Source organism: Brassica napus, chromosome C4, assembly GCF_020379485.1.
Source record: "Brassica napus cultivar Da-Ae chromosome C4, Da-Ae, whole genome shotgun sequence".
Classification (NCBI taxonomy): Eukaryota; Viridiplantae; Streptophyta; class Magnoliopsida; order Brassicales; family Brassicaceae; genus Brassica; species Brassica napus.
The window spans coordinates 18,663,165-18,807,343 of record NC_063447.1 but is presented as its reverse complement, the minus strand read 5'-3'; the positions used below and the strand labels follow the sequence as shown (position 1 = coordinate 18,807,343).

The following is a 144,179-nucleotide window of genomic DNA, read 5'->3' as shown; positions in this document are numbered from 1 at the left end:
ACCCTTAGGAGTGGTAAGAAGTTACCTCCTACAACCCTCACAAGGGATGCTGAGAAACTAGGTGAGGAGGTGGCCATCAACTTAGATGATGAAGTGGTGATTGTTGATGAGAAAATCAATGTTGAAATCTTGGAGAAGATTGTGGAAGCCAAAGGTAAAGGAAAGGTTGGGGAAGAGAAGAAAACAGTGAAAGATGGTGAAGTTGTTGCTCCAGCAAGTGAGAATTCTTTTGTTCCTCCTCCTTATGAACCCAAACTTCCATTCCCTAGTAGATTCAAGAAGCAGCTGCTAGAGAAGTACAAAGCTCTGTTTGAGAAGCAATGAGTGAAGCTCAGGTTGCAATGCCCATCATCGATGCTTTCATGTTGATTCCTCAATACAACAGGTTCCTGAAAGATGTTGTAGCTGCAAAGAAGAAGGAGATGGAAGGCATGATGATTCTTACCCATTAGTGCAGTGCCATCATTCAGAGGCTTGATGTTCCAGAGAAGTTAGAGGATCCAGGATTCTTCACACTACCTTGTGCTCTTGGACCTATGGTATTTGAGAAATGTCTCTGCGATTTGGGAGCTAGTGTCAGATTGATGCCTTTGTCTGTTGCAAAGAAGCTTGGATTCACTCAGTACAAGAAGTGTAGACTCTCTCTGGTGTTAGCTGATCGTTCGGTGAAGTACCCTGTGGGCATCTTAGAGGACCTCCCTGTGAAGATTGGAAGGTATGAGATACCTACAGATTTTGTGGTGCTTGAGATGGGTGAGGAGCCTCAAGACCCATTGATTCTAGAAAGGCCATTCTTAGCTACAGCAGGAGCTATTGTTAATGTGAAGGAAGGCACGATTGATCTCCATTTGGGTAAAGAGAACATCCTCCACTTTGACATCAAGGGGAAAATGAGAAAACCAACTGTGTTCGGGCAAGCCTTCTACATTGAAGAGATGGGCACTCCTGCTGATGAGCACCTTGAAGAGTTACCACCTGAGGACGACGAGGAGGGAGCATCTTCCTTTACTCATTCTCCATAGAAGGTAACCCACTAATTTCCTTTGTATATACCATTTCGTTTTTGCATATTAGTTTTCTCTTTTTGGGTATCTCTATTTCCTTGACAACACAGAGACTGTGCCATTTAAGTTTGGGGGAGGTACTAAGTATTTGATCATGTTTGCTTTGATGTTGTTTCATTGAGTCATGCATTGCATACCTATTTGCATAAAAAAAAAAAATTTGAAAAACACAAAAAAAAAAAAATCATTTAGTTTGCATCATTTGCATTTCTAGGAGAGTCTAGAGCATATAGGTTGCATTTACTTGCATTGGGAGCAATGATTTGAAACGCCTTGTAAAGAACATTACTTTGCACCTGAGTAGCTTATGCACCTCTCAAAAAGACTTGTATGCTTCGAGCCTTGAAAACTCTTCCTGAAACTTGTTGATTGCTGAAACTCAACCTTTGAAGCCAACTACAACCTTGTTTGAACTGAACGAACTTAATGCTTCTTACTTATGGTCCCTTGTGTACTGAGTCATGGATATACACACTTGAGTTGTCACATCTTTTATGTCAATCTTTTTGACAAACTCGAGTGGTACACCATTCCCAAAACCCTTCCCTCCTTTTGAGCTTTCATTATTTGATGAGTAAGGCCTTTTTCGAAAAGCCTTACATGTGCATAATGTTGAGAGTATCGGGAACGACAATGCTTGGTCTTCATTCTTGCTAGATTAGGCACTCTAATGTCTAGCTATAGGTGGGGGTGAGTGTGGTGACTATGGTTTGGAAGCATGTAAAGTTCGAAGGAAAAGAATAGACTCTTTGTGTTTAAATGGATAATCTTACTGGAATTAATAGATAAACGTTTAGCTCGAGTTTATGAAAAGTCTTGGCCCCCGAAAAAAAATATATATAAAAAAAAAAAAAAAAAAAAAGGGGCTAACAAAGTTGTTTAGAGCTAAGATTTGTTTAGAAGTTGAGAAAATCCTTTATAGATTTCAAAGAAAAAGAGTTTTATGTGCAAAGTATTCTTGGGATATTTTGGTGAGAGATGAGAGTTGGGTTTGACATTGGGAAGTGATTGTGTAACTTGAATGTTTGGGAAAAGGGTAGAACAATGGAGATTGAGCATTGTATGCATGAGTTGGTCCCTTTCTTAGATATATTATGTGCAATGTCAAGGCTACTTGTTTTGAGAGTAAACCACTTTAAAAGATCATGGATTTTGAACCTCTTGACCCACTTGAATAAAAGCCTTCTCTTACTCAACCAAATGATTTGGACCAATTGACCATTTGCAAGAATTCACTTAATGTTTTATGCTTAATGAATGTGAGAGTTGGTTGATTTGCATGTGTGAATGCATGATGATGAGTGTAGGGATGAAAAGAGTTGAGATATGCCTAGAGAAGCTAGAGTATAATAAGAGAGGGTGTACTAATGCTGAATTTAGATGTTGATTTGAGTGCTTTGTGTGTTTCTTTTGGCTATGAGCTCCCACCTTCAAACCTCTCTCCCTATGAGTTCTAGAAAGTTCACTTGAGGACAAGTAAAATAATAAGTTTTGGGAAGTTGATATCTTGCATATTTACATTGTTTTATCCATTTATTCATGTGCATTTTCATCATATAGATTAGGATTTAGCCATGTCTAGGTTGCATTTTGCATACATATGTCTCTATTAGGTATTTGAGTACCACATGGAGTTCCTGGAGACATTTGGGTGCATTTGGAGCTCAAAGGAGGTGATAAGAGTGATCTTTGGACGAGCACTGCCTGGAGCGACTTCCCGGAGCGACTACCTGAAGTCGCTGTGCACCACATCCCAGACCGACTTTCCCAGAGCTACTGCACGAAGTCTCTCGCGTTTTCACGTCTGGAGACACACAGATTTGACCCTAGAGCGACCTCCCAGAGCGACGTGCCGAAGTCGCTCCCGATGTTCAGAGCGACCTGTTGGAGCGACACACCAAGGTCGCTTGCGTCCTATCGTCCGGAGACACCAAAATCGAGCATCCTGGAGCGACCTCTCAAAGTGACCTACCAAGGTCGCTCCCAGCCAGAGCGACCAGCCCGGAGGAACTATCTCAAGTCGCTCCAGCCAGAGCGATCAGCCAGAGCGACCAGCTCAAGTCGCTCACGTTTTGATGGGGCGAGACACGAAGAAACGCGTCGGGAACGACCTCCTGGAGCGGCTATGCTAGGTCGCTCTGTGTGTTTTGCTTGGACGATTTTTATGTTATTTCAGGGGCCTTTTGGTCATTTGTTTTGTTGTTTTACATTGCCTAAACCTAAGTTAAGTACTTTGGTAAGCCATTGGAGGCAGAGAATCTCTTTTCTAGAGAACAACTAGTAAAACTTCTTTTGATTCAGATTTCATTGCTTTCATCTTGTGTTCTTGTTGATTTCTTATCTATTCCTCTACATGATTAATCTGAAATCCAATATGGGTTTAAGAGGAATTATGGAGATTAGTGAGTAATCACCTTTTGAATTCATGGGTTAGGGAGATCAAGGGTGATTAGGTTAGTTCTAGGATGTTTTAGTGTAGATCATTCTTGTTCCTTGCTAGTAGAGTATTCATAATGCATCTTCTGAGTTGGCCACTCAAAAGTTGATCGATAGGTATTTCCCACCCGAAAGGTGTTCGATGAAATGCCTGAGACAACTCTCCTAGGTTTTTAGTATACTTTGCCAAAGATATGTGTTGTTAAAGGTGCTAAGATAGATAATAGACTTGTTAGTAATGATTTCTTTCACATTATTCAACCAAAGACATTTGATGTTTGAGATATGTCAGCAAATGAGCATTCATCTAGACATAGAGCTTGCTTAGAATTGTGTCTAGGCTTAAGGTCGATAGTTTGATTGATCATTTGCCATCTTTAGTTCGATACTTGATCACCCAAGGTCTAATCTCTATTCCCATGAGTTCTCTTTTCCCTTAGTCAAGAAAATATCATTCTGAAATTACTTTCTAGTATTAGTAGTAGTTTAAAACCCAACTAAATCATTGGTTGCACTTAGATTAAGTGAGTACTTGCATTCTCGGTGCTTTGATATCCCTCAGAACTGGTTAGACAATCATTTATACTACATCATTTGTCTTAGGAGCCTTGAAAACTCCTAACATCAAGCGTCTTGGTGAATGAAACAGCCAAATATTTACTCGAACGAACTTGTAGGAAACGAACTTCGCCATTCTTCAGTAGTGCATGAGTCTTCATGATCTGACCATTTCTTGGATTCTTTTTATCTCCAAAACTTTAGAACAATGATATATTTTCATCTCCCAAATTGTAACATTCTCTTTGGGTGTCTATCTTTTGTGTGTTCTTTGTTGCCTCGTTAAAACCTTGTCATGGAAAAACCCAGTTGGATAAAAGCCATGATGAGGGAAAAGAGTACAACCACACATATTTCACATTTCTTCTCCGGAAAGCAATATCTTCAGGATATGCATTCCAATCAGAGAAATCTCCTTTTGAAATTGAGAATATTGTAATACTCTTTCCATTAGAGTATTCAAGGTCTATAGATTTCTGGTCCACAGTTCTTATTTGATATAGACAATATTTTCTTGGTCTATTTGAACTTCAAACCAAACTTCTTACATACAATCGTCTAGACATTCGTCTCGTACATACGAATAACTCATTTGTAACTATGAAAGTTACTATTATGACTTTCTTTCTTGTCATATGAAATTACATCTTTTGGTTATGAAAAAGATTAGTAATTTGCTCAATAACACTTTAAATATGGTACTTCAAAACCAAACATATATGAGCATCTTAAATAAAATCCTTCAAGGATCTTTATGATAACATCTAATTTTAGATCTCCGATTTGGAATACATAAAGACAATATTGTATTGTCAAGAGCTTTTTTCCAAAATATAATTTTCTATATCTCTTCAAGAGTTTTTGATTATATTCAAATCAATGATTCTATTGATCTATAATCTCTTGATAAATATAAAGATATATTGATTAACTTCAAATATTTCATATATCCCATAAACATATTTCGATCGAATATGATTTTGATATCATCAATCCTTCAGGGATTCTATCTTTTAGGAATTCTATCTCTTAGGGACTATCAGTTTCCAGTGGGTTGTATAATTCAAGTTCTTCCTTTATTGTCAGACTAATAAGGAACATAAAATTAGTTCCACCTACCACATAAGACTATGTCTCTTCACAATCAATTTCATATTGATCTTTCTTTGGTGCAACGACTCATTTCTATCCCACTTGTTTTACACCTTCTAGTGTATGGACTACTTGGACTACTGGTCCAAAAGCCTCACTCTTTCACAAGAGTTTTTATCTTTGTCTATTGCTTCTTTTTGATTTGGCCAATCATCTCTTTGTATACACTTTTCAATAGACTTTCTTTCATGATCCTCTTTCTCATTTATCATATCAACTGCTATTTTGCATGCATAAATATCATCGACGCCGATTTGTCTATTCGTTCCATTTTATTCTATACATGACATAACTTATTGAGATCTCTTCATTGTCTCAGGTACCTGAATTTTTTTCAGTCATGTTTAATGTCTCTTCTGGAGATCATTCAAAAACTTTATTTCCTCGTGACCATTATTAATTTATGCTCCTTTTCATTTGTGAGGATTCTTATCTTTGGAACCACATGTCTACCACGCTTCAGCCGTGACTTGCGGTTTGATATTGTTCTTATAGAACATCTATTATTATTGGAGCATTTACAGTTGGTATATGTGACTCGATCACTATATTTATTTGGGGTCAGCAAATATGTATGGCAACTCTTTACTAAGCACTATAATTGAATTATCTTTTGAACTTGTATTTTACATTTTCTTTAGTCTGAGGATCAACGATAACTCATATCAACTTATTTTCTTTTTCAGCTGTTTATTTTCTCCCCTTTATGTTGGAAATGCTAATTCACTTTTAGCATTCAAATCGAGCTTTACTTATATCCTTCAGGGATGGCTATGGATTCTTAAGTATCAATGAAGATTCATATCCAACATATAATTCCAACCTCATTTGAGAATCCATCTTAATTAAAGCTCTATGGTAGAGCAAATGGAATGTATATCGCACATCCAACATTCTTTGATGGAAAATGGTTGATTTCTAACCCAATACCAATGACGGGGAGAACCAATGATTACTTGTTGGCTTGATGCGAATTAGTGTTGCTCAAAATGTTTAACACTTATCCAATGATTTTCTATAGTCGTGAGAGACTTTAAGAAGTGGATTCAACGGTATTATAAAGATGCATAGTGGGTGATCAGTCCACTAACATCTCCTTTATTCATGCCAATTACTTTATTTGGCTGGTGAAAACCGTATTACCATTTTATCTTATGAGCAAGCAACATATGTGAAATCATTCGCAAGAATCTTCTAGTTCTTCAATGAATATTCACTAAATATTTATGTATCTTTTCACATCATTACTGAACCAAAATGGTCTAACTGGTTCATGCCAAATATTTTGTAAACTTCTGGTTTACTATATATTTATTTCCACTACAATAATCTTTGTGTAGTACAATATATAAAAGGCAATAGATACTTTCTCTAAAATACTTATACTGCCCTAAGCATTTCTTTTGCTTATTGTCTCAACATAAGTGTCTCAAAATTCTAGAGATTACTTTGAGAATGATTCATCAGTCTTAGTTTTAGTGCAAACATAATCTTCTAGATGTTTCACTTATCATAAAATGTAAGATTCTTTAACTCTTCCCCTCGAGATGATTTTACTATAGGTTTATCAATCTCGAATGAATCTCATTTTTGAATCAATAACATACCCTACATGGGTCATGTATTTTTTCTCAAATCCTTTTAACTTTTGAGACTTATAAGAATATGATGCATAAGGATTTTAAATTGCATTCTTATGTGCATTAATATTATGTACTCTTCTGGATCATCATATATATCCTCTTCTTGAACATTCTATAAGGTTTTACTATCATGTATTGTACTCACAATAATCTTCTTTCCTCTTTGGATAATTGAATCATATTTTTTATTTTCTCAACTTCAAGTGAGAGAATGAGTTTTAAATATAAACTCTTGGGTCTTTCTTTATTATCATCTTTATTTCTCAACTTCAAGTGAGAGTATGAGTTCTAAAAAGAAACTCTTTGGATCTTGACCTTATTTATATTCATATTCACGTCTAAAACCACTTTTAGGTTCGTTTTCTTGAACAATACTATTTGTGGTATAAATGTCCTATTCTCTTCAGGAGAATGGGTCATAATCAACTAGACGTGATTTATCATCTTACATCAATAGCTCAGGGAGATAAGATATAAGTATAAACTTCTTTAATCTATTTTCTCAATCATGTGTCTGCTGGACAACATTACTTGTATAAGATATTGTATTTTTCAATACATATGCATCTTTAAAAATTTCTTCAAGAAAATTTACTTTTAAACTTAACATCCAACATAGTTGGATTTATTTACGGACTTCATGTCTTGTGATTATTAAGATGTAAAATACATAATGAGCTTTAGGTAATCACTTCAGGTGATTATATCTTCTTTGAATTTTCTCCAAAACTCATAGATCTTTTAAGATCAAGCCTTAAGCTTAAAACCCACGTATATAAATGGTATAAAATTATTTCAATTTCGATAGAGATATGAATTTTTTTTTTTTTTACTAATATGCTATTTAACAAGGTTCTTAACCACACAATCAATTTAATGAATACAGTTTATATCATTTGTAATAACTTTTACACAAATGACTTTATTTAATCCTGCTTTATTTAACCTTGTAAATCTATACTATACTAAAAGGGACTGATAAAGGTTTTTTAAGCTGTCCACATTGGATTGAAAAATTAACAAATCAGAGAAGTTTAATTTGCCACATCATTGCTGGTTTGTCGACTGAAGATAAGAAACTGGGCCTTTGGTATTATTTGGTTACATGTCCTTCTTCTTAGTCCAATAATGAGCCATCTTTAAAACCTAATAGTTCTCCAGTCGTCGTCGTCTTCCATCTCTTCTTATCTCAGCACCTTCATCTTTACAGCTTCCCCTTCTCCGCTTGAACGTATACGTTCATTAGCATTTAGCTCAATCATTAATTGCAGATATCCTAAGGACATGAATCGATTTCCATTCCACCAGCACCACATTATATAAGTCCCTCATCTCTTTCTTCCTTCCTCTCATCACCACAGTAACAGAAATCAATTTATCAAATCCACAAAAGGGAACAGAGACAGCGAAATTTACCGGCAACCCCCATATGTCTCTCTACAGTGACGAGTACCCTGATTTTGAGAAGGCAAGGTGGTACTTAACAAGCATGAGGAAGAAAAAGCCACATATTACCGCTCTTAACTACAACTCTGCTATGTTGAGTCAACTTGATTTCGCTGTTTATAGAGATTTAACTTTCATAAAACAGAGTCTTCCATGATGTTGTCCTCGGTCTGTGTGAGGCCAAACTGGTTCCGTCATCACTGCCTTTTTGAATCACTAGGCGACGTTCTACTTGAACTCTTTAAGTAACACACAACTCTGAATCTGATGACTAATTGACGCTACTTTTTTGTGCTCACTTTCATATAGACATGGCTTTTCTCAGATGTCATGGAGTTTATTAAAGTAAGCTGAGGCTGCTTCGTTGCCTTACAGGAAACTTGGAGGCATAGGGTAGATGCTTACTGGGATCTCTTGAGTCCTGCAATTCAATCAGACACCGTGAGGAACATAATGGACATGAAATCAAACATGGGTTCCTTTGCTACTGCTCTGAATGACAAAGATGTTTGGGTTATGAATGTCGTTCCTGAAGACGGGCCTAACACACTTAAACTGATATACGACAGAGGCCTGATGGGTGCTGTTCATAGCTGGTCAGTTTCTTCCTTAACCTCTTCACTTTGTCATAATCTATTGATATCTATGTTCTTTAATGATATAACATATGATTAATATGGCAGGTGTGAAGCCTTCTCAACGTACCCAAGGACTTACGATCTATTCCTGTGTTTCTTTGTCACCTTTTTTTTTCATTTATATAAGCAAACTAATTTCTTATTTTGTATTATTTTAAATAAATTTATTAGGTTATGTTTTGAAGTTTTTGTGATTTATTGATCTTGATGGATGATGGTGTAATTTTTAATAAATTCTATTTTTCGGATAATTATATTATATTTTAGTTGAGCAATCAGGGAGGAAAATATTTGCTTAGAAGCAAATTGTAGATATATTTTTATGTTTCATTTTGTTATTTTCCAGAGTTTATGTGTTATTATATTTTTAATATTTCATCTTAAAATTGTAGTTTTATATTTTGTGCTACGCAGCTCTGTTCTCGGTTTGGTTGTGTCCAACAATTTTATTTAGTTTTGAATTTTGCAAACACTTGAGTTAGAGAATAGATGTTGTCCAAGATAGAGGGTCTTTTCATCTATAGAATTATACATAGCAATATGAATGCTTGGCTTCTTTTCAAACTGTTGTAGTGTTAGATTTGAGAATAATAAAAAGTTGCAATATCAGATGCCATTTGACAATAGAAAATTTTCACAAATAATTCAAAAATATATAGAAACAATTATTCAAGTAAAACGTCCTTCCTTTCACTCCTTTCTCATAGTCAGTGCTTAACGATATTTATAGAGCAAATCTGGTTACATTGGTTTAGGAAAAGGACATTTTTTTTTTGCCTCTTTAATACAAATACGTGAACAAAACCAATGTAATTTAATAGTCTTTGCTTTTGTCTCTTTGCTCCCCCGATGATTAGTTGATCGATTTTTTTCTCTTTTATGTGATCTTTGTAGTAAATAAGATCTGGAATCTCATTATTGTTTGTTATTTAATAGTGTAACATATGGGTAATTCACAAAATAATCTCATTTCTTCAGATGGCAGGAACGTCCTGAACATGGATCCCTTCAAGTGATACTCAATATAAATTAAGATACTTATGCATAAAATTATGAAACATACTCTTAGAGAAGATGATCGAATTAATAATTACTGGCAATGAACTAAAAAAATTGTGAATATAAAGAAACTGTTTTTTTTTCAAAAGAAAATTAGAGAATCTGTTTTACAATTATTACTTATTAATAATAGTATTTTAAAGTTTGTAAAAACTTCAAATTTTAGTATTAAAAAAATGTTGACGTCAATTGTTGACGATGTTTTGGTGACATTTTTAGTATTGTTCTAAAATGAGCAGCAGTCATAAAACATCATTGCGAGTGTCATCATCTCTTATAGTTTCTAAATATCATAAAGAATGTCTAATACTGCAATTTAGAACTCAATTGTAAATACAAAGTGAAAGCACACTGATTTCAAACAAAATTATAAATCTGTGAATACCTACTATGTTAGAATAGTGATGTGGTGTGTTCTCAGATTTGGCACATGTAATACATGGTTCATTTCTGTCACAACCAAATGAACTTTGCTTATGATTAATAATTTGTTTCATGATAACCCAATATATAAGATAAATATATTTGAATCATAACTTAGAGTTAACTATTCTTTATTTATTTCACATTTTTTCATCTTTCCATATGTATTTGTAGATAGTTAAAATGAGAAATTGTCAGTTCTATTAATTTTTAATTTATATATGATTTATTTCAAGGGGTGTAATATATGCACATTATATATATTGAATATATTGAATATATTGATATTTGTCTAATTCCGGGCGTAGCCCGGGTAAAATCCCTAGTAAAGCATAAAAATAAAATACTTATCTTGAAGAGCGCTGGGAAATCGGTGATCCAAACACTCATACTTCAGGTAGTTACAATCTTCTCTTTGATAAATAATTCTGAAAGACTTAAAATTTGCTTATACAAAATATGGCTATTTCATTAGTAATTATGCAAAATCAGAATACTTATTATAATACCAATAAAGTGAATACTAATCACGGAGAACAATGACCAATTGTTTACGAAAACTTAAATGGTTCAAATCAGTAGCCAATGAACATTGAACCAACATAATAATAAGACAAACAATAAGTATGCTTATGCAAGTATGACTATTACGTTAGTAAACATGATATTAGTAAAACCATATATCTCGAGTAAAGTGACTTCATATGCTAAAAAGAAATTTTACTAATATTATATCTATTCATATATACACATAATATATTGTAAGCACTCAACCATAAGACTTTTGCAATATTGTATGCACTCTTACATGTAAATAATATATTGCATTTACTTGGCCTTAAAGTCTAAAATGCAATTTCTTATCAATTCTAAAATAATTCTTATTTTATGAATCCAATACACAGTTTCATAGGTTAATAAATTTAATAACCATTAGACAATATGCTGCCGTAAATAAGAATGAACAATTCTAATAACAATATGCAGCCGTAAACATGAGCAACATTAATAATCTCATGTCTATATGATGCCTTTTCGAAGAAAAGATAAGATGTTATTACTAATTATCATATATCAACAACGGTTATATATGTGCAGCCGTATGACTAAAACAGTCGCAAGCCCTAGTAATTTTTTTTTCTTTTTATGAACATGCAGTCGTATAGCTCGTAAGTTAAACTAATATGCTTTAAAAATTAGCAGCCGTATGAGAACTTTAAATATGCTTAACGAGATGCAGTAGCAAGGATGCTAAGTAATACTAACTTTGACATGTTTAGTTTTACGAATGAATGCAATATTAACAATAAGTAATAAAAGCGATACCAACGTGATGACTTTCAATAACATAATATAAGCATCACATATGATTAACTTACAAAGAGAGCACATACGGGTATAAACTGTAATAAAATTGAGCATTAGCTTATAAACATCGACAAGATCTCTTTTCAATCCAATGATTTTCTTTCCCTAAAACAAGGGTAGATCAATATTGTCGACTAAAGCACCTAAGCTCATATTGTGTATGAATCCATTCTTACAAACCATGAATTGATAATAATCATGATTTGAAAAGGGATTGAATATAGACTAAAAGTATAGTAGAATAAAAATCTATACCTACTAGTTCAAGATTACTAGAGTTTCGTGCTGATAACGTGTTGTAAGTAAAGAAGAGAAGAGAGGAAATTAGTGTGTATTATTCCATGAGTAATGAGTCCTTTATATAGGATTACAATAGCTTGTGGACAAAGCCACTTGGAGAACAAGTAAAGCTTGGAGAACAAGTAAAGCTTGGAGAACAAGTATATTTAAGACTTGTCATAATGGCATCACCATAATATTCATAACACAAATCATTTAGTTAAGATTTTAAATAAAATTTATAACGAAGACCAGGGATAAATTAGCATGAAAGATAACATAAAAGAATGATAGAACGAACAATCAATATTAATTTATCAATATAAATATATTGTCAAATTATTATAATCAACAAACTAAAAACATACAAATCTTGAACATTTAGAAAAGAAAAATCTCAAGATTACAATGAATACCCTATCTAAGATTTTTGCTATTTTATCGTCACCATTTAGCAACTAGAATTTTTTTATCAAAATTATGTAATAGTTTTCAAAGGATCTTAAAAATCTTCAATGTAAAATCCAAAACAAACAAATATTAAATATTATACCAAAATTATAATATATTGTAATACATTATACGATTATACAAGCTTAACTACAAAATTTAATACTTTAGATTCTCAATATTGTTCATTCAATAAATAAAATGTTACGTAACATTAGTTAAATTCATTATATTTACTTTACTTTTTATATTATCTTACAAATTCTTTTTAGTATTATCTAAAATTCATCAAAATATTTAATGTGATTAAATTTAAATCTAAATATTATACTATCACATATATATGACAATCACACATTAATTGTAAAGTTTTTCTGACTACAAAGTAAAATTAGATATTATGTAGATAGTTGAATCATTTATGTTATCAAAATAAAATATATCTAAAATGTATGATAACGTATTATAATATATTATCAGTTTACATGCATCAGGCAATTAATATAATATTTTAAAATACAAATTATATTTTTCAAATTTTTTGAATATGTTTATAAACATAATTATTACATTTATAAATAGAAATAACTAAATAGCTATTAAGAGTGTATAGTTATAAATAAGAATAAATAATAAAATCGACAAATCACATTTCAGATAAAAATATATATAAATCAATTAAATAATTAGTTTAAAATTTATTATAAAAGTAATAATACAGACTCGCGCGTAGCGCGAATATAAAATATAATCTATACTATATAAAAGTTGAGGCTATAAACCGTTGAGAGTGTCCACGTAGGATTTAAAACTATCAATCGTATTATAACATATCATTATATTAGTTTATTATTTTCGAAAATGTCAATATTTTCAAAAAAAATTATTTAAAAATAAAATAGATACCAATATAAAATAAGTCAAGTTCACAAAAGTAAAATATTAATTCATATTATGACACTTCAGATCTTTAATTTGCTATTTTACATATATCAAAATTTCCAAAACTGTTTATTCCCATTTAAATTTGGTAAACTTACAAAATTCAAAAATTTAATTCAACTTAATATATAATATATTCGAAATTACACAAAATCTCTTATATGTATAATAATTAACTTAAAAACAAGATATTTAAAAAAGAGTATTTGCATCTCATACACTAAAAGTTCATCGTATTTAGCCATATACTAATTTATACTGTTAGAAACTGTACATTTATTTTAAAGACTATCTTACCCCTATGGCTGATATATCGAGAAAACCATATCAAATATTTTACCAGATCTGTAAAGAAAAAAAAAAGATGATTCCAAAAACAAAATAAATAAAAGAGAAATGTAACATGTAAATCTAACAATGGATGTGGAAAAAAGTGCAGTGTTGACACGGATCGTGTCCTTTCTGCTACTTCCCCATCTTCGATTCACACGAATCAACAAAACCCACCACGAGAAGTTACCAACTTTGCTATCTAGGGTTCTTGCCTCTGCTCCCAATCACGGATCCGTATCATTTCTGCTACTTCCCCATACGAATCATCAAACCCACCACAGAAATTTACCGTCTTTAAGATTCTTTTTCTCTGCTCCGATCTCGCCGTAACCCTTCAATTCCACCAACCCTTTTGGGACCATTTGAACTTCTTCTTCACAGATCCGTCAAAGGAGAAACGATCAGATGTTACTTTGCTCTCTTATCTTCTCACATAATCTTAACATCTAACAAGATCTACTTTTTGAAATCCTTGTTTCCACTTCGGTCATGAAATGTCAAAATAGCTTGTCATCTGGAATTTTTGGTGAATAATGGAGGTGTGATCGACAATTATGATAATGGATTATATCTTATTCGTTTTTTTCTAGATTCATTAGAAAAAAAAAGAAGCAGAAGAAGACGATGAAAATGGAAGGATGAAAGATAAGTTTTTTTTTTGTTTAATTTTATGGTTGTTCGCCAAAGGGCAGAATGGTAAGTTTCATACTTTGAAACCAAAAGTGAAGCCACGTGACCACTGTTCAAGGTATCCTCCTAATTTCACAATTGTTTTGGGGTTTTAGCCTAATTGATTCTTGTTAAACAATTAGAACTATATAAATTTAAGACACATAATTTTTAAATTTTAGGTTATATGTTACTGAAAATATTCAATAATATGATTTGATAATACACCTAAGATTTAAAACAACTAATCATATTATGACAAAAAATTATTTTAGTTAAATATTTTCAAAAAAGTTAATATTTCCAAAAATTGTTTATTGTAAAATAAAACATAAATAAATATCAAATAACGAAAGCTAACAAAATTAAAAGGATTATGTATATAAGTTAACTGAATATATAATTAATTTTCGAAAAATAAAAATAAAAATAAAAATTGCAAGACTTTCAAATAGTTATAACTATAAAAATTTAAAACATGTAATTTCTATTTTTGGTTTATATGCTATTGAAAATATTTACAAATAATATATACTATATATAAGTTGATGTCATAAATTACTTAAAACGTCCACATATTATTTTTAATCACCAAAATATGCCAAAACATTTTTCAATTTGATATTTCTAATTAATGTCAATTTTACCAAAACTTGTTTATTTCACAATAAAACATAATTATTATAAAAAGGTAAACTTAAAAAGGTAAAAACATTATATATAACTTACTTAATGTGAAAATGATTTTTTGAAATTAACATAAAAATAACTAAAAAGATAATTATTAAATAAAAATTAGAAACTTTCAAACAAAAAAAATAAAATTCAATACCAAATAAGATAATTTAACAAAATTAAAAATTATATATAATTAACTTAATATATATAATAATTTATAAACTTAACATAAAATTTAAAATTCTAGCTTCTTAAATAATTATTTTTTTTGGTTATTTCTAAAAAAAGTCAATATTACCAAAAAATGTTTATTTCAAAATAAAATATAAATCAATATAAGAAGTTAAACTTACAAAACTTAAAACATTATATATAAAGTACTTAATCTTAAACTGATTTTTTTAAATTAACATAAAAATAACTAACAAAGATAATGATTAAATAAAAAATTGAAAGAATTTCAAATAATATATAGAAATCAATATCAAATGATGATAAAAATATTTTACTTATATAAGAAACATATTGTTAACTAGCCCATTTATCTATATATTTTCAAACTGTCATTTATCAATCAAATGAAGTAATATAGTTATTTACTCATCAACAATTAAAACTTTCGTAACACTACTATATTATTTTTTGGAATAATTTTTTTTAAAATTATAATAAAAATCTTCATTAATCAATTCAAATAATTTTTTTGAAATAAACCTAAAGATATTTGTAATCTACGAGATATTTTAGAATAAGGTCATTAATAATAAAACAAAGTACATGGTGATTTTTCGTAAATATTTAATGTAATTCATCAATAAAAGTTATAGGATCCATATGTATGAAACTTTATTAGGGTAATTAACAAAACATATACAATTAAAAATAATTTCAAACGATTTTATCAAAGAAATATATATGAAGAATTGACAAAATATATGAAAACATAAAAAAATTCAAAGAGGTTCACCAAATAAATTAGTTGAAATTTAGGATATTATTTATAAATAATATTGACATTAGAGTATAGTCTCAGTGACTAGAAAAATAATAAATATGGGGTATATTCATTATATATTCATCAGTGAAAATTATATTATCTAAGAAATATTAATCAATTAAATAGAAACAATAAATTTGTGATAAACTGCTATAAATTAGAAAAATACATGTGAACTAATAAAACATCATAGTCCCGAGATTAATTTATAATCTAACTAGATCAAGTAGAGGATATATCTAATATTTTAGATTTTATATATTTTAATAAAGAAAATCTTACTTAACGTTTGTTTAAAATTTTATATATTTATTTACTCTTTTCTTATATCTAAAAAAATATATTTAATATTGTCTAAATCTCATCAAAATTGTTATTGTGATCAAAATCTAAATCTGAATATTATAATATTAGATATGCATTTTAAACAATTAAATAAGAGTATTTCAAATATATATATATATGCACACAAGAAGTATATAATAATCATACTTTCATTGTAATGTTTGGAAAATACAAAGAAAAAATCGACATTGTTCATATGGATTAATCCTTTATATCATTCAAAAAAGTGATAGATACAAAATTAAAATATTTTTTTTATAACAGTATAGTATTAGTTAATACGCATTAAACAATCTATTTTTTAAAAACTATGATTAATATAAGCACTTTTATAAATACACATATACATTTACATATAGAAGACAAAATATACCTAAATATTAATTATCTAAAAGGTATAATTTTTAAAAATTTAAATAGGAAAAATAAATGGGAAATTCTGCTTCTACCTCATTTTCTGGTATAACTATTCATGTTTCCTTCATCAAAAAGATATTTTCACAAATACATAAAGTATGACGTTTTATTAAAGAGGCAAAGACCTTTCTACCCCTATATTTTTAATATATATAAATATAAATAATTATTTAAATAAAAAACTATCTTATCATTTTAGAATTACACGTTTTTAAACTCTAACATTCTTATAAAAAAGATTCAAATTTGTTTTTTCTGATTTTTTTCCGAATATGTATTTTGGAATCGAAAACTATTTTGGTAACTATTTCAAAAATTTTATTTTGAATTTAAATATATATTTTTTAAAAAAAATTCTTAAACTTCACCCTCCAAAACCTCACCCCTCATACCTAAACTCTAAGTCTAGATTAGTTAACGGAATATAAGTGTCTAATTATTTATTTAAAATTAAAAGTAAATGTGATTAAGACAAATATGAAAATAGTAATAAAATGTGGTTGTTTAAGCAATTTCTCAAAATAATAAAGCATATTTTGTATATAATTTCACGGAAAATGTAAATAAATCATATACATGTTATTTTGAAATTATTATAAAATTAAATTTATTGTTAAAAAACTCGCGCGTAGCGCTAGTTGAAAATCTAGTTTATACTATATAAAACTTGAGGCTATAAGCCTTTGAGGGCGTCCACGTAGGATTTTAAACCACTAATCGTATTATGACAAATAAACATTCTAATTTGTTATTTTTAAATATGTCAATGTTTCAAAAAAAAAGTGTTTATTTTATAAAAATAAATCAATATCGAATAAGGCAAACTAACAAAAGTAAAAACATTATACATATATTAACTTAATATATATATATATATAACAATTTCTAAATTTGACATAAATTAACTAAAAATAATAATTAATTTTAAAATGCAATAATTCAAAAAATTATAACTATAAATTTAACTCATGATATTTAAAATTTAGGCTATATACTATTGAAAATATTCATAAATAACATACATTATATATAAGCTAAGACTATAAATCAGTGAGAAACAATTCATTATAGTTTGATTAAGATTTAAAAAATTCCATAAAATCATTTAAAATAAAATAGAAACCTATCAAACAAGGTAAGTTAACAAATTTAAACATTATAAATAAATTTTCTTAATATATAATATTTCTCAAAATGTAACATTAAAATAAAATACAAAATAAGAATTAATATTAAGAATACAAGACTTTCAAACAATTATAAATTAATTAATTTAACTCATGGTTTTCAAAGTTTAGGCTATATACTATTGAAAATATTCAAAAATAACATATAATATATATGAGGCTATAAGTCATTGAGAGTATACACATAGGGTTAGAAGACAAAAACAATTAAAATATGAAAAATCATAATTATAGTTTACTATTTCTAAAATGTTAAAATTTCCAAAATTGATGATACAAAATGGAATTCAACATCAAATAAGGCAAACTAATAAATAAATCATTAAACTAAATTAATTCATATATATATATATATATATATATTTAACCAAAAATAATATAAAATATAAAGATACAATATATTTCCTCCCAAGAACACAAAATAAAAATATACTCTTCAAAATAAAATTTCAAAAGTGTATTTTCAAAATAAATTATAAATCAATATCAAATGTGTTTTCTTTAATAATATCCAAATTGAAAAACCAAACATAATATTCATAAACAAAGAATGCGTCAAGAATATATGATTTGAAGTGAATGAAAAGTAACAGTGAATGAGAAATAGTACAAAGAAAAATGTATAACATTTGCGACGAAAAGTAGACATACAAAGCCGAAGACAAAATCTAATAGACGAAAAATGTATCACACCAAAAATCGGATAGAGTAGAAAATAATTCCAATATAAGAAAAAGATTTGAAATTTACATTCGCTCTCTCTGAAATATGTTAAGTAAGAGAACATATAGAGAGAGAGTCGCAAGCCACAATTTATTTATGAGTATCAAATTATTTTTAATCAATAAAAAAAACTAATGAATTTATTTATTCATTAAAATTTTAAATATTAATCAACACTATTATTTTATGTTTGTACAAATATTATTTTAGTCAGTTACAATCAAAATCTCCATATAAACTAAACAAATAAGCTATAATGAAATAAATCTAACATGGTGTGATATACAAGATTTTTAAAAATTATTGTTATTAAAGCAAACTAAATGATGAATTCTTATAATCATTAGTCTGATTCACCTTATATAATATATAAATTTTAAGATGCTCCCTGTTGATTTATGTTGAAGAAAATGAACAATGTTTACAAGTTAGATAAAAAATAAAGAGTATAAGAAAGCATGTCAAATAAGTTATTTAAGATTTCTAATAAAATTATAAAGACGACCAGCAATAAACTAGTACGAAAGATAACATAAAAGAATGATAGAAAAAATAATCAATATGAATTTATCATCAACACTAAAAACATACAAATTTACAAACTTATAACATTTAAAAAAATCTCAAGATTACAATAAGTACGCTATCTAAGACGTTCGTTATCTTATCTCCCACATTTAGCAACTAGAAATATTTTTTATTAAATTATATAATAGTTTTTAAAGGATTTTAATAATATTCATGGAAACTCCGAAACAAACAGATATTATCTATCATACCAAAATAATATTTTTCATATAAAAAAGTAAAGTAGACATACAAAGCCCAAGACAAAATCCAATAGACGGAAAATGTATCACACAAAAAAATCGGATAGAGTAGAGAATAATTCCAATATAAGAAAAAGTTTTGAAATTTACATTCGCTTTTTCTGAAAGATGTTAAGTAAGAGAACATATAGAGAAAGAGATTCGCAAGCCACAATTTATTTATTAGTATCAAATTATTTTTAATCAATAAAAAAACTAATGAATTTATTTATCCATTAAATTTTAAATATTAATTAACACTATTATTTTATGTTTGTACAAATATTCTTTTAGTCAGTTACGGTCAAAATCTCCATAGAAACTAAACAAATAATCTATACTGAAATAAGTCTAACATGATGTGATATACAAGATTTTTAAAAATTATTGTTATCAAACTAAATGATAAATTCTTATAATCATTTGTCTGATTCACCTCATATAATATATAAGGTTTAAGATGCCCCCTTTTGAGTTATATTAAAGAAAATATTTAGAGAACAATGTTTACAAGTTAGATAAAAAAATAAAGAGTCTAAGAAAGTATGTCAAACAAGTTAGTTAAGATTTCTAATAAAATTAAAAAGACGACCATCAATAAATTAGTATGAAGGATAACATAAAGAATGATAGAAAAAATAATCAATATGAATTTATCATCAACAAACTAAAAACATAAAAATTTACAAACTTATAACATTTAAAAAAAATACCAAGATTATAATGAGTACGATATCTAAGACGTTCGTTATCTTATCGCCATCATTTAGCAACTAGAAATATATTTTTTTATCAAATTATATAATAGTTTTTAAAGGATCTTAAAAATATTCATGGAAACTCCGAAACAAACATATAGATTATCTATCGTACCAAAATATATTTTTCATATTAAAAAGTAAATTATGATATATTGTAATGCATTATACAATCATACAAGTTTCACTACTATACAACTAAATAATTAGATCAAGTAATAGATAAATATTATGCTTTAGGTTCTCTATATTATTAATTCAATAAATAAAATGTTACTTGATTTTTTTAATTCATTATATTTACTTTACATTTATATTATCTTACAAAGATTATTTAATATTAATTAAAGTTCATCAAAATATTTGTTGCGATTAAATTTTAAATCTAAATATTATACTATTACATATATATATATACATAACAATCACACATTAATTATAAAGTTTCCTGAATATAAAGCAAAATTAGATATTATGTAGATAGTTTAATCGCTCATGTTATTCAAATAAAATATATATATTTTTTGATAAAAATATTATAATGTTATAATGTATTAATAGTTTACATACATTGAGTAATCTACATACTATTTTTAAATATAATTTAATATTTTCAAAAACTATAAATATGTTTATAAACATAATTATTTCATCTATAAATACAAATAACTAAATATCTAATAACATGTTATAATTATAAATAAACATAAATATTTAAATCAACAAATCCTATTTCAAATAATAAAATTATATAAATCAATTAAATTGTTTGCTTAAAAGTTATTATAAAACTAAACTAAATTATTAATACATATTCACGCGTAAAAATCTAGTTATATAAAAATTCAAAGAAGAACACGGTTGGAACATTTTAGAATAGACCCTTTAGTTATTCAACGGAGGAAATACATAGGTTTGGGTGGATGCACTGTTGGCCCTTATCCTTGAGCCCGGCCCTGTATGCATGCATTATACCCAAGTTCGATGATTCATTACTCGGACATGAGGACCATGCGTAGGCATACATATATGTATAATAAATTCAAAATTCATGCATGAACTATGAAGTATTAGCGAATACATACATCAACGTTTCTGACTGGTTCCTGTTAGACCATCTCCCATTATTTGCTCTAATTTTTATTCTAAAATAGAATAACTCTATAATAGAGTTTGAGTTTGCTCCAATGATACTCTATTTTAGAGTAGAAAATAGAATGATGAACAAAAAAAATAAGTTACTCTATATTTAGAATAAACCGATTTTTCACTCTATTATAGAACAATAAATAGAGTACCATTAGATCATTTTTACTTTAAACTCTATTTTAGAGTGAAAAATATAGTGGGGTTAGACCATCTCCAATGGTACACAAAAATTTACTCTATTCACACTAAAATAGAGTAATTCTATTATAAAGTTGAATTTGCTTCAATGGTTCACTCTATAATAGAGTTACTCTATAATAGAATGAAATATAGAGTAATGTTACTTTTTCACTCTATATTTGGAGTAAAAAGTAACATTACTCTATATTTCACTCTATTATAGAGTAACTCCATTATAGAGTGAACCATTGGAACAAATTCAATTTTATAATGGAGTTTTTCTATTTTAGTGTGAAATATATAAAAAAAATTGTATTCTATTGGAGATGCCCTTAGAGATGCCCGTTATGGATAATGAGGTGTCATATATGAATTTTAAACTTTCTATACGTACATGTATGCCTGCGCACATTCTTTATGTTTGGATATGAATCGTTGCACTTGGGCATAGCGCAGGCACGGGTATACATTTTTTTTGCAAAGAATTAAGGCATAACTAAGAAAGAAGAGGAAAACATTTTATTTTTCATATAATTATATATTTTCTCTTATTTTTTCTTGGCGCATGTCTCTATAATATTATTTGAGAAATCAGTTATTTATGTGTCGCTCTCACATTAATTCTAACGATAATTGATTTCACTAATGCCATTAATTATTACATTTAAAATACTATTATTTATTTTTTATTTAGTTACATTTTTAAAATTTTCCAAAAAAACATATACATATAATAAAAATGATTTTTTATAAAGTTTAAAAAAACACAAATTAAAAAAAGAAAATATATGTATATATAATATGATTTTATAAAAAAAGAAAGTTCACAAATTTTTCTCAGATGATTACATAAAATAATTAAGTAACATAAACTCATATATGTTTAATTAAATAAAAATAGTTTATAATTTGTACGATTGAAATGTTTTATTTATTTTTATATATTTAGTTGACTATAATATCTTTCAATTACAGCAAAAAAATATCGATAAATTATATTTTACTTATATAATATTATTTTAAAATAAAATCACAATTTTGTTTACTTCTTAATTTAAGAGATATAAAAAACTAAAAATAAAATTTTAAAATAAGCATCGTTTGAATAAATAGTTACAAAATAGTTTAATGAGGTAGTATAGTATATTTTATCATTATTAAAGTTATTTGTTTTCTTTATATTAAATTTGCTTTTAAATTTTATGTTTTTACGTTTGTGAAATTTAAGAAACCATAATCAAAATACCAAAGGCATAAAATTATTTAGAATTAATAAAATATTTTAACTATTGTAAATATTGATATGTGTTCACGAGCTTTCAAAAATGTATCAGCTACTTATGCATGTAACTTCTTATTGATCATCGCTTTATTTTCTAATATTTTTTAAAGAACATCAACATATAATTTGATAATTTGATAAATATTATGAAAATACATGCACATTTAAACGATAAATAAAATTGAGTTGATTTGACTTAATTGTAATAAAAATAATTATACTTCATTTTGAATTTGAAAAAATATATGTAACTTAATATACTCACAACATGAGTGACTCGACTAATCCAACTTATATATAAAATCATAGATTTAACTACGATAAGAATATATAATTTTATAGGAATAATAATTTATTTTATTAATATAAATCATAGGACAACTTAAAACATATTAAAAATGAAAATGAAATATTAACCAACTGTTACAATTTAGTTCTTTTGTAAAATTTATATACATGCATGAGACTTCAGAATATTATCGTTATATTAATTTATTCAGTTTTTTTTTTCAATTCAATTCTTTAGATGAATTTTTATTCCCATATCTTTTCCATTCAGTTTGTTCAACAATGGGTTACCAATTGAAGCTTAAATAACCGTAAATATCTAAATATGTAAATATTATTTTATGTTTGGACTTTTGTAGCTCACAATTTTTATATAATCAATTTTGGTTTGGTTCTCAATTCTCTAATATTTCATCCGTTCCAAAATAGATGATGTTTTGGAGAGTTTTTGATGTTTCAAAATAGATTGATATTTTGATATGTTTCTATTAATCTTAGTTTTATTGAAAATTGTGTGAACAATGTTGTTTTATATTTATTTTTAAGAATTGACTGAATTAATTTTAGTTTATATTTTTAATGTTATCTTTTTTAGAAAAGAGTATATAACTTAATTTTTGTGTATACATCCAACACATCATCTATTTTGGATTTGTCCATTAAACCGATAACCGCGCAAATAAAGAAAGTTAGTCTTCGTAATTGTTGTCCCGTATTAAACTTTTTCTCATATTAAAGTACCTCAATACGAAAATGTAGCAAATAAATTAAATTCACAAATATCTTTATCTCTATACAAATCCAAAAGTAAAAAAAGGCGCGCGATCGTACAAAAAAGAAGATAAGAATTACGAAAAAACAATATTCCTAAATCTTTATCTTTATTGAAATCATCGTTTACCGATGCAAAGATGGCGCAAGTTTGTCATGATGGACTAGCATTTAAAAAGGTAATTATGAATACTGTCAGATATAATATCAATAACTATCACATTAGCTAGAGGACAGAAATCTTATCCTTGAATAATTTGGTTTATCTGAAAAGTTAGGAATGATAAGTTGTTTAAAGGCATAAACAGAGATCCATTGGAACTAGTCAGATATGCAGAAAGTGAGTGCCAAACTTGGTACAATGCAAGAGACTCGGTTCCGGTTCTGCCAAATGTACAGACTATTGAAGAACCACAAGTTTTAAGCTTGGGTAATATCTGCACGGTGGATGGTTCATGGACTTTCACAAATCAATTTAGTGGAATATGATGGGTCTGGAAGGATGCAATGGGGAAGATACAACTCATGGGGTCAAGGAACTTACGGAGGAGGGAGATATCGTTACACTCGGAACTGGAAGCTTTAAAGTGGACAATGGAGAGCATGATACAACACTCGACTTGTCAAGAGTTTGGGACGGACTGCAAAGATCTGATAGCAATGATGGAACAGCCACAAGATTGGCCCAACTTCTCAACTGAGCTGGAAAACATTCAAACTCTTCGGTTGTGTTTTTCAGACTTCAAGATTACCTATATTCCGAGGACGCAGAATGAGATTGCCAATGCGCTTGCTAGAAATGCACGTTCTTTTCATAGATCATTATGTTTTATTGGTTGTTCTATTCCGGTCTGTTTTCCCAGACTACCTCAAGTTTGAGTAATAGAAAAACCGTTTGCTGTAAAAAAAAAAAAAAAAAAAAAAAAAAAAAAAAAAACTATCACATTAGCTAAGATGATTTTTACTACTCGTATTAATTATATTTAGAATTTTAACTAAACGAAAAATAGTAATCAATTGTCAGACGTTTCACCTTCGGCCAACTAGAGTCATATCCTGATAAATTTGTGACTCAAAAAGAATATTGTAAAAATTGAATAAGCTGAGCTGGTCTGCATTTATTCCGAATCACGAATAGAGCAAAAACCGTACCAAAGACGCCTCTTTTTTTTGGGCATGGAATAGGTATCAAATTTGGTAAGAGTAGAGCCATGTAGGGACCGAATAGCAATTACAGGAGTAGTTATGAAAAAGTAATCGTGGTTTTGTTACAGAGTAGGACCCACAAATAAAGTAGAGGAAATTACGACGAACGCGGAGCCAGAGAGCATAATCGTCATTTCCGGATGGTTAATTAGTTATTTTTGCGAAATTGTAAAAATTCGTCAACCGTCTCTTCGCTCCTTTAAAATAAAGTCTCCTCTCTCTCTCTCTCTCTCTCTGTACACTACTGTCCTTTGTTTCTTTTTCCGTTTTCGAATTTTGTTTTCTTCCTTCGTAAGCTTCCCTTCGAAAAATGTCTTCTCGTGGTGGATACGGCGGTGCTGGTCGCGGCGGTGGTGGAGGACGTCGATCTGACCAGTCCTCTGGTCCCGCTGCGTGGCCGGCACTGCAAAGCTCCGGCGTTCGCGGCGGGAGAGGTCGCGGTAACGCCGGACGGGGAAACGCCGCTCCCGTCGCTTCGAGCTCTTCGTCTCCTCCGTCGGATGCTGTTTCCGGCGTCATCGGAGCCGGTGACGTCGCTTCGTCGTCGTCCGTACGTGAGAAACCCAAGGCCTCTGGGTCTTCGGATTCTGGTTCGTCTCTCGGTCAGGAGTTAGCGGAGAAAGTCCAGATCACGACGGCTCCTCCGTCGTCGTCGAAGGCGGTGACGTTTCCGGTCCGGCCAGGGTTTGGTAAATTGGGGAAGAAAGTGACGATTCGCGCGAATCACTTCCTCGTTCAAGTTGCGGATAGGGATCTGTATCACTACGATGTAAGTCTCCGTTTCTAATTTCCTTGTGTGTTTATTATAATGAGTTTGTTACATTTAAAACAAAAAAAGTTTGTTACAGATTTGCTTTCTGTATTTGCGTTACGGTTAGGGTTGTTTGTTGCGTCGTGGATGGGACTTTATGTGGTTGATTATTTGTTTGATCTGTTTTGCTTACAGGTTTCAATCACTCCGGAGGTTATTTCGAAGAAGGTGAACAGGGACGTGATGACAACGTTGGTGAAGACATACGGAGAATCACACATGGCGAAGAAGATTCCTGCGTATGATGGAAGGAAGAGTCTCTACACTGCTGGGCCTCTGCCTTTTGAGTCTAAAGAGTTTGTTGTGGATCTGAATGGCCAAAAACCCACTGCTTCATCCAAGTAAATGCTTTTTGATGGTCTCTTTTTTTTTTTGTATTTTTACGGTAGGGAAACTGCACGTTGTTTTACTGTGTTTGACATTGCGGATCTTTTCTTTTGGCAGGAGGGACAGGAAGTTCAAAGTTGCTATAAAGCTGGCCTCAAGGCCTGATCTTCATCAGTTGCAGGAGTTTCTCCGTCGGAAACAGAGAGATGCTCCATACGAGACCATCCAAGTTTTGGATGTTGTATTCAGGGATCTGCCATCCCAAAAGTACGTTAAGAGTTTAAACATTTACTCTATTGGACTAAATATTGACTGTATTGCATTCTCTTCAGGTATGTTTCCGTTGGGAGGTCTTTCTTCGACCCGAGTTTGGGAAGGAGGGGTGAGCTTGCTGATGGTGTTGAGTACTGGAGCGGGTATTTCCAAAGTCTCAGACTCACTCAGATGGGACTGTCTCTTAACATTGGTAAGAACTTATCAGAATTTTTTTTTCCTGAGTTGTTGCGGTTGGTTTTGTTGACTGAGATTTGAATTGTTCATGTGTTCATTTCTTATGGTGCAGATGTGTCTGCTAGATCTTTCTATGAACCTATCCTTGTCACTGAATTCATCGGCAAGTACCTGAATCTGAGGGATTTTAGCAGGCCACTGAGGGACTCGGATCGTGTCAAGGTATCTTATCTGATGTTTATTCAACCAGTTCAGTAGTTATCTTATAGAAGATAGTGAAGTTGTTCATACGGTTTTTATCTTGTGGTGGCTAGGTGAAGAAAGCATTGAAGAGCTTAAAAGTTGAATTGGCCCAGTTTGACTTCGCAAGAAGTACCAAGGTCAGTGGGATTTCCAGCTGTCCCATCAGCGAGCTAAGGTATGGTTGCTTGTTTCCAAAAAAGCCTAAATATAATGCGGACTTTGTTTCTTATCTTTGATTTCCTAGTTGCTGATATTACTTGGTTCTTCATTTCAGGTTCACGTTAGAGGACAACACCCAAAAAACTGTTGTGCAGTACTTTGCTGAGAAGTTTAATTACAGGGTGAAATACCCGGCTCTACCTGCTATCCAATCAGGGAGTGACTCAAGGCCTGCATACTTCCCAATGGAAGTATGATTCAGTTCACAATTTCGTTTTTTTTCTTTTCTTTCATCATTTTTCTGAATTCGGGTTTCTACCATTAAAGATCTGCTTACTTTGTTTTTTTTTTTTTTGCAGTTTTGCCGGATAGCTGAAGGCCAGAGATACACCAAAAAGCTCAATGAGAGGCAGGTGACTGCGTTGCTGAGAGCTACCTGCCAAAGGCCTGAAATTAGAGAGAATTCGATCAAAGGGGTATACTTAGTCCTCTTTGAATCACATTTACAACTGATGTCTTATATTTTTGCGTTTCTCTTTTAATAGACATCACGTTTATTGTTTATTGTTAGATGGTCAAGAATAATAAGTATAACGAGATTGATCTTGTGAGGAAGGAGTTTGGAATGTCAGTGACCGATCAGCTAGCCACAGTTGAGGCTCGTGTCCTACCTCCACCTCTGGTGATTTTCTCGACTCCATTTTTCTATTGTTGTTTCTTATTGTTATACAAATTCTCTTTTCATGATGGTGACTGCGAGGTTCTGGTTCTGTCTATAGTTGAAATACCATGAAAGTGGCAGAGAAAAAATGGTAAATCCAAGGCTAGGGCAGTGGAACATGATTGACAAGGTAAACTCTTAACTGACTATAACAATTTTCGTCTTTTTACTCTCAGTAGGTGCTTGAAAGCTAATTTTGGGAAAATAAGTTAGTGATAGAGATTTCTGCCTACTTCTATTGAATTTACATGTAATATCAAAATTTTCAGCCTTTTACATCGTTTTGATTGCTGTATATCTTGTGTTTTAGAAAATGATTAATGGAGCAAAAGTTGCATCTTGGACGTGCGTGAGCTTCTCTACTCGGATTGACCGGAATTTACCACAGGAGTTTTGCAAGCAATTGATTGACATGTGCGTCAGCAAAGGAATGGTATAACTTATTTGTTACACTACCCCTTCATTCTAGAATGGTCGCTGACTGTTTTTATATATACTTCCAGCAATTCAACCCACAACCTGCTATTCCGTTCATCTCTTGCCAGCCTCAAAGAATTGAGGAAGCACTTTGTGATATCCACAAAAGGGCACCTGGTCTTCAGATGTTGATTGTAATCTTGCCTGATGTCACTGGGTCTTACGGTAAATCACTAAATCCTGATTGTAATATTGTTGCTTAGTTGGTATTACGTGATGTAACTGATGAGACAACGATTTGGCTGCTTCCACTTTTTTTTGTATGTATGCAGGAAAGATCAAAAGGATATGTGAAACAGAGCTAGGGATAGTATCCCAGTGTTGTCAACCAAACCAAGTTCGTAAACTCAACAAGCAGTACATGGAAAATGTGGCATTGAAGATTAATGTCAAGGTTTTGTGATCAATTTTTCATGTTGTTTTATCGTTCCATTTGTTTATATTTATGATTCGGTAAATTTAAGGGTTATTTGTATTACAGACTGGGGGACGGAACACAGTTCTTGATGATGCCATTAGAAGAAGAATTCCTCTGATTAGTGATCGTCCAACCATAATCTTTGGTGCTGACGTGACTCACCCTCAACCTGGAGAGGACTCGAGTCCTTCTATTGCTGCGGTATTATATCTGCGCTGCTTTTACTTTTTTTTTTTCTCACTATTTTTTTTCTAATTCAGCTTATGAGTTAGTCTTTGTAATTTTGTAACCAAAGGTTGTGGCATCCATGGATTGGCCTGAGATAACCAAGTATCGTGGGCTGGTTTCTGCCCAAACTCATAGGGAAGAAATCATCGAGGACTTGTATAAGCTGGTGCAGGATCCTCAGCGAGGGCCAGTCCACTCGGGTATGATAAGGTAAGAACAGAAGCTCTACTCTTTTTTCTTCTTGTTTGCTTTGATTTTGAAGATTCACTAAAACAAGGGCATTGTGTTTCTAAATGCAGGGAACATCTCATCGCATTCAGGAGGGCTACAGGTCAAAAACCTCAGAGGATCATATTCTATCGGTAAGTCAATATTGATAGCGCTTGAAAGTATAATCTGTTTTGCTAATCGTTTTATTTTTTTATGCACAGCGATGGTGTGAGTGAAGGACAGTTTAGCCAAGTGCTGTTGCATGAGATGATTGCTATACGTAAGGCATGTGCCTCTCTCGAAGAGCGTTATCTTCCGCCTGTTACCTTTGTCGTCGTCCAGAAAAGACACCACACACGTTTGTTTCCTGCTCAACACGGGAACCGTGAGACGACTGATAAGAGTGGGAATATTCAGCCAGGTTTCTCGCCATAATCTGCTCTTTAATTCGTTTGGATTATGTCAACATATACAAATTTGAAACATTTTTTTTATGCATCTTCTTCTTATAGGTACCGTCGTCGATACCAAAATCTGTCATCCCACGGAGTTCGACTTCTATTTGAACAGTCACGCTGGCATTCAGGTAATCAAGAACTTCCCCTAGTATAGTTAAACATCTTAGCCAGTCTCATCATCAGGAACTATAAGTTGCTTTTGTTTGGTTATAGGGAACAAGCAGGCCTGCACATTACCACGTGCTTGTGGACGAGAACGGTTTCACAGCTGATGCGTTACAAATGCTCACCAACAACCTCTGCTACACGTAAGGAACAACAAGTTAGATGTCACTTTTGACATGTTTATAGTAGAGAATTTGTCTGAAGATTGGTCTTAAACCGCAGGTTTGCGAGATGCACGAGATCTGTCTCAATTGTGCCACCGGCTTACTATGCACATTTGGCTGCATTCAGGGCTCGTTACTACATGGAAAGTGAGAACTCTGATGGAGGTTCAAGCAGGAGCAGGAACACAACCGCAAGCACGAGTGCTGTTGTCTCGCTTCTTCCAGCAACCAAGGATAACGTCAAGGACGTTATGTTCTACTGCTGATCAAACACTTCCTTGGCTACTAGCCAACCGAAAGGAATGATAAATAATGAACTCTCTCTCTACCTTTCGGTTTTGGTTTTTTTTCATAACTTATCTTTTGGGGTTTAGCTGTGAATATTTTGAATGATGCGGCTAATATTTTCTATCGGGGCTTTTATGCGTTTTGGTTTTCGATGATGATCTGACTTCAGGTTTGTCGTTGTGGAAAAGGTTTTTCCTTTCTTACTCAGAAATTGAACGTGTTCCTTTCTGTGTTAATAACTATTGCTACTCGGGGTTGCCTGTTAATCAGAAATTTCAGTTTATAAATCGGTGAATCATCTTATGCATTGTTTTCTTCCCGTTGTCCTCTAAAGCTCTTTACTTTGTTGGTAATCTGATTCTGAGTAAAAGCAAGCTCTGTTTACCAAATTTCTGATTCTGAGTAAAAGCAAGCTCTGTTTACCAAATTTTACTTTGTTGGATTGGCTCCTTTGGTCTTTGATTATTCTGTTTATGTAAGAACGTAGAGAGTGTAAGTATGAGCTCAACACATGTGTAAACTTTTACAAAGCGAGTCGCAGCATGCCTAATTCTATTAAACAATCCTCAAATCTTATATTCATATAAAATGACCTCAAAAGTTTATCTTGTAATAACTGTTAGAAAATAATATATTTGTGATCGTCCATTAAAGGATAATATTGATCTTTATAATTTTGTCATCTCTTGTTAAGTTGGTAAGAAATGACCGACCTTCTCCTTCACTTCATGTCACTTGTAATAATTATTAGAAATGTGAAGAAAGTCACTTTGCTCCCGTTCTATTTTCCTCTCCAACGAAAGAATACAATAATATAATATATATAAACATTTCTCTACATATAAATTTCATCGGAAAATAATTCACACGTAGCACGAAGCTCTGACCAACTGAGGTTTATCAATCACAAAGTTCTTAAAACAGTCGAAGTAATGTTTAAATTTATGTATTTCAATATACTTAATTTATTTAAATTTTATTATTGTTCCGGAGTGAGAGGCTAGGCATTCTCGGTTTATTTTCGGGATGATAGGCGTTGCCTTCTCCGACTGATCGTTATGGTAGGTTATGTCTTCACAGAGAAACACATGGTAGGCGTTGTCTCCGTGAATAAAAAAAATAAAGGTTAAAAAATGGCAGACTAAGTCTCCTCGGACCTTGAAATAAGTAAAAGTCAAAATGGTTGACCATGTCTCCTTGGACTTTAAAAAATAATCAATATTGTAGTCTAAAACTCCTCGGATCATGTGGTAGGCTAAGCCTCCAATTTTATTTATGCTCTTTAAATTTCTGCAGTTTAAATTTATGCCTTTAGTTTCTGCATTTAAATTATGCATTTTAATTTCCGCCTTTTTGTATTATTATTCTATGAATTCGGTTATCTTATCAAATTTGACAAAGCTCAAAATAAATGCCCTTGATATTATGATAAATAGTTATATGACCTGGACAGTGGGTGCAAAGATGCACCTGAGAGAAAATGAGCTTTGAGAAATCATCGATAAGTTGAAACTATATCGGATGAGAAAAAGATAAAGCCATGATATTTTATACCACTTTAATGATGGTTTATAAGATGAGGTGTATCATGAGAAAGATCTAGAAGATCTTTGAATAATCAAATATTTGAAAGAAAGGATTCACCAAATTGTTGGAGTTGATGTAAATCCTCCGTGAGAATTGAAAAGAAAAGAAACTCATGATACTAAACCATCAAGTCGGTCCTTCTTGAAAAAGACCTGGGTGTGGATGCGGTTGAAACCGTTATCGTGGTCGTGGAAGAGGACGAGGAAGAAGATTCCGTCCCTATGAGAATAATAGAAACTTCCACGAAAAATGAAAGTGGTCGGGTGATAAAAGGCAAACAGAAAATATTTGCTATACATACGGCCAGAAAAAAAATTGGGAACGTAGTTTTCGTACGCCAAATATTTAGCCGATCTATATCGAGATTCAAAAAGAAAAAGAGAAAGGAAGTGAAATAAACTTCATCTCTTATGAGTCCGGACCATCTTTTCATGGCTTGAATACTCATCTTGATGATTCAGATTTTCTGATATACTTGGCAGATATTGGGTTATCGTACATGACTACTAAATGTAACAAATATTTCTCCTATCTCTCAAAATAAATAAGTATAGTATCTAGTAATATAAAAATTACTATTGGCTCTAAAGAAACTTATGATGAAAAGACATGCATAAGAAAAAGAAGGCAAAATTATGAGTTGTAAACCTGAAGTTTACTGATATATAGCCATCTCCAATAATGTTATCGACATTATTGTGAAATGTTGAAAAACCAGAAGTTTTTCACATATAGCATGTCAAGAAAATAAAGGAAACCATCATGGGTGTTGAATCATCAAACAAGTTCACTATATGTGATTTCTTTAAGCAGATCCCAAATTAGGATCTCACTCTAAAGGATTTGAAACATATTTCATCCCAAAGGAGAAAATTGGATATGTTATTGGTTCTAGAGTGGGATTCAGTACGAGATTTTAGACATGGAGAGTCATCATCTTGAAGGGGAGAATTAAAGAATCCTAGTGAGTGGAACATTGAAAAATTATGTTCACACTTGAAAAAGAAATTATGTTCACACATTGATAAAGTAAATTCAAGTAAGATGATCCCAATGTGTCATCTCACCATCCGTCTGAGTATGCTCGGCATGCCATCTCATCTTTCCAGCAGTCTGCTCTGATTGATACAATCTTTTCATTCTGTCTGTAATTGGTAGGTACCACATCCTTTGGTACGGTACCTTAATACGTCCCCGTCCTTGCGGCTTGAATCGTGGCTTCTTGCAGAATCGACATTCTTCTAGCTTCTCATCATCTCCCCAATAGATCATGCAGTTGTCGATGCAAACATCTATCATCTCCGAAGGCAACCCAAGACTATAAACCAGTTTCTGAATCTCATAATAAGAATCAGCAGACACATTGTCTTCCGGCAAATACTCTTTAAACAAGTCCGCCCATTCGTTCATGCAACTTTCAGGTAGATTGTGATCAGTTTTAATATTCATCATTCTAGCAGCTAACGACAATTTAGAGAGACCTTCTCTACAACCACTGTAAAGTGGTTGATTCGCCGCGTTTAACATTTCGTAAAACTTTTTTGCATCTATATTAGGTTCTTCATCTTCATCATGAGCTACGAATGCATCAGCTACCATATCATGAACCCTATCATAATCTACCATCTCCTCCTGATGGTAACTATGTTCATTATGCAAATGATGATCAACCGGTTCTTTTTCCTGAAAATTGCTATTACTACTACTAGCTTCGTTCTGATCATAATTAAAACCTTCTCCATGTTGAAACCAGATATAGTAATTTGGCGTGAAACCTCTATTTATTAAATGCTTCCAAACATTTTCACGGTTTGCCAGTTTCGAATTGTTGCATTTCCGACAAGGACAAAACATCTTACCACTTTCTTGGGCGAGCGGTGTTGAATCTGCTTGATGCATAAATGTTTCCAGACCCGCAAGGTATTCTTTCGTCACTCTCCTGTTAGCATCTCTATGCATATACATCCACTTCCGCAACTCGTAAATAGTCCCGGAGCCAGCCATTTTTTTTTTCTTTCACGTTTTTTGTTGTTGGTGTGTTTAAAATGATGTTCAAACATCCATATTTATAGGAAATTTCGAATCTGGTAGTTGCAAGTTTCCTATGAATTTACGACGAAAATTAATTAGGTGGCAAAAAAAAAACGTGTAACACCTACAAAGTTGGTGGATTCAAAAATTTCCTCGCTAAATACACGTAAACTATTTCCTCGTAAATAATACGCAAATTTTACGTCGTATTTACGAGGAAATAGTTTTTCCTCGTAAAATACTCGTAAAATTACATCCACTTTACGACGAAACACTTTTGTCGTTACGTTACGAGGAAATAACGATGACTTTAGTTTTTCACTTAAATTCCTCGTAAACTCGACGTAAATTTACGAGGATTGTTTTTCCTCGTTAAATTTCGTCGTTAAGCATGTGTTTTCTTGTAGTGTATGGAAAAATTTAGATGAATAAAACCTCGTAGCAAATAAAAATCTTATATATTAAAACAGAAGTCACAACTTTAATTCATGTGTGATTTTTTTTTAAAATGGATCTAATGGACATATTCCTAGAAATTCATGTTACATTTAATCTCGAATCTTATCATTTAAATTTTGGGTCTACCAGAAATTTTTATTGGACTATCAATAATTGGATTTAAGCAATAGATGATCCATTGAATTTATAGATAGTATAAATTAAATAGATTTAACTTAATGTTGCAGTACTATACCTTAATAAGTTAAATATTTAAATATTTGTCGATGTTAACTTTTAAAATTATAAAGATTTTTTTTTTTAAATAACAAAAATCAGATTATCTAACAATGATTAATCTTTACTATCTTAAACCAATGAAAACAAATTTTAAACTATATAGTTTATTTTAAAAATTAAACAAAAACTAAATGTTTAATTATTTATTCGATAATATAAATCTATGAAGTGAAAAGTTTAATTTTTTTTAAAAAATTTAAATTTGTGAAATGTTACAATATCTTTGAATATGACAATAAAACAATATTTTACTAATCTTTATATATATAGTTACTATTTTAATAATGAAATAATAATCCGAAAATATATATATATATATATATAAGAAGATACAAATATATGTGAAAGTTTGAAACAATCTATTCAATGAAAAAATATACCGTAAACTTATTATGTTTTAAAAATTCATAGACACGTACATATTATAATATATACAAATTTATAATTGAAAACAAAATGTTTATATAAAAATAAATGAAAATAAAATCCGCGCGGTTGTGCGGATCGAGATCTAGTTGATGTTAAAGTTGGTTGCAAACTTATTTAACAACTTGGAAATGCATGTTGGAAACCTTAAATCTAATGGAAGTTAGTATCCATATGTATGAAAAAGGGTAAATACTTTAAGAATACTCTTAAGGGTAAATAATTTGAGTTCGGGTATGTTGCTTATCACATTTCTTATCTTTTTTTTTTATCAACTCACATTTCTTATCTAAAGTGTAATTTTTGTCATTCATGCTTCCTACAAATGTTCTATAACCTAACGTTTTACTTCATGAATTTAAATAATATCTACTCTATTAAAATAGAGTCCTAAATTTATCTACCATTGAAGTTGTCATTTAAGTTTTAGTCTGTTTCAAGTTTGCTAGTGTGTTACATAATTTATGGACCATATCCTGTTAGTTAAAATTATTTATACAGTAAAATTAAAACCAGATAACTTAAATTAAACCAACAATCTACTATATTATAACAAACCAAATGAATTATGTTCTATTGAATTATGTTCTATCTACTCTATTAAACTATACCGATTGTATATTGTATATACAATTATATTAGCAATTCAATAACTCTCACTTGGACCTCTTTTACTATAGATTAAACTTTGCTCTAAGTTGATTTATAACTTTCTCTTATCAACATCATATAATCAGACACCAAACATGTATATGTTTGGTTCCTCTTTGCTTCTATAATAGATTAGATATGAATATATGATAACTCCTTTTACACCTCATTTTGTATATATGTTACTTGGCTCTAAGTTGATTGATTATGTATTAGACTTAGAGATACATGCCATTATGAACACAATATGTTATTATATAAACTTCAATAATATAATTTCAAAAGTGCCAAAATATGATATCTATTTATAATTTTTTTTTTAAAAAAAAATAGAGTAGAAGTTAGGAATTATATGTATTATTTATTTAAATAATATTTGTAACTACTAATTTCGAAAATATAATCCTTATCTACAAGAATCTTAACAAGATATTATTCATACTAACTTGACTTGCACACCAAATCATCGATAACAACTTCATATAATTTATTTATTACGAGATTCTCCCATATTTGAAAGTTTATATTTTAAAATAAATTAAACAATCACATTAATCATATAATAAAAAATTAAATTTTTTCTTATATGTTATATTTTGATTTTTTTAAAACGTCTATAAATTACTAAATCTCGGTCGATACAACAGAGATTTATTTTAAAGCTATTGAAATAACCTAGCAAGAATATGGATTGCACAACAAATTTTCTTTCGTAACCCTTACCCCCTTTCTCTTCGTCACAATACCGACAATAAATAATTTTGGAAGTGTCGATTAAAAATCTGAAATGGTAAGGTTTTCTTTAGTACAGTCCATTGTTTTTCTTAACTAAAGGGACCACGTACATAGAAGAATGTATTTTGGCCTAAAAATGATTGCATACCCAAAATCAATACGAATCATCATCAATACTCAAAATACCAAAATTACTTAAACTATCTATTTATTTCTTATCCAAATATTAAAGGTAAACCAAATTTTATTTTAAGTTTAAGTATTTTGGCATACATTATTCAAATTTATATGTTATATATTATTTTTATTTTTAGATTTTGAGAAATTTAAAGTATATATAAATTTTATTTTGTTTTTAAAATTAAATGAGTTATCTGAATCCAAACTCAAACCAAACCCACAAAGATTCGAATTAAATCGAACTCGCAAAGATCGGAACAAACTGAACCGAGCCAAATCGAACCGAACCAAATGGTACTCGAGTGCCCACTCCTAAGATTCAAATGTAAAAAAAAGTTATTGATAGCAAAATATACTATTTATAATATATAAATACAACGTATTTAAAAAAAATCACTCCGCGTAGGGCGCAGGTTATCATCTATCTACTCTATTAAAATAGAGTCTTAAATTTATCTACCATTGAAGTTGTCATTTAAGTTTTGGACTGTTTCAAGTTTGTTAGTGTGTTACATAATTTATGGACCATATCCTGTTAGTTACAATTAATTATACAATAAAATTAAAACCAGATAACTTAAATTAAATCAACAATCTACTATATTATAACAAACCAAATGAATTATGTTCTATTGAATTATGTTCTATTACTCTATTAAACTATACCGATTGTATATTGTATATACAATTATATTAGCAATTCAATAACTCTCACTTAGACCTCTTTTACTATAGATTAAACTTTGCTCTAAGTTGATTTATAACTTTCTCTTATCAACATCTTATAATCAGACACCAAACATGTATATGTTTGGTTCCTCTTTGCTTCTATAATAGATTAGATATGAATATATGATAACTCTTTTTACACCTCATTTTGTATATATGTTACTTGGCTCTAAGTTGATTGATTATGTATTAGACTTAGAGATACATGCCATTATGAACACAATATGTTATTATATAAACTTCAATAATATAATTTCAAAAGTGCCAAAATATGATATCTATTTATAAATTTGTTTTTTAAAAAAAAAATAGAGTAGAAGTTAGGAATTATATGTATTATTTATTTAAATAATATTTGTAACTACTAATTTCGAAAATATAATCCTTATCTACAAGAATCTTAACAAGATATTATTCATACTAACTTGACTTGCACACCAAATAATCGATAACAACTTCATATAATTTATTTATTACGAGATTCTCCCATATTTGAAAGTTTATATTTTTAAAATAAATTAAACAATCACATTAATCATATAATAAAAAAATTAATTTTTTTCTTATATGTTATATTTTGAATTTTTTAAAACGTCTATAAATTACTAAATCTCGGTCGATACAACAGAGATTTATTTTAAAGCTATTGAAATCACCTAGCAAGAATATGGATTGCACAACAAATTTTCTTTCGTAACCCTTACCCCCTTTCTCTTCGTCACAATACCGATAATAAATAATTTGGAAGTGTCGATTAAAAATCTGAAATGGTAAGGTTTTCTTTAGTACAGTCCATTGTTTTCCTTAACTAAAGGGACCACGTACATAGAAGAATGTATTTTGGCCTAAAAATGATTGCATACCCAAAATCAATACGAATCATCATCAATACTCAAACTATCTATTTATTTCTTATCCAAATATTAAAGGTAAACCAAATTTTATTTTAAGTTTAAGTATTTTGGCATACATTATTCAAATTTATATGTTATATATTATTTTTATTTTTAGATTTTGAGAAATTTAAAGTATATATAAATTTTATTTTGTTTTTAAAATTAAATGAGTTATCTGAATCCAAACTCAAACCAAACCCGCAAAGATTCGAATTAAATCGAACTCGCAAAGATCGGAACAAACTGAACCGAGCCAAATCGAACCGAACAAAATGGTACCCGAGTGCCCACTCCTAAGATTCAAATGTAAAAAAAGTTATTGATAGCAAAATATACTATTTATAATATATAAATACAACGTATTTAAAAAAAATCACTCCGCGCAGGGCGCGGGTTATCATCTAGTTTACATTATAACAAACAATTAATCCATTTAATTTACCTTTACTTCTGTAAACTTGTAGTGTAACAATTATCCATTTGATATGAACTTTACTATCATTGTGATTTTTTGTATATTTGCAATAATCGGCTAAGGATACACATAAGATTTATCAATACGTACACGAAGCAAATAATTTTAATAATATAACGAAGTAATATGATGTCACTACAAGACAACAGCCGATTTGCAAGGGAAAAATGGGATTGCAATATTGCGTCGGCTTTCTTAGGGGCGAGTAACAGAGAAACTCTCTAAAAAACCCCTCAAAATAAGTTTGTTACATTTGTGAGTCCACTTATCCTTCGAAAAATTTCAAGAGATTTATATATTAGGGTTCCGTTGCAAATCCCTCACAAAATTACAATGACAGTTTTTTCTCGCAAAATTTGCGAAAGAATTGCACTAGAGTTGCGATACCTTTTTCTTCGCTACTTTCATGAAAATCCATTTCTTTAAGTACTTAATTAAGATTATACTACTCTCTACCGTAAACCTACTTGAAATCATTTTACCGTAAAACTTAAGTACATTTCAAATGGGCTTTGAAACCTAGTTTCATGTGGAATAACTTATCCGTGAAAGAAAATAAAACATAGTGTTATTGGTTTATATATTTTGATTGATTTAGAAATCCATATAATATTTATAAATCCAAGTAAAATATACAAATTTTCAAATTCTCTCGGATTAGTACTTACAAATCCAGAAGTTTTCCCTCAGATTTGATTCTTTGTATTTTTAACAAAGAATCCATGCAAATTCATGCAAATCCACTCAAATCCATTATGAAATCAAATCTATTAGTAAATCTGTATGATTGAATAACACTTATTTGAATTAGAATTTATAAATCATTAAACCAATAACACATGATTTCAATACATATTTTAAAATCATAGAAACAATAACACTAAATTTAGTTTGGATTTTCAAATCCATCAAAATACACCAACCAATAACTCCTACTAAGTTACGTTGGTAAATACTTCGTGAAACTAGCTCAAGTATCTTAGACAAGAATGGAAAACATTTTGATAAGCTGGAATGAATATGTAAATATTACATACTTCAATTGTGATCAGTACATACATGATATTCCAAAAGATCAATAAATTTACTAAGAACGAAACAAGAATCAATAACAAAAAAAAGATTTGATTGTATAAGTTAGACAGTTTTCTAATGGATATTACATGTATCTAAAAGAAAAGTTTGGTCTTCGGATACATGTAATCTCCAAAAGTCGAACTCCATCTTTCTCTGATACGTTTAGAACCAAGATTAAATGTATCCAAAGAAACAATCTATATCTTTCTCTCCAATCCAGGTAGTCCTAGTATAAAATCCAATAGAAATATCAATCGAAAATAGGCAAAAGAACTCTGATACTAAATGATGTTGATGAACATACCCAAGAATCTATAAGAAGGTGAATGGATAGATCCCCAGTTAAAAAGAAGTCCAATATTCTTACATCGGAATTTTGAAACTTGGTGGTGGAAACCTTAATTTATAAAATTCTCAGAACATAAACTTTGAAGTATACTTTGAATAATTAGAGAGATATGTTCATCTTTTGTATATATAATTTATATAGTTGTTTATTTGTAATAAATCCTTATCACTGCAATACTGCATCATTTAAATAAATTTTTAAATTTTATATAAACTTCTAAAACTTACTATCAAAAGTTCTTAAATTTGTCATATAATAATCATGATTTTGTTATCTATATCTATGTTAGTTTTTAGTTTATTGCTTTTTAGTTATCTACTTATTTATATATTAAGCTTTCGGTAATATAATTATAATATTTTGTAGTGAAATTTAGTTCTATATTAAAACTAGTTATTGCAAAAGTCCAATTTGGGACAAAATTTGATCTTTTCTGAATTAAATGAATTATCTTATTTAACTAAAAATGTTACATGTATATCATTTTTGTGGAAAGAAGAGATAATTTTTTAAGCATGGCATTAGACTCATATCGTAATGTTTCAATCCAACTGTTTAAAATCAACTTTAACCTAAAATAGTCTCTATCCTTTCTCTCCTCTCCCCAAAAACTACTAGTTTTAAATATATATATATGTATAAATATAAATAAGCAAAAGATGCAGAATATCTGCCACTCCTAAATAAGAAGAAATAAAAAAAATCTTCATTTACCAATAATATTATAAACTTATATCTTTTTCTCTCTTTTAGTCTTAAAATCTGATTTTCCTGCTCTTGTCTCTAAAACAGTTAATCTACCATCTCTCTTTCTCTCTCTCCCTCTCCCTATTTTATTATCTCCTGATCATCTTCCTTAAGGTAATTCAAATGGCACGAGTATATATATGTTCTTCGTTATTACATTGTTCATAGAATGTTGTCTGGATCTTCCCTTTTAATTTTTAACCCATTTTTTATTTGAATAACGTAAACAGGAGAGATAAAATGGAGCCGAAATGGCTGGAAGCTCTCTTAAGAACAAACTACTTCAACATTTGTCCTCGACACTGCGAGACACCGCGAAATGAATGCAACATGTTCTGTCTCTCTTGTCAAAACGCTGCGTTTTGCATCTACTGCCGAACCTCCCTCCACATTGATCATCCCGTCCTTCAGGTTCACCACATTGCATACAGCATACATATATCACTATTCAACCTTCAGCATTGTTTTTTAATCATTGAGCTAACGATGATTCTACAGATAAGAAGATCGTCGTATCATAATGTGGTTAGAGTATCGGAGATAGAGAAGGCATTGGACATAAGAGGAGTACAAAATTATGTCATCAATAGCGCGAGGGTTCTCTTCTTGAACGAGAGACCTCAGCCTAAGAATTCTTCTCATGGCGCCACGTCATCCACCACCAAAACCATTTCATACTTCTGCGAGACTTGTTGCAGAACGCTTCTTGATCCAGCTCGCTTCTGTTCCTTGGGTTGCAAGGTATGTTTACCAACAATTTGCTGTATATTCGCAAATCTTATTTTATAACCGGGTAAATCACGAACCGGAAAACCTATCAATTGTCACATCTATAAAAAACGGGATGCATAGTTATCATTTTTTTGCGTCTCTAGAGGCCAATACAGAATCAAAAAATGTAACTGACACTCTACCAACTAGAATACAACTACTAATGTTTTAAAATTTATTTGTTGAGTCGGGAATGAGATATGATATAACGTTTAATTACTGGTGTGGTAAATTAATTGATTGAGCATATTAGACAACGTATCTTAAGATACATATGTATACGTTACATTTTGAATAAGGTAAATGTATAATGTGATCATAAAAATGTCAGGCTGAAGGAATGAGGAAGAATAAGGAAGAGGAAGAAGAGAGATTGCGTAAAGAAAGACAACAAGAAACGCACAAAGGCACGCATCCTCCAACTCATACTTCTAATTCTAGGCGACGTAAAGGCACTCCTCATAGAGCTCCTTTTGCTTCCTAATTAAATCAAATCTTTTTCGAGAAATTAGAAAAAAATAAACTTTCCTTTGATTTATCTAATACAATTAAATGGTCCACCCAAATTAGCATAATATATGCGTATTGGGTGGGTGTTTATATATTTTTCACCAATTTGTACAAAGTCCAGCTCACTTCTCACAATCATCTCACATGGGAACAACAATTTGTATAAAATAAAATCGTAAATTTACCTTTTTGTCAACATTTTTATTTACCATATTTAGAGGATGAGTAAATTTGATACACTAGTTTATAATCCATCCTTGGTCTTTACTTTAAAGAGGATTATAAAAATGGAGAGTTAAACCTAGTAACTCTTTGCTAAAGGAAGGAATAACACGAAAATCAGGCAAACCAACTAGCTAGACTATTAGATAGGAGAATGTCGGTGAACCGGAGATATTTGTATTATTTATGTCTGGAATAAAATTACTAATGAATGTGGTAGTTTGAAGTTACCTGTCACTATTTCGGTAGCTACTAATTTTACTTTAGGCTAAATTTTGTTAACTTGTATGTTTTATAGAAGAGTCGGTATTTGTGGGGTTTGCGGCTCAATAATTGTTTATTTAAAAAGCTGGTAAGAGGGACATGAATGTGTATATGTTTTGTATAGACCCATGAAATGTCTAGCTGCTTTTGTTTCTGATCATCAAGATCACCGTTATCCTAGAGATCCTAAATGAGTCTTTTTTTTTAATACTTTTTAGTTGTAAAAGTGAATTAAAAGACTGGATTAAAATATCCACAAATTGACGTGCTCCATTGCAAATTTCTTATTTAAAAGTTCTTAGAAAAAAAAAATTTTAATTAAACACCAATTTTATTTTGATTTTTCTTATTAAACTTAAACTTTTTATTAAGTAATACTAGTTTCATTTATACAAGTTTCTAAGACATGTGAATACTAGTACTTACAAAAGCATACAAGTTTCTAAAGGAAACGATCGAAGACAAAGTGTACGAGGATGTAGAAACGAACATAGTGGTAGTGATGCTTGAAACGTCTTGTTAGAAGTAATGCCGCAAAACTACTTAAAAGAACGTACCTGACAATTTTTGGTGCTGCTTCATATGCCTTCAGCAATTCTTGTAACCTTTCCCTTGTAAGCTAACGGGTGGTTCCCAAAGGATTATCGTAAAATCATGAGAACTAGACACTAATCTTTCAAGAGAATCTACTTTCCCTTTTGCTTTGATGTATCTTTCAAGTGTAATCTTACCAAACATATACGGAGAGGATCAGAATCAGGCTAAAAAAGAAGAGGCAAAGCCTGTAGAAAATCATCAGAAGCTTATTATTACGACACGCTGGACTCCATCGCCGGCTCTGTGAGGAGATCGCAGTAGGAGTCGTCGACGAAATCGAAGAAGGGAGAGAGACGGGTTTGCTTCTAAACACCCACAACACAACACGTGTCTCAAGACACGGTCTCTTCCTTCCCCTGATTAAGATATGTTTCCTCTTAATTAACCCAACTAAATCTCGACTCGCGCAACCGCGCGGATTTTTGTTTTCATTTATTTTTGAATAAATATTTTGTTTTCAATTCTAAATTGGTATATATTATAATATATATGTGTCTATCAATTTTTAAAACATAATAAGTTTACTGTATATTTTTTTTCATTGAATAGATTGTTTCAAACTTTCACATGTATTTGTATCTTCTTATATATATATATATATATATATATATATTTTCAGATTATTATTTCATTATTAAAATCGTAACTATATATATAAATATTAGTAAAATATTGTTTTATTGTCATATTCAAAGATATTGTAACATTTCACAAATTTAGAAAGTTTTTAAAAAATTAAATTTTTCGCTTCATAGATTTATATTATCGAGTAAATAATTAAACATTAGTTTTTGTTTAATTTTTAGAATAAACTGTATATTTTAAAATTTGTTTTCATTGGTTTAAGGTAGTAAATATTAATCATTGTTAGATAATATGATTTTTGTTATTTAAAAAAAAATCTTTATAATTTTAAAAGTTAACATCGACAAATATTTAAATATTTAGCATATAGAGGTATAGTATTACAATATTAAATTATATATATTTAATTTATACTATCTATAAATCTAATGGATCATCTATTGTTTAAATCCAATTATTGATAGCCTAACAAAATTTTTTGGTAGGCCCATAATTTAAATGAAAAGATTAGATATTAAATGTAACATAACATTTTAGGAATAGGTCCATTAGGTCTATTTTTTAAAAAAATCACACATGAATCAAGGTTGTGACTTCTGTTTTAATATATAAGATTCTTTTTTTTAATTCAATTAATGCTAAGAAATGTGAGTTGTATACTGCGATAATGATGCTCTAATGTTCTAAGCTGCTATATAATTAAAATAACTAGGGATTTTGCCCGGACTACGCTCGGAATTAGACAAATATCAATATATTCAATATATATAATGTGCATATATTACACCCCTTGAAATAAATCATATATAAATTAAAAATTAATAGAACTGGCAATTTCTCATTTTAACTATCTACAAATACATATGGAAAGATGAAAAAATGTGAAATAAATAAAAAATAGTTAACTCTAAGTTATGATCCAAATATATTTATCTTATATATTGGGTTATCATGAAACAAATTATTAATCATAAACAAAGTTCATTTGGTTGCGACAGAAATGAACCATGTATTACATGTGCCAAATCTGAGAACACAGCACATCACTATTCTAACATAGTAGGTATTCACAGATTTATAATTTTGTTTGAAATCAATGTGCTTTCACTTTGTATTTACAATTGAATTCTAAATTCAAGTATTAGACATTCTTTATGATATTTAGAATCTATAAGAGATGATGACACTCGCAATGATGTTTGATGACTGATGCTCATTTTAGAACAATACTAAAAATGTCACCAAAACATCGTCAACAATTGACGTCAACATTTTTTTAATACTAAATTTGGAGTTTTTACAAACTTTAAAATACTATTATTAATAAGTAATAATTGTAAAACAGATTCTCTAATTTTCTTTTGAAAAAAACAGTTTCTTTATATTCACAATTATTTTAGTTCATTGCCATTAATTATTAATTCGATCATCTTCTCTAAGAGTATGTTTCATAATTTTATGCATAAGTATCTTAATTTATATCGAGTATCACTTGAACGGATCCATGTTCAGGACGTTCCTGCCATCTCAAGAAATGAGATTATTTTGTGAATTACCCATATGTTACACTATTAAATAACAAACAATAATGAGATTCCAGATCTTATTTACTACAAAGATCACATAAAAGAGAAAAAAATCGATAAACTAATCATCGGGGGAGCAAAGAGACAAAAGTAAAGACTATTAAATTACATTGGTTTTGTTCATGTATTTGTATTAAAGAGGCAAAAAAAACGTCCTTTTCCTAAACCAATGTAACCAGATTTGCTCTATAAATATCGTTAAGCACTGACTATGAGAAAGGAGTGAAAGGAAGGACATTTTACTTGAATAATTGTTTCTATATAAATTTTGAATTATTTGTGAAAATTTTCTATTGTCAAATGGCATCTGATATTGCAACTTTTTATTATTCTCAAATCTAACACTACAACAGTTTGAAAAGAAGCCAAACATTCATATTGCTATGTATAATTCTATAGATGAAGAGACCCTCTATCTTGGACAACATCTATGCTCTAACTCAAGTGTTTGCAAAATTCAAAACTAAATAAAATTGTTGGACACAACCAAACCGAAAACAGAGCTCCGTAGCACAAAATATAAAACTACAATTTTAAGATGAAATATTAAAAATATAATAACACATAAACTCTGGAAAATAACAAAACGAAACATAAAAATATATCTACAATTTGCTTCTAAGCAAATATTTTCCTCCCTGATTGCTCAACTAAAATATAATATAATTATCCGAAAAATAGAATTTATTAAAAATTACACCATCATCCATCACGATCAATAAATCACACAAACTTCAAAACATAACCTAATAAATTTATTTAAAATAATACAAAATAAGAAATTAGTTTGCTTATATAAAAGAAAAAAAAAGGTGACAAAGAAACACAGGAATAGATCGTAAGTCCTTGGGTAAGTTGAGAAGGCTTCACACCTGCCATATTAATCATATGTTATATCATTAAAGAACATAGATATCAATAGATTATGACAAAGTGAAGAGGTTAAGGAAGAAACTGATCAGCTATGAACAGCACCCATCAGGCCTCTGTCGTATATCAGTTTAAGTGTGTTAGGCCCGTCTTCAAGAATGACATTCATAACCCAAACATCTTTGTCATTCAGAGCAGTAGCAAAGGAACCCATGTTTGCTTTCATGTCCATTATGTTCCTCACGGTGTCTGATTGAATTGCAGGACTCAAGAGATCCCAGTAAGCATCTACCCTATGCCTCCAAGTTTCCTGTAAGGCAACGAAGCAGCCTCAGCTTACTTTAATAAACTCCATGACATCTGAGAAAAGTCATGTCTATATGAAAGTGAGCACAAAAAAGTAGTGTCAATTAGTCATCAGATTCAGAGTTTTGTGTTACTTAAAGAGTTCAAGTAGAACGTCGCCTAGTGATTCAAAAAGGTAGTGATGACGGAACCAGTTTGGCCTCACACAGACCGAGGACAACATCATGGAAGACTCTGTTTTATGAAAGTTAAATCTCTATAAACAGCGAAATCAAGTTAACTCAACATAGCAGAGTTGTAGTTAAGAGTGGTAATATGTGGCTTTTTCTTCCTCATGCTTGTTAAGTACCACCTTGCCTTCTCAAAATCAGGGTACTCGTCACTGTAGAGAGACATATGGGGGTTGCCGGTAAATTTCGCTGTCTCTGTTCCCTTTTGTGGATTTGATAAATTGATTTCTATTACTGTGGTGATGAGAGGAAGGAAGAAAGAGATGAGGGACTTATATAATGTGGAGCTGGTGGAATGGAAATCGATTCATGTCCTTAGGATATCTGCAATTAATGATTGAGCTAAATGCTAATGAACGTATACGTTCAAGCGGAGAAGGGGAAGCTGTAAAGATGAAGGTGCTGAGATAAGAAGAGATGGAAGACGAGGACGATTGGAGAACTATTAGGTTTTAAAGATGGCTCATTATTGGACTAAGAAGAAGGACATGTAACCAAATAATACCAAAGGCCCAGTTTCTTATCTTCAGTCGACAAATCAGCAATGACGTGGCAAATTAAACTTCTCTGATTTGTCAATTTTTCAATCCAATGTTGACAGCTTAAAAAATCTTTATCAGTCCCTTTTAGTATAGTATAGATTTCTTGTATGCGTTAGTTATTCGAAAGCTACAGTTACTTAGAAATTAAACAAACACTTAATTTAAATAATTTTTATTGACAGAAATTAGGGATGGGCGTCCAAGAGCTTCAATTCGGTTTGGTTGAAACATTTGAAAGTTTGATTTGTTTGGGTTGAGGAAAATATTCCTGAACTGAACCAAACAAGAACTTTAGATGGGTTCGGCTCAGTTGGGTGGTCAAAACTCAAAAGCTTAATTTGGGTTTTCTATAAATTATTGATGTCAAAATGATACACCTGAAACAAAATATGACTACTATGTTTTTTTGTCAAATCCTCAATAACATCTCAATTTTTAAGTAAATAATAACGTATATCAAAAAGTGTAAACGAATTTTCTTTATCTTTTCAGTTACTTATTCAGAAAAAATTCAAGTGAAACATGATTAAATTAGAATAGTTGAAGATATTTATTAAAAACTGATTCTCCATATTTCGTAATTAAAAACATAATACATGAAAATTACACGATGATTATATGATCAGTAAACAAATATTAAGAACTTCCAAAAATTATTGTAATTACCGCCGGGTGATCCAAACTGTGAAAGTTGTATTAGAGCGGGTTGCTATCCTGGTCCTGGCATGGGAGGCAACCCTGGCGCACAACAAAGATGTTACAAAGAAGTATGTTCTATTATCAGACTTCTTAAAATCTTCCTTTATAAATTATTATGTTTTTGTATTTGGAAAAAAATACAAACTAATTTTTCATAAAAACTTTCATTTATATATTATTATAGTATTATGTTATTTCTAGTAACTAGAACAATTTTGCAATTGACCAAATTTTACAGAAGTTTGATTTTTCTAAAGAAGATTTTCGGAGTCTACTCGAAATAGACTTCTAGATTGTTTTTATTTTACATAAAATCTTCAAAATACCACAGGAAGTCTATGTAGATTAATTTTGCAATTGACTATGTTTAATTTTAAAAGAGTTGACTTTTCAAGAAATATTTTAATTTATTAATTTTAATATTAAATGTTTATTATTTATTGTTAATTACAAAGCTGACTTACACGACTTTTTGCCATATGCAGCAGAGATGGCACCAATTGAGACGTTGTCGTGTAAGCCTCCAGCTGGGGGGGTCACAGGCAGAATTTGCACCATTCAAATGGCAAAGCTGTGAAGAAATTAATAGCAAACTCGCAGGATCTTGTTAAAGCAGTTACTCAGCAACAGAAGGGTCAGACCAACAGCAGGAAAGCTTCCTCTCGGAAGTACTGATGTCGTCGATCTTTGCATGGAATATGCGCGAATTCAATAAGCCGCGCAAACAAAAAGCAGTTAAGTATTGGGTGAAGGCTGCGAAGTTGTCTATTGGTTGTTTGATGGAAACTAGAGTTTAAGAAAGTAACTTTAAGAAGATTTTTGATGCAACCTTTCCAGGTTAGTTGTATAAATAAATACTCTCATCACCGGCTTGGGAGACTTTGGGTCTGCTGGTCTGACGAGGTGGAGGTCTGTCATGTTCTGACTAGTGCTCAGATGATTACGGTGTGGGTGAGATACAAATCCACAGGTGCTACGTTCCTCTGCTCCTTCAGTTATGGAGAAAATTGTGCAGTGGAGCGACGAGTTTTGTGGGAAGAAATTGAGTTGGTATCGAGGTCAGTTGCTGGTAGTGCTAACCCTTGGATCATCCAAGGTGATTTTAATGTTGCATTACATGAGGAGGAACACTCTCGGTTTACGGAGACAAGGTCAGACCGTTCTGCAATTCGAGACTTCTAGAATGTGGTACTTCAATGCGATATGGTGGATCTAGCTCAGGTTGGTCCCCGCTTCACTTGGACGAATTGCCAAGATGATAATCCAATCAGTAAGAAGCTCGATCGTGTTATGGTGAATAGCTGTTGGTTGAATAAATTTCCGCAATCATACACCACATTTGAGTCTGGTGGTGTCTTTGATCACTCGCGTATGCACAACTTGCTTCGAGCGGCCCCGCAAGGCAACTTGAAGCCGTTCAAGTTCTTTAACCACACGATAAATCACCCTAGATTCTTGGAAGTGGTAGGGCGAGTATGGAACGAGTCGGCACCCATCTTTCATTCTCGAACTGCTTTAAAGCGTCCGCAAGAGAAACTGAAATCATTAAAGTTTGAGCTGCGAGGTCTCAACAGAGATAAGTATGGTGATATCCCTGGGAGGATGAAGCAGGCTTATACTGACTTGTGCGAGAAGCAGAATGCAGCAATGATGGATCCTCAGTCATCTACGTTTGAAGCAGCGTCGGATGCATGGGAACATTGGCATCACATCTCAGGTATTGAAGAACAATTCTTCTACCAAAAATCCAGAGTCCAATGGCTGGGATTAGGGGATAGGAACTCCATATTTTTCCACAAGGTAACCCAAAGTCTGAATGTAAGTAATACTATCAGGAGGATAGTCACAGCAGATGGGCACATACTTACCTCATTGCCGGAGATTAAAAGCGAAGCAGTAAATCATTTCGAAGAATTCTTAAATGGTTCTCATGAGACGGGGATGAATGTAACTCAGGAGGAGATTCGAGAATTAGTGGACTATAGATGCTCATTTGAGGAAGCTGCCTTGCTTATGAAGCTGGTTACAGAGATGGAGATTAAGGACATATTGTTCTCTATCCCGCAAACAAAGCCCCGGGGCCTGATGAATTTTCCATGGAATTTTATAGTTTTTGGGAAGGACGTAGTGGCTGCAATACAATTGTTTTTCATATTTGGCTTCATGCCTCATAGTGTAAACGCCACCTTATTATCACTGGTTCCTAAGTCTGCAGATGCGGAGAAGATGAGTGATTACAGACCCATTGCCTGCTGTAACGTCATCTACAAGGTGATCTCTAAGCTTCTTGCCAGACGTTTGAAAGCTACCCTGCCAGAGGCAATTGAGCTGAATCAGTGTGCTTTCGTCGAGGGGCGATTGCTTTTGGAAAATGTCTTACTAGCTACTGAGTTGGTCAAGGACTATCACAAGCTGTCGGTTTCCTCTCGATCAGCTATTAAGCTTGACATCTCTAAGGCTTTTGACACTATCAGATGGTCCTTCATTGAAGACACCCTGAGAGCTATGAACTATCCGGATCTGTTTGTTACATGGATCATGAGACATATTGACACGGCAACATTCTCTGTGTCTGTGAATGGAGAATTAGAGGGTTTCTTCTCAAGCTCGCGTGGAGTTCGACAAGGCTGCTCACTGTCACCCTATATCTATGCCATTGTAAGCAATGTTCTATCTAAACTCCTCAACAAGGCTGCTGTGGCGGGGCAGATTGGGTATCACCCTCAGTGCAAGGAAGTTAACTTTACCCATCTAAGCTTCGCTGACGATATCGTCGTCTTCACTAATGGATCTCCGGATTCGCTCAAGGGTACATTGCTGGTGTTTGAGGAATTTGCGCATATGTCAGGCTTCGTATCAATGCTGCTAAGTCCACGATCTTCGCTGCAGGCAGAGGCAAGGCGGCTCTTGAGAGTGAAGCAGCACTTGCTGGTTTATCAGTCTCCGCATTGCCTATTAAGTACCTCGGACTTCCTCTCACTACAAAAATCATGACAAGGAGTGATTATGATCCTCTGTTAGCAAATATACGTGCTAGGTTTCTCTCATGGACAAGCAAAGCCCTCTCCTATGCTGGAAGACTTCTACTTATCAAATCAGTCATTGCTAGCATCACCAATTTGTAGTGCTCCGCTTTCTGTCTTCCTCAAGCGTGTATAGACGAGATTGAGAGCATGTGTTAAACATTTTTGTGGAGCGGATCTCCAAATATCATCACTCAGGTAAAAATTGTTTGGGAAGAGATATGATGTCCCCACGAGGAGGGAGGATTGGGGATAAGGCGAGTGAAGGATGTTACTACTGTATTTGGGCTTAAGCTCATCTGGAAATTGGTCTCACAGTCAAAATCACTATGGGTTCAGTGGGTGAAACAATATCTACTTCGCCATGATACTTTTTGGGATGCTAAAGATACTGTCATAGGGTCTTGGGTCTGGAGGAAACTTCTGAGATATCGGCCGTTGGCTAAGCAGTTTATTAGAATGAATATTCAAGATGGGTGTACTGTAAGATTCTGGACAGACATTTGGCACCCTAAAGGCAGATTGATTAAAGCTATGGGAGAGATTGGAACCCAGAAGTTAGGGATTGTGAGAAATGCGAAGATATGTGATGTTTTGGTAGATGGTGATTGGAGATTCCGCAGATGTCGTGATCCTAATTTTCAGGCGCTTATTGCAAACATCAAAGAGCTTCAGGTGCAGCTTGTGGGAAATTACTCAGATACAGCCCTTTGGTGGAAGGGTGAGGACTCTTACGATGATAGATTTATCTCCACTACTACATGGGATCTGATACGGGTCCGACGTGACAGAGTGGACTGGAGTAGGCTGATCTGGTTTTCGCAGGGTGTTCCACGGTTTGCATTCATCACCTGGCTAGCTCTCAGGGATAGACTGTCTACTGGTCATCGAACTAGTCAATGGGGGTCATCCTCAAAGCTGCCTCTATTGTGGTGAACCGGACGAGACAAGGGACCACCTTTTCTTTGCTTGTCCTTACACCTTCACCCTGTGGATTCGAGTACTTGGGAACTTGTTTGGTAGAGATCTCGATCCAGATTGGGACACAACCATATTTTCCCTCTTGACAGGTTCTTATGATAACCTCACCTACATTCTCTTGAGGATTGTATTGCAAGTCACGATCTACTATGTCTGGCGTGAGCGAAACGAGAGGAAACACAACAGGGTAGCCAAGCCAGTTGATCACCTAGCCCGGCTGATAGACAAAACGGTATGGAACAAAATTACTTCAACTAGTTACACTCGAAGACCGAAGTTACAAGGTCTAATGCAACGATGGTTTGCAGCTCACACAGTTTAGAGATAGAAGCTTAGTCTCATTCTTTTATTTTTCAACGTTTAGGCGTTTTGTAAATAAACCATTCTCTTGAGTTGATCAATAAATTTAAAATTTCATCAAAAAAAAGAAGAAATCTTCAATAAAAAAACAAAATTTTACAAAATTTTCATCAAATAAAAAGCTAACTTGTTTATCAGAAACGATTTCTACAAAGTCTACTCTAATTTTTTGTTACAAAAAAAGTTAGCTGATTTCCTAGAAATGTTTTAGGAAAAACAGAAAAAATATTCAGTTGTAAAACTAAATATGCGTTGACTTCTAAAAAAGTATTTTCTCGCAAACAATTTGAAAAATGGAATATCATACCAAAATCTGGTGAGATTTTTTGTTTAACTTCTTGGCGCACATATAATTTCTCTACGAAAAATATTCACTCATTAATGACCAAGACCAATTAATTCAATGACTCCAATAGGTTTAAAAAATTTTAAATCGAAAAGTAAGGTTTTTCGGATGAAATAGAAAAGAAAAGAAAGATAAATAAATTGTTGTAAAAAAATGAGATATGAAGAGTAAGTGTCGATTCCAAGTGCATGCTCAGAATTGGTTGTACATGCTATTTGGTGTATTGATGCCAATATTAATGTTTGATATCACTCAAATTATTCTAAAGAGTGATTTTTAACTCTCAAATAAGAGGTTAGTTGTAGTACTTATGGATCAAATCCACAGAGACTTTAGAATTGCACAATAGATTTATAGTTTTTGAAGTAATGCTAGACATTTATGATTAAAGCGGTAAATGAAGCTAAGGTTTGATGAACAAGGCAATTGTTCAAATGATTAGTTTTAGGTTTTAAACAATTAAAGATGAACAGCTAGATTCAAGTGATTCTCTGGTATGAAAAGTATGCATTCTATGAATTATTAGGAGTTTATAAATAATAATTGTTCTTGAACTCAAACTTAAGTTATAATCTATCAATTTTTGTTTGTTTAGATTATCCACGGTCTAGATCTCAGATTTCAACTTCCATTTGTTAATCATGAGAAAGTGTCGATCGATGTTCTATATGAATATCGATCGATATACCTTTCAAAACGTCGATCGATGTAACTCTCGTTACAACAATCGATGTTTATTCTAACAGACTTTACGAATGGGTTTGATAGGTTCTCTAATTTCCTAGACCAACTTCTGTGTGTATCTAGTTAATTAGATCATAATAGTTTAGTTTCAGGTAGTTAACCAAGCTTCCGCTTGCGCCAATTAATCCTAAGTTCTGAGTTTAGGGTGATCAAGCCTATACTTATCAGTAAGAAAACCTAGATGAAAAACTATTTAATTTCCTAATTAATATTCATTTCAGCTTAGATCAACCTTTGAAGAACCCTAAATCTAACAGTAAGACTACTCAGACATATTCATAAGAAACATTATGAGGGTCTGAATAATACTCAATAATATAAATATGAAAAGCAAAAAAAAAAATAGAGTAATAGAACAAGGGAGCTTAAGATCTTCTCTGTCTATGAAGTTCGGATCTCCCTCTCCACTCCTAAGCTCTCTTCCTAAGTGTAGAAAATGTCTACCTCCAAAAATGTGTCTTTCTAAAAGTTTGCGTCTAGGTAAAGCATAAAAACCCTTATAAATAGTCTTACAGGCGGCCATGGACTTATGGTGTAAATCTTGGAACTTTTGGGTAAAACTCATAATTTCCTTAAGTTGGCTTCGCGGATGGCTCGCCGTCGATGACATTTATATTGATCCGTCGATCGATTTTTTCTTTAATAATCGACTTTGTGGTCATGTTTTCAGCAATGCTTTCATAAAACCTCCAAATTTCCCCAAAATCACCACTTTACTCCAATAGGTACCTGAATCTATAAATACTCTAAAAGACTCTAAAATGCATATAAAATACTCTAAAAACATATGTAAATCATGGATAAAAATGGGTAAAATCGAAGGCATATCAACTCCCCCATACTTATCGTTTTACTTGTCCTCAAGCAAAATATAGGACAATAGTCTAATAAAGGTTTTAGAATCAGCAGGGATTCACAAAATTTAAAAAAACTACTCTCACTTGTGCAAATATGATAGGTGGGAATAAATCATTACTAACCTTGGATTATTCAATGTAATACACTCTATCTTAGTCACCATTATCATACATCACACAACTCCACTGATAGCTTCTGACATACCCCTCTACTGACTTCATTTTTGCATAAAATAATTGTATAGACTATATCCTGGGAGTATCGATCAAGAGACACATGGAATCAATTCAAACAAGTATCTGGACCTACAGGTAACCCTTTATAGTTTTCCCTCTCTCTTCTCTCTTCTCTGAATCTAATTTTTTTATTGGCTAAGTTGTAGGCGAATAATGGGGTCACATGAGACACTCCTAGCTCTCGCTTCCAAACAATGTGTGATCATTCTATTAGAGTAAAATAATGGGGTCGCAGGAGACACTCGTATTCCTCTAAACCGCAATAAATTATTTCATTTTTTTTTGTAAATATGGATGCTAAAAAGAGGTGGAAGGAGAACCAGGGACACTAAGTTTAGTACCTTCCAAACTTACCGGAGAAATCCGATCCAATGTATACCAAACCCCAAAATGAGCAGGTGGAGTAGATTAAGGTTGGAAGTCAGCTTTGGTTTCTCCAGACATTCTCAGTAAGTGTGGATGTGAATAACGTGTGATACACTGTGGTGTTTCCATCTAATACATCCTGCAGTTAATAAATAGATGGTGCAAAAAAGTGGTTAGAGTAGTAATTAAATTGTGAAAGATCATAATCCGTTTCTTGACTCAATAAAACTTTTTATTATTTAAAAACTTTTTTTTTTCTTATAAGACTCAGAATAAAATATAATGTTAGTAACTAACTCCCTCAGACTTAAATGACATTGTCCCCAACGTTATTCAGTCGAAGATCAGTTAAGAATAAATCATCAGTACTAAAGAAATGTTAGACAAGAGATGAAGTATCGTACCTTGCTGTCCCAAACGTCGATTGCCACCGTGACCTTGGTGTCGATCGATGGTTTGAAGACAAAACATTTCAGCGCTTAGTGGTAACATGACATATGGTCTAAATCATCACCTATAAGTTATCAGTCAGTGTGGTTAGCTCTGTTAGACAATCCAAACACATGTGAGGGTTAGGTAATAGATAGTCTCAAGTCAAAGCATAATAAAACAAGTTCGAGCATAAATCCTAATAGTCTGAGAAATAAAAATAAAACAAAAGTAGATAAGGGATAGAAAGATGAAGACTAATCCTCATCGGTGTCGTCCTCGTTGTCATTCTCTGGCTGGCGTGAGGGTCCTGCAGCTGATGGAGATCGTTCGCGCACACTCCCTCTCGTAACGCAGCGGCACTGTGACACTCTCGCCCAGATGGCGTGAGGAGCGTCCACAACAGCACGCTGGAAGTCGCCATGATCGCGCATGGGAATGTCAGGGATGTGTGGGAAGTCGGGGATCTCTGGCTGGGGCTGTGCGGCTGCTACTCCGGCTGCTCTGTGTACTGCACGTCTGCGGGGCCGGTTCGCCGGGTTTTGGCGGAGGATGGGGTCTGGTTGGAACTCAAGCCTGGTGACATCGCCATCGAAATCTGTCACTGTCCGCTGAGGTAACTCAAGCAGATATGATCTGTCATCATCACGTAGCTCCAAACACGTCCCCGGCAATGGCGCCAAATTTGATATCACTCAAATTACCCTAAGGAGTGACTTTTACTCTCTCAAATAAGATGTTCAATTGTAGTACTTAGGGTTCGAATCTACATAGACTCTAGGATAACACAATAGATTTATAGTTTCCGAAGTAATGCTAGACAGTTATGATTAAAGCAGTAAATGAAGTTGAGGTTTGATGGACAAGGAAATTGTTCAAATGATTGTTTTTAGGTTTTAAACAATTAAATATGAATAGCTAGATTCAGGTGATTTCTAAGGTAAGACAAGTATGCCTTCTATGAATTATTAGGAGTTTATAAATATTAATTGTTCTTGAACTAAAACATAAGTTATAATCTATCAACTTTCATTTGTTTAGATTATCTACTGTCTAGATCTCAGATTTCAACTTCCGTTTGTTAATCATGAGAAAATGTCGATCGATGTTCTATATGAATATCGATCGATACACCTTTCAAAATGTCGGTCGATGTAATATTCGTTACATCGATCGATGTTTATTCTAGCAGGCTTTACGAATTGGTTTGATAGGTTCTCTAATTTCCTAGACCAACTTTCGTGTGTATCTAGTTAATTAGATCATACTAGTTTAGTTTCAGGTAGTTAACAAAGCTTCCGCTTGCGCCAATTAATCCTAAGTTCTAAGTTTAGGGTGATCAAGCATATACTTAGCAGTAATAACAACTAGAAGAAGAACTATTTAATTTCCTAATTAACATTCATTTCAGCTTAGATCAACCTTTGAAGAACCCTAAATCTAACAATAAGACTACTTAGACATATTCATAAGATACATTATGATGGTCTGAATAATACTCAATAATATAAATATGATAGCAAACAAAGTAGACTAATAGAACAATGGAGTTTAAGATCTTCTATGTTTCTGAAGTTCAGATCTCTCTCTCTACTCCTAAGCTCTCTTCCTAAGTGTAGAAAATGTCTGCCTCCAAAAATGTGTCTCTCTAAGAGTCTGTGTCTAGGTAAAACATAAGAAAACCTTAATAAATAGCTTAACATGCGGCCAGAGACTTATATTGCAAATCTTGTAACTTTTGGGTAAAACTCGTAATTTCCTTAAGTTGGCTTCGCGGATGGCTCACCGTCGATCTATGTTTTCAGCAATGCTTTCATAAAAGCTCCAAATTGTCCCAAAATCACAACTTTATTCCAATAGGTACATGAACCTGTAAATATTCTAAAGACTCCAAAATGCATATAAAATACTTTAAAAATATATGTAAATCATGGGTAAAAGTGGGTAAAATCCAAGGCATATCAATTGTAAAAAAAGATGAAGATGTGGATGACTGAGAACAATAATTATTTTTGAAAATGAGAATTTCATTTTTGGAAATAATTTAAACTTATAGGGTGAATAGAACAAATAACAAAAAAAAAAAGTCAATTTTGTCTTAACCACAAATTTGAGGTCATTTGTGGAAGAAGCTCTAAAAATAAACTATATCTTAAAAATATAAATATACAATTTTTATTATTGTTTTATATCTAAATAAAACTTTAATTATTAATAAATAATTATTATACATTCATATAAATTTGATTTGATTCATATTATACAATATAAAATTTTAATATTATATACAAAATTAAGTATTATTAAGTTAAATAATTTAATTTATTTTTTAAATTATATAAATAATTATTATGTATACATACAAATAAAAAAAATATGATAAACTATGATTTATAAAAATATACTATATCAATAACTATTAAATTAATGACTATTTAATTATAATTTTTTTTAATTAGACTATGCAATTAAATAATTATGTTTATTTGGTAAAAGTAAAATATTAAAATTATTTAATATTTATATTATTTTATAATATAGAAGAACGAGATATTATTGGTATTTTTACACTTATATTTTTTACTGTTTATAAAAATAATCTTTAACTATATGCAACATATTAATTGAATTTAACAAACACGTAAAATCATCCATGATATAAAATTTATAAAAAAACTAAATGTAACCAATAGATGTTAAATTTGTGTTTTTACCTAAATTGTTTTCCATAAATAGAGAGTATTATTCCGTATATTTGTCGTAATCACCAAAACCTAGCACACATCTACACTTATTCATATAATAAAGTAAACTATACGATAATCTACGCATATGCGCGGATTGAGTTTTTTATACTAATGTTTGTTCATTAAATTGTTTTAACATTATACAACACTGCGATTTTTATTGATTGTAACATCACAAATATAAATGTTGGTCTCTTAAAATTTATCATCGTTATTGAAGAGTTAACATATCACATCTCATTTTAATTATTTTTAAGATTTCGTATGCCCAAAAAGAAAATTAAATTTTGCAGCTGGCACAAATCACCAAAACAAAATAGGCAACATCCTTTATAAAATGACGAAAGGGAATTATGTTTTATGCTCTCGATTTGTTTACTATTGACTCTCCATAAATGATTTCAATTCATAAAATGTACTATTTTTTATAAGTATATGTACTAACATTTCTTTTAACTATACGAAAAATGATAATAAAATGCTCACACGTTTCAACTTCTCGAACTGATAATCTTGTAAAAACATATATATATATATATATATATAAAGTAAAAAGTTTCTTTTCTTGATTTTTTGATTATAGAATATATATTTTTTTAAAAATAGACAAAATAATTAATTTTACCGTATATACATTAATTAAATTTTTGAAATTCGACTTTCACGTTATTTTTGCTGTATTATTTGGTGTATATAAATGATTTTTTTATAAATTTTAAATGTGGTTTAAATAAAAATTTACTAAATATAAGAAAAAAATATTAAAATGGTAAGGAAATATAGAGATAATTATATTAGAAAATAAAGAAAATAATACAATTTTTTGTTTTTTCTTATATAAAAATATATATATATATATATATATATAAATTATTAATTTATAATTTTAGCGAGACCATATATTTAAAAAAGATTTTTCTAAAATATTAATATTTTATTGATTTGTGTAATATTTTGAACCGTTTGGAACCGGAAAATTTTATTAATTTATGGTGTGTATTAAGTTATCGAGTTTCTACTGTATTTTAAACATTGAGTAATGTTTGCATTCATTCTTAATCACAGAGGAAAATAACGTAGAAAAGGCAGCTCTTTTGGGTATTGAATAGTATCATATTTGGAAAGAGTAGAGCTAGTATGAAATAACTATAGTGATCGAATAGCAATTGATGAATTTTGTTAACAAGTGATTACGAAGTAGGACCCATGAGAAAGTAGAGAAAATTACAACAAAGGTATAATCCTCAATTCAAATACTGTATTATTATTTTTAAAAGAGAAAATTACCTAAACTAACCTGTCCTTTTCTAAAAATAGCTAGAATAACTTATCAAATTTGTTATTATTCAGATAACCTACTAATCATCTAAGTACTTTTATAATTCCTAAATTATCCTTTTATGCTTGTTTACAAAATCATTTGAAAAAAATAAATCTTTCCTAAATTAATTGTTCATTAATCATTTATCTTATTATAATTGTATTTGTTTATTGTTAAAGAAAGTTAGGATATATAAGAATATTAACTTTAATTAAAATTTATTTCATGGAAGGTGATGTTGGAGAAAAAGTGTGGAAGTCTTCGGATAACATGTAGACTTTACACTAATCTACCAACTAATAGATAATCTACCAAAAATGGTAGACTTTATGTTAGTCCACTAACATTTTACAAACGAAAAAATGTCTGCCAAATTGTATTTTGAAGTCTGTTATATGCATGTATGTAGACTTTACACTCGTCTACTAATTTTTAGCAGAGAGAAAACTAGTCTACCGGTTTGGATTTTCATGTCTGCAAAAAAATGTGTAGACATTATGCTAATCCACTAAGAGTACACAAGCAAAATATAAGTCGGTCATATTGTCATTTGAAGTCTATATTTATGTTGCAGACAAAATAAAGGTCGACCAAATTTCAACTTGAAGTATGCTATTCGGTGTAGACGTTACTCTAGTCTACCAATTAACATTAGAAAACAAACTAATCTACCAATTTAGACTTTCATGTCTGTAAAGATGTGCACACATATGAAGGTCTACCGAATATTTGCCAACGAAATATAAGTATACTTGTTTGTGTCTTGTTGTCTATCATAATATGTAGACTACACACTAGTCTCTCGAGTGCCCACAGACTATATACTGTATATGTCTCCCATGTTGTCATTTACAGTTTACTAAAAACATGCAAACTTTAAAGCACCCTCTCCCAACTATATCAGTAGACAAAGTGAATGTCTACGAGCTCATATTTTATACTGTTTTATGTTCGATTATGAAAAAGATAGATGGTCAACAATGGTGGTTTTTCCATATACAAATATTTCTTGAAAAAAAAATATGTTTTCCTTTTATTTGAAAGGAATCAATTTTGTGTTTAATTTTCTATAAACGACTGACATTTGTTTCCTTTTTAACAATTTTTATAAGTTTTGCATTTTCTGAATAATTTGTATTTATCTTTAAATGGTAGATAAAGTAATAACTTTTGTGGCTAGGGGTAATATAGAGATAGTATCTTTCGAAAATCTTTAAAAGATCATATAGGTTATTTTAGCTATTGTATATATTTTTAAGGTTATGGTAGCAAATGTCTCTTTTTAAAATGATAAAAATGACCATCAACTTTCTCTTGGCTCTCCACAGGTGATTTCATTTCATAAAATGTACTAGTTTTATATTATTTTATAATATATAAGAATGAAATACTATTGATATTTTTACACTTATAATTTTTACGTTTTATAAAAAAATTCTTTAACTATATGCAATATATTAATTGAATTTAACAAACACGTGAATTTATCTATGTTATAACCAATAGATGTTAAAATTGTGTTTTTATATACCTAAATTGTTTTCCATAAATAGAGAGTATTATTCCGTATATGCATCGTTATCACCAAAACCTAGCACACATCTACACTAATTCATATAATAAAGTTAATTTTTTTTTACTAATGTTTGTTCATTAAATTGTTTTAACATTTTACAACACTACTATTTTTATCGATTGTAAAATCACAAATATAAACGTTGGTCTCTTAAAATGTATCATCGTTGTTGAAGAGTTAACATATCACAACTCATTTTAATTATTTTTAAGACTTTATATGCACAAAAAAAATTAAGTTTTGTGGCTGACACATATCACTAAAACTAGGTAGGCAACATCGATTGTAAAGTGAAGAAAGGGGATTAGGTTTTCTGCCCTCGATTTGTTTACTAGTGACTCTCCATAGGTGATTTTATTTCATACCTTTATAAAATTGTGATTTCGTTCTCGTTTCTGTTTCACTGATATGAGTTTTGTTTCTTTTTTTTAACTTTTCCTGTGAATTCGGTGAACTACATAAGTGACAATTAAAAAATATATATATCTGTAAAAATTAGTTCCACTCCAGATACATATCTAAGAATCAAATTTTTGAAAAAAAATCACCGGCAAACTCTTTTCACAAGTTAGTGTTCAAATATAATATATCAAACTATTATATAATATAAGTGCAGACTCGAAATATATGTGTCTGTCTAGTAACCAATTCGGTCTAAAAATCATCTAATTCTAAACAACAAAACAAATTATTTATTTTGTAAACATATTCTTTTGAGGTTTAATTACTTAAGAATATACAAAAATATATAAAGTATTTTACCATTCTAGTATATGTAAACTATGTAAAAACTAATAACTGTTTGATTTATTAAATGATAAACCAAAAAACTTATAATAATAGCTAGATAGGGTATTAGAGAGAAACAAATATTAGACGAATGATTAAATCTCTCATTCTTCGGACAAACTCAAAATGAGGTAATTGAAATCTTGTCACGATATTTCATTAAAAGAAAATTACCAAAAATATCACATTTATAATAACATTTTTTATGTTTACATTAACCACTTTACTCTCACTTTTGACGAAGGGTAAAAAACATTTATAATTCTAGATTTAACTAATCTAGACTTAGAGTTTAGAGTTGGGAGGTGGAATATGGTTTTTGGAATGTGAAATTTAGGATTCTAATAAATATATAAGTAAATATTTAAAAAATGTAAAAATATTTTCGAAAATAGTTTCAAAATAATTTTCGATTTTCAAAAAAGAAATTTTTAAAAAATCAAAAAAAAATTGATAAAAAAGTTCAAATTTGAAAAAGTATAATTTGAACACATAAAAAAAAAATTATTTACTTAACTTTTTATTTAATATTTTTATTTATTTAAATAACTATTTATTATGCATAGAGAACAAGATATAAGAGTCTTTTGCCACTTAATGTAGAAGATATTTTTGAAAATGTCTCTTTAGTGGCGGTAAGCATGAATAATGATACAAAAAAGTGGTAAACATGAAAATTCTCTTTCATTAAAAGTTTTTTAGGAATAAAATCAAGATTAAATTATTTAATCTTATTGAAATAATATATATATAGTGCTTTCAATATTAAAAATCACTTTGATTTGAATAATTGTATTTCTGGGATTGCGAGAATCAAATAACATATTAGAAATCACATATTTAAAAAAATTGTATACATAAAAGTATATTAATTAGAATAAACACATAAATCAAAACTAATGCATTTTGTTTATTTACTTTCATGTTTTGGGTAAATAAATCAAACAATCATTTTATTTACTTTATATGATATGTAATTAAACTTTATTGTATTGGCAGAGATATAGGGGAATTTCATTTTTACCATTTTTATGGTACCGTTATTCATCTTTACCGTTATTAAAGGGACATTTTTAAAAATATTTTTTTCATTAAAAGGCAATGTACTTTTATACTCTTGTTATTTTTATATAATAAATAAAAATAATAATAATAATAAAAGTAATAATTTTATTTATATGTTATCGAATTATACTTTTTCAAATTCGATTTTTTTTACGAAAAATAAAGTCTAATTTTTTTCAAATTTTTTTTTTGAAAATCAAAAATTATGTTTGAAACTATTTTTAGAGTTTTTTATATTTTTTAAGTATCTGTTTATATATTTATTAGAATCCTAAATTTTAAACTCACCCCTCAACTCTAAACCCTAAGTCTAGTTTACCTAACATTAGGGGTATAAATGTCTTTTACATTTTATTGAAAATGAAATTAAAATTTGGTTAGTTTAAACATGAAAAATAGTATTATGAATGTGGTATTTGTGGCAATTTTCCATAGATATATATATGACATTTTAATATAAATGTTTATTATTGACATATTTCTACTCATATGATTTTATAAACATTTGTATATTTGTTGTAACAAAAATTTAAACTGTTAATCACAAAAGTTTTAATGTAAAATTTTTAATACAAATTTTAAAATTAAAATATTATGATTTTAATAATTTTTCAATGTAAATTTTTCAATTAACATATTTTTATATTTTTATATGATATATAATTTACTTTATATGATATTAATGTGTATATATATATATATATATATATATATATATATACAATATGAATATTTATTAATGAAACTTTCTATTCATATAATTTATGATTATTTGTAACTGACTTGAACAAAAAAAAATAAACCATTGATCACAAAATTTTCAATGAGAGAATTTTATATTTTTATAGTTTATTTTTATTTTAAAAATTCAAAATTTAACGTATAAGAAAAATATTAATTTTTTTATTATATATTTAATGTGATTTTTTTAATTTATTTTAATATTATAAAATTAAAAAAGCAAAAGGATACAAAAATTGTTATAAATATGTATTATTCGTAATCTGTTAATTCCGTAGCTCATAACAACCGTTCAAAACGCCACGTCATCTCTATCATCATCATCTACGCCACCGTCTGCTGCACGGCCGCCTTGCTCACTTGACTCCTCCATGGCTCTCACTATCTTCGTCTTTTTGGTTGCTCTCTTCTTCATGGCTTTTTTCTCCGTCTTCATCTGTAATTTTGCCGAAGATGAATCAACGGCTGATATATCTTTTTCCAGACCAACTAGAAGAAGATCATCCTCGCCACCACGTCCGCATTTTAATCGTCGGAGAGGACTTGATTCTGAGGCCGTACGATCCCTGCCGGTGTACCGTTACACGAAATCAGCGAAGCACTGGATCGAGGATTGCATCATCTGCTTGAGTAACTTCGAAGAAGGTGAAACCGTTAAAGTGATACCACACTATGGTCACGTTTTCCACGTGGCTTAACTCACACGTCACTTGTCCTTTCTGCCGCAGCAGCCAGGTGTTGTCGGATCAGAAATCGGCAGAGAGCAGCTGTAAGGAGGTGTAGTAGCTGTTCTAGTTTGGGGCAGAGGACCGGACTGGAACGGTCTTTGAGTCTCTAACATGTGTGTGTTTCCACGCGTTTTGATATTTATTGTCGGTTGATCCTTTCATTTTGGTTTTTAAGTGTAAGTTTGTATTTACATCAGCACGACGGTTATTTTTAACTCGTCACAGTAACGTTAAATGTCTGCGTACCATATTTTCTTCGTAAGCTACTTCCTACCTAGCGCTTGGCTTTGCTTTGAAGTAATGTTACTGTAAATTAAAGGCACTATATTCTTGAAAAAATTACATCTGGGCAATACTTTTTCTTTGCCCACTTACGCCTAGACATACTTTAAGCATATCATACATTTTCTCTTGACAAAATACCTACAAACCCCTTTGAACTCTAACTAATTGAAAAAATGATGTGACGTTACTCAATCAATTTCTTTTCATTTACAATGAAACTTTAATGTTCTAACTCTCTAATTGATTTTCTTTCTGCTTCTTTTCTCCCACATATCTCCTTCCTCAAACACCCTATTTTTTTTTCGAATTGCAAAATCATTTTTTTTCTCCTTCTTTCTTCATTTTTTCTCCTCTTTCATTTTTCTCCTTCTCTTTTTTTTTAATCTCTTTCTTATCTGTTAACCTTTCAAAACAATACTATCACTTTAATTCTTTACATGATTATTGTCACCACCGCAATTTCTTTCATCACCATCTCCACAACTCTTTTCACAGCGGTCCGCACTTGAAAAACCACCACTGCAATTCTTTCTGAGAAAACTTTGAATACATGAACACAAAATTTGACCACATGAACACTAATCCCGACCACATTAACACTGACCCTGATTCTGACTATATGAACATTAACTCTGATTCTGACCCTAACCACATCTCTACCAACAACCACGTTTTACCAAGCCAAGCTTCACCAGCCAACATATCACCCAACCATCTTTCACTCAACCACACTTCTCCCAACCACGAAAGGCAACAACCACCACGGTAGGTATCTTAGTCCGTCAAATCCTGTGATCCCACCAAGCCAACATGGGTGACAAACATCCGCACCATTTATGCATCTATTAGTGTATTTAATGTGGTGGTTTCACAGAAGATCAAATAAGTAGTCATGATTGTTATTTGAATTTAAAAGTTGTTGACCACACCATATTTGACCATACACATTTATCTAATTTGTACTTTCGCTTACATGTATTGGGTTTATCACACTTTAATCTAACGGTTCCTATTAAAGTACGTTACTCAATAAATATACTAATCAACTGCAAAAAAAAAAGAAACTAATTAGTGTTTACTTTTCAAAACCTAAATCTCGTTTCTATCAAGGGTATTTAGAGAATAGAAAATAAAAAAGATAGTGCTAAAGTACACTTCCGGCATAAAATACCTAAAACATGTTAAAATCCAAAAGAAAGTAACCCATAATGTAATACTCTATATATTCTTTTTGATTTTATAAGCAGATGAGTTGAGAAAGAAACAAAGACTATATGACATATACGCTGTAACAATTTCTATTGAATCTTGTGTATAAAAATAGTTAAAGAAGTGTATGGAGCCGAGTGAATCAGTTATATATCTAAAGCTATAAATCACAGGAAAGATAAAAGACATTTGGTATCAGTAAACCCCAGTATCTGATAAGCAATCTGAAGCAGAGTTTGGAGCCAAATGCTATGACGAGAAAGAGTAAGAGTGAGGTCAGAGTATAGAGTAAGCACGAACTGCCTCAACCACAGGGGCTTGACACATAGGACATTTTCCTCCAGCTTCCACTAGCTTCTTTGCACACTTCTCGCAAGTGTTCATATGTCCGCATCTGTTTTTTTTTTTTTAATTGAACAACCAGAATAAAATTTCAAATAGGGAAGATGCATTAAAAAAAACAAAGGATGCTGGTGGTGTTCTCATGGTCCATACACGTACCTGTACAATAAGGAATCAATGTTACTCTCGCAGCATATGCAGCAGATCCCTTTCCTTACGTATTCCCATTTTGACTCATAGCTCTCAGCGTCACTGGATGATGGACCTGTTAATCCGAGATTATGGGGCGTCATAAACAATATGTTGTGTACTGTAAATATAATATATATATATATATATGTAAAAATCATAAAACGGATAGAAAACCTGATGAATCGGCAGAGCGGTGCATCGCCGCAGATACCTCTTGCCTTATAGAGCGTTGTAGCTCGAGTTGCATTTCCATGCAAGCCTCCAGCATCCTCTGGAGGTTATCCATCCTTTGATGTATCCTTCCCATGTCGATCCTCAGATCGTTGATCGAGTCCCAATCCTGCAGAGATAAATTGTTTTAACTGGATCAACAAGGATGATCCACTTAGGAGATAGTCTTTTACCATTCCAATGCGCTGATGCATATCATGTGCCGGCCAGCTTGAATTGGATCGATCATGGTCCCAGAAGGCCTGAACAGGAATCACTGGAGAGGGTAGAGATAAAGGAGGAGATTCAACAGCTTCAACTTCTTGACCACCACCACCACCACTCTGAGCATCATCAGCTTGCTGTTCTGTGTGTTCATCGGCTAATAAGGGGTCCGGGAACGTCTCGTGTTCTTCCCAGTCGACAGGATCTCGGCTTCGCCTGTCCACGTAAGATTGTATCAACTGGTCGAGATTTTCCCTAAACCCGCTTTGAAGAAGATTTGAAACACGTCTCCTGTATAGTGGAAACAGCAAAGTCATCAGATACAGAAACTTCGGTTAGAGAATATGAGGCCATTACAATATTACAAGATCCTCTACCTGCTGGAGAGTTCTCTGAGTTCCATGTTCCCATTATCATCATCCTGAGGAAAAAATGTGGCCGCCCTTCCAATTGAGACCGTGTCCTCATCAGAATGTTCCTCAGACCAGTCTTGTACCGGGCTTTGAAGATCAGAATCATCAGCCTGCATCTCTGTGGGTTGTAGTGGACCATGGTCTTCTCCGTCCTCATCCACGGATGATATCTGGGAAAACTGGTTTGGAAAACTCTCGGGAACGTTTGTATCTGCCTCCTCTTCAGCATCATCCCTCCATTGGCCGTTGATAAGTTGCCAATCGGATTCTTCGTTTCCCAGAATCTCCTCCTCAGACTGTTCCTCTAGGGTGAAAGTTAGATTGATGTTCTCAGGCAGATGCTCCTGTAGATCTATTGTCGGTCCAGTAGTGGCAATTTCTTCGGGACTTTGCAGAGACTGTTCAGAAGATGAACAGCTAGCAGCATCCTCCCTTTGATGGATATTCAGGTCTGCTTCAGCATCATTTCTCCTTTGAGAAAACTCATCACCGTCCGACCGCTGCCATTCGCTTTGGATATTCTCAGGAAGTTGCCCCTGCCAGCCTTCTACACGTGCGGTCCTTTCCTCCAGACTTGTACTCCGATTACTAGAGCGTCTAGAATCAGTTACTTCATCCAGCGAGTTATGGCTGTCGCGATTATGATCTGAACCACCGTCTGCATCATTGATGTTATCTTGATTGTTTTGTTCACCTCTACTATCGTCAGTTTCAGTGTCCGATGAGGTTTCCGAGTGACTAGTGCTGGCTTGACCAGAGACAGACCGGTCTAGTCTGGATATAAATTCCTCCCTGTCATGGAAAAATACATAGTAAGCATTCACGTTTACCAAATCGCTTAAAATATAAAGAAGTCTGAACGTATAGCTCAGCATAAGATATTCAGCCACCTATGGAAGGGCACAAAATAAAATCCACAGAGAGATATGCATGAGTTGTTTAATACAAAAGAATTAGTTACCTCAGCTCAGATACAGTTTGCCTCTCTCTCAGAAAGCCCAACTCAGTAGCTGCAGATGATGTTGGTTTCTCTTTATCATCCTTGACACCATTTCGTAAGAACCTCCCCCTTAGCAATGCCTGCAATGGCAATTAAAGATCATGATTCAGGCTACGTCGACCGAAACCCAAACAATAGAGTTGAGACAGAGACAACTCTCAACTCCTCCAACATCAAACAACCTTATATGACTTGAAATGGTACACAAAAAGCCAAGCAATAGTTTTTTTTTTTTTTTTTTTTTAAATATTATGAACCAACCTGAATGCGATTGCGATGAGCAAAGTTTGATACAGCATGATGCTGCATCAACCCCTGCAGCTCTCTTTGCCTTTCCCTCTCAGCCATCTTTAACATATCCACCCACACTTGCCGACCACATAACTTGCGTATGCCTCTTCTAGCATGCTCGTTCTGAACGCAGTTCGCATTAACAACCATTCCGTCAAGCACTCTTTCAATCTGATTAGCAACTTCAGCAGGCTGATCTTCCCTGGAATCACCAAGAACAGGCCCTCTCTGCTGGCTATTCATCTGAACCATCTCCCTGATGATCCTCACCCTTTCCTGCTCCGTTTCGCCAAGCCATTCCGCTCTTGCACCGTTAGTAGTAGGGGAAGGAGCAGATGATTGTTCACCCGTCCCGGAGCTCATCCACTCACGAAAGATTTGTCTAACTCTTTCCCGTTCAACCATCCCAAGATCTGAAGAGTGCTCGCTACCGGTAGGGGAGCATCCACCAAGTTCATCACTCTCACCCAGATTTACATGACTGCTAACGTTACTGTCATTTCCCCTCGAAGGGGAAGAAGGGCCACTCCTTCTCTCACGGGGATGACCCGTCACGTGGTCATCCTCAAGTTCCCTCCACATCTGTAGGAGTGAGGATGCACGGACGCCCGGTCTTCCTTCGGTTTCCATTTGTCTAGTGTCCCGAGGGAAGGATGAATTAATAGCCAAAATGTTTTGCAGGCCAGCAATAGCCATTATATGATCAATCAATCAAATCCCTTTTTTTTTATCTACAAAAATATACACTTCTTTCTCCAAATAGATTAGATCAATCTCCCAATCACCAGTTCCCATACCTCTGACCACGGTCCTTAGGCCCATGTTTCACTGGAATCAACATCTTTTCACTAAATGAAGATACTCTCAACCTCCACGAGCTTAAAACTCAGGTCCAAGCATGCACCTGAAACACCCCAAAACAATTCACACTTCAACCAGATGAATTTGACAAAACCATCGATGACATCTGAACAAGTCTTCATTGACATTAAAACAAGATTCAACGCCCAAATAAAGAACCCTAAAATCAAACATCAGATTCTTAGAAAATTGAGCAGCAACGAAAATCACCGATCACATCTGTAGAAATTAAATCGATTAACGCACAAACAAGAACCCTAAATCTCACATTCTCATCTGTTTTGAATTATCAGAAGTTCGAATCGGATCCGAAGATCCAGAAAATAATCCGATCGAGATCGAAAACCGTAAATTAGATTTGCACGGAGATAGTAAGAAGGAGAATCCGTAATCAAAAGACCTAAATCAAATCCGACATTTTCGAAACTTCAACGCAAGAATGAGAGAGAGAGGGAGGCATCGTAAACCTTTACCAGTGAATCTCTTCGATTTTATTATGAGTGAAGAAACGGTCAGCTCGTAGAGAGAATTTAACCACGAGACGAGAAGGAGGAGAAGAGCCGAGCGAAGAGAGAGGGGAGAGATTGTATGTACATGTGGACCAGCTTGTTGTGAAGAAAATCTTACCGTAACACGGACGTCTGGACAAAATTGACAAGCGCCTAATACCTGCCTGACACGTAGCGCACTTCCCTGCTTCCCAAAGTTGGTTTTTTCTTTTTGGATTCAAGCAAGCAACTCCATTATTAATATATTTTTAAAAAGGAAAAAGCAAAATAAAATTTAATTTTGGCTAAATTTATATGTTAAATCTTCAAATTTTATCTGCTCCAAAACTCTTGTAGTGTGTGATGCAAATATTTAGTAACGCATAAATTGTGAAAATGTGTTAATATAAATTTAAGAATTGCTGAATTTGTCTTTAATTAGTATATATATTTTGAGACTATCAATTTTAAGTAGCTATTACCCTTAACAGTATATATTTAGTTAATAATAAAAATTGTAAAACATAGCTTTACCAACTTTCAAAAAAAAGAAGAACATTACTTTATCTCTTATCCATTCATTTTACGCAGATGTAATGTTACAGTTAGGTTTCGTATCAGATAATTTAAAATTTTATAATATTTAAATTTAAAACTAAAAGTTTAATATGTATGTTTTTGTTTTTATATTTTTCTGTTATAAAAATCATAAACCCATTTAGATTTTATGTTATAAAAATTATTTTATTTTATTTTTGGTAAAAAGTTCATTTAAGCTATAAAATTTTAATTATATAACATTCAATAAAAATGAAAACAATTGCTTGAAATACCATAAGTTGGATACCGTTTTCAAAAATACATTTAAATAAAAATACTATAGTATTTGGGTTTACGGTTTAGTATTAGTGGGGTTGGGATTTATAAGGTTTTATAAGTGATTATTAAACATTTATAAATAATTTAATAGACTTAGTTTAATTTTCATGACATATTGATAGTACATATAATTCTCTCGTGCTTATGCACAAATATAAATCTTTATAAAACTAATATACTATAATTAATTGATAGTTATTTTTGGTTTTAAATAAATTTATAATTTATATTAATAATATTATTTTATTTTAATTAGATATATGATTTTGGATATGTTATATTTAGTCGGATTGGTTATTTTTAGTCAACAATCAATTTTTTTTATCACTTGGGTAGATTGAATTACATCTATTTCTCTGAATTTAACTAAAATAGTTTATTATAAATATATTTAATTTTGTTTAAATTTTTCTTTGCATTTAGATTGGTTATTTTCTTAGATATGTAAATATATTTTATTAAGTTTATGTATAACGTAATATATATTGTCCTTAGGATTAAATAAAAAATAAACTAGAGGGTTTGATTCAGAATTACAAAAATGAATATAATGATAATATTGTAACAACTAATAAATATATTGTAACAATTAGTAAATATTTTATTTATTTATTAATATGTTTTGAGTCATCCTATAATTTATATGTATGAAAAGAAATAGATTATTATTTTAAAATTATATTTTTCTTATTGTACTTAGATCTTTGACATTGAATATAAGTTAGATTAATCGAATCACTCATGTTGTGAATATTGAGTTACATATATTATTTCCAATTCAAACTCAAATATAATTATCTTTTATTCTAATTAAGTCAAATTAAATTAGTTTTATTCCTCGTTTAATTAATGTGCATGTATTTTCATAATATTTATCATACTTATATGTTGTTTTTTAAAATAAAAAATATTAGAAAACAAAGAGATGATAATAAAAAATTAAATACATAAGTATAGCTGATAACTTTTTGTAAGCTCATGAACGAATATCAATATTTACAATAGTTAAAATATTTTTATAACTTCTAAATAATTGTATGTCTTAGATTTATTGAAAGGTAAACTGAAATTATTTTAAATAATCTTAAAAATGAGAATTTCGATTTGCTTGGGTATTTTGATTATGGGTATATTAAGTTCCACAAACATAAAGAAAACATAAAATTAAAAAAAAAACTTAATATTAAGAAAAAATATTTTTAATAATGATAAAATGATATATATATATATATATATACCTCATTAAAAGTGTATGCTACTTAATAAAATTTTGTAAAATCATATTGTATAAGTAAAATATAATTTACAGGTATTTTTCACTATAATTGTAAAATATTAATAATCAGCTAAAGATAGTGAAAAACATTTCAATAATTATAAAATAGTTTTAGTCAATTAAACATATATCGGTTTATGTTATTTAATTATTTTATATAATCATCTAAGAAAATAGACAGACATAAAGAAAATATTTCTATTATTTTGAAAATATCTTTATTATATACTGTATAAAGTATGTTTTAAAGGATTAATATTATTTTAAATATTGAGATTATCTTTGTGAACTTTTTTATGAAATCAAATTATATAATAATATTTTTGCTTTCATTTAAGAGAAATATAGATATAAAGAAAGTATTTTTTTATTATTTTGAAAGTATATTTTTATAATGTTAAATTATATTTTAAACGGAATATTACTATTTTGCAAACTTTCATTTTAAATGATATTATATTATATATGCATATATTTTCATTTTTTAATTCTTTTTAAACTTTATAAATGTTTCCTTGTTATTGTATATGTTAATAATAGTATTTAATCTTTTTAGTTTATTAAGGGTATCTCTGTAAATAACCACCGTAAAAATTAACGGGAACACATTCATAGAAAACTGACTATATATACATGTATTTTTGTTTTTAAATTCTTTCAAACTTTATAAATATTTCCTTTTTAATTATATATGTTACTTGGAAAAATTAAAAAAAAAACTATTTTTTTTAAAAATAATAATATTTAAATTCAATATTTTTAATTCATTAATGATACTTCTGTAAATAACCGTCGTAAGAATTAACGTGAGCACGACACGTACAAAACTGATTTCTCAGATAATATTATAGAAATTTATAAAAATATTTTAAAAGTAAATTAAAAGCGATCAATCGTAAAATTAGAATTTCACACAAAGTGCATTAAAATACTCAATAATATTTAAATTGACTCTACAATATTTCTGAAACCTAAAACATTGAATCAATTTTTATTTAATAAATATAAAATTGATTATATACTATAAGTATATTTAAAATTTTGCGTATCGTGATATATCACCATACCCTATGTTTGATGTGGATCAGAATGAATACTGAATTCCGGATAATAGTTTAAACAGTGATTACAACCAATTAGTTAGAGGTCCAACACTGAGAAATGATTACTTGAATATGAATAATAGACTGTTAACAGAGAGCAAACCAAAACTACGTTAAGTAGAATTTCCAAAAGATTATTGAATGTTTTTTCTAATTTTTTGCAATTGCAATTGCAATTTCGAAAGATCATTAAATTTGAGAATAATTAATAAAACATTTACAAAATTTTATAAACCCAACTCCATCCTTAAATACTAACTTTAGACAATAATCACTAAATCCTAAATTTAAAAATAGAGTTTTTAATTGATTGCACTTTTGAAAAGTGATAGCCAATTTAAAATATTTTAATTAATTCCTTCTTTTTTGTGTGAAGAAGATGGATGGGGAAAATGTGATGTGGAGTCTTATACGGCAATAGTTAAATCGAATGGTGGAGACCCGAGAACCTACTAATATTAAGCGGAATATATTCAATTTATAATGGTAAAGTTATTTAAATTTGGATAAAATTTCAGTTTTACCTTAAGTTTGTTATCACTTTTAAAATTTTAAGATAATTATTTTCATAAATATTTTAAATTTATAACACAAAAAATTAAAATAAATTTTCTAAATCATTTATAAATATTTAAGAATAATTTATAAAACATTTATAAAATTTTATAAACAACTACACCTCCTAAATACTAAACTAAACAATAATCACTAAACCATAAATCCATATGCTAGAAAAAAAACTAATTATGTGTATTTTTGAAAAGTAGTAACTAAATTAGGGTATTCTAAGCAATTTATTTTTAAATTTTAATGAGTTTTTTAAATAGATAAAAGGAAGAATTAAATATGATTTTGTTAAAAACGTAGAATATCATCTAAAACCATGAGATTTAGATTTTTTAATTACAAAATTTCATTCACGCACTATAAAATCACTTAAAAACTTCTTAAATTCAGAACTTAAAATATTTTCAAAATAGTATATTGCACAGTATTTTATTAAATGTCTAGTTTAATACTTTTTGATTTTAAATTCATTTTTGAAATTCATTTTTGAATAGTCATTTTATACAAATCACCCGAAACTTTTCGTTGAATACACTCTCTTAATTGTTTTTGAATTGATTATATAGATCTCTCACACTTTTAAAATATTATAAAGTTGATATTAATATAATTATATTTATATTTTGAGATATCTAACTTGGAAATCTCGAACAGTGATGTCCTAAAAACCTAAAATCATTATACTATTTTCGTTACACTCTAGATCATCTAAGTTAAACTACTTCTAAATCTCTGTTGTATTACATGGTTAGTGTTGATGTCATATTAGAAACAGAAACTACAACATTTAAAATGTGTGAATATAAATAATTTAATGATGGCATTCGTTTAGGGGTAGAAGAAAAAAATAATGATTTTTGGATAATATACAACAATTTCCACCTTAAAACGAACGCCGGAAGAAAATTAGAACAATAAATAAATATAAACAAATGGTTTTTGGTATTGATGATTTGTTAAGCGTAATTATTTAGTTACTCTAAATTAGATAGATCCATACTACCATTTTTAATAGATTATATTAGGCATGTGCATTCGGGGTCCCAATCGGGTTTCGGTTTTATCCATTCGGGTTTTAGTTTTTCGGGTTTATCAAAATCAGCTCCATTCGGGTTATATAAAAGTTCGGTTCGGAACCGGTTCGGGTTCTATCGGGTTCGGGTCGGGGTTAGTAAATCTCCAAATAATCGGTACAACCCATTGTACTTTCGGGTTCGGATCCCAATCAGTTCTTCGGTTTTAAAATACATGATTTGTACCTATTTTGTAACTAAAACATAAATGAAATCGGTTCTTCGGATTTAAAATACATGATTTGTACATATTTTAACAGCCAAAATATAAGTAAATTCGATTCAAAAATGATCATTCACAATCAAGCGAAATATAAACATAGTTAGTGATAGAAAGAAAACCAGATAAATGAAATAATAAAACAAAAACTAAGTTCTCATGAAATGAGAAATATTATTCAATGAAAACAAAACCAAAATCTAAAAACTTCAGGTTTCAACCGCCACATTCCACCATCAACCTTCGTGGAATAGATAATTATTTTAGAAATTCAATAATATTTTAAAGTATTTTGGATACATATTAAGAATTAAGATCATATTTGGTAGAAGTTCTTTTTTGTGATTTTAAATGTTTCGGATTCTATCGGATATCCATTTATGTCCGGGTTCGGTTTGGATAATACCCAGAATCCAAAATACCGAAAAACAAGATCCATTCGGTATTTATGTCGGGTTCGGATCGGTTCGGATTCATTTTTATCGGATCGGATTCGGTTCGGATTTTCGGGTTCGGTTTATTTGCCAAGCCCTAGATTATATCACTATTTTTAGAATGATTGTGGTGAAAACAGATAAACAATTACTTCTCGAATAATGTTTAGAGATTTATAAACCAAAATTACACTCCATGATTGCTCATAAGTTATTCATTTCATTAAAGTCTCCTTGTTGGTAAGTATCTAACGTAACTCTTTTTAAACCTTATTGATTAATTATCTTGGATATAAAGAAAAAGACCATCAACATCTAAGTTGTTGTTGGGGATTTTTAGGAATAGATTTTGTTTTCATAATTAAAAATAAAAGAATATCATGATTGCAGTAAAAAGTAGTAATATAAACCTAAATTTTAATCATTAAACTGGTTCAATTTTTATTTAATCGATTTCATAAAAACATATTATTTTAATCGAGTTGCCTTTTTCAGACTTTTCTTCTCTTCAATTTCATACCGAAAGTGATGCATTTAGAATTTTATGCAAATGTGTTGTATCCATCATTATGGTTCTGGTTTTCTTTTCTTAATATAATTCAACAATTAATTTTAGTCTTTTAAATTTTTCATTTTGTTTAGACATTGAGTTTGTAAAAGCAACTAAAAACATGCATCTTACATGGTGGATGGTTAGGAGAAAGAATAAGCAGTGCATGCATCTCGCTCTAAACAGTAATCAAAAGTTCATATTCAAAATGAGTTGATATTTCATCTATACTGAGAAGATGAGAGATAGCGTGACCACATAGAAGGAAAGATTCAAAACAATGATTACAATAGAAAAGGGAAAACCACTAAAGATACATAAGTAAACTAATAGCATATGCTTTTTAATGGGTATTGGGTACGCAATATTTAAAACCAAACATGACTAAAGCTTAGTCTCAAATTCCCGGAAAGTTTAATATTTAAACCAAACTTCATATAAACTATATTCGAAGTTATAATTAATTTGAATGGCTTTTTGATCTGCCGCCGGAATTTGTTAGTGGCCTTAATCATGGTATTATATAGTCTTCTATATTTTTCGTCATAGTCTAATATCGTCAAGTTAAGGGGGTTACATATATTTTCATAAACCATTCCATAGTGGTTGAATAGAAACTCAATCACATTATTCGTTAGATAAAGTATAATGTTGCTTCACAGCCCGACCATTCGCTAATATGGCCAATGTTAATAGAACCTTAGATATCATTAGGCACATTGGCTAAATCATATGGGGCCATGCTTTCAAATTTTATTTTATGTTCACTTAAAGATAATACTATTATCCACCTTTTTCAAAAGAATCTATTAAACTTTATTAGTAGTTGATAGAATGTTCTAAACAAGATTGGTGTGAATTAATACATATCGTTTATTTACTTGCGGAAAACAGAAAGCAACAAAAAAGTTGATTTTTTTTTAATATTTATAGAAATCCTCAACTTACATCATGGAAAGAATAAAAGAAAACTATTATTATTCCTATATTATTATCTAAATTATTTATTTATTTATTTTTGTTTAACCAGGTGTTGACCTTGCGGCCAGCACCTAAGTCCGGCGTCAGCCTTTGTCTGTACCTTTTTACGGGCCCTGGACACGCCTCCCCCTCCACGCGAGTCGAACAGCCGACCTCCACTCCCCAAGGACGTAGTACCACGGGACTACGAGGTCCTGGATATACTTCTTTTCATTTTCCTCTTCAGAAAGAAGAAAATCTTCGAAAATTTTGAAAACAAGCGCCGTAGAGGAAGGTTTTGATTTGATACAATTATTATCTAAATTATGAAACAAAAAAATTACATTAAATTTATAGTTTTAAATTCTCTGAATATTATTTATACTCAAATATCGATATTCAAAAAGTCATATAACAAAAAAAAAGAAAATATTCATGGCGATGTTTTGAATTAAATTTAGAAATTTAACTGAATAGTAATTTCTCTCACGTTATCGCCGTCCATGTTCGTATAGTATTTATGTTAATGGTAGATTGATGATAATCATGAGTGTAACGCCCCGATCCCCAGGCATCCGACCGGGGTTATCGAAAGAGCGTTATGGACACGTGTCTACTCATTTAGACAACCCTATGTGTCCCGTTACTGGTCCTGAGAGCCGATGGGCGCATAACCTTCTTTGAAATACCGTCACACCCATATCCATATACTTCTACTTACAGTCCTGCGCACAGGGAAATGGAAATGGAGGAGTGAGCAACAAGTTACTCACTGAAGTGGCTCTAGACCAGCCTGCCCGCATGACACTCTATACTACTCTATGCGGGAACTAGGACTGACTAGCCACTACAATCAGGTAATGTATTTTTATCATTTCATACTGTCATCACTAATTGTCCACATTCAATTCCATACATTTCTAGCAACCTAGTGATCAATCATTACAATGAACTCACTCATTGCCACACACGTTAAACCCTAGACTTAACCGACTCATCATACTAGACTGACTCGATCCTATGACACCTTTAACTCCCCGTTACCCGACCTTGATGCACGTTTTTATATCCCGCCTCTCGCAGTTGGCACTTCGTTCTTATCATCAGTGGGTAGCTCCCACTAGGCTTCTACCCCATATTCATGTGGATTCGCCACATCTCCTATGGGTGCTTCCATATTCTTGTGGATTCGCCACATCTCTTATGGATACCTAGCGTGAACTACTGCCACACATACTTTCCTTAGACTCTATATGCTTTCCCCACCCATGCTTAACCGTAACCTTATTCTTTCATACTTTCACTTATCCTTTCACATCCTTATCATTTTCACTTATCCCTTCCCATTCTCATTCGCTTTCCTTTTCATTTAGACTTGTACTTGGACTCATTCACTAGACGCCACCCGTTATCGATGCCACACACAATACACATTGCACTCAAGTTCTACTTCAATAACATTAACAATCATTACTCATCTATCAGCTTAGCATACATTTCTCTCTAGCATCCTAACTTTAATCACAAACCACTCATGGGACTACACATCCAAACATACAAGCATAAATTACCAATCAATCATCGCTACCACAACTCCATTTCAGTTTACTAAGTCCCATTTAACAATATGAAGGTTCTTATGCATCGTGTTCCATTCATCTAACATCCTAGCAATAATCATGATCTATCATCCTAGCTTTCAAACAGGGTCTAATCAACCCTAACTCCAACATAAAGGAGTATACACACTACAAGAAAACATCAATTTTGTAACTACAAGAATAGTTGGAAGATAGTTGCAACTATAGATATTATGACTATTTTGCAACTACTTGATTCAGTTAGAAATAGCTCGTCGCAAATAATGTTGGTTGCAAATTAGTCCCAAAAGAGCGACTAAAGTAAGACTATATAGTTAGTGGTATATTAGCAACTCCTTTGTAACTAAGGTCGCAGTTGCAAAAATAATTTGAGACCACGGTTTTGGTCTCGTATTAGTTAGTAAATAGTAGTTGCTAGTTAGTCTCTTTTTACTTGCGACTAATTTAAAACATTTATAAGTTAGTGGCTAATTTAAGTAACTAATTTGTGACTACAATATTTATTTTTTGTTACAAATTAGTTGCAGTGGTTTACGACTATTTAGCAGCCACATTATTGATATATGCTTATAAATTAGTTGCATAATTTAGTGACCAATAAAAAATTAATTTGAATTTCTTGTTTAAAAAAATATTAATTTAGAAATAAAAATTTATTATAATATTAGTTTTGGAATCAGAATTTATATATTAACTTCGAACTTAATTTGAAAGTCAAAAGTTAGAAATACAACAATTGAAATATTTTAAATTCCTATAAATGCAGAAGAAGTCGACTTTAAAATCTTTCGTTTCAGTTTCGAATCGGAACCATTAAGACCAAACCTACAAAATGAAAAGATAAAAACAAAGTTACAAGTAAGGCAAGAATGTATAGAAAGCAAAGAAATGAAAAATTGAACCAAACATAATCAAAGCTCAAGATGTCATTACTAAAACAAGAAAACCATAAGTGAGAGAAAGACTTAACATGTCAAATTCAAGAACTGAAACAAATTGTAAGGCTTATGAGCCAAATAAGCAAGTAGTAATCCCAAGAGGTGTCGTACTTTAAGCTAGAACATATCATTATGAAAGCAAACAAACCATAAGTAAGACACAGACTAAACTTGACAAATTCAAGCATTTTAACTAGTCGTAAGGGTAAGGCAAAAACAAATAGATTATCATGAAGTTAATGTAAGAGTTCTAAGGCAGACAAATAAACCAAACACAATAAAAACTTAACCAAAATGAAGTGGATTATCATGACTATGTAACCATAAGTGGTGGAAATCAGCCAAACTATTGAGATATGTTTTAAACACACAACTAAACTCACCAAAATGAAGAGTTTAAGACAAAACCATGACTCACTTTTGCAAATATGAACTGGATATGTGTGTTTGCAGGTATTCTTCTCTGGAATTAGACCGGGCATCATTGGATGGGAAAGGAAAGACCTAATAATCAAATGGATCGCAGGCAAGGAGCTAAGATAAAGTGAGTGCTCACCATTTGACACTTACAAGCTCAAATAACACCAGACTCCACCGACTGAAGGAACGACATTACAGGCTTCTTTCTCCTAACAGGCTTCTTCTGAGGCTGATTGTTGACATAAGCTCCCACTGCTATACTCCCCTCCCTCTGCCACAGTTATCAACCCTTTCATCAGTCTACTAAAATTTAAAAAATTGGTGGCACTTCCTTGACATTTCAACGAACACATGGTGTGCTAAAAAAATGAGAAACAGAAGAACAAAAATAGGGTTAGGCTAAGAATATAACCTGGTGGAAAGGGAACGAGTCCAGCTATCTCTCTTGGGTCCATTGATAAAACTAGTTCGAGCCCCTTTCACCGACCACACTCTGTTTCTCAGACACACATCGAAATTAAAACATTGTTAGATTACAGAGCCGAAAACAACAACAAAAGGAAGGTTTTTTTTTCCCAAAATTACAAATTTTCGGCTGCGGAAAGCTTCTCAAGCTTCTTCCTTCTCTGATAAACCTCGACCTGAGGTACTTCCCTGAACCCATCTCCGTCTTCTTCCTCTGATCTAATTATCTCAGACCAAAGATCAACTGTCACCAAACACCAACCTTTTCATGTTATACATAATTCTGAGTATGAAGTGTGATTATCTAAAGATTTTAGCAAACTGGAGTGTGAAGACAATCAAAATTAGGTGAAGAGAAAATTCTGAGATTGGAGTGTGAAGAAAAGAAAAAAATGATGAACATAAAGGTCTAGAAGGAAGAAAGAGGATTTGGGTATCGAAAATCTTTTCCCTATAAAATGAGCGCTATATTAAAAAAAATTGCAAAATAGTGACATATGTAAAAGAAAATTACAATGAAATTTACGACTTATTTGTAACGCCTCATGTTTTGCAGTTTCAAATTAGTGGCTAACAATACCCTAAACCTTAAATATCATTTATTTGCTTTTTAAACTAGTATATAAGAGAAAACACTTGTTATAAACTTATCAAATTATTAATGTACAATAATCTAATTGATTTCTTTAACCCAAATCTAAATCATTGCACTTGAATGTATTACAAGTGGGTAGCATGGGTTTTGTGAAGATTTGCATGTGCAACTTTTACCAGTGATACAAATTTATACAAAATATAATCATTTTTGGATTTCTTCTGTTACCTACTAATGATATATAGTAAAACAATTTTAAAAAGATATGTATTTTGGATAACTATTTAAACAAATATGATTGCAGTGGCAAAGTAGTAATTACTATTTGTGACTATTTTGTAACTTCTATATGTGTTTGTCGTTGCAAATTAGTAGCTAAAGATACTCTTAACTCTAAATTTCATCCTTTTATTTTTAAAACTTATATGTAAAAATAAATAATTTTATTTAAATAAAATAACTTGAATCATTTTTGTAAAACAATCTAACTGGATAAATGTAAACCTAATCAAAACTATACATGAATGTAATACAAATAGATGATACATGTTTGTAAATATTTGTGAATGTTTTAAATTTATATAAAAAATACCCATTTATGGGTTTCTTACATTAGTCTCTAATGATACATAGTAAAAAATGTGAAAATAATGTATTTTAGACAATTATTGAAACAAATATGATAGTAGTCGCAAAATAGTGACAAAAATTGCTACTAATTTTGACTAAATAAATTTTTATAAGTTGCAAATAAGTCACAAAATAACTGTACTTATACATATATATGTAGCAGACATTACAACTAATTTTTTACTATATTTGGCATGTGTGATATGTTTTCATACCAATATTTAGCCACTGAATTGTTACTCTTTTTACCACAGTAAAAAATGTCACAAAATTGTTGCTACTAATTTTCCACTCCTACAATTCAGTAGTAGCAAAGCAGTTACAAATTGAATACATATACTACTATTTTGCAACCACATTATTAAATATACTAATAAAAATGCTATTCTTTTGATTAAAGTCACAAACGTATAATAAATATGTAGCTACTATTTTGCAACTATGATAATTAAATTATACAAGTAACTGATTTATAACTATTAAATAGAATATAAGTTTTAGTTGAACATATATTGCTCTTTTTTTTTACTACTATTTTGTGACTACATAATTTAGTTACAAGAGAGTTACAAATGAATCTCAAATTAGCAAACCGTATTACTACTGCATGTTTTAGTCGAAAAATTGCAACTAAGGTACAACTCATTACACATAATAACATAATAGTTGCAAATCCATTAGAAGGTAGTTTCACATATTTGCCACTACCAACCGTAGTTGCAATTGTAGTCACTAAATTAATGTTTTCTTGTAGTGACAGTACATGAGAACAAGATGGGTTCAAGACACTCCACCTTAGCCTAGATCTGGATCCGGATCTGGAAACAAGAGACAAGGGAGAGGAGATTGAGATCCGGTCACCACCACCACCACACGGCGCCGGCGAGGAGAGAGAGAGCGTGCGACGGCGAGGAGAGAGAGAGCGTGCGACGGTGAGGAGAGAGAGAGCGTCGCGCGGGAGAGAAGAGAGAGAAGAGAGAGAGAGACGGCGCAAGAGAGAAAGGGAGAGCTCGACGGCTAGGGTTTCTGGTCTCCGGGAATTCTCTGCAGAGCTTCGCTTTAGTTTCTGTATGAGGCAAAAGGGAGGCTGCATCTCTTTTTATAAGAAAGGGGAAGGGAACCATAGGTCTTTGCCATATAGACCGTAGAGAAGCCCATATTCTCAAGGAAATTTTTACGGGTCAGGAACCGGGCCGTTACAATGAGGACCTTTATGTTTTCTATGAAGCCTTTTTAAAGTCACATTTAGGATGAGCGTGTTAATCATGGTAGCACCACCCATATACATATTGGAGGGCCCTAATGGAGGACGTATACTTAATATTTATAGACTATGTCCATATAATATTAAAATTTAGAACTAATATCAGTTCACAGTTCCAACTAATTCGGAGGAAGCATAATTCGCTTTTTGTTATAATATAAGCATTGAAATGATCATCCACTTCTTTACCAAACTCAAGCACTATGATCATCTACTCCTTTACCAACTCAAGCACTATGATCATCTACTCATCAAGCACTATGATCATCTACTCATCAAGCACTATGATCACCCACTCATTTACCAAATTAAGCACCATCTTTGTTATTTTATGTATTGTTGTTCACTATAAATACCATCACTCATCTCACTCTTTTGTACACCATAAACAAGAACAAGAGTTTATAATCAAAACACCATTACATCTTCTTCTTCTTACTTATAATAAACTCTCTCACTTATAGTAGTGTTATTTGCTTCATACGGGTATTAAATTCTACTCTTATTTAAATTTCTCGATACTATAAATTATAAGTTATTTCATAACACGTTATCAGCACGATCACTCTGCGATTCGGTAAAATTTATTTGTATCATTTATACCCTGTTATAATGGTCGGTATACCGCCTCTACTATTATTTATGTCATGTTATAATGGCCGGAATACCGCCTATATTATTTACTAGTAATTTAATTTATTTATTGGTCGGCCGAGCCGCCTTATATCCTGTTTATTATTTATTGGTCGGCCGAGCCGCCTTATATCCTGTTTATTATTTATTGGTCGGCCGAGCCGCCTTATATCCTGTTTATTATTTATTGGTCGGCTGAGCCGCCTTATATTCTGTTTATTATTAATTGGTCGGCCGAGCCGCCGTATAATTTATTTGATATTATGCATTGATCGGCTGAGCCGTCGCATGATTTATTGTCATATAACATAAATATTTCATTGTCATAATTTTTCACTTTTATGAAATTTTATAGATTTGATTGACCGTTTAATACGATATTTTCGGACTAATTTTTGGTGCACTCGATTTAACCCCAACGGTCACAAAGAATTTTTTTCAAAAATTTCCCCTTTCTCCAACGGTCATGAACAGTAATTTTCATCTATAAATACAACTCATTTTCACTTCATTTCATCATCCAAAACATTTCATCTTCTCTCAAAAATTTCAAAATCGCTCTCCTCCGATTTTTCAAGAAAGATGATTCGCGCACTTTTGTTTTTATGTGCCATTTTTATTTGTGTTTCTATTTATGGTTTATTCGATGGAGAATTTACTCCGAGTGAATTTAAGATGATTATCGGTTTAATTTTCTTTACATCGCTTCTCCTTGTAATTGCTTGTATGATTAATGTAAACGGTTTTTAAATTATGAAGTTCATAATAAATGGTTCATTTTAAAATTGCGAAATTCTAAATATATATATATATATATAGTCATTTTAGACAATGATATATATATATATATCAACGCTTGTCTATATGTAAGAATAATAGTTATTTGATGAATTAAATTTTGCTTATTATACTTTAATATGCTTCATGGTTTAATGGTATTAAGGAAACATACTTTATGATTCATGGTCTACATCATAAAAGAAATTATTTGTAATCGGTTAGTTTTGTGGTCGATTAGTCTTTGGTCTAATATCATAAAAGAATTTGGATTATATGTTGATATTTACTAATGTAATGGCCATATTTATATGAGCAAAATTTAAAGTTTTCAGGATTGTGTATTCTCTCGGAAAGATATGTACAAGTTATCAGCCAATTCAGAAACGTGAACAGCTGAAACTTTCATCGCCGATATACTTCTGTTTATAAGATAAGTATTTTTATGCTTTATATACAAGTTTAACAAACTTGATTAGATAAATCAATTTGCATGAAGTTGGCAGTGATATAAATTTGTTCATTAAATTGATTGATAGGTTAAACTTTGTTAAAAAGCATAAGAGTAATAATATAGTCTATATAATAATTACTACGAAAGTTTTATTTATTTTCTGATATAATAAGACACCTTTGTTAATACATATTTATATATATTTGAAATATTTTGATTTTATTACCATTTATATTGAAGATTTTAAGTTTAAAGCTTGACTCTAAAAGATCCATAAGTTTTGGAGAATAATATATATTAAAAATGTATTATCACCTGAAGTGATTACCTAAAGCTCATTTTGTATTTTGCATTTAAAGATTACAAGACCTGAAGTCTGTAAATAAAGCCAACTATGTTGGATGTTAAGTTTAAAAGTAAAATTTCTTCAAGAAATTTTTTTATGATGCATATATATTGAAAAATATCTATTGATAAATCACGTCTAGTTGATTATGATTCATTCTCCTGAAGAGAATATGACATTTAAAAAAAACTCATAAATAATGGTTTTAGACGTGAGCATAAATGAGGTCAAGGTCCAAAGAGTTTCTTTATAGAACTCATACTCTCACTTAAAGTTGAGAAAATAAACATGGTAATAAAGAAAAGAAATTATGAATTCATCTGAAGATGAAAGAAAATTTATTGTGTGTACAATACAAGGTAGTAAAAACTTATAGAATGCTTAAAAAGAGGATATATATGATGCTCCAGAAGTATACATAGTATTACTGCACATAAAAATTTAATTTAAAGTTCTTAAGAATGCAATTTAAAGTTCTTAAGGTATTGTATTTTTATAAGTATCAAAAGTTAAAAGGATCTACGAAAAATACATAACCCATGTAGGATATGTTGTTGATTAAGAAAATGAGATACATTCGAGATTGATAAACCTGTAGTATTATAATCTCGAGGGGAAGAGTTAAAGAATCTCACTTTTTATGATAAGTCAAACATCCAGAAGATTATGTTTACACTAAAACTAAGATTGATGAATTTTTCTCAAAGTAAATCCATGAGATTTTGAGACATTTATGTTGAGACAATAAGCAAACGAAACGATATATACATTTCAATCAGAAATAATTCTCAAAGCAGTATAAGTATTTTAGAGAAAATATCTACAGCCTCTTATATATTGTACTACACAAAGATTAGTATAATGAAGATAAATGTATAGTAAACTAGAAGTTTACATTTGGCATGAATCAGTTAGACCATTTTGGTTCATTAATAATGCGAATATATACTTAAAGGTCATATGCATAGGAACCAGAAGATTCTTCCGAATGATTTGACAAATGTTGCTTACCCATAAGATAAAAGGGTAATATGGTTTTCACCAGCCAAAATAAGATATTGGCATAAATAACGAAGATGTTAGTGGACTGATCACCCACTATGCATTTTTATAATATTGGTGAATTCACTTCTTAAAGTCTTTAACGACTATAGCACATTCACTGAGATAAGTGCTAAACATTTTGAGCAACACTGGATCGCATCAAGCCAATAAATATTCACTAGTTCTCCCCATCATTGGTATAGAATCAGAAACCAATCATTTTCATCTAAGAATGTTGGATGTTGCTCCGCCACAGAGCTTCAAATGAAGATGTGTTTTCAAATGAGGTTGGAAATATATGTTGGATATAAATCTCTATTGACACTTAAGAATCCAGAGCCATCCCCGAAAAATATAAGTAAGGCTATACATGAATTCTAAAAGTGAGTTAGTACTTCCAACATAAGGGGGAGAAAATAAACAGCTGGAAAAGAAAATAAGTTGAAATGAATTATCATTGATCCTCGGGCTAAACACAATGTGAAATAGAAGTCCAAAAGATAATTCATTTCAAAACTTACTAAAGCAGTTGCCAGACACGACCCATATAAATATAGTGATCAAGTCACATATACCAGCTGTAAATGCTCCAATAAAAATAAATGTTCTACAAGAACAATATCAAACTGCTAGTCACGCCTGCAGCGTGGTAGACAGATTGGTTCCCAAGATAAATCCTCGTAAATGAAAAGGAGCATATATTGATAATGGTCAAAACGAGGCAATATAGTTTTGTATGATCTCCAGAAGAGAAATTAAACATGACTGACGAAAATTCAGGTACCTGAGACAAATGAAGAGATCTCAATAAGTTATGTCATGTATGAAACAAAATGGAACCGATAAGAAAATTGACGTCGATGATATTATACATGCAAAGTAGCAGTTGATATAATAAATGAGAAAGAGGATCATGAAAGAAAGTCTATTGAAAAGTGTACACAAAGAAATGATTGGCCAAATCAGAAAGATGCAATAGACAAAAATATAAACTTCTTGTGAAATAGAGAAGTATTTGGACCAGTAGTCCATACACTAAAAAGTGTGAAACAAGTGAGATGTAAATGAACCGTTGCACACAAAGAAGGATCAATATGAAATTGATTGTGAAGAGACATAATTTCGTATGGTAGATGCAACTAGTTTCAAGTTCCTTATAGTCTGGTAATAAAGGAAAAACTTGAATAAAACAATCCACATGAAAAATGTTAATCCCTGAAAGTATAATCCATGAAGGATTGATGATATCAAAATCATGTTCCCGGGAACTCTGCATATTCGATCGAATTGAAACAAACTATTTTATGGGATATATGAAATATTATAAGGTTAACAAATGTATCCATTTGTATTTATCAAGAGATTATAAATCAATAGAATCATGATTTGAATATAATCAAAACTCCTGAAGAGTTATAGAAAAATTATATTTTGAAAGAAAACTCTTGACAATACTATATTGTTTTTATGTATTCTAAACTGGAGATCTAAAACTGAGATGTTATCATAAAGATCCTTAAAGTATTTTATTTAAGACGCTCGTATATGTTTGGTCCTGAAATACCATACGTAAGAGTGTTATTTAAGAAAATTATTAATCTTTTTCATTACTGAAAGATGTAATTTCATATGAAAAGAAAGAAAATCATAATAGTAACTTCTATAGTTACAAATGAATAATTCGTATGTACGAGACGAATTTCTATACGATTATATGTAAGAAATTTGGTTTGAAATCCAAATAGACCAATAAACTATTGTCTAAGTCAAAAGAGAATTATGGACAAGAAGTCTAAAGGCCCTAGATATCATAATAGAAATGAATAGAGTTTATTCTCTTAAGCTTAATTCTCTGAAGAGAGTTGATTGGAATGCATATCCTGAAGATATTGTTTCCAGGGAAAGAAATATGATAGGAAGTGTGGTTGTACTCTTTTTCCTTATCATGGTTTTTTTTTATCCCATTGAGTTTTTCCATGACAAGGTTTTAACGAGGCAACAAAGAACATACAAAAGATAGACACCCAAAGAGAATGTTACAATTTGAGAGATGAAAATCTATCATTGTTCTAAAGGTTCTATGACTACTCATTCGAGGGGGAGCTTACGTAGTTGTACTCTTTTTACTTTTACTACGGTTTTTCCCATTGGGTTTTCCATGACTAGGTTTTTAACGAGGCACCACGTAATACAAGATGGATGATCAAGGGGGAGTGTTATAATATAAGCATTGAAATGATCATCCACTTCTTTACCAAACTCAAGCACTATGATCATCCACTCCTTTACCAACTCAAGCACTATGATCATCTACTCATCAAGCACTATGATCATCTACTCATCAAGCACTATGATCACCCACTCATTTACCAAATTAAGCACCATCTTTGTTATTTTATGTATTGTTGTTCACTATAAATACCATCACTCATCTCACTCTTTTGTACACCATAAACAAGAACAAGAGTTTATAATCAAAACACCATTACATCTTCTTCTTCTTACTTATAATAAACTCTCTCACTTATAGTAGTGTTATTTGCTTCATACGGGTATTAAATTCTACTCTTATTTAAATTTCTCGATACTATAAATTATAAGTTATTTCATAACACTTTTAATATACTAAGGGATTGACTTATTTTGCCTCTTGGTAACGGTTGTTACCGTTTTATAACAACTAGAGCTTCTGTCGTGAGGATAATGTATTTTAAATTTTATTTTTAAAAATCGTTAGTACGAAGTTTTATGTTCAAAATTTGAATTTTTTTTTTATAAAATTAATAGTTATATTTACCATTTTAACTAAATATTTGTATGATTTTGACTTTTTGCGGTAAATTAAGAATTTGACTTTCCATATTGTTACTTTTTAGTACAAAGCTTTTGTTATTATAAATTAGGTTTAAAATCTATGAAATCAAAGATGAGTTATATAAATAACACCATGAAGTTTGAGGCCGCGGGACGCCTCCGTGAATGGCTTCTCGGCGGATTCCGATGGTGTTTTCTTGTCTGGGCTTGGACACCCTAGGCTCGCGAAACTACAGAAAGCGCAGGGTCGGTGTTTACCGTGGGTAGTAAGCCTCGTGCTTGCTCTGTCAACCATCTCCTTAGTTGATTATAATAATCTGCTTGTTGTACTTAGCTTTTTTCACCTTTAACTTAGATTTACTGTTTTCAGTACTGATTAAATATGTAATATTTCAAAATAAAAAATAAATAACACCTTGAAGATCAGTAATATAGTTTGATGTTATTATGTGTTGTTTAATTAAAGATCAGTAGTGTAGTTTGATGTTCTTTTCTTTCTCTGTGTTGTTGAATTTCTTATATCTTATCTTATCTTTTATGCGATTTGATGTACTATAGTTTTCTATATATTAAAAACAAATCTGAATCCTTAAATATTATCTATGAAGTTGTTGAAAATAAAATATTTTTTATGATGTTGACGCAAGTACTAAGTACTAAATTTCATGTATAGTACATGGTTAATTTACTAAAAAAAATTCAGTATTTATATATTTTTGGATTGGTGTGTTTGATGTTCATCTCATATGATAATTCGGCTCATTAGAGCATCATATCCACTGAAAGAAGGGGCATGCTTGACTAATTTTCTTCTCTCGTTTGGTTCTTTCATTCTACTTCTCTTTGTTACGCTTTTAAGTTTTTTTTTTTCATTTGTTCCTTGGCTATTATTAAAATACCTAGAAGTATAGAATTTCAAATGACAATAATATCATGTTCTTGATACAAAAAATCCAATCTGTAGCCACGAGTAATCTGTCTACAGGATTTATTAACTGAGATATAGCTTCTGCAAGCCTCTTTATCCTCTATAGCGCACCCAGAGCTTTGGCTGCACCGTTTTCACCGCCTTCCTCAGCTTTTTTACCATCTTCCTCTCTCTTTCTGAAAAGTCCTCCAAACACAGCAACTTAAACTTCTGTCTGAGCGATCTCTACTTTGGCTTCTCCATCAGACCCATCATTACTCTCTTAAGGAAGTTCAATATATTCCCTATTCCTCTTTTAATGAAGTTCAATATATTCCCTATTCCCTGTCACTGGTTTCCCCTGATTTCACCTGACTTTGAGATGACTCATGCGCTCACAAACCCGAGTTGCCTTCCACCATCTTTTGGTGTAACTGTGGCAGACATTGGGGCCATGAGCTGCCTCTCCAAAGATGCCATTTTATCTTCTGGGAAACCTGCTTTGTTCAGCTCTTCTTTTTCCTCCTGCAAATCTGCCCTATTGTCTTTTTACAGATCATGATTTATTGTAGAATGAAATAATTCTGAAACAAAAATATAAATACGGTCAGGTCATTCAGCTTTCAACGCTAAAAGTACAACAAATGGATTCTCAAAATTGAGAACGAACAGTTGCTTGTGAGCTAAAAACAATGGAAACAGCGGCAAAATCACCTGACTATAAGAGATTAGAGAGCAAACCTGACTGTAACTTGCGGAAACTTCTCTTGTTCTCAAGCATTTCTATGTATGTGTCTTCATTTCCATGATGCACCTCAAACGTGTGACACTTGGCCTTCAGGAACCTTTTTGGTGGCTTTTCCATAAACTTTCATAGCTCGCTTGGCCAGACCGTAATCCTCTTCTAGCTTGGCGTACTGAAGATATAAGGTCATGTTAGCATCTGATTGACCCTGAAAGAATTATAAGAGAAGTTAGATCACACACAAATCGATAGACTACACAAACAGCCTTTTAACCTGAGAGAATGTGCACAAAAGATAGATTAGATTACCATTGAAACATCATATTCAAAGAAACTCTCGCCCGCTCCAGCTTTGTCTTCCCTGCATCAGCCAAACTTTGTAAGATAAGTTACCCATATGTCTTTCACATGAGGGTACTTGAATTTCTTGACACCTCTTTCATACACGTTAAGAGCATCTTCGAAATAGTTATTTTCCTCAAGAAGAAAGGCATAATTCATGATCTGAGGCACGGGAGAAAATGTACAAAAAAAGACTTGTGCTTTGTTTGAATCAACTTTTTCTCTTCGTTTTCATTCTCGCTTTTGCTACTTCAAAGCAACCACTTGTGCAGTAACAATCCAAGCTTGGTTATGGAACCAAATATAAATTGACCGGTGAAAAGACTGTTTTTAGAAAGAAAAAAGAAGAAGCTAACCAGTAACCACCCATAGTTTTCTTAGATCCACCAATTGATGACCCTTGAACACGAATATGCCTGCGCATCTCTCCACTTCGCGGTAATGATATGTGATCTCAAGAAATCTGGATCCATATTTTTCAATCAGAATCTAAAAAAATGAAGATACATCACATAAATTCACTTAGCCCACATACATAAAAGACATCTAAAAAACATAAGATGAGACTGATTGAAGGACATAACGTTTGGATATACTCACTCATAATTAAATATGGCTGATTTTCTGTTGTTGTAGATGGTTGCATGTTGGACCGAGATACCATGAATTTGTGATAGAACATTATGAATTATAATATTTTTATTCATAGATACTTATTCATAAAATGTATCAGTACCTTTCGTTCCTCTACCAAAGCTCAGTCTTAGACTCAAGCCTGCTATACTCTATTGACCAGTTCATATGTGCCTAGGCAATTAATTTTCATAGTGTAAGACATTTTATACATTTTGCTAGTAAGTTAAAAACACATTCAAGATATTGGGCATAAATATATGCTTGACAGAGATTTGGAGATTATTAAACATATATTAATGTGGGAACAGGAGATTTTAGTTGTTTCTCGGCTTAAGAGTACCTCTCAAAGCATTGTAGAAACATGGTGAATAGTCTTTTATAAAATAAGATTTATCTCGCCAACTGATCTACGACTTTTATTTGCCACACCATTTATCGATTGAATCGTAAAGATCAAATATGCTTGTTGAAGTAAACTTTCAAGCTAAGAACACATACCCAGGTGTAGCGACAACCATTTCTCTGTTGTTGGTGCTAAAAACATCTGTGTATGAAATGGTTGTCAATAGAATCAGAGCAGAGTTGGAGAAAGTAAGAAGATTACGACACTGTCAGATTCGCTACTCAATTTTAAAAGGTGACAGCTTTGCAAAACTTATCTGGAACTCTTTCATGGACCACACTGTCAGATTCAAGCACGTGTAGGCGACACTTTGCAAGAGAAATCTATTTACTATCATGATAAACAATTCTAAATTTTTTTTTAAAGCTTTAAACTTTAGAGTGGTTATCTAACCGTTTCCGCCGTTATTTATGTTGCCATCAAACTCCGACTCCAAATAATTCAAGCCTCATAATTCGACACTATATCCTAACCCGCACATTGTCTTCTCAATTACCTCCAAGCTATGGCTTCGACGGCTATAAAAGAAACAAAATTGGAAGATGACGGTACTTCCGATTCCGATGGCACCGGTGGTATGTCGTTAAATTATAAGGCTACAGGAGACTTGCCGGAGGTATGAATCGATTCCAGCCCATAGCTTGATATTCTTGTATGGAGGTTCTACTATGTGGTTTGATGTAAGTTTCAGTAAAGGAGTTATATAAGATGGAAAATAAAGGGAAGCGAAAAGAAAAGATGCCTCATGAAGATAAGAGTAAATAAGTGAACTAAATGTGTTATCACAACTCTGAAACGGAGATCCACGGAAATCAGAAACGACGGTGGTGGAGCGGAAGAGTTGCTCCAAGGAATTGTTATAATTTATTTGTTATAAGCCCAAAATGATGTGTCTCGAGTTAAATTGATATGATGTGGCAAAAAGACTCTCTGTCATTGGCTGATTTAATTGAAGGACGTGGACACGCCAAGAGTTGAATATATCTGCCTTTTAGTATTGCAAGAATATATTGTAATCTGTATCGTACGTTCTTAACCTCACAAAACAAATTTATCTTAATTTTGGCTAAATCATGATTTTTTTTTATCACAGATTAATATATTCCATCAGTTTTCTTTGGTATAAGAGAATGTTCATGAAATAATTACATGGTTATGATAGCTTTACGGAGGACAAAATAAAGAATGTCCTGACTAACATCACTCAAATAAGAAGAAAACAATCCGACTGGCCGCAGGTAGTCACAGGAAAAATAGATATGTGAGTCTTCATGACTATCTTTATACGAGGACTTATATAACAATTTAGGTGAACTTGGAGATGTGATTTTAGATATATAAGAAATATTTTCTAAAAGTGATCGAAAATCAAAGTTCAAAAAGAAGAAAAAAGGATCGAAACACTAATTTCTATATATATAGGCGAAGGCAAATTAATAATTTTTATGGGGCACATGAAGGCATAAACTATTTATTGCATTAAGTTTTAAAAAAAAAAAAAAAGAGAAAAAATGGACAAAACATGTTTTATACCAAAGGGACAAGAACACTGAATTTTTGTTTCATTTTGGCAAATTTTCCTAAAAATAATTACTGCACATTTAAAATTTTATGTCTAAAATTATTTAAAAAATCTAATAGATATAATGGTAAATATCATTTCATGCATCCTCTGAAGTTAAATTATTTTTGCATGCTTTCATTTTATTTCTTATTACTAAGCACTTAAATAAAACTTCTAGATTGGAAATTTTACACTGTTGGATTAGTAGTTTAGTATTTGGAATAGGTTTCAGTGCGCACATAGTTTGATTCCCGTTGAAATAGATGCTTTACGCCGTGTTATTGGTATTAGTGCCGGTTGGTCCTGGACTTAAAAAAAAAACCTTTTGGACCAAAGACCCATACATCTTCGGGTAAAAAAAAACTTCTAGATTGGCCCCTTAGTAAATCTGTATGGAATCTAACAATGACAGTAACGTGTGTCTCTAATCTTTTTATAATCTCCCTCTTATTTATTCTCCTTTAAAAGCTTTTTTTAATTGTGAGTTTACATTCCAAAACCAAAAGCATTATTTATGGTCCTAAGTCCTGACTAAAAAAACTCGTACAGAATTAGTTTCAGAAATATATGTACCTTTAGATTAAAAATGGGAAATATCAAAAACATGGAGAGAAAAGATAGGCACCATAATACTAGTATTACAAATGAATAGAAAGGCAAATGTTTACCTCAAAACAAGGAAGAAAGATGCATGTGTTAGGTTTAAGGCCTTGAGGAGTCACTGAGCTGTCTATGTTTGGTGTGGTCTTTTTGAGTCTTATCACATCAAAGAGCAAAAACAAGCGTCAAATGAATAAGAACATCAAGTAGAGGTTTGTTCATATAACTTTGATTTGTCTTCTTTCGGTACATGCACTTTTTCTTATTCTCCATGTGTTTGAACACTCTATCTTACCTTTTTGTAGGGCAAAATAAAGCATCTTATCAGTATCCTCAGTCGATGTGATATCATTTTTTTGTTACTCTCCTCCAATTGAATATTGGTTTGAGGCTCAATATAGATTTCAGTTAGGAATTTTCTTTTATGGGTTTTCAACTTTAGAGAAAATAAGAACTGATGTCAAAAAAGAAAAAGAAAAATAAGAACTTAATAAAACCTAAAACAAAATTTACAATAGATTGGTTTCGACTTTCTTTTTGTTGTTTTTTTATTAGAATATAAGCACTAAATAACTAATTTTTTAGTTGACTAACAAAATGACTTTAACCTCTGCAAAACAAACCATGGAGTAAAGATTACAAGTTCATCCCAAATGGTTAAAGATCATGTATATGCAGTGGCTGAGGCAATTCATTGTCACGGTGGTCAAATGACCCACGTGAAATTAGGAAAACATTATGGTTTTTATTAAGAATTTTAAAATGACCCTGGTCCAAAATATTTATTGACCCCGTTAAAATTCTTTCTGACCCTTGTCCAAATTACTTTGACCCTAGTCCAAATTTTTTATGGACCATAATCTAATAACTACATTAATTAATTCGCAGCCCATTAGATTTTAGATAAAGAATTACAACAAAACAATGGGAGTGTATTCAGCCTAGAATTTCAAGCGATTTTTATTAAAATGACAAATTCACTGTTATTCAAATATGAATTTTAAAAAACACTTTAAAATCCAATGTTATTGAGCTTGTCATTTCGTAAAACACTCTGAAATCCACTGTTATTGAACAAAATTTAAGTTGGAGATTTTAGAGTATTTTAATTGTTTCTAGAGTGTTTGAGGAGACTTCCTTAGTGATAAAAATAAAAATTCAAATCTCACTGTTTTAGATGAGATTCTAGAGTGTTTTAGGGGTTGTTATTGGTTTCTACATTTTAATGGATTTGAAAATCCAAGTCAAATCTATTGTTATTGGTTTTATGATTCTAAAATAGATTTTCAAATCAGGTGTTATTCAATTTTAAGGATTTGCTTAAACATTTGATTTGGATTTGGATTTGCATAGATTTATAAATGCTTTAAAGAGTAAAATACAAAGAAACGAATATTGAGTTATACTTTGTTATTTTGAATGGATTTGCCTTATTGGTATTTTTCGAATAAGAAGTCTATACCGACAACCCTAGAGAAAAATTGTAGAAACCAATAACACCCCCTAGAAGTATTGGTTTTTCGATTGTTCCTTGTTAGTATAGATCTAGAATTTAAAGCGACCATGGAAACAAATAAAAGAAAGACTTTATCGTTAAGCTCTTGCGTAGGGTTGATTTTTTCGCCCTACCAACGCAAAACTCGGATTTAAAGCGACTTTACTCTTTCAGATACCTTTGCATCAACACGAAACAGTGCTCTTCCGAAACGATGGACTGGTTATCGATTTGTTTCTTTGTCGTGGAGGTAGACAGAGAAAAAAAATCAAGGATGAAAAGTTTCTGAAGCTGTTGTTTCTTGTGAAGAGAGATATATTATTAGCACTTTTTCCACTTTTAAATTGACAGTAACCATACAAACGTGTCTTGCCTACCAAATAACACAACCAATTTTTAAGTTTTTTTGTCAAATGTATACATTATCAAATATGAAGCCAGAATTTCTTGGACATCAAGAAACTTCAGAAGAAGAAAATATATCTATACATCGCATGAGGATGATGATGAATTAGTTGCAAATCCATTTCATTCATTTATAAAAATCCACTTATTTTGATTTTAAAATTTATATCATTGATAATGAAATCTGTTTGTTTGATTTTGAAATCAAAGGATTTGTCAATGATTTGTAAATCTAATTTTTTTTTCTAAATCCACTAAAATACTAGATCCAATAACCCATACTTAACAAAAATCATACTAAATTCTGTAATTCTCCTGCAATCATCTACAAACTCATTAAAAATCAAATTATTTCAAATTTCAGATTCAATACAGCCCCCTAAGTCCACTACCGCGCTTGCGCGCGGAGCTGGGTACGTTTTCGATGCATTGTGTTGGTTTGTGTATGGGATTATATTGTTTGTTTTCATACAAAATTTTGTTTGCCCACGTTGTCTATAATGGTTCATGAACGGAAGCTACACAACATGATTAGGTCGATATAAGAATGATCAGCGAGTTCATATGCATTCATATTTTCTTATCTTGTATTGGTATTGATTCGATTAACTATTAGCGTTATTAACAGTTTAATGGTCAAAGGTAACTGAACTTATGTAGTTGTTAATATACAATACAAATAGTATATGAAAAAAGAGTTTAAATTTTATTTTGAAAATTTAATTATGTATATGAACAGTAAATAAAATATTTTTCTTATTCTACCTGAAATTAATTTCCAAACTTCACAATTGTTGTGTATTGTTTTTTAATTAAAGTAATAAGTCTAGATATTTATATATTTATATAGTTATATAATTATTTATTTTAGAGGTTTATTGGATGTTGTTATAAATGGTTTTGTAGCTTTCATAAAAAGTTTGAAGGGTCGACCAAAAATAGAAATTGATCTAGCTTTATGTCCCAACAAAATGATAAAGTAAAATTGAGTTTTAAAATGTTTGGGCTTGAAATGTGGTGGGCCTTGAAACTGAAGTTTTCTCTGCTTCTAAATAAACTGTTAGGTCGCTAAATTGTTTTTTGCCATCACCGGGATAGCATCTCGATTTCCTCCGTTTCCTGGCGTGATTTTGCGTTAAAGCTTGTGAGATTGAAAACGATAACTGTTCTAAAGCGTCATTGAAGAGAGATTTACTTACATTAGATTCGTCCGCCTCCGCATCATTCTGTAGATGTTTATCCTCGGTTGTTTCGTCGGCGTCGGAACCTGCAATAGAGAAGAATTGTAAAAAATCGGTGGTTGTTAATTTTTAGCTACTTTAGTCTGCTAATTAGAATGCCCTTAATTTTTTAATTAATCGATAAACAAAATCTACACAAAAGTCTTTATTCTCAATTCACATTTGTCCATCTTCACCGCTTTATATATATATATCTAATTATATAAAGAAGAGATTGATTCTCTTCTGAGAGAAACACGTCACTAATTGGAAGCACCAGACAATGACGCGTGTCCTGATATCAATACTCGGGCGTTTCATTAATTTGAGTCGTGTTTTTGTATCTCTTGGCTGGGAAAATGATAGGCTACAGTTGATTTTAAAACATGCCCATAACCTGAATAAGGAAAACCCTAAGCTTTTGATAAAAAAAAAAAGAAAAATCCTAAACTTGTCGCGTTGTCGTCTCCTTCGAGACTTCTCATCTTCGTCTCTATCATCTCAGCACAGAAACACTCACGATTATTTCGTCGTGTTTAATCTCCATTAATTCAATCAAACACGATGTGGCCTTTAATGCATGCTTTGATTCGAAGTCGGTGTATCTAATAGTATAAATAGGCGATCATTCTTCCTCTTGCAATCATTTTATCAATCTGTTTAAACATCAAACACATATTTATTTTCTGAGATATGGCTAATTCCAAAATTTTGCTTTCCGATTTGAAGTCCGATAAATGTTCTTATAGAGTTCAAGTTAGATTGTTGCTATTCTGGGAGGCGAGATATGTTAGGCGCAGTGGTGAACTCATGTCCATCCATATGCTCTTGCCTGGTTCAAAGGTGAGTCTGTTCTTATACTTCTGACAATAGTTATGTCGATTTCCGGTGACCTACCGTTAATATTACGAATCTGTTCTATAAGAGATTTCGTTAGCCATGTATGATATGCTTTGCTATCATAATATCTTTCCAATAATGTTTCAGGCAACTATCATGCCAGCCACCGTGAATGCTAGCCACTTTTCCCGTTTTATGGTGCGAGTCCAGCTCAGTCCTTCTTCTCCAAGAAGGCTCCGGTGACTTATGGGATCACGGTGAGCTTGGTGATGAATTTGGCCGTGGCCATTTTTAACACACTTCTGCTGCTAAGTTTAAGAGAAATGATAACAAAGCAAAGGTTAATGCTTTTTGATTTGATGTCTTCTTGTTCTGTAGTAATGATTTCTGTAATTTGTTGTGTACATGTAAGGAAAGTAGTGAAGATATTGAGAGCTTTGTCTGGTCATGATATATCCTTTCTCAGTTCTATATATGATGCATATGAGGATCATGATAATGTCTATATAGTGATGTAGTGATTTGTTGTTTTAGGCTATGGGAAGGAGGAGAGCTTTTGGATATAATACTTTCAAGGTAAGGGAACAATACACTTCAGACGTAGGATTGTTTGTTCTATACTAAACTTAGTGGTGTGTTTTATGTGCAGAGGTGGGAAGTATAAAGAGGAGGATGCAAATTTTGTTATGATACAAATATTGTAAGTGATTGCATTTTGTCATCTCCAAGGTGTTGTACACCGAGATCTCAAACCCAAGGTGATTAAAAGACTCTTCCCTTCTGCTTATACATTTGATGTTTTATCACCATCTTATCAATGTGTACTAAACATTGTTTGCTACAGAATTTTTTGTTAACCTCAAAAGACACCTCTCAGTTTAAGGCAATAGATTTTGTTTTTTCAGATTACAATGAAAGGACAACTAACTTATAAAGATTGGGTTTTAGGTAAGAGACAAGTTCTTATAGGTATATATCACTATCTCTCTATGCGGGATGATTAAACCAAGTTAAAAATAGAATCTTCAAGCTTCATAGAAACGCCAATTCAAATTCATCATTACCCTTACATAAATTCGCTAATCTTCACAGTTTCTCTTTTGGTTTGCTTCAGGGTCAAAAAAGGCAGCGCAAAAATTTACCTCTAACAGAAGCAGCCATAGAATTCTGAAAATGAAATTCAATGCAACTCACGAAGAGTTAATCAAATTGTGAAACGTAAAAGAATATGCAGGTTTCAAGTATGCTCTGGAAACTTTGGTAGAGACACCTAATATGACTGTTAGGGTTGCAAAATGGTTGATTTGTATCTTTTTAGCTTTGCTTATAGGAATACACTTAAATTATGTTCTTACTATTCAATCATGGTAGTCTCATGCTAACGATTGTAATCAACTTTGCAAAAATCCAAAAAGCAATCTTAAAACCATTTTTAAATATAAGGAATGAGACTTTTGTAAACCAACGTTCATTAACTTTCACAAAGAAAGTGCTACAGAAATGGTGACTTGAAGTTGTACGAAACTGAGTTCTAGAGTTTTTTATTTTTGTTTTGAAACACTTGAGTTCTAGAGTTTATAGGGACTTTAACCAATGTTTTAGTTCCTGCCTTCCTGAACTTATATTTACTGTGTTTTTTTAAAACGTGGACCATTATGATCATCTTTATCTCTTAAAGCTATTGAAGGAGAAATAAAAGATCATCGACAGAAGAATAAAATTTCACTGATACACACATACATGTGCTTATTTATGTCTCCTGAATCATGAATGTTTGTTTCAGTATAAACTTATATTTTGTATTTTGACCAAAAAAAAACTTATATTTTGTATTGAGTTGATCTTTCTTTATCCGTGTACTTTTCTACTTTTGTTGTGCACAAAATTTTTAGTTGGTTAACAAAACATGAGTCAACTTCAGATTTGCTTGATAAATTTTCTTATACAATAAAGACTAATACATTAAAACACTTTGAATAGATCATTGATTTGTTTGGTGATGTATATATATAGCTCAAGATTTATCTGGACATGTTTTGAACAGTGGCCTCCAAAATTGTGGGGCCAAGAAACTTTCCTAGCCATCAGAACACTTGGAAACAAACTCTTCCCAAGGACGAATATGAAGCAGAGTCTACCAAAGATATCACTGCGATTAACACAAATAATACTTTTGGGAAGAAGAATTCACTTGAAAATCCACCTCCTCTGGGTTTGATTGTAGGAGATTTATTTCCTATAATATATATTTCATAGTTGACTGCCGTTCAAACAAATAATACATATATGACCAAGTTATTTGGTCACTGCTTTCAATTGCAAACTCATGTGACAGTCAATTCACAGATACTGATATCAATAGAACTAAATAAAGCTATAACAAAATTGAAAAAATTACCGGCGGTTAGGAAATATGACTAAGAAAAAAGCGGCAAAAGTGGAATGGAAGACTCGACCTTAGATAGGACATATGCTTTTAACTAAACTGGGCTTTAATTGAAATTAAGCTTATTATCCATATATGGTCTCTTCTAATCAACTTTAATCGTTTCTTTGATAAAAGAAAATAGTACAAGTTAGAAAATTGATCAAAATGATTTTTTCTTTGGTCATTGTTTTGATTTTGAAATTACCTTTGTCATACAACAAACACCGTATAACACAAATCTTATAATCTAAATAACAATTAAATTATGGGCTATGGAGTTAGTGTCGAATGAGGTGGTGCATGTTTCTACTTCCACGCTGAGTAACAAATTTGCCATTATTTTAAAACTCGAACCGAATTAACAGTCGGACAGGTTTAACCGTCAACTAGACACATATTCGGGTCGGCTGGATAAAATTGCGTTTAGTTTTAATTTGTTACTAAAAAAACATTTGTTGATTGTTTTATCTTTTAAATCATCAAAACTATTATAAGTAAATAATATATTTTATTATATTTAATGATAAATATTTTATCTTATAATTTAAAATATTGAATTTATATTTTATTTTTATTTGTTTTTTACTTAAATTTATAAAATATATGCAATGAAATTATATAATAATATAATTATATACATCACATTTAAATCAAATCATGCGCGTAGCGCAGGCTTACCCTAGTACATATATATATAAAAAACATATTTTTTATAAGAAGCTATTTGAGTTATGTATTTGATTTCGTTCTTTTCTTCGCTTGTAAGAGACAGGTAGCTGATAACATTTGTAGAAAATGCTCAAATAGCTTTATTTGAGCAGAAATGTAATAGTTTGTTAAAGCTTTATTGTGCAAAAAAAGTAAAGAGAGGATGAACTTTAGCTTGTCACCAAAAACACAAGATTGTAATGACTTTCATAAAATATAGAGAAGAGAGAGCTGCTTAAGGGCAACTCCAAAAAGCTGTCCATTACAATGATTTTAAACATCCATTTATATCAAGTCTATTTTGCTAGAAACCCTAGACTACATGGGCTTTGGGCTTAACTTCCATGGTTTGGGCTTGTGCTCCAGCATCGGGTGTAAACATAGATGCGAAGTTTGAACCGACAAGCTGCTTAGAACCGTATTTGCCGTAAGAGACCATCCATAAGTAGCTTCACATGGAGATGTAGACAGGCTTCCACCTTGCATTAAGAGATAAGAGTGCAGCTTTTCTTCAAAGACGCAAAAACTTATAGCCTGTACTTGGAGAGCTATAGCATAACTCACTCAGTTGTAGACAGCTTTCTCATTTGATGTGGAGATAAAAACAGTAGACTTTAAAACCAAATAAGAAATTTGATCTATACTTGGAGATCTATCATTGCTCCCTCAGAGGTATCATTTGTACATGGAGAGCTTGTATAGTCCCTCAGAGGTATATTTTGACCATTACATCTCACTGAATTCCTGGTTTTTCTGTACCCATCTCTTAACAAACCAGATTCTTATCCATTGGCAACCTAACCACTGTAACTTTCGCTTTACCATTTTATCGAACATGTTGTGTGCACTCAAGTACACCAGAAGGTATCAGCCGTCTAATCAAATCCAAGACAACCCTATGTATCATTGCTTCACGTGTTCAATCCTATGGTCTAAAGCAGCCGCCATCACACATCATAAAATTCTTCTCAATCTACCAAACCATCACTTGCTCTGTCGCTGAGAAAATGACAGATACATACCATTGATAAACAGATTACGTGAGATGATGTGCTCTTGAGGTCACATGCGGTTTTGCTGAGATGAGAACATGATAGTGTGGACACGGACTGGAGCCGTGACAATGTTATCCTTGTAGTACTCGACAGTGGTTTGTGCTCTAGTCTTAACCAACGGCAAGTTCCGTCATTTCTAAGACAGCCACGTGACTGAAATTTCCTCAACCCCATTTTTCTTGGTGTTTGTCTGAGACAAAAGCTGCCTTTGAAGAAAGTCTCCTCCGTTGAAGGTGGCATCTTTAGAGTCTTTTTTTCTCTCTTGGCACCTCCGTATCTGCTGAGAGCTTAGACCTTGAACTCCTTTTTTTTTTTTGAGAGAGCTAGTTGGAAACTTGAGATGGCTTGAACAGAGTGTGCGGAAGCTAGAAGAGGATAGAATAAGCCATGAGAACCGACGGAAGCTAGAAGACGCGCTCTATGCAGCCGGCTCAACCATTTCTCCTTAACCTTCTTCATAATTCCTCCAGCACCACGCTGTTCTGAAGCTGAGATCATCAGGTTTAGCGACTTAGGTTCAATCTCTCCACCGTTCACCTTCACAATCTTATCTGTAGAACCCGTTGAAGGTGTCCAGAACAAAGGCTAGAGCTAATATCATCAATATCATCAAAACCCATTCCGTTACTTAACTCCTCAACATCTACTTCCTTCACAACGACAAGAGCTAAACTCGTCTTCAGATTTCAAACTCCTCAAAACCGTTGTGGTTGCTGCTTCACTGACAGAGGTTGAGAAACAATCCACATTGTCTGATTTAGGTGGTTCCTCCTCTACATTGACTCCCATCCAGTGCAAGAACTTCTCTCGACGCTCCTCGGCGTTTCATTTCCTGGAATTTTGATCCAAACATCGTAGGCGGAGATGGACGGTGGAGATGATGCGCCGTACGCGATTGCAGTGGAACAGGACGCGATGTATTCCTCGTCTTCGATTAGGGATTCCATGTCTCCTTGGTCTGGATTGTTCTCAAACCTGCCTGGAGAGAAAAAACCGAGAAAGTTTTTAAATTTTCCTAGAAAATAAACAGAAGAAGAAGAAGAAGAGAACATAGTAAGATAATCTATGAAAATTAAAAGTTAAGAAGCAAGTGAGAACTCACCATAGACGACCTCTATATATAGGAGGTTCGAGAAGGCGTTACAGGAAGAGGAAGCGTTCTGTCGGCTGCGAACTTGGGTTCAAAGAGATCGAGTGAGGAAATGGTATCGCCTGGAGCGACAAAAGATCGGGAAGAAAAAAATGAAACCCTAACAATAACCGGCCATACACGAAGCCACAAAAGGAAAAAATAAATAAATAAAGCCCTTTGAAAATTGTACACAGATCACATATCAAAGCCCATCCGATAAAAAAAAAAAAAAAATTAAGGTGTGAGATCCACGCACTTTGCTCACGTGTCCCCAAAACTGTCTCATTATATTATAAATTTCAATGACTTAAACCTAATTATTATATTAACTAGGGATTAACCCGGATTACGTCCGAGATTTTTATTTTTTTCTAATTTAAGTTGTTAAATTATTTATATTTAGGTTATGATATATATTTATATAAATGTTAAGATGCATGTCATAATTAAAATTTACTTTTAAATTTTAATACTTTAAATTAACATATTTTTTACTATTTAAATATTTTTGTGATTTTGTTGGCTATCTAGTTATCATATTTAGCAAAACTATCTGTTGAGTGTTGGAATAAATATTTTAGATATTTAATTAAACTACAGAGTATTTTCGGATCGACCACATGCTCAACAATCGATCGATCCGTAAAAAGATGGTCGATCTCCTTGGCCAGGTAAGTACAATTTTAGCAAAAATATCTTTGATTTTCAAATATTAAGTATATAACTATTCTTTTGAATATTGTTTTTTTGAATTGTATTTTTTGATTAAATTATTGTATTATAATGTTTATGTGAATATTTTTTGTGATGTTTGAATTTGTGATGTTTGAATTTGTGATGTTAGTATACTTAACCTAGATGATATTGATGTTTAACAATTTATTTTTTTCTGGAAATAGAAAATAATGATATATCAAAACGTATATAATACTTGTTAAATGATAGTATAATGTAAATTACATCCATTATTTGAAAATAACCATTTGTTGTTTTTATTTTTTTTAAATCAGAAATTATTTTTTTTTAAAAACATTATTCATATATAATATAATAGTTTAAGTTTGGAAGATTAATCTATATATATATAAATTATGTATATTTTTTAAAAAATAATTTAGAATATAACTGAATAAAAGCTGAATTTCTTATCTTGAAAATGAAATATTTATATTTTTGTATTCATGTTATACTCACCAATCCAATATTAATATTTATAACTCAATATGTTTTTAAAAAAACTTAGTTTTAAGTAATAAACGAATTTAATAAATTAAAATCATCACCTATAATGTTCTGTAAACTATATTTGAAAACTCTCTAAAATTATATTTTAAGCATAATATTACTATTATTTAATTTAATTTATTTTAAGCATAATATATGCTAAACCAACTTAAATTATATTTACAATAGGACCATCCTAAACCGGTTAATAAACCAAAAACAATACTAAACCAACATGAACCAATACCTGATTCGGCGAGGAAAAAAGTGTTTCGGGATAAACGATTGAATTGTTATTAACTGTAATGGTTTGATCATGAAAGAGTTAGTATGAATATTAACAATAAAATTATGGATTAGATTAATTTAAATTTGTAAGAATACATTTGAGTCTATGAAAAGCAATTCAATTCTCATGAATAAGTTTGGCTTTTGGAAGTTACGGGTTTTCCAACAATGAATCCACCTAACAAAAAGTTCGTTGTTATAAAAAATCTCCTTCAAGGTCATTAAAGGTTTTTGGGACGGCAAGAGTTGATGGTGGAACCATTTTTTTTGCTCGAGTGCTTTGAAGTTTTCCTTGATAGTGTGAGGTTGATGTTGATGGAATAATGAATTTTATAGGGACTTTCTTGATGTAAAACTGTACATTTTTTTTTTGTTTAATGTGGTATTTCCTTTTTTATATAATTTACTACAATTTTAAGATAGATGTTTAAATCTTAATGTACTTTTTCCTTTTTTAAAATGTTTATTTCCATTTCTTATATTTTTTATTTACGTAATATCTATATTTTATATTATAAAATAGATATTTAAATCTTAATGTACTTTTTTCATTTTTTTTTAATTGTGTATTTACTTTTATATATTTTACATTTTAAGATAGATGTTTAATGCTTAATGAACTTTTTCCATTTAAAAAAAAATTGTGTATTTACTTATTATTATATATATAATTCATATATTATATATTTACATTATTTACATATTATTTATTTTTCTGTATATGTATTTCCATTTCTTGTACTTTTTATTTTCTTAATATCTCTATTTTACATTTTAAGATAGATGTTTAAATCTTAATGTACATTTTCCATTTTTTTAAATTGTATATTTCCATTTGTTATACTTTCTATTTACGTAATATCTATATTTTAAATTTTAAGATATATTTTTAAATCTTAGTGTAATTTTCCATTTTTAAATTGCGTATTTACTTACTCATATCATATATTTATCATATATTTTTGTCACAAAAATAACATTGAATAAGTAAAATGATCAAAATAGCCACTTTTTATTTTGAAAATTTTAATTTTAATTTTTTTTAATTTGAAATCATATCCTCAAAACCCTACCCTTAACTCTAAACCCTAAATCTAGATTAGTTAACCCTACGGTATAAAAGTATTTTTACTCTTTAATAAAACTTCTTTTGGTCATTTTTCTTATTAAGGCTATTTTATGACAAAAACTTAAACTGACCATCTTAAAGAATTTCCCTATATTGTATATTTATTTATTCTAATTTTCTTGCTTTTATATCAAATGTTAAAATTACAATAGATATTTAATGTAATATTTCTATGTCTTATATTATAATTTGCTTATTATTTATTTAACTACACATTTTCCATTTAACTATACATTTTTATTATTTTGTATATTTACTTTTTCTAAATTTCTTGCTTTTATATCAATGATAATATTATGATATATATTTAATGTAATATTTTTATTTTTTATATACTATATTTACTAATTATTTATTTTTTCTTATGTTTTTACTTATTATAATATGTAACATTTCTATCTCTTATATTGCATATTTACTTACTATTTATTTCTTCATATATCGTATATATATTTACTTATAAAAGTATTTGTAAATAATAAAAATGTAAAAAAATACATTTTCAGATAGATGTTTGATGTTAGTTTTTATTTCTTATATTGTATATTTACTTATTATTTATTTTTTCTTATATTGTATATTTACTTTTTTTTATTCTAATGTTATGATAGATGCTTAATGTAATATTTTTATTTCTTATACTTAATTATTGTTTTCAAAATAAATATACTTAATTATTATTTATTTTACTATACATTTTCAGATTGATTTTTAATTTAGTTTTTTCAGTTAAAATATTATATATTTACTTATTGTGTATTTTTTCTTATATTGTATATTTATTAATTCTAATATTACGATAGATGTTTAATATAATATTTATATTTGTTAAATTGTATATTTACTTATTATTCATTTTACTAAACATTTTTTTCAGAGAGATATTTAATTTAGTTTTTTAATTTCTTAATTGTATTTTGCCTATTGTTTATTTTTTTATATTGTATATTTATTTATTTTAATTTTTTTTTTCTTTTATACCAAATAATAGTATTATGATAGAGGTTTAATGTGATATTTATATTTCTTATATTGTACGTTTCTTTTACATATATTGTATGCTTGTTTTACTTATATTGTATATTTACTTATAAAATATTTTGAAATAATAAAAATGTAAAACTATACATTTTCCAGATAGATGTTTAATGTAGTGTTTCTATTTCTTATATTGTATATTTACTTATCTAATTGTTTTTCTTTTATATCAAATTGTAATATTATGATAGATGTTTAAAGTAATATTTCTATTTTTTATATTATATATTTACTTATTATTTATTTTATAATATATTTTTCAGATAGATGTTTAATGTATTTTTTATATTTCTTATATTGTATATTTACTTATTATTTTTTTATGTTTTATATTTACTTATTGTAATATTATAATAAATGTTTAGTGTAATATTTTTATATTGTATATTCACTTATTATTTATTTAACAATACTTTTTCATATATATGTTTAATTTATTTTTTCCATTTTATATATTGTATATTTATTTATTCTAATTTTCTTGTTTTTATATCAAATGATAATATTATGATATATGTTTAATGTAATATTTCTATTTATTATATTGTATATTTACTTATTATTATTTTTCTTATATTGTATATTTAATTATTATTGTTTAATGTAATGTTTCTATTTTTTATATAGTTTATTTACTTATTATTTATTTTCTATTTTTTAAATAATAATGCCTCGTCTCTTGGGAGAAGTTTTTTTCGCTGATGTGGACGCTCTATGGAGCCTCAAAAGGTTTCTTTTATTAGTATAGATTATTTATTTTTCTATATATTGAGTATTTCTCTTTCTTATACTTTATATTTAGTTAATATCTATATTTTATATTTTAAGATAGAGTTTTAAATCTTAATGTTTTTTTCTATTTTTAATGTAAAACGACAATGTTTAATAGAAGAACTTGGACAAATAGTCAAATAGTTATATTTATGTTTTTTTTTCTTTTTTTATAAAATGGTAGTGTTACATTATGGAGATAAGCCGTTTTTTTTAGTGAAAAATGATAATCTTACATATGTTAGTTTTTCCATTTTTTTATGGTGTATGTTTACATATTTTTGTTATTTTTAAATGTAAAATGGTAATCTTACATATGTTTAATGTAGTATTTCCATTTTTTATGTTGTATGTTTACATATTATTTATTATTTTCGAAATTAGATATAATGTTTTTTTTACAAAATAGTAATGTTACATTATGGAGATAAGCCGTCTTTTTTTTAGTGAAAAATGGTAATCTTACATGTGTTTAATGTAGTTTTTCCATTTTTTATGTTGTATATTTACATATTATTTTTTTTAAATTAAAAATGTAAAATGGTAATCTTACATATGTTTAATGTAGTATTTCCATTTTTTATGTTGTATGTTTACATATATTTATTGTTTTCGAAATTATATATAATGTTTTTTGTTTTTTTTTATAAAACGGTAATGTTACATTATGGAGATAAACCGTCATTTTTTTAAGTGAAAAATGGTAATTTTACATATGTTTAATATAGTTTTTCCATTTTTTATGCTGTATGTTTACATATTATTTATAATTTTCGAAAATTAGTAATATTAAAATGTAAAACTATATTTTATGCCACGTGTCATCTTTCTGGCGAATTTTTTTTCGCTGATGTGAACGTCCTATGGAGCCTCAAAAGGTTCCTTTTATTAGTATAGATTTCTTATATTGTATATTTACTTATTAGTTTAATACAATGTTTATGTTTATTTATTTACATATTATTTATTTTTCCTTATATTGCAAATTTACTTATTATTTATTTTCTATTTTTTAAATAATAATGCCACGTGTCATCCTTCGGGAGAATTTTTTTCGCTGATGTGGACGCTCTATGGAGCCTCAAAAGGTCCCTTTTATTAGTATAGATTATTAGTTTAATGCAATGTTTCTGTTTATTTATTTACATATTATTTATTTTTCCTTATATTGCAAATTTACTTCTTATTTATTTTCTATTTTTTAAATAATAATGTCACGTGTCATCTTTCGGAAGAATTTTTTTCGCTGATGTGGACGCTCTATGGAGCCTCAAAAGGTTTCTTTTATTAGTATAGATTATTTATTTTTCTATATATTGAGTATTTCTCTTTCTTATACTTTATATTTAGTTAATATCTATATTTTATATTTTAAGATAGAGTTTTAAATCTTAATGATTTTTTCTATTTTTAATGTAAAACGATAATGTTTAATAGAAGAACTTGGACAAATAGTCAAATAGTTATATTTATGTTTTTTTTTCTTTTTTTATAAAATGGTAGTGTTACATTATGGAGATAAGCCGTTTTTTTTAGTGAAAAATGATAATCTTACATATGTTAGTTTTTCCATTTTTTTTATGTTGTATGTTTACTTATTTTTGTTATTTTTAAATGTAAAATGGTAATCTTACATATGTTTAATGTAGTATTTCCATTTTTTATGTTGTATGTTTACATATTATTTATTATTTTCGAAATTAAATATAATGTTTTTTTTACAAAATAGTAATGTTACATTATGGAGATAAGCCGTCTTTTTTTTAGTGAAAAATGGTAATCTTACATATGTTTAATGTAGTTTTTCCATTTTTTATGTTGTATGTTTACATATTATTTTTTTTAAATTAAAAATGTAAAATGGTAATCTTACATATGTTTAATGTAGTATTTCCATTTTTTATGTTGTATGTTTACATATATTTATTGTTTTCGAAATTATATATAATGTTTTTTGTTTTTTTTTGTAAAACGGTAATGTTACATTATGAAGATAAGCCGTCTTTTTTTTAAGTGAAAAATGGTAATTTTACATATGTTTAATGTAGTTTTTCCATTTTTTATGTTGTATGTTTACGTATTATTTATAATTTTCGAAAATTAGTAATATTAAAATGTAAAACTATATTTTATTCCACGTGTCATCTTTCTGGCGAAATTTTTTTCGCTGATGTGGACGTCCTATGGAGTCTCAAAAGGTTCCTTTTATTAGTATAAATTTCTTATATTGTATATTTACTTATTAGTTTAATACAATGTTTATGTTTATTTATTTACATATTATTTATTTTTCCTTATATTGCAAATTTACTTATTATTTATTTTCTATTTTTTAAATAATAATGCCACGTGTCATCTTTCGGGAGAATTTTTTTCGCTGATGTGGACGCTCTATGGAGCCTCAAAAGGTCCCTTTTATTAGTATAGATTATTAGTTTAATGCAATCTTTCTGTTTATTTATTTACATATTATTTATTTTTCCTTATATTGCAAATTTACTTATTATTTATTTTCTATTTTTTAAATAATAATGTCACGTGTCATCTTTCGGGAGAATTTTTTTCGCTGATGTGGACGCTCTATGGAGCCTCAAAAGTTTTCTTTTATTAGTATAGATTATTTATTTTTCTATATATTGAGTATTTCTCTTTCTTATACTTTATATTTAGTTAATATCTATATTTTATATTTTAAGATAGAGTTTTAAATCTTAATGTTTTTTTCTATTTTTAATGTAAAACGACAATGTTTAATAGAAGAACTTGGACAAATAGTCAAATAGTTATATTTATGTTTTTTTTTCTTTTTTTATAAAATGGTAGTGTTACATTATGGAGATAAGCCGTTTTTTTTAGTGAAAAATGATAATCTTACATATGTTAGTTTTTCCATTTTTTTTATGTTGTATGTTTACATATTTTTGTTATTTTTAAATGTAAAATGGTAATCTTACATATGTTTAATGTAGTATTTCCATTTTTTATGTTGTATGTTTACATATTATTTATTATTTTTGAAATTAAATATAATGTTTTTTTTACAAAATAGTAATGTTACATTATGGAGATAAGCCGTCTTTTTTTAGTGAAAAATGGTAATCTTACATATGTTTAATGTAGTTTTTCCATTTTTTATGTTGTATGTTTACATATTATTTTTTTAAAATTAAAAATGTAAAATGGTAATCTTACATATGTTTAATGTAGTATTTCCATTTTTTATGTTGTATGTTTACATATATTTATTGTTTTCGAAATTATATATAATGTTTTTTGTTTTTTTTTATAAAACGGTAATGTTACATTATGGAGATAAGCCGTCTTTTTTTTAAGTGAAAAATGGTAATTTTACATATGTTTAATGTAGTTTTTCCATTTTTTATGCTGTATGTTTACATATTATTTATAATTTTCGAAAATTAGTAATATTAAAATGTAAAACTATATTTTATGCCACATGTCATCTTTCTGGCGAAATTTTTTTCGCTGATGTGGACGTCCTATGGAGCCTCAAAAGGTTCCTTTTATTAGTATAGATTTCTTATATTGTATATTTACTTATTAGTTTAATACAATATTTATGTTTATTTATTTACATATTATTTATTTTTCCTTATATTGCAAATTTACTTATTATTTATTTTCTATTTTTTAAATAATAATGTCACGTGTCATCTTTCGGGAGAATTTTTTTCGCTGATGTGGACGCTCTATGGAGCCTCAAAAGGTCCCTTTTATTAGTATAGATTATTAGTTTAATGCAATGTTTCTGTTTATTTATTTACATATTATTTATTTTTCCTTATATTGCAAATTTACTTATTATTTATTTTCTATTTTTTTAAATAATAATGCCACGTGTCATCTTTCGGGAGAATTTTTTTCGCTGATGTGGACGCTCTATGGAGCCTCAAAAGGTTTCTTTTATTAGTATAGATTATTTATTTTTCTATATATTGAGTATTTCTCTTTCTTATACTTTATATTTAGTTAATATCAATATTTTATATTTTAAGATAGAGTTTTAAATCTTAATGTTTTTTTCTATTTTTAATGTAAAACGACAATGTTTAATAGAAGAACTTGGACAAATAGTCAAATAGTTATATTTATGTTTTTTTTTCTTTTTTTATAAAATGGTAGTGTTACATTATGGAGATAAGCCGTTTTTTTTAGTGAAAAATGATAATCTTACATACGTTAGTTTTTCCATTTTTTTTATGTTGTATGTTTACATATTTTTGTTATTTTTAAATGTAAAATGGTAATCTTACATATGTTTAATGTAGTATTTCCATTTTTTATGTTGTATGTTTACATATTATTTATTATTTTCGAAATTAAATATAATGTTTTTTTTACAAAATAGTAATGTTACATTATGGAGATAAGCCGTCTTTTTTTTAGTGAAAAATGGTAATCTTACATATCTTTAATGTATTTTTCCATTTTTTATGTTGTATGTTTACATATTATTTTTTTAAAATTAAAAATGTAAAATGGTAATCTTACATATGTTTAATGTAGTATTTCCATTTTTTATGTTGTATGTTTACATATATTTATTGTTTTCGAAATTATATATAATGTTTTTTGTTTTTTTTTATAAAACGGTAATGTTACATTATGGAGATAAGCCGTCTTTTTTTAAGTGAAAAATGGTAATTTTACATATGTTTAATGTAGTTTTTCCATTTTTTATGCTGTATGTTTACATATTATTTATAATTTTCGAAAATTAGTAATATTAAAATGTAAAACTATATTTTATGCCACGTGTCATCTTTCTGGCGAAATTTTTTTCGCTGATGTGGACGTCCTATGGAGTCTCAAAAGGTTCCTTTTATTAGTATAGATTTAGTCATTTGGACGTTTAGTTTTCTTCTTCTCCTTTCCAGTCTTTCTGGTAGTGAAGGTAATAAATTTTGTATTTTGTTAAATAATTAATTTAAGCTTTCTTCTTCTACCAAGTATGAATATAGTATTATATTTTTATAAAAAGCAAAAGATCTTAAAGCTAGTTTTTATTTTTGGCTTGTTCCTTCGATCCTTAGATTATTTTACCCTGAAATTGTTATGTTTCATAGTTTCAAATGATAAAATACCAAATTTCTACATATAGGATACCATTTGCACAAAAAACAGAAGGATTGCTCAACATACAAATTCCGTAACTATTAGACATAGAGAATTGAATATTGTCTGTTATATTATATACTTGGTTTGATATTATATTTTGTTTTTATTTATGCAGGTACCATCAGACAAAATGGAACGATATTTGAATTTGAACAAAAGAAAAGCTCCACCATCTGGTATCGACTTGGATGATTTTCAGTGGGATCCAACTAAGCGGAAAAACATTCTAGACTACCCTTATAATCAAAGAGATGAAGTACGGCGCAAGTATTTGACTAGAGGACCTTGTCAACCTAGTGGTCATGCTTTTCAACAAAAATCAATAGGAGGTGTATTACGACGCTTTGATCCACATTGGTTTGAGCAGTACCCTGATTGGTTAGAGTATAGTCTGGAACAAGAGAAGGCTTTTTGTTTGTTTTGTTACTTGTTCAGAGTTCAATCTAGAAAACAAGGCGGAAGTGATACTTTTGTATCAACAGGGTTTTCTAGTTGGAATAAGGCTGATAGTTTCAGCAAGCATGTGGGAGATCATACTAGTTTTCACAACGATGCTAGAAATAAATGTGAAGACTTGATGATGGGGCCAGCAATATAAAAGGAGAATTCAATGGTTTAAGATCTTTGATTTTGAGAGAAAGTAGATCTGCATATTATGTTCATTGTTTTGCTCATCAACTTCAGTTGGTTGTTGTGGCTGTTGCAAAGAAGCATTTTGAAGTTGGAGAATTTTTCGATATGGTTCATGTTCTGTTGAATGTGGTTGGGACTTCTTGTAAAAGAAAAGTTATGCTCACTGAAAGTAATCGCAAGAGAATGGAAGAAGAGATTAGTAAGGGTAAAATGAAGACTGGAACTGGGCTGAATCAAGACCTTTCTCTTAAAAGACCTGGATATACTCGCTGGGGTTCACATTACAAGACTCGTCTTGTTGTGATGTTTCCATGTATTATTGAAGTTCTTGAACATATTCAGATAGAAGGCACAGACGGCACCAAAAGACAACAAGCATATGGTCTCCTCAAATATTTTCAGACATTTGGTTTTGTCTTTCATCTACACTTGATGCTTGTTGTTTTGGGACTCACTAATAATTTGTCAAAGGCTCTACAGAAAAGGGACAAGAGATCTTGAATGCAGTTTCATTGGTTGAATCTACTAAGTGACAATTACAGAAGCTTAGAGATGAAGGATGTGATGATTTTGTGGCTGAAGTTTATTCTTTTAGTGAGAATAATAATATTGAAGTGCCTAATATGGAGGAAGACTTTGTTGACTCAAGAAAACCAAGGAGTAAAAATTGGCATCACAAACTTGCATCATTATAAGGTGGAGTGTCTTTACACTATTATAGATTTGCAGCTTCAAGAGTTCAATGATCGATTTGATTCTGAACTACTAATCTGTATGGCATCCTTAAGTCCGATAGATTCTTTTGTTCAGTTTGACAAGTCATTGTTGGTGAGACTAGCTGAGCTTTATCCAGATGATTTTACTTGTGTGGAGCGAAGATCTCTTGAGCAACAGCTTGACATCTACCTTGATAATGTGAAAAAGATGAAAGATTTTTTAATCTAGAGAGTATTGGTGATCTTGCTCGTGTATTGGTGGAGACAAGGAAACATCTTTCTCATCCTTTGGTTTATCGTCTTTTGAAGCTATGTTTGATTCTTTCTATTGCAACTGCAAGTGTTGAAAGGTGCTTCTCCGCCATGAACATTGTGAAGGCGGCCTCGCGTAACAGTATTGGTGATGAATTTTTAAGTGATTGTCTAGTTTGTTTTATTGAAAAGCAAATTCTTGATACAGTGACAAACGAAACAATCATAAAAAGCTTTCAAAATATGAGTGAGCGTAGAGTACATCTTTGAAATTCAATGTACGGTGATATTTTTATTATTCAATAGTTAATGTTCTTTAAGCAAAGTTACTAGATTTTGATCCGCGCTTTCAAAGCGCGGGATTTATTTCTTTTTAAATAAAGATCTTCTATAATAAATATGGTCAGTTATAAATATAGTGCGAGATTGATTATACATATTTTGGTTACGAATATTATTAGTTATAAATATGGCAAGCGAATTAATTACGGGTCAATAACTTTTAGAAATGATAGGTTATAAATATAGCAAGTGAATTAATTAAAAAAATTCCAAATTAGGTAATGGCACTCTCTTGTAAATAACTCTAAAAATTAAGGGTAAAATCCTATTAGGTATTTTGCTTTAATAGTATAGATATTACGACCCCCGTCAACATTTTATCTTTTATCTGCCTCCGCCACTGTGTATATGGTTGATGTTTTTTAGAGAGATTGTAACAAGGAAAATGCACGATTAATAAAATAAGTTAATTAATTTGGTCTGGTTCAGTTTTTGGTTGATGTTTTTTTTCGTTCCTCCTACAACAAATGAGTGGAGATTTTATATTGGACGATGGAGGAGAGATTTGAGTTCCTTGCAAACGATAAGCAAATATTGTTTTTCATTTTCTTGTTGGCATTACAAAAAACGCCTGCTTCTCATACAACCGTAACAAGACGAGTTAGTAAAATAGCTTCAAGACTCATTTACTTCCCACACTTCTTGTCTCTCTAACTATTCTACCCATGACCAACCCTTTGTGCATCTTTTTCAGTTACCAGAAAAAAGACAACACATTTAGGTGGGAAAAAACCTGTACACGGATGTGGCTACTATCCAAAAAATACAAGCATACATCAAACCTATATCGATTCACCCACTTCCAACAAACCAAAAAAGATATAACCTTGAGCTTTACTCCTCCATACTGTCCTCAGGTTTACTCCCGTCAGCAACACTCGTTCCAGGTACCATCTTTCTCAACATTGATGTTCCATGAAAGACCATCACCGAGTACTCTTTTCTGCATTCTTTCACCTAGAACACACACAGTTGTGTATAAGTGATATTGGGGAGGGTTACATATGTGTATTGACTTTTGTTTTACTCAGATATACCTCCTCTTCCATCATCTTGGTGAAACCAAATTTGTCAGTCCATATGGATTTGGCTTCATCTGCTGCTGGCAGCACCAGTTGTTTCACATTTAGGGATCCAAGCAGCCTCTCGATGCAATCAAACAGGCACTGAAAGTAACCCTACAGCCAAGAAACAGAACATAAGCTCCCCAAACAAAAAAGGGAAAAAAATGTGACATGGATGCATCAAAGTTTTACTTAGGCGTGTATGAAATGTGACACTAAAAGCGGATCGGTTCTTCGTAATTCTATAGGGAATAGGAAAATCTCTAAAATAAAACAAAAAAATGAAGGTTCATTAACATCAAAGCTAATTACCTGCCCTTGATAATCTCTAGTGGTAGCAACCAGAGGGAGTTCCGCAAGTTCAGACCCTAAAACCCTGAAGATTCCCACGGAAACAATCACTTCACTACACAAGCGAGAGACAAAACAAACACACAAATTAACAAGATGAAATAGGTAGGCTTCACAGAATAATATAGACTGGAAAGAAGAAGAATATTAACTCCACAGTACATGCCACTGAAATCATGGCCTTTTGCTTTCTTTCTGTTTCACACACCCACAGTGGTTTCATCAGCTAATGCACTAAAGAGATATTACATTACAACCATTTGCACTTACCCATATACACCATGGCTGGAATGAGATCTCCCCTGGTCCCAGATTCACAGATGGGATCAAACCGCTCCTGAAGTAGACCATGGACAAAAAAGAGTTTAACCTTTCATACAAAAATAGAAGGGAACAAAGTGCAGAGGAGTTTGAATTGTAGCCGGAGAGTTACATGAAGAATCAAAAGTGCCTTCTTAAGAAACTCTTTTGTATCATCCGAAGAGGCCAACTTTCCACTAATGATCCTACATCTTATGTTTGGAGTGGTATTGTCATCTGGACAGCTTTCTTCATTAGGTTTTTGCTTCTTCCGTATAAAATTCAGGAAATTGTTACTAAGCTTCTCTTCTCCTTGAACTATCAGATCGCCTAATGAAGTGTTGATCTTTTTGCACCCAAGGGAACAAAACCATTTATCTTTATGTAGCTCCTGTTAAAGCATAAACAAGGATGTAAGAGATTAGTAGTGAGGTATCATCCAAGAGGAAATAATAAGAGAGAAAAAGAGTCAAAGAAGTTGAGCACCTTGAGATCAGTAATGTTATGGTCTTTCAAACAGCCAACATGGAACACCTTTTCACACTGACGAGAAAACATAGAGACAGAATATGGTGAAAACCAAATGCAGAATTAAGAGGGAGAGATCGCAATATAACAATGACCAACAAAACACCTGATCACAGAGTATCACAGTGCGAGAATTGAAGCCCAACCTGCAAAAACTATGGCCTCTGCAAGAGAAAGGAAATTAAGAAAGGTCAAGATCAGAAGAAAATGGTTTCAGCTAGAAGAAAGCAACCATTGTATACGCATCTCTGAACCACACATATTCAAGTAACTTTAAATTAAGAAACATGATATAAAAGCTATCCAAATACGACCTCATTAAACTACCGCATTACAATTTCAATAAGGTCGTCAGGAAATCATGTAACTCATTAAGGGGACACAAGAAAGGCAACTGTAGTATACATGACATAATAGAAAATCTCGATATTCACCTGCATAACACGCATACACTTGGGAGCTCACTCACAAAAGAGCTGACAATTCAAATGCATCTTGTGGCTATCTGAGCAATTTCATCAACTCCACGAACTCTACCAGCTGCAACGGCGTTAAGATTGCTGTCCACGAACTTCTCCCTCTCAATCATATTCACACAATATTTGCAGGACCACCTCTCACTCGGAAGGCTTGATAAACCAGCACATACTAGATAAAACCAAAACAGAAAAGTAGGCTCCATCAAGTTAACGCTCCAAAAAGATAGCAATAGAAGAACTCCAACAAATAAATTGAAAATTGCAAAAAAAAAAAGGAACCTATATGATATGATCTTGGACAGGTATCACAACACAAGAGTTCACCCCCGTCCTGGAAGATACGGCAAATGTCATCATTTTCACGGATGGAAAACTTCTGGTCCATTGATAGCGCTACTGATAGTTCATGAAGAGATACGCCATTGGTTGTATAAATGTGCTGAAACCTGAACATCAATAAAAGAACAACTAGTTATTTCATCACCTTTTTCAGTAAAATTACACAATCAATTATCTCAGGGATCCAGGCTTGTACTACTTACTACATAGTTCAATGTACCAAGGTTTAATGTATAATTTTATAACGTATGTGTATAGGTGTGTATGTTCTTTGTCTATACAGAATGCAACCATAGAGAAGAAAGAATGGTTCTTGTTTTCAGGTTTCCGAAGTAGTTTCACTCTAACAATCCTCAGTCTCTTGTATTTCTAGCAAATTATTATATAAAGTTACTATACTGTAATTATAACAGGAAAATGGGAAAAAAAACAAGGAGTGCAACTGGCACAAACACATTACTACTAGAGTATAGATATGGAAATAGCTACAAGGAACTTACGGCTTCCGACGACTTGCACAGCCAGCATGGGCCTCAAACGCTGAAGGACTGACCTGCTCTCATAAAAAAATATAAAGGCTGACTCAGAACACTTCATGCCAGGAAAGAACATTTGACAACATTAAAGAGAGCTTACCACTTTGTTGCAACAAGAACAATGTATCCCAAATCCCTTCTTGTAGCCGACAAGCATTTTCTGCATAATGAACGAAATGGTTGGAGTAGATAAAGTTACATTAACGAGCTGAAGAAAGGCCATTTGCCATGCAGATCTAACCTTTCCAGCAACAAAATAACCCACTTTGGTCCCATCTGGCAGTATATCATCCTCAAAAACAAGTTTGTGCAGCCGCAAATCCCTTTCAAAATGACAAACGATAGACTGAGAACTAAAACAAGTATGACAGACAGCTAGGGAAGACGACAATCTAGAACTCGACCACAGATAGATCGGATAAGTGCTGTCACACTTATAACCACACTACTCACTTTCTGGTTAGTTTCTTTTGGCTGCTGCTTTTGATGGAGCTGGATTTAAACTCATTCGGAATAGTCCCAGAAGGCTCAGGTGACCTGTAGAAACCCAAGATAAATTTAAGCCAATATAGTAAGGTTCGAAAATATGATGTAACTGATATATATATATATATATATATCTTAGTCAAATAACGAAATCATATATATGATGGGGGACTTTTCTCTCTTCTAAAAGCATCCACGTATGCAAATAATAAAGATTGTGGGTCCCATTTATTGTCCGGTTTTGTTTGGTCGACTAGGTTATGAGTTTGGTCTGATTTCTGAGTTTAGCGTTTGGTTTGATAGATTAGTGAAACTCACGTTTAATGTTATCTTTTCTTCCAGAACTTAACCTCACCGTCTCTGCTATTCATAATCTCATCTCTTTGTCTTCCCAGTCGTTATCTCTTGACCTTCCATGTGGTTAAATGTTTTTTTTTAATTATGCCATAATTGTTATTCACATTGAATCCAGTATTCACGTCGACGCCTCCGATTCCTTCATCTGAAATCTATAAAAAAAAAAAGAAAAGAAGAAAAAATGCAGCAATCACAAAATTGCAAGATCTGTGGGAACGAAGCCATACACTCTTGCCGTATTCCGATCCCTAATCTCAAAGTTCTGTTCGTTTATGAGTCGTCGCTATTGAATAATTCGATCTCGCGTTTTTACAATGAGTTGATACGATAAGCTTCGCTCCAATCTCTGTAGATTTTCAAATTTCCTCTTTTATCAGATCGTTTAGTTGATCTTTTCACGAATTTTGGAAATCTGTTCTGTTTCTTCAATGGATAAGAATATTTTGTTTACCGATGATCTTCCTGATGGTAATTGAGATTTTGCATTCCGGTTTTAGATTAAAATCAAATATGTGTGTTAGGGTTGTATGCGGTGTGTATATGTTTTTGCTTTCCAAATCTCATGATTTCCTAATACAAGAATATTTTTTTCTTTAATTTGGAAAGAGATTTGATGAATGATTCATTGTAACATGTCTTGCAGGCACGATCTCAGCGCTTCTCTAGAAGCAGAACAATGTGGTGCAGTCTTCCGAGATCGTGATTGGGAGTGGTATATCTGCTAGGAACCTCTCTGAAGCTTCTATTAACGTGACTGTTCTCGAATCACACGATAGGATTTGTGGTCGATCCACACTGATTTCTCCTTTGGTTGTCCTGTTGATATGGGAGCTTCTTGGTGAACTTTTTTTTAAATCTATATGTGATGTATACGTTTTGAACAGCCTCGCGTTCTAAAGCCTTTCTCAAACGTTGTCTAGGTTACATGGAGTCTCCAACGACACCCCTTGGCTCCTATTATACGCCGTCTAGGGGTCACTCTATACCGAACTAGCGGGGAACACTCCATCTTGTAGATCATGATCTCGAAAGACCCCTTTTCCTGCATGTACGTCCTATTATTTTAACGAGTTAGTTGTTTGTCATAAAAATCAACTCTTATAAGTATAATCTGGCTTTTTCCTTATCTCAATTATCGACTTTATAGTTACAAAAAAAAAAAAAAAATTATCGACTTTATGACATGCACGGGAATAAAATTCCGCCGCAGTTGGTCACTCAAGTTGGAGATGCATTCATGAGAATTCTCCAAGAGGTAAAAGCTTTGCATTTTTGCTTGAGTTAAATTTTAGAATTAGCATATCCTTTTGTCGTAAATAGAATTTGACACATGCTAGCTTGATTCTAGATGGAGAAAATTAGGGATGATACTGTTACGAGCAGGTACCTAATAGGCTTCCCTTAAATTAAATATGTTTCATCTTTAAATTTTAATATTAAATGGTACATTTTTTCTCTTGGTGAACACACATGAAGTTTATTTTATTTACAAGGTTCAGATTCTCGAGGTCTTGAGCCAAAATGGCTGGTACTATGTCTCTTGCACTCGCTGCAGCAAAAAACTAGACAGATCTGCCGCATCTCTCCGCTGCAACCAATGTGTTAATCACAATGTCACCAATGTAGTAAAGTAAGAACTTTACATACTCTTAAAAAAAAACAATATACACTAATTTTAGCATTTCTATCACTCATGTTTTGTTTATTCAGGTACCATGTTGAATTATTGGTTGATGATGGGAATAACTATGCCACTTTTGTTGTGTTCGACAAGGAGATGCTTAAGCTCGCTAAGCAAGATGCAGCTGCTCTTCTTCTTGATGAGGTTTTTATTTCTTCCCACCAACATCTCTCAACACTCTAACAATCACTCAAACCTCTAACTACTGCAGGTTAATAGTGGTGTCGGCAAGAAACTCAAGGCAGAACTTGGAGGGACAGATTTAGATTTCCATATACGTGTCACTCCACACAATTTCTCCCCAGACCACTGCACCTTCACCGTTTCCGCAGCCAGTGACAGTTTTAACACCGAGGTATTATAGTCTATACTCAACTAAACTTTTTCATGCGACTCATGTTTAAAATACCTCATCTGAACCTCTCTCCAGAGTTGCAACATCAATGAAACACCATTTGTTGAAGGGAAATGTGGGGACGCATCCACTTCCGCTTCTGCCAGCAACACATCTACGGCTGATGTGAAAGGTGGACGCATACACCCCCGTGAATGAGAGTTTTTAAGCAATGAAAACGTGAACCCAAACTCTGCTTGCGTTTCTTTATAATTTCTTATATTACTATGCATATCCTATTTCATACTTTCCAGTTTTTCCTTATTTCCATGTTTTTTCAAAGCCATTTACGGCTACAGACCTTATCCGACGAAAACAGTTTATAAGTTTTAATTGTTTAAAGGGTTGACTTAAAATTTAGTATTACGGTTACAAAATACGATGATACACCTTAACATAAGTAAACATGCAGTATAGAAATATACATCTCCTGCGCATGCGCTATCTTCATTAGCATTTTCATTTAAATAGAATTTCCAACATTATACATGTGCATAACTATGAATTTACACATCTCTACCCTTCTTATTCATCTCTTCTGATAATCACTACAAGTATACTAACCAAACACTTGACTCCACCTCCTATAACAATTTCACGTACAACATCTATCTTTAACATCCCCGCGCTTGCGCGGGGCTCCGCCCCTAGTGCAATAAATACTACAAGAAAGCAGAACCATCACATAGTTGGCGCTATACATATAACAACAGTACTCACTTTTGGGTTGGGTTTTCACGCCTGTATGTTCATATTACTTTCGTATGATTGAGCTGTAAAAAAAAAGTCGTTGCAAGAAAATAAAGAAAGATGATACATACCCCCTACGAACGCCAGTTGCTTTAGAAAGACTGATAGGGAGTTCTGGTCACTACAAGAAAACAGCGGTATTCTGACGGACATTCCGACGGAAAATGAAATCCTCGGAATATACCGAGGAATTTCCTCGGAATATACCGACGGAATTCCGAGGAAACCTCAGTCCGTCGGAATATTCCGAGGAAATTCCGAGGAACAATGTGTTCCTCGGAAAAAACCGATGAATTCCGAGGAAATATTATAGCCGTTGGGGGATTTTACAAAATTCCGAGGAAATTCCGACGAACTAGCCTTTTCCGTCGGAATTCCGTCGGAATTTCCTCGGTATGTCGGCAGGATTTAATCTATATATACAAGCACTCCTCTTCCTCTTCATTCACTCCATATCTTCATCCTCCCTCTTACTCTATTTACACACGAATTTGATTCATAAAAAATATGTCTTCTTCAAATTATTTTCGTTCTTGGATCGATCGACCTCATTTGGATCCGAACACGAGATTGCTTACGGAAGAATACCAACGAGGTATAACCGAATTCATGGGGTTAGTTCACCGACAACCGGAAGCAAAAACAGGTAAGTTAAGATGTCCTTGCTCTAATTGTAAAAATAGAAAGGTTATTAAAGAGTGGGATGTTTGGACTCATCTATATTTGAGTGGGTTTACACGAAGTTACAAAATTTGGTATCATCATGGGGAAACTGATTATGAACATGGTAGTACTAGCGAACCTCAGCCAGCGGTTAGATTAGAAGAACCAATTAGAACGGATGTAGATTATGGTGTAGGTACTGAGCAGATGGTAAATGATCATTTTAGAGGGGAAGATTTACCCAATGCAGAAGCTAGGAGATTTTATGATATGTTGGATGCTGGAAAGCAACCATTGTACGAAGGTTGCAGAGATGGTCATTCAGCTTTATCATCTGCTACAAGATTGATGGGCATTAAAACAGATTATAATTTGGCTGAAGACTGTGTGGATGCGATTGCTGATTTTGTAAAAGGTATTCTACCCGAGGATAATGTAGCTCCTGGTTCATACTACGAGGTTCAGAAACTCGTAGCTGGTCTTGGTTTATCGTATCAGGTAATAGATGTATGCAGCGACAACTGCATGATTTATTGGAGGGCGGATGAACAGCGGGTTACATGCAAATTTTGTGGAAAGCCTCGTTATAAAGATACGAGTGGAAGAGTTCCAGTGCCATATAAAAGGATGTGGTATTTACCTTTGACGGAAAGGTTGCAGAGGTTGTATCTGTCTGAACGCACAGCGCAACCAATGAGATGGCATGCGGAGCACTCAACAGATGGTGAGATCAGACATCCTTCAGATGCAAAAGCGTGGAAGCATTTCCAATCAAAGTATCCCGACTTTGCGTATGAGAGAAGAAATGTCTACCTTGGATTATGTACTGATGGTTTTAGTCCGTTTGGCAAGAGTGGAAGACAATATTCTCTATGGCCCGTCATTCTTACACCATACAACCTCCCCCCAAACTTGTGCTTGCGACGAGAGTTTTTGTTTCTCTCGATTCTCGTTCCCGGACCAGAGCATCCTAAGAGATCACTTGATGTGTTTCTTCAGCCACTAATATATGAGTTGCAACAACTATGGGCTCAAGGTGCTGAAACATACGATGTTTCGTGTAAAGAAAACTTTCAAATGCGGGCAGTACTAATGTGGACAATAAGTGATTTTCCAGCATATGGTATGTTGTCTGGATGGACAACGCATGGAAGGCTATCATGTCCATATTGTCAAGATAACACTGATGCTTTCCAACTAAAACACGGAAGGAAAACGTGTTGGTTTGACTGTCACAGGAGATTCCTACCACCTGATCATCCATATCGTAGGAGTAGGAATTTGTTTACGAAGAACAAGAGGGTGTTTGACAGTCCACCTCCGGAAATTTGTGGGAAAGATTTGAAGATACAACTAAGAGATTTTGGTGCAGAAAGGACGCCAGAAGTCGGTGGACATGAGCGTTTTCCGGTAGATGCTGTTGGAGAACTACATAACTGGCACAAAAAAAATATTTTCTGGGATCTGCCATACTGGGAGGATCATCTGCTAAGGCATAATTTAGATGTCATGCATATTGAGAAGAACTTTTTTGACAATCTCATGAACACGATCCTTAATGTTCAAGGTAAAACAAAGGATAATTTGAAGTCAAGACTGGATTTAGTCGATATATGTGCTCGTTCAGAACTTCATGTTGATGAAAATGGTAGGGCTCCTTTTCCCATATACCGACTTGATGCAGCGGGAAAAGATGCGTTCTTTGATTGGATTTCAAACGATGTGGAATTTCCAGACGGTTACGCATCAAATTTGCGTAACTGTATCGACAGAAAGGAAGGAAAGTTTACTGGCTTGAAAAGCCACGATTGCCATGTAATGATGCAGCGCCTCCTTCCGTTCGCCTTCAAGGAACTATTACCACGAAATGTTCATGAAGCAATTGCAGGGATAAGTGGTTTCTTCCGCGATTTATGCACGAGATCAGTGACTCTTGAAGGTATTGAAAATTTGAAGACTAACATAGCCGTGATTCAGTGCAACCTTGAGAAGATATTTCCTCCCTCATTTTTTGATGTTATGGAGCATCTTGTTATTCACCTGGCAAGAGAATTGGAACTTGGTGGTCCTGTGCAGTATAGATGGATGTATCTGTATGAGCGGTATATGTTCCATTTGAAGAAGATGGTGAAAAATTTAAGTAGGGTGGAAGGTTCTATAGTCGCACAGATGATCAATGAAGAAACTTCAAACTTTGCCGAGTACTACTTTCCAGCAGAAGTTCAGACCAAAAACAGAAGACCTGCTCGGCATGATGATAGAGGCGAACGGGCAGCATATCATGTTACGGTTCCAGACATTTTCACAGATGTTGGACGACTTAGCGGAAAACCAAAGGACCGTCGACTTACTGAGCAGGAGCGCAGTCATTTGCAAACATATTTGCTCACCAACTGCGAAGACGTTCTTCAATATGAGAGGTAAATAAATGAGCTTACAAATTTTTATTTTAACAAGTTGAAATTTAAATCTTAATTAATTACATTATTGTCATCATATACAGGATTTTCATGGCAGAAAAGCGGTTCGAGTATAGATACGCCACAGAGGACGAACTAGAAGAAATGAAGCAGAGAGAATTTAGTGGATGGATGTTTACTTATGTGAGTGCTTTAAACAAATTAAAATATATTTTATCACATATTTATACTAATTCACATTTATTGATATAATATATATATATGTGCTATTAATAGGTGTCTGCTGGTTTGGCCAGAGGTGAAACATTTGACGATTGGATACGTGAGATGGTCGTTGGACCAAACTTTGTTGTGAAGTCATATCCGAGATTTTGTACTCGAGGATATGCATTCACAACTCAGAAGAGGAGACGTTCGAGTACGACTTATGATGCTGGCGTTTGTTCTGCATCAGGAGATGATGTATACTACGGACACATACATGAGATTTTGGAAATTAAGTATTTGGGCATGGTTGGATTGCGCTGTACTGTTTTCTATTGTGATTGGCACGACAACACCCCAGATCGAGGTGTGAGAACAGATGCATTTGGTGTTACATCAGTAAATTCGAGGCGAAAGCTGCAATATTATGATCCTTTCATTCTTGCTTCTCAGGCCGATCAGGTAATTAAATGTTAATTATTCAGAATGATTCATCATCATGTGTATTAATTTATAATTTTTCTAAATGTTACAGGTTTGTTATATCAAGTACCCCCGGGTAAGGAACAGAGATGATCCATGGGTTACTGTTACAAGACTCAACCCGAGAGGCCGAGTTCAGGGAAGTTCTGAGCTGGAAGACCCACTACAACCAAGCACATCCGGCAACTTAAGTGCAGCAGAAGATTTAGCTGGAGTTGGCCTTGTAGTCGATTTAACCGACTTTGGAGAGGAAGCCGTCGTTCACGTAGAGGATGAACCAGTGATTGGAGAGTTTCACGAAGATCCAGATTCAGATTCATCTGGTGATGATGACTCGGAAACAGACTACCATTGAACTTATTTATTTTTATTTTTAAAGAAATACCGAGGAAATTCCGAGGAACACTTGATATAACCTCTTTCCTCGGATAATAGTTATTTGGTTTATCTAGCAAGGCAAAGCTGAATACGAATTAAAAACTACTCAGAACACAACCAAATAAAACGAAGAAACCATGTAAAAGAAATACGAACTCATAATTAAGAAACCCAAAAAAAAACTCAGTTCAAAATTAACAGAAAATAAGACCATAAAACGTTAGAATAGAAAAGAAAATAAAATAGCCGGTGATAGCTCCTACTCCTCGTCTCCTGCTCCAGATGTTCCTGCATCGTTGGGTCTCTTGGACCTCTTTCTTACCCTGTGTGTACCACTCGAACCCGAACCAGAGGTGGATGGAGAGTTGTCCCGATGAACTACATCATCCTTTTGGCAACGACACGGCCTGATACGTGAAATGGCAGCCCAGATCTTGTGTAGCATGTCGTTGTTTGTCTTTATGCTCTGATCTCTCCAATGTTGTTGCTGGCGCGAAGTGGCGTTCGGTGGAAGCTCTTGCAGCTTGTACTGGCTGGAGTCTGATGGGAGTAGCTGATGGGGTTGTGAATCATCTGGAATGGCTTGTGCAGCCTCATCTTCTCCTTCTTCATCAACCACGCCCTTGCCTTTGGTCTGATATTTTGGCGTGAAGAAGGATGGCTTGTCTACTAGTGCGGTAGCAGGGGGTAGGAACTCAACTGCAGCCTCTGAAAGTAGAGAAGTGAGACCGATCTGAGGTAGGTGGCAGTAGAGTGTTTTCTTCGCTCGGTCCTGGAATACGTAGACGTAAGGACCATCCCGATGGATCCTCGAGTGGGGACCAGCTATGAACTCCTTACTTACTAGAGAAATGACATCCAGGTAGTTCCAAGCAATGTTGTTCGATCTGTCCAGTGCTACCTCCTGGTTCTTGCAGTCTACACCCACATGTCTAAGGATCCGAGTAATCACTGCACCAAATCCACATGCATTGCTCTTTTTTTTGGTTACTTTCCCCTTGTATCCTGCTAAGTTTGCGGCCAGCACCGCTCCCATGTTGAAGGCAGTAGCAGGTGGGAATGTAGAGTTTCCAAATGCCGGTAGCAAATGCCTCACACCTTGGTACAGGAGGCACAACTCCCATTGCGTGACTGATGCGGCTGTGGTTGTCCCGTATAGCAATGAGCCAATGAGGCGTGTGGCATATCTCAGTACTGGGCTCCGGATAAGTGACTCCTTTGCCTGAGAAGATCTATAAACCCCTGTGCCAATCGTTTCCCAGAAGTTCAACAGCTCTGAAGTCCAATAAAGACCAGATGTCCTCTCCCCTGCACTCAATCCAAATAGTCTGCAGAGGTCTGTGAAAGATACCTCATAGTATACTTTCTGCACTACGAATGCCAAAAACCTTCCTGATGGCTATCATCGGGACGGGTGACGTATGCGGATGCTATGAACTGGCGTACCAACTCCGGATAAGTGGGTTCGTTGAGGTTGCATAGTTGGCCTAGACCCATGTTCTGGAACAGTCCTTCAATGTCTGCTTGGATTCCCAATATTGTCATCGTCTCAGGACATGCTAGTTGTGTAGCCGGAACGGCTACCTTCTTCATGTTGTTGTAGTGGGTGGTATCAGACTTATCCCACTTCTTTGGCCTTTGCTTCTCTCGCTGAGACGAACCCTCTTCTTGTGTGTTCTTTTTTGCTGACATTTTCGTGCGCTTCATTCTCTACAAAATAGAATCATTGCTCTCAACATGGTTATAATCAATTAAGAACTCAAAGCAACATGAAAATGAAAAGCGAAATCGAGTTGTGATAAAAAAAAAACCAAATTGAAAAAAATTCTCAATCCCTAAATCATCTCAAATCCTGTTCCAAACTCGTTGATCACAGACAATTGTGTTCTATTCCATGTTTAAACATCTGTTTCATGCATATTTGATCAAGGAATCAACACGGAAATAAGAAATTCACAAAACCCAAAAAATTGCTCAAGAACACGATTTCAGAATGTGGAGATTCGCGGAGTATACCTGTCTTAGGGTGAAGACGAGTGTAGGAATCAGGTAGAGCTCGAAAAATCAAGTGGAATGGAGCCCAAAATTGTTCAAATCGGATGATTATAGAGAGAGAAAGGGGGGGCGAATTATAGGGGAAATCGGAGGGGATGAGAGTTCTAAGGTTTAGATCCAGAAAAGGTCGGGTTTTGCCTTATAATTCTGTTTTCCGAACACACATCGATCGATGCGTTTTTGTTCTATAACGCATCGATCGATCACAATCTTACGGCCCGGTCCATCTTTGTAATCGATCGATTTGTTTTTGTTCAGAAACGCATCGATCGATGCGTTTTTAAAAAAACATACAAGATTTTCCGAGGACATTCCGAGGAAAAATTGAGATTCTCGATCGATCGATGGGATACTCTCATCGATCGATCACAATCTTACGGCCCGGTCCATCTTTGTAATCGATCGATTTGTTTTTGTTCAAAAACGCATCGATCGATGCGTTTTTAAAAAAACATACAAGATTTTCCGAGGACATTCCGAGGAACAATTGAGATTCTCGATCGATCGATGGGATACTCTCATCGATCGATCACAATCTTACGGCCCGGTCCATCTTTGTAATCGATCGATTTGTTTTTGTTCAAAAACGCATCGATCGATGCGTTTTTAAAAAAACATACAAGATTTTCCGAGGACATTCCGAGGAACAATTGAGATTCTCGATCGATCGATGGGATTCTCTCATCGATCGATCACAATCTTACGGCCCGGTCCATCTTTGTAATCGATCGATTTGTTTTTGTTCAAAAACGCATCGATCGATGCGTTTATTTAAAAAAAATTACGTTTTGAAACCCCAAACACTAGTTCCTCGGAATTTCCTCGGAATATTCCGAGGAAGAAGAGGGTTTCCTCGGAGTTCCCTCGGAATAATCCGGGGAAATTCCGAGGAAATAGGGTTTTTAAACTGAAAACAACGTTTTGCCGTTTGAATAACACCTATATAACCCTTATTAAGTGTCTTACGTTCATTATGAAGACAAAAATTTGTTCCTTACCGTATAATTAACACTTTTCCGATTGTATGAACGAAATCTCGCAACATAAGACAAACACTTATACCTTTTAATGAACGGTAAAAAGAATACTTTCAATTAGTTTTGAAATTTTTTATTTCATGGTTTATGCTCATCTATACAAAGAATCCTCAATGGTATGCATTACAAATGTTTTGAAACCCCAAACACTAGTTCCTCGGTATTTCCTCGGAATATTCCGAGGAAATTCCGACGGATATTTTACTATCCGTCGGAATTTCCTCGGAATATTTTCATTTTACCGGGCAAATATTTCGCGAAAATTAAAATTAGAATTCCGACGGAATTCCGACGGATAATGTCCGTCGGACCCTAGGTTTTATAACCACGAGCCACTTCTTCTTCCCCATTTCTTTCTTTTTCCTCTGCGCGACTCCTCTCTTTTTTCTCCGGCGATTTCCCCCTGAAATCCGACGATATCTCCGGCGATCTCCCCCTTTTCTTACACAAATCATGTAAGGACCCTATCCCACTCTCTTAGGTTCTATTTGTTAGGTTTTTGTGTAGTTTTGATAGATTTTTGTTAGGGTGATTGGTTAGGATTGTGATTTGGTTGTATAATAGGTTTAGAATTGTGATTTGGTTGAATGATTTGTTTTGTTGAATTGATTTAGAATTTTTTTATAATTTTTTTTTTTTGTATTTATAAAATCGATTTTTGTATATAAAATCGATTTTTGTATTTTACAAAACGATTTTTCTATATAAATTCAATTTTTTGGACTTTACAAAAAAAAAATTCTATATAAATTCGATTTTTTGGCATTTACAAAACATTTTAAATATCTATAAAACTTTTTTTGTGATTAAAAACTATTATTTGGAATTTAAAAATATTTTTAATATATATATATTATTAAAACTATTTTTTTGTAATTATTAAACTATTTTTATTTATTACAACTATTTTTTGTTTATTAGAACTATTTTTATATATTTATTAAAAATTTTAAATATATATAAATCTTTTTTTGTGATTAAATTATTTGGGATTTTTTTAAAAAAAAAAAATTAATTTATATATTTCTGTATTTATTAAATATATTTTTTAAATTTACAGGTCTCATGATGATCAGACCCGGCCTCGACAGCGTCGTGGTCGTGGTGGTACGGGGAGCCAGTCTCGGGATTCCAGCCATTTTCAGGATTCCCCTTCGCCCCACAGCTCCAACCATACATCTCCCTCTGCTGCACCCGCTCCTGCTCCTCTCGCTCCCGCTGCTGCATCCGCTCCTGTTCATCCGGGTCCTCCGGGAGTGATGCGTGTTGCGGAGTTGGTTCAACAGCCCGGTCGTGACCATCTTCCGTATCTCACTCCGTATCCACATGGACGGGGTCAAACATGGTAATTAAACATTTTTTTTTCTTTAAATTTGGATTCATTATTAACCGTTTGTTCTTTTACTAAGGTTCAACCGATCCGGGAACGGGATCAGCGCATGGATCAACCGTATGATGTACTCGGCCCTCGACAGTGGACATCCGACTTTCACTCACTTCCCAACCGACAAGCAGGTTCTGTGGTTTCGTCAGTTTGCGGTAAGTATTCTAATTTTTTACTTATATTTTTAATCTTTAATATAAATTTTCTACTAATTGTGTTTTTTTTCAGCAAGAGTTCAACTGGAATTCCGATGAGACGCTCTTTATCTATCACCACTTCGTCCATAAAGTAATGGACAACTATGGGAAGCAGATCCACGAGTGGAAGAAGAAGTGGAAAATCAATAAGGTTCGATTTAATTTATTAAACCATTTTTTAATTTATTAAACTATTTTTTAATTTATTAAATTTTTTTTTTTTTTTATTAAAAGGTCCCAAAGTCGATGAACGACACGGTCTGGAAGGAGTTGTGTGCGCATTGGGATAAGGAAGAGACGAAAGAAACTTCTTCCACCAACTCCACCAACCGCAAGAGCGACCGTAAAGGGAAGGGCATCTACAAGCATAACTTGGGTGCTCAATCTATTGCCACTCTCGGAGATCGCATGGTAAGTTCAACCGCTTTTTCTTCAATTATTTGAGTTTCAGAATTTAAATTTATTGTGCATTTCTTCTAATTTCTAATGTTTCTTTAATTTATGTTTTTTTTCAAGGCGGAAGAAAATGATGGCGAGCCGGTTGATGATCTCGCCCTAATGAGGAGGGCGTATACCAACAAGAAGACCGGCCAGATTGATGACGGTCTTGTGAGGGACGTGGTCGACCTGGTCCAAACTCAGGTGGTAGACGAAGTGTCTCAGCTTCAAACCGAGGATGACGCTTCGACGGCTTCGACCAACTTGTCCCGGTTTCGAATCAACGAAATCGTTGAATCCGTAAGTTCTTTGTTTTTAAAAGTTCAATTCATTTATTTCTTGGTTTAAATTTCTAAATTTGGCTTTTTTCTATTCAGTCGGTTCCAAAGAAGAAGGGACGTTTGGTCGGTTTGGGTCGTCGCACCCGGTCGGTTCCCCCTTCTTCTGCACCACCGCCCTTCGTTGATCCAGAAGTACTTACGGCCCAGTTGAAGGACAAAGATGATCGTATATCTTTGTTAGAGACCCAGATGGCGGCTCAACAGGCGGGCTATGAGGCACAGAGGAGGCTGAACCAGCAAATGATGGAGATGATGCAGAGGATGTACCCGAACGAGGTGTTCCCGGACGTGCCAGACCCGTAGTTTTTTTTTTTTCCACAAACTCGGAATGTTTTATTTTTATTTGTGAAACTTTGAATATTAATTAATATGATTTCAATTTTACTTTTAATTTCATATTTTCGAATTTAAATTTCAGAAATTTTATTTTTTTAAAAAAATTAATATTTTTTACATTCCGAGGAAATTAATTATATTTTTCACTTGATCGATCGATGCGTTTTTGTTCAAAAACGCATCGATCGATGCGATTTTTAAAAAACGTTTGGGCTATACCGAGGGACAGGTTCCTCTGTTTATTCTGAGGAACTTTTCCCTCGGTATATTCCGAGGGACATATCCCTCGGAAAATTCCGAGGGAGCCGTCCCTCGGAAAATTCCGAGGAACTGGTCCCTCGGTATATACCGAGGGAAAAGTTCCTCGGAATAAACCGAGGAAAATGTCCGTCGGTATACTCCTATCGATCGATGTATATATGTCCAAAAACGCATCGATCGATGAACTTCCGAGGAATTATACCGACAAAGTTCTCCCTCGGTATATTCCGAGGACATTTCCGACAAACTAGTGATCCTCGGAATTTCCTCGGAAATTTATTTCCTCGGAATTCCGACGGAAAATTCCGAGGGATTTCCGAGGAAAAAATAAATTCCGAGGAATTATTTTCGACGACGTGTTTCGTCGGTATGTCGTCGGAATAACGATATTCCGACGAAATTCCGACGATTTTTTCCCTCAGAATCCTTGATGTTTTCTTGTAGTGGGTTCCTTTCTCTCCAAACACGCTTTGCAAAAAAATAATGACTTTGTTTCACAAGGCTCAACCAATGGACCTGCAAACAATCAGATGTAACCAGTCTGAATTCTTTGAATTCAAGAGTGAGAGAAAGTGAAAACAGTCTTTATAACAATCAGCAACCTTGGCAACTGAAACACAGGCTAGATTTCTTTAAATCTGGTCCAACTACCGCGCGAAGTTTTTCTTCTAGCGTATCAAAGGGAGTTTCCTTGCAAGCATTCATGACATCACGAAGCGTGAATCCAGACTCCAGTAAGATATTCAGGTGACCGCTTATTTGTGCTAGAAGCATGATGCTCGTACACAGCCGGGCTAACCACCTGTGGAAATGAAAATAAAAAAGTTACAACAAGGACCAATTACAAGATATTTAAGAACAGTAAGTGAGTCACTGACTTGAGTTCCTTTGCAGGCACCACGAAAGCACAAAATGCCAGATCCTTTTATTACTCCTTTAAGCCCTCTAGCCCCTGCCTCTCTCATCTACGATGGTGATATCCACATCAGCACAGAATGCCAGATCTTTTTATTACTCATTTACAAGAACAGAAACAAAAAAAAGCCATAAATATACCTTTGCACATCGAAGATAGTATACAGTTAGCCCCTCAAGTATTCTAGAATCGAAAAGCTCTTTCAGCTTTGCTGGGAAACTCCTTATAAATTTTCTGGGCCTCCCACGTTTGTTTGGGGTTGTAACCAACGGATTTTGAAAATCATCCATGTCAACATCATTGGCATGCACATCTACCTTGCCCAAGTCTGAAGATCCGGTGTTACTTTCCAAATCAGGACTATCTTGTTTGACTAATGAACTAGTTAACCTCCTCAAAGGCCTATCTACTGTGTCATTCACTGCCTTCTTAACACCACATCGTCTAAGACCACTCGTCTGCTATAACCCAATTGGATCCACACAATTTTGCTCATGAGGCTCTTCCTCCCTCCTCCCACATGCCACTAAAGTAGCCGCATCAACACAACTTTCTTCACTAACTTTAGCATATTTCTCTGTATTTCTATGATCAAATTTGCTACCTTCAGCAACACAAGTATCTTCAGCTTCCCTTTCTGCATTTAGATGATCTTCACCAGAACCATTAGCCTCAGATTTGCTACCTTCAGCAGCACAACTATCTTTAGCTTCCCTTTCCGGATTCATAAGATCTTCATCAACATCAACATTAGCCTTAGAATTGATACACTCCGACTTAAACATGGATCGGGTCAACCTCCTACCAGGATTTTCATAACCAAGACCACTCTTCAACTAAACAAGGCAAGATCTTGAAGTAAGTTTTGCCAGCTCACTAAAACTAGCAGGACACGCCAGAACAATCTCTCTCTCAATCACAATCGAACATTCCTTTACAGTCTCTCTAACTGCATCTCCACCCTTCTTCGCAGATTCGTAGAAAGATCCCTTCCCTTCTTCATCGACAACGTCGCTCTTTTCTTCTTCTTCTTCAACAGGAAAATCGGACATTGCAGCAGCCTCCTCGTCTTTTGTGACGAGACGCATCTTCTTTATCCCAGAACGAAGAAGAACCCGAGTGGTGGCATCAGTGCTTGTTGGGGTCAAAAACTGACACAACGAAGTTAACATCCAAATATCCGTAAAAATCGGCATGAACGCTTTTACGAAAAAGTAATTTTCGTAAAGAAATCTTTACGAAGAACCTTGCGCTGAAATCTTGCACTAATCTCGGTTGATCCATCGAAATAAACACCCATAGTCCAAGAAAACGATTATAAAACATCGGGAAAAGATCCAAACAAGGTCGCCACATAGCGACCAGTCCGAAACGAGCCGGTGGCTACGTAGCGACCGACCAAACCACTCGGTCGGTTGCTACGTAGCGACTGACACCACTCAAATTACCCTAAAGAGTGAATTACTCTCTTAAATAAGATGTTCAGTTGCAGTACTTAGGGATCGAATCCACAAGGAGCTAGGAAACCTATTAAATTTAGTCAAATTATTAATTCTAAGTGTTTGTTGTTTTATGGTGTAAAAGTAAATAGCAATCCTAATTGAGCAAGTCTATTGCTCGACTAACAAGATGATTAGGGGTGTAACTTATTGGAAGATATTAGATGCAGAGTTTCTATTCAGGTGTTGGAGATTATAATCCTATAGATGCCTAACAGTTGCATGCATCTATACTATTAAAGCAAAATACCTAATAGGATTTTGCCCTTAATTTTTAGAGTTATTTACAAGAGAGTGCCATTACCTAATTTGGAATTTTTTTAATTAATTCACTTGCTATATTTATAACCTATCATTTCTAAAAGTTATTGACCCGTAATTAATTCGCTTGCCATATTTATAACTAATAATATTCGTAACCAAAATATGTATAACCAATCCCGCACTATATTTATAACTGACCATATTTATTATAGAAGATCTTTATTTAAAAAGAAATAAATCTCGCGCTTTGAAAGCGCGGGTCAAAATCTAGTGATATATTAAAGCTCAACTCCTTAATCACAGTGATCAGCGATGGCAATGTTTCACTGGTTAACTAACTAGATCTTGGATCTCAACTGTCGTCTTTTGATCACAAGAAAGTGTCGATCGATGATCCTATAGGGATATCGATCAATACACCTTTTGCAATATCGATCGATTGTCAGAAGACAATATCGATCGATGCTTCTAGCTAAGCCCTAGGCGCAGGTTGATAATGCTCACTAGTCTCCAAGATCAGCGGTTAGCATCTCTCTAGCAGTCCTAGCATGACAGATTAAATTCAGGACAGGATGGTCAAGGATGCTTGACTCATGCTAATTCCAAGGTTCATGTTCTAGTAAGCAAGGCTAAAACAAGCATTAATGAACAATCAATCAATGAATATCACAACTTAGCAAATCTATAGTTGGGGCTAATCCCTCTAACCTATTTGAACCCTAAATCTAACAAGTGAACTACTCAGACATAGCTATGCAATTCATGACACAAAATATAGATAAAAACTGCATAGAATAGAATAGATGAATCAATGGAGTTCCAATCACAAATCTCTTTATGATTTTCTCTCCTAAAACTCTCTGCTGAAAATAAGAATACAATGGTGGCCAAAAGCTCTCTTGCCTCCTAACACTTAGGCAAGTATATAACTATTAGGTTAAAAATTCGTCAGGAGTAATCTTGTAATTTGGTGAAGCCTTGGGTTTAAAGTCAGCTGGAACCAAGTCGCGCATCTCGCGTCTCGACATCGATCGATGGTACAGGATGTACATCGATCGATCATAATCTTCAATCGTCGAGGCTTCTCTTCTGTATCGATCGACGGCACTGGATGTGCATCGAACGATTGCTTCTTCTTCGTATTGACCTCTAATGGTCAGCTCGGATGAAATCTCTTTTAAGCTCCTAAATGCTCCATAATCATCACTTTACTCCAAGATACTCCTGAACCTGAAAACATACCTAATAGGATAGAATATATAATATATAGATAGTAAAACACTTTTATACCATGGATGAAAATGGGTCAAATCCATGGTATATCAGCGACCGACCAAGCCACTCGGTCGGTCGCTACATAGCGACCGACCAAGCCATTCGGTCGGTCGCTACGTAACGACCGACCCGCGAACGGGTCGGTCGCTACGTAGCGACTGACCAAGCCATTCGTTTGGTCGCTACGTAGCGACCGATCCAGCGCGGATCAGGTCGCTACATAGCGACCGAACTGTCTCGAACGTCGATCAACGGGTATGACCCAAATCCATGCATTCTCGTCTGTTCCTTAATGCTAGCTCCTATGAACCGCAGCCATATCATTTCTCACTCCCATCGATTGGAGTTATCACTTAAACTTTACGATAAAAATCGCGGAAAGTTTAGTCTTATCGATAAAAATCGTAATAAACGTTTCAAGTCGAAAGACGGCCCAAATTGGTCTAACACGTGATTAGAAACCTTACGATTTTTTTAAGGAAAATTCCATAGATACTACGGCGGTTTATACTTAGTCCGGAAGAAAAGATAAATGCCAAATTTCTGCAGATATATGTTAAGTTTCCGTGGATAATCATGAAGATCGAGAAAAATGGAATATCTCCATTTTCGAGTTATGACGGCTTAAGGGTAGAAGAGGAAAGCTCAAACCGACTTTGGAGGGAGTATATAAGGAGTCCTAGGCGAGAGGCACAAAAAAACTTTTGGAGAGCAACCTTAGCACTTAGAGTATTTAGGCAACTTTCCGTTTTTGTTATTTCTAGCTGCGACTCAACTAGTTTTGCAGTCTTAGGTTGTTAAAACTATGAATCTCGCCAAAAGCTCTCGTAGCCGAGGCTTCTACCTTGTTATAACGCTCATACGCGAATTCGGAATAAGACTCCTTTTGCTCTTTTTTACGATTTCTTATTTCTTTTCGTCTTTACTTTCGTGTTCTGATTACTTGGCGTGTGGTTTAGCAGATATCCGGGACCTCTGGGAAATTAGGGTTTTCCTAAATTTTCTTATTTAAACGGAAATCGACAGTGCGAATTTCGGTTCCCACAGTGCTTGTTGCGGAGCGGCTAATCGAGATTTTGCTTCCACAGGTGCGACTTAGAGAGTGGCCTCCGCAGATGTCGGACTGAGATTTCAAAATGAATTGCAATTCCCTTTTGCAGCCTGTGCGGATCATGGTCTCGCCTAGGGATGTGCCTTTCGCCATCGATTTACAAATGATGAGAAACCTAAAAAGGGATTCGATTTAGTAGAGATGGATTCATAAGATCGATTTAGGGTTTCGCTTATCCAAGAAAAAAGAAAGAGGAGATTTAGGGTTCCCTAGTTTCAACGAGATGAAAGGGAAAAAAAATCTGATAAGTGTATTGGTTATCTTTCTGCCAAAACACTTCTTTGTTTCTATTTTATGTTTTTCTAATTTATCAAAATCCACCCAATTCATTCATTTATCAAGTGCAGGATGATTATCATCATACTCAATTAGTTTCGAGATATACTCTATGTTTCTTGTTTTACGATTCAGCCCTATAATAATGTTAAAAAAACGATTCAGTCCTATAGAAGTGTAATATGTAGCTTGCAACCCTTTTTCTTTTTTGATAAATACCAAAACGTTGATTGTTTATTTGTTGACACAGAATATACGAATTGGTTGATCTTGAGTAACGATGTGATAAGAATCAAAGTCGTATTCCTATCAATTTCTTGACAATTGTAACTAGTGACCTCTCGCGAGCTATCACTTGGTCTTACAATCGTTTTCTACACTTCTCAGTTTGCATTTCGATAAACTAAACAACAACCTTTAACTGTATTTAATATTTATAGTTGCAACAATATAACTGCAAATACTCTTTTTCAATCACAGTTTTCTATTTTCCACTTCACTTCTATTATGTATCTGTTTTCCCGCTTCTTTTCTTTCTTGTATAAACTCTTCGGGGTATATCAATACTCTCCTCGCCAAGATTCAGCTTGCCCTCAAACTGAAAAGAAGGAAATTGAAGGTGCACCTGCTGAACCTTCATCCACACGCTTTCATGTTGAGGCAACCCTCTCCACTGCACCAATACCTCCAAACAACCCTCCTTATCATAACATGTCTCCAAAATAGCCTCTGGCTCCAACGTAAACTCATCATCAGGAGACAATAACTTTGGCAACGTAGTAACCTGATGATTGGCTCCCAAAAACGGTTTCAATTGTGACACATGAAAAACCGGATGAATCTTGGAATACGGAGGCAATTGAAGCTTATATGCCACTTTCCCAATTTTCTCCAATATCTCAAATGGACCATAGTATTTGGCCGCAATTTTTGCCAAAAACGTTTAGTTACCGAAGTCTGTTGGTAAGGTCGAAGCTTCAAAAATACCATATCCCCCACTGTAAAGCTTAAATCTCTCATCTTCTCATCTTCTTATCTGCTGCATTCTTCATTACATCATGAGCACGTATCAAATGTGCCTTCACCTCCTGTAACATAGCGTCACGCTCCTTCCATAAGGATACCACATCCCCATTCTCCGTAGATCCTTCCTCAAACTTCAGTAATGTAAGTGGTGCACGACCATACACAAGTTGGAAGTGAGTCATCTTCAAAGCGGTATGAAAGGAAGTATTATACCAATACTCGGCCCAACTCAAGAAACGACACCAACGACGAGGATGAACTGATGTAAAAAAACGAAAATATGTATTCAAAGTACGATTCAAAACCTATGTATGCCCATCGGTTTTAGGGTGATAAGCAGTACTAAATTTCAATATTGTTCCCGAATGCTTGAAAAGCTCTTTCCAAAACAGGCTTTGGAAGGTTCTATCTCTGTCAGAAACTATCGATTGAGAAAAGCCATGAAGACGCACTATCACTTTGATAAAACGATTTGCAATATCCACAGCAATAAACATGTGTCGTAATGCAGCGAAGTGACCATACTTCGACAACCAGTCCACAACTACAAGAATTGCATTCATCCCATTAGACACCGGAAGGCCCTCTATAAAATCCATAGCCATATCATCCCATATCTTCAACGATGTCAGTAAATATTGTAAGAGACCCGCTGGTGAGAGAGTTGAATATTTGCAAGTTTGACAAATCCTACAATGTGACACATACTCCTGGATTATCTTCTTCATCCCTTTCCAATAGAAGTAAGCATTGATACACTTGTAAGTCTTCAAAACCCCAGAATGTCCTCCACTTAATCTGTTGTGATACTCAGTCAAAAGTAAAGGAATGTATTTTGATTTTGCTGAAATCACCAACCGCATCTTATACATCAGTCTACCCTCCACCAAAGTATAACCCTTCTTAACCACTTCTCCTTCTTTAATTCTGCGCACAATCCCCTGAATCTCTTCCCTCTCATCGGTCTCTTTCACAATGTCTTGTAACTGCAGAGATTGAAAAACTGTTAAAGCCAATACACTCAATGTCAATGATTGGAACTGCGAACTCACAATCCGGGACAACCCATCAGCAGCTCTATTCTAAACCCCTGGTTTATACTCAATCACAAACTCATATCCCAACAGCTTATGTAACCAACGCTGATACTCCAAATTAACTTCTCATTGCTCCAATAAAAACTTCAAACACTTTTGATTGGTTCTCACAACAAATTTATTTCCCAATAAATAATGATGCCACCTCTGTATAGCAAAAAAAAATTGCCATTAACTCACGCTCGTACACCGGCTTTAATTGTTCCTTCTCCGTGAGAGCATAGCTAAAATAGGCAATCAGATTCTTTTGTTGCATCAGTACTGCCTCCAGACCTGTACCAGAAGCATCCGACTCGACGATAAATGGCTGTGAAAAATCTGGCAATGACAACACCGGAGCACTGATCATTGCTTGAACCAAGTTATCAAACGCCTGTTGAGTAGCAGTGTTCCAACAAAACCCATCATTCTTCAATAAACCCGTCAATGGTTCAGCTATAGACCCATAACCTCGCACAAACTTCCGGTAATAACCAGTCAATCCCAAAAATCCATGTATTTCTTTGACAGTTTTTGGAACTGTCCACTTAGAAATAGCCACCATTTTTGCATTGTCAGTAGCTACTCCCTCCTTAGAGATCACATGAACGAGATACTCTACTTGGCATAGTCCAAACGAACATTTCTTCTGGTTAGCGTAAAACTTGTTCCTCATGCTCCTTTACTGTTTTGCTATAGATCAGCACATCATCAAAGAAAACCAAGACGAATTTGCACAAATAAGGATGGAAAAACTCGTTTATAAGAGTTTGGAACGTTGCTGGAGTATTTGTTAAGCCAAAGGGCATAACAAGAAACTCATAGTGACCATCATGAGTTCGAAATGTTGTCTTCTCCACATCTTTATCCACCATTTGAATCTGATGATAGCCTGATCGCAGATCCAATTTGGAGAAAACCATCGCTCCATAGAGTTCATCGAGAAGTTGATCAATCACCAGAATTGGAAAACGGTCAGCTATTGTAGCATGATTCAAAGCTCTGTAATCTACACAGAAGCGCCATGACCCATCTTTCTTCTTCACCAGTAACACTAGACTTGAAAACGGACTATGGCTGTAACGAATAATCCATGCTTCTAACATACTTTTAACTTGTCTCTCCATTTCATCTTTTTGAGCATGTGGATATCTGTATGGTCGAACATTAATGGGACATGTGCATGTCAACAAGTTTATGGCAAGCTCTCGGTTTCTCAGAAGAGGTAACTCGGAAGGGACTGCAAACACATCTTCAAATTCATCATGTATTTTCTCAATTTCTGATTGCTCCCCTGAAGACAGCGTATGTTGAGCATGAGTCATGATAAGAGTATCCTAAACAACCAAAGAACGAAATGATAGCTTGGTGGAGTTTAAAGTCGAGTCTCCACACAAAGTAACTATACGGTTCTTGTACCAAAAAGATAACTCATGTATCTCCCAACTCATCTGACACTGACCCAAAGTCCGCAATCATTGAACTCCTAATATCACATCCACATTGCCCAATTCCAAGGCTATAAAATCAGTTTCAAACACCACATGAGCAACCTGGAATTTCACTGCCGCACAAACTCCCAATGCTGAAACTTCTACACCAGTTCCCAAATGTACATCCAACCCGCCATGTTTAATCATCTTCAATTGAGCTTGTTTGGCCATCACCGGAGTAATGAAATTGTGTGTGGCACCACTATCCAACATCACAATCACTTCCCTTTTTTCCTACTAAACCTCCCAGTTTTGTGGTCGTATGAGATGGTTAACCCAAAAACACATTCAATGACAACTCCATCAGATCTGTAGCTATGCCTCCTTCATCTTGAACTGTATCAAAGAATTCCTCCTCTATAAACTCCACTTCACAACCTTCAATCAATGTCAACATCTGGAGTTCTTTATTGTCACACACGTGACCATAGAAACGTTTCTCACTGCATTTGTAACACAATTTATTCTTTCTGTGATACTCATACTCTGCTGGTGTTGGGTGTTGACGATCCTTCTGGTTATTAGTAACCGGTTGTTGATTCTGTTTCACCACTTGCTTCTCCCATGTATTGTCACCCTCCAATAACAATGGTTTTGTACGCCAATGATTCGATGTATTTTATGATGATGAAGATTGTAAAGGAGTATACTGGGATGGTCTACTTCCTCTTGATTCCCCACCTTTCACAGTCCCCATTGATTTACACAACAACCCGTCCTCCATTTCCAATATTGTCTCTATCATGTGAGAGAGATCTCGAGGTTCATTCATCTTTACTATTTCTCAACTCCGATTTAAGTCCCCCTTTAAAAATTGCTTCCAACATCTCATCATCTATTCCAGTGATTTGAGAAGATAATTCCTCAAATTCCTAAACATACGCAATCATTGATCATGTTTGCTGCAACGCAGCCAAAACATCCTTTGGTGTACACATTTGAGAGCTTCCAAATCTCTTCAGTAATCTTAGTTTTAATAACAACCATCTGCAAAAAGGAACATGCCTCTCTTTCCAATTAAACCAGCTCAACACAGGTCCTCCAAACTCATAGAAACTAACTCCAGTTTCATTGCATCAGAGAATCGTCCGTGGCGAAAGAATCTCTCACAACGAGCAATCCATCCACGTAGATTCTTTCCATCAAACACAAGCATAGCTAATTTTTTCATCGTACTATCTCTATTCGGCATAATCTGTGGTAGATTATGTGATCCTAATGCGTTATTCGTAAGGCCAGGTTCCGAGGTCGAAGCGTTTACCAGAATCAGACTTTTCTCCGGATTTCGAAACAATATACCTTCCTCCTCAGTCGCCAGAATCCGCTAATGAACCAACCACATCAGATTTAACATCGTCGTATGCACCGACGCTTGTTGTTGAGGTAACGTGATGCGTCCTGAATTGAAGGATCACTTTAGCTGGGTGTTGGATATGATCCGAAAAGGCAAATGGCACTTCTGGAACTGAGATGGACTGAAAGGATCGTCAAGAGATGTGGAATGGCTCTTGATATAACCACGATCAAAAACTAACCACCTAAGAAAGAATGTAGTGTGTTGGCTAACCACTAAACAACACACAAAGATGAATTGGCTGACCACCAAATCAACAAGCCGGTTCACACCAATGAACTAGCTAAAGAACTCTATCTCTCACTCAGAGAAAAGAAGAAACAAAAATATAACTCAATCTTAGATTGATTTTATTCGTGGAAGAGATTACATATTTATTCTACTTGTAGTCGTCAAAGAGAATTAAAGAGAATTGTGGGAAAACAAGGCATAAAAAATAGAAACATTGACTATAATATTATTAATGAGTCAGAGACTCAGTCTTCCATGCATATTGGTCAAAGATGACCCTTCGGTTCACGTTCTGGTCAAGGAAACCATTCGGCTACTGTTCAGGTTCATCCGAACATGATAGATGCACGGCGGTAACAATAAGGACTCCTGCAGGACTGTCCGGATGGTCCGCGGGGTGAGAGTCCATGTATGTCTTCAGGTTCTTCACTACCCAAGCTAAGTATGGCTTGACTATTGTCCTTAGAATGTCAAGACGGTCGGGAAAGACGAGCTATGGTACGGTCAGTTCGGTCGTCTGATCGTGGTTCCAGCCGAAACTCCATTCCAGACTAACACGGGTCGATCCGGTACACGGCTCGGTCAGTCTGATCGGTATGGTTGGATGGATGAACCTCGGTTGAATTGTTCAGAACGTCCTGATCTCCATGCGGAGCTGGTTCCATGTACTAATCCATGGACTGGGGCACATCATTCCCTCCTTCTTTAAAAAGATTTGTCCTCAAATCTGTAACATTAAAAGGAAAAGGGTTATAAGCAAAAGAATTATAATCAGCACAATGCTCACCTTGAGTTTGGTCCACTTTTTGAATGGAAGAAGATCCTTCTTGGTTTGCTTGATGACCACAAATTTGTTCTTTATCTAGCCCTTCCATTGGCTCATTTGTGAAGTCATCGAAAATCGGCAATGGGACTGAAAGTTCTTCCTTTTCTGGCTCAGTTTCAACTTTGTCGTTCTCCAAAGTCACCAACGGTTTCTGGTTTTGGCACTTGTTAGCATAATGACCGATCATATGGCATTTGAAGCACCTGGTAGAATGAGCTTTGCTTGTGGTTTTCACAGCTTTGCTTTTATCAAAAGAAAACACATTTTTTATCAAAAGAAAACACATTAGTTTTCAAATCGGAATTTGAATTAGAAGA

At 32.5% G+C, this 144,179-nt stretch overlaps 7 protein-coding genes, 3 long non-coding RNA genes and 1 pseudogene across 13 annotated transcripts; 6 read left to right on the top strand and 5 right to left on the bottom strand.

The window, feature by feature from the left end:
• Positions 1-25,433: 25,433 nt before the first annotated feature.
• LOC106396342 (protein argonaute 5) lies at positions 25,434-30,656 on the top strand. The gene is made up of 20 exons (XM_013836704.3): positions 25,434-26,019; positions 26,197-26,402; positions 26,506-26,655; positions 26,721-26,854; positions 26,951-27,060; positions 27,153-27,256; positions 27,356-27,491; positions 27,600-27,716; positions 27,812-27,922; positions 28,020-28,091; positions 28,272-28,394; positions 28,465-28,603; positions 28,711-28,832; positions 28,920-29,057; positions 29,152-29,294; positions 29,384-29,446; positions 29,516-29,715; positions 29,807-29,880; positions 29,966-30,060; positions 30,140-30,656. Exons 1-20 carry the CDS (start codon positions 25,561-25,563, stop codon positions 30,345-30,347), a joined length of 2,904 nt encoding a protein of 967 aa, XP_013692158.1. The 5' UTR covers positions 25,434-25,560; the 3' UTR covers positions 30,348-30,656.
• An 8,042-nt stretch (positions 30,657-38,698) lies between these two features.
• BNAC04G16440D (protein RGF1 INDUCIBLE TRANSCRIPTION FACTOR 1) lies at positions 38,699-42,458 on the top strand. 2 transcript variants are annotated; one of them, XM_013835897.3, is made up of 4 exons: positions 38,699-41,104; positions 41,221-41,401; positions 41,489-41,731; positions 42,093-42,458. In XM_013835897.3, the coding sequence occupies exons 2-4, from the start codon at positions 41,231-41,233 to the stop codon at positions 42,243-42,245; spliced, it is 567 nt and encodes a 188-aa protein (XP_013691351.1). In that variant the 5' UTR covers positions 38,699-41,104; positions 41,221-41,230; the 3' UTR covers positions 42,246-42,458. The 2 variants fall into 2 exon arrangements, with proteins under 2 accessions (XP_013691351.1, XP_048610495.1); XM_048754538.1 differs by lacking the exon at positions 38,699-41,104 and having other exon boundaries at positions 41,117-41,401.
• Positions 42,459-49,375: 6,917 nt separating this feature from the next.
• LOC106392914 lies at positions 49,376-52,131 on the top strand. The gene is made up of 2 exons (XM_048755570.1): positions 49,376-51,103; positions 51,514-52,131. The coding sequence occupies exons 1-2, from the start codon at positions 49,376-49,378 to the stop codon at positions 52,129-52,131; spliced, it is 2,346 nt and encodes a 781-aa protein (XP_048611527.1).
• A 3,816-nt stretch (positions 52,132-55,947) lies between these two features.
• LOC125575368 lies at positions 55,948-64,759 on the top strand (annotated as a pseudogene).
• Positions 64,760-66,049: 1,290 nt separating this feature from the next.
• Positions 66,050-70,175, bottom strand: LOC106396346. Of its 2 annotated transcripts, none has more exons than XM_048754536.1 (8): positions 69,984-70,175; positions 68,620-69,553; positions 68,320-68,438; positions 67,323-68,150; positions 66,915-67,236; positions 66,685-66,850; positions 66,478-66,583; positions 66,050-66,370 (listed from the first exon to the last, which is right to left on the bottom strand). In XM_048754536.1, exons 2-8 carry the CDS (start codon positions 69,343-69,345, stop codon positions 66,253-66,255), a joined length of 2,385 nt encoding a protein of 794 aa, XP_048610493.1. In that variant the 5' UTR covers positions 69,346-69,553; positions 69,984-70,175; the 3' UTR covers positions 66,050-66,252. The 2 variants fall into 2 exon arrangements, with proteins under 2 accessions (XP_048610493.1, XP_048610494.1); XM_048754537.1 differs by having other exon boundaries at positions 69,978-70,155.
• Positions 70,176-79,295: 9,120 nt separating this feature from the next.
• On the bottom strand, positions 79,296-80,948 carry LOC106352555. Its single transcript, XR_001271630.3, has 4 exons — positions 80,605-80,948; positions 80,432-80,512; positions 80,018-80,290; positions 79,296-79,486 (listed from the first exon to the last, which is right to left on the bottom strand). It is a non-coding gene; the product is annotated as an uncharacterized LOC106352555 (long non-coding RNA).
• A 20,561-nt stretch (positions 80,949-101,509) lies between these two features.
• LOC106416596 lies at positions 101,510-103,789 on the bottom strand. Its single transcript, XR_001283212.3, has 2 exons — positions 103,492-103,789; positions 101,510-103,368 (listed from the first exon to the last, which is right to left on the bottom strand). It is a non-coding gene; the product is annotated as an uncharacterized LOC106416596 (long non-coding RNA).
• Positions 103,790-113,240: 9,451 nt separating this feature from the next.
• Positions 113,241-114,244, top strand: LOC125585861. The gene is made up of 3 exons (XM_048755569.1): positions 113,241-113,494; positions 113,546-113,633; positions 113,795-114,244. The coding sequence occupies exons 1-3, from the start codon at positions 113,241-113,243 to the stop codon at positions 114,242-114,244; spliced, it is 792 nt and encodes a 263-aa protein (XP_048611526.1).
• Positions 114,245-118,326: 4,082 nt separating this feature from the next.
• Positions 118,327-119,553, bottom strand: LOC106416574. The gene is made up of 6 exons (XM_048755568.1): positions 119,547-119,553; positions 119,104-119,245; positions 118,892-118,973; positions 118,751-118,810; positions 118,615-118,667; positions 118,327-118,483 (listed from the first exon to the last, which is right to left on the bottom strand). Exons 1-6 carry the CDS (start codon positions 119,551-119,553, stop codon positions 118,468-118,470), a joined length of 360 nt encoding a protein of 119 aa, XP_048611525.1. The 3' UTR covers positions 118,327-118,467.
• Positions 119,372-121,894, top strand: LOC111198479. Of its 2 annotated transcripts, XM_048754535.1 has the most exons (4): positions 119,372-120,331; positions 120,414-121,318; positions 121,386-121,529; positions 121,605-121,894. In XM_048754535.1, exons 2-4 carry the CDS (start codon positions 121,187-121,189, stop codon positions 121,725-121,727), a joined length of 399 nt encoding a protein of 132 aa, XP_048610492.1. In that variant the 5' UTR covers positions 119,372-120,331; positions 120,414-121,186; the 3' UTR covers positions 121,728-121,894. The 2 variants fall into 2 exon arrangements, with proteins under 2 accessions (XP_048610492.1, XP_048610491.1); XM_048754534.1 differs by having other exon boundaries at positions 119,372-121,318.
• A 10,887-nt stretch (positions 121,895-132,781) lies between these two features.
• LOC111211427 lies at positions 132,782-134,948 on the bottom strand. The gene is made up of 4 exons (XR_002662463.2): positions 133,572-134,948; positions 133,394-133,480; positions 133,118-133,317; positions 132,782-133,031 (listed from the first exon to the last, which is right to left on the bottom strand). It is a non-coding gene; the product is annotated as an uncharacterized LOC111211427 (long non-coding RNA).
• Between the last annotated feature and the right edge of the window lie 9,231 nt (positions 134,949-144,179).

Coding starts and splice junctions, on each gene's coding strand:
- LOC106396346 (XM_048754536.1), bottom strand. CDS start 69,345: ATGGCTATTGCTGGCCTGCAAAACATTTTGGCTATTAATTCATCCTTC. Junction 66,851..66,914: donor TGCATCAGCGCATTGGAATG/GTAAAAGACTAT, acceptor TTATCTCTGCAG/GATTGGGACTCGATCAACGA. Junction 66,371..66,477: donor ATTGATTCCTTATTGTACAG/GTACGTGTATGG, acceptor AAAAAAAAACAG/ATGCGGACATATGAACACTT.
- BNAC04G16440D (XM_013835897.3), top strand. CDS start 41,231: ATGGAGCCGAAATGGCTGGAAGCTCTCTTAAGAACAAACTACTTCAAC. Junction 41,402..41,488: donor TTGATCATCCCGTCCTTCAG/GTTCACCACATT, acceptor ATGATTCTACAG/ATAAGAAGATCGTCGTATCA. Junction 41,732..42,092: donor TCTGTTCCTTGGGTTGCAAG/GTATGTTTACCA, acceptor TAAAAATGTCAG/GCTGAAGGAATGAGGAAGAA.
- LOC125585861 (XM_048755569.1), top strand. CDS start 113,241: ATGGAACGATATTTGAATTTGAACAAAAGAAAAGCTCCACCATCTGGT. Junction 113,495..113,545: donor CAGTACCCTGATTGGTTAGA/GTATAGTCTGGA, acceptor TTACTTGTTCAG/AGTTCAATCTAGAAAACAAG. Junction 113,634..113,794: donor CTGATAGTTTCAGCAAGCAT/GTGGGAGATCAT, acceptor CATCAACTTCAG/TTGGTTGTTGTGGCTGTTGC.
- LOC106416574 (XM_048755568.1), bottom strand. Junction 118,974..119,103: donor CAAAAGAAACTAACCAGAAA/GTGAGTAGTGTG, acceptor TCATTTTGAAAG/GGATTTGCGGCTGCACAAAC. Junction 118,811..118,891: donor GTTATTTTGTTGCTGGAAAG/GTTAGATCTGCA, acceptor TTCATTATGCAG/AAAATGCTTGTCGGCTACAA.
- LOC111198479 (XM_048754535.1), top strand. CDS start 121,187: ATGTTTTGTTTATTCAGGTACCATGTTGAATTATTGGTTGATGATGGG. Junction 121,319..121,385: donor CTGCTCTTCTTCTTGATGAG/GTTTTTATTTCT, acceptor TAACTACTGCAG/GTTAATAGTGGTGTCGGCAA. Junction 121,530..121,604: donor GTGACAGTTTTAACACCGAG/GTATTATAGTCT, acceptor ACCTCTCTCCAG/AGTTGCAACATCAATGAAAC.
- LOC106392914 (XM_048755570.1), top strand. CDS start 49,376: ATGGTGGATCTAGCTCAGGTTGGTCCCCGCTTCACTTGGACGAATTGC. Junction 51,104..51,513: donor GAGTGAAGCAGCACTTGCTG/GTTTATCAGTCT, acceptor TTGGTCTCACAG/TCAAAATCACTATGGGTTCA.
- LOC106396342 (XM_013836704.3), top strand. CDS start 25,561: ATGTCTTCTCGTGGTGGATACGGCGGTGCTGGTCGCGGCGGTGGTGGA. Junction 26,020..26,196: donor GGGATCTGTATCACTACGAT/GTAAGTCTCCGT, acceptor TTTTGCTTACAG/GTTTCAATCACTCCGGAGGT. Junction 27,257..27,355: donor TGTCCCATCAGCGAGCTAAG/GTATGGTTGCTT, acceptor TCTTCATTTCAG/GTTCACGTTAGAGGACAACA.